The 121,896-nt window shown below is 36.9% G+C and overlaps 1 protein-coding gene across 6 annotated transcripts; it reads left to right on the forward strand.

The window, feature by feature from the left end:
• Positions 1-9,252: 9,252 nt before the first annotated feature.
• On the forward strand, positions 9,253-121,645 carry DOCK9 (dedicator of cytokinesis 9). 6 transcript variants are annotated; one of them, XM_084223403.1, is made up of 53 exons: positions 9,253-9,363; positions 46,456-46,572; positions 54,126-54,215; positions 55,922-56,004; positions 57,066-57,135; positions 61,118-61,213; positions 61,815-61,949; positions 65,514-65,688; positions 66,957-67,024; positions 70,907-70,981; positions 71,075-71,215; positions 71,588-71,788; positions 71,913-72,035; positions 74,474-74,556; positions 75,003-75,125; positions 76,661-76,740; positions 76,825-77,012; positions 77,135-77,200; positions 77,655-77,747; positions 77,997-78,120; positions 78,499-78,620; positions 80,003-80,089; positions 80,678-80,767; positions 82,053-82,168; positions 82,303-82,372; positions 82,511-82,636; positions 82,765-82,836; positions 85,055-85,201; positions 85,905-85,988; positions 86,589-86,700; positions 89,191-89,369; positions 90,124-90,240; positions 90,942-91,062; positions 91,560-91,693; positions 94,799-94,913; positions 95,754-95,820; positions 97,214-97,261; positions 98,986-99,122; positions 101,944-102,059; positions 103,786-103,923; positions 104,235-104,417; positions 104,905-105,018; positions 105,153-105,368; positions 106,958-107,015; positions 108,819-108,925; positions 112,224-112,346; positions 112,716-112,829; positions 114,320-114,466; positions 115,256-115,466; positions 116,200-116,390; positions 117,577-117,677; positions 117,880-118,018; positions 120,414-121,645. In XM_084223403.1, exons 2-53 carry the CDS (start codon positions 46,543-46,545, stop codon positions 120,534-120,536), a joined length of 6,069 nt encoding a protein of 2,022 aa, XP_084079529.1. In that variant the 5' UTR covers positions 9,253-9,363; positions 46,456-46,542; the 3' UTR covers positions 120,537-121,645. The 6 variants fall into 6 exon arrangements, with proteins under 6 accessions (XP_084079529.1, XP_084079525.1, XP_084079527.1 ...); XM_084223399.1 differs by lacking the exon at positions 98,986-99,122 and adding an exon at positions 99,641-99,684; XM_084223402.1 differs by lacking the exon at positions 9,253-9,363 and adding an exon at positions 38,865-39,164.
• Positions 121,646-121,896: the final 251 nt, after the last annotated feature.

Genomic DNA, 121,896 nt, shown 5'->3' on the forward strand with positions numbered 1-121,896 from the left:
ACATGGCCCCAAAATAAATCTGGGTTTGGCGGCTCCATCTTCTGACACGTGAGACTTCTCTACAGAGAAAAAAACTTCCGATGGAGGAGACAGAGCCTTCCAGGCATCTCCAGCAATTACTTCCCCACTCTGCACCACAGGCTCTGAAGGCTTTTTTCTGTGAATTTCTCTTGTCTAACAAAAGTAAACAACATAGTATATTGGTGGATGAATGGATGGAATACGTATTATTAAAAAGCAGCCAAAACATTCCAGCAGACGCACATTTTTCCGTGAGTGAAAAAAAAACCAACCAAGCCCAAACCCAAACAAAAATGTATTACTCACATTGCTTAATAGGCTTCTGGAAGGCTCGTAGGTTTTATGGTTGCTACAGATACTACTACACATAACAAGACAGCTGTAGCTTTCAAACAGACAGCTTGAACCCAATCATTTTGTTGACAACTAATTTTGAGCACACATGCAATTAAAATTAAATGCAAGGCCTGTTTGGTAGTTTTTGGGGGACAGAGAAGTTACATCTAAGTGATGTAAATCCTATATAGCAAGCAAGATCAGTTTTAAATGTAAATTTCTCTTCTGTTTGTTTGCTTGCTTGCTTGCTTGCTCTTTTTGAAACAACATAAATACATATGAAACAGTACATCAGGAAAATCTAAGAAATCAAACCTAAAATGACCTTTTTCCTTTGTCCTTGCAAAGGAAGGCTGACAAATGTTCATGAGCTTCCATTCATCATGTTTCATAGGAAAATAGGAGACAGTGGAATCTGATTCATTCACTCACAGGGATCCTCCTCCAAGACCAATGTGCTTAACAACTAAACAAATTTCAACTGTCCTTCTAAGAAATCTGATTTTTATCCTAAGTAACATTGATCACTGGTCACATTTGAAAGGTTTCAAATAAGGATTTGAATTATTATTTTGATTAGGAGATGTTGTTCTTAGGTAGTATTGCACCAGGTTATAAATTCAGTCTGTCATATAGTCCAGGATTGATTATGAAGTATTTAACTTCCTTAGTATTTATATTTCTTAGAAATATGTCTGATTTTTCCCCTTCTATTCCGTACTAGCCATGAAAATTCCAGCATTCCATTTTACAATTTTCTTATTTACACCACATCCACAAATTCATTCTTGCAGCTGTTCCTCATGTGATTATTTCTAGTAGTGTCATTGTGGTTCCCCATGTGAATAAGGCTTATTGTTGTGGTATACCATCATAGACTACAAACATGCAAAAATTATAAAGGAACAGGAAACTTTCAAACCCTTTAAATATTTTCTTTTGGTTTTGGATATGTACTGTTTTTCAGGTTTGCTTGGATTTTTTGTTTTGTTTTGTTTAATTTTGTTTTAAGATTGCCCTGCAGCTATTTAAAAGTTGCTTTAAAAAGTTTAAAAACTGATTCCACAGGGTTACTTTACGTAAGCTAACCACAGCAAGCAGTTAGCAAGCAGTTGTAAAATTTGCCAAACCAAACCCTTAGCCAATAGAAATTAGCAATTGTGCAGTTGTTTTTAATTGCTGTACATTGTATTAAAATACAAATCTTTACAATAAAATATTCTATAATAATTTTATTTTATGAGAGTGTACTGCATTTGTGACACTTGCGACAGTGTTTCTTATTGTGACTATGTTTATTATAGGTGACAGCCAGAACTGGCAAGGAAGAAAGCACAGGAACCAAATCCTAGCATTTTAGAGTATATATTTATACCAGAGAAACAAGCTCCTAAATACACAACTTGAGCAGATACTGCACAACCTGCAATATACAGGAAAAAAAGAGTGTTTTCTTTTTCTTGTGAACAACACAGGGTGAAAGCTGTTCCCTGGTGCCAGCAAGGATCTCTGCTGCATCAGTTCCTCTGCCATGGAGGTAGGAACTGTGAGCTTTAGGACTCACCTATAGTGAAAACAATCACTGCTCACTCGCTTTGCTGAATAGAGATCATGTCCTATTTATTTCTCAGATCATGTCTTGGAACTGCATCTAAACTGACCTTGAAACAAGGAACACTTATCCAAATTCTTTGAGTAGGAAGAAGTTACCTACTCAGAATGGAAGAAATGTGAGCTATGTCAAACTAGGGGAATGAGCAGGCAAGTCAATAATGGAGGATTTGTGTTCACACAGACTACTTTGAATTACAGTGTCTGCAGGAGGCCTTGCCAGTACTTTTATGTGTTAAGAGGTTATCAGCCATCTCCTCTATGCTGCTCTGAGTTTAAAGTGAGTAAGAATCACAAACATTACACTGCAAGAAATGTATTACTGATTTGTGTAGTAAGGGATGTAGTCTCATAATTATAAATACTGCACGTGAACACTGATGAAGTGCCAGGATTATTCTGCAGTTTTAGTGGAAACATCTTTGACAACATCAAAGAAAGTCTGATTACAGATAAGAAATCCGGGAATCAGCATATGGTCTGGCTTAGCTGGAAATCTCCATCCCTACTGAGAAGAGAAATCCTCTTCTAAAGGTTTCAGCAATCCTTATGCTGATGATAAAAGAAAGATGTATCCCATGGTAGGCTCTTAAGCAGCTTCTGGTGGTCATGGCATGACATGAAGCATCTCTTAAGAGTATACAGCAACCCTAAACAGCAGCTCACAGAAAACTGTGAAGGCAAATAAACATTATAAATTGTAAAAGTTAAACTCTAAATAATTTAAAAAGATGAATTTATTGGTACAAAACATGATGCATCTATTTTTACTTTTGTCAAGTGTAGGCTTTTTTTAGTTGGTCCAACAAAAACTATCTAAACTGAGTTTAGACAAACCAAAATAAACTAAAACAAAATCAGAGCAGCCACTCAGAATTCCTGCATCAATTGTCAGGTTTAAAATCACACAGTTGTTGTCCTCCATTGGATACAGAAGAAAATTATGTGGAACTCAGTTCATATTGCATGACTAACTCTCCAAAAGATGTCAGCAATACTCATGGGTAGAGTCTTACAACTAATGCTGAAGAAGGAATACTATGCCAGAAGCCTGAATGAAACTGATTGACTGATAAACTGGAAGAAGTGTCATAATTGTCTTAGGAGTCAGTAGGAAAGACAGAAAGTGAATTATTTTGTATCCTCGTGAACTTGCATAGGAATATATTTACATAGAACTACAGTTATCCTGGTTGGAGTTCAGCCAGGTCATGGCAGGTAACACCACCTCTGCTTTTAAGAAAAAAAGAAGGTACATTTATTATGCTGTGCATCAGTGCAGAGAAAGATTTTGTTTGCTTATATTAATTCTGTAATACTTCTTCTGAACGTGAGAAATAAAATTGGAAAAATGAGCTCTTAAAATTGTACATGAATGAGTAGAAAGATCATGTAATATTTACTTGGTCCTTCCTCAAGTTTCTATTGGCAGGGTTACAAGAACTAAGCCTAAAACACAGTTACACTGAAATTAATTACATCATTCTGCAAAGCAGGCAATGGATGTAGCCTTCTGAACAGTAACGTGCTGGAAATTACAGAGAAACTTCCACTAAATGCTCCTTCCTTCACCTCATGATACAGCCAGATTTCCAGATAGGGAATAAGCTAAACTAATTTTTGCTTTTCCATTTATGAGCAGCAGAAGCATGTATGTGGTCTTTTTAACTAATATAATTGAAGGAAACAACCTCAAAGTAATTTATGGTATATCTCCTCAGTGGAAATACATATTTATTCTACCTTACACTAACCAGCTGTTTTCAGGTATTTGCATTTAGGATGAAATTTGCACCCCTGGAGACCATCTGATATTAAAAAAAAGAAAAAAAAAAAAAAAGGTGTTATCTTAAAAAGGTAAAGTATGGATTTCATGGGGGAGAAGAGACCAGTGTGGAATAATCAAAGTAATTTTTAAATGCTTGTACCTTTCTGTTCATAAACTTTGGCATGCTTTTATGTTCCAGTGGGGGTGGTGGGGAAGAACTAAATGCTGCCATTCAGAAATATCTGTGTGGAGTGCTTGTATAATATTTGGAAGGGTAGATTAGCTGTATCTGGGACAAAGTCAGTCTTAGCCAGATGCAGCAAAAACACTCCATTATTCTTTTCAGGCTTTGGGAGAATTTTAAAAAGGAGCTCAAATGAACCTACTCCAGCACATCATTGAATGGGTTAGTATGTTTGAAGATGCTAAAAAATCTACCTATCAGCAGTATTGTTTTAATTTAACTTCTACAGGTATAGAAAACTAGTAAATATTTTAAAATTACTGATAAAATACTATCAAAATGTAGCTTTTTATGCTGCTGCCTTTCAGACCAACAAAAAAAAAAAAAATCAAACCAAAAAACCAAAAACCCAGAAAACCCCCTACATCTTCTATGTATTTTAACATCCATTATTAGGTTGATTATTATTAGTAAAACCTCCAGACTGTCTGCTTAGCTAATATTTAGTGAGTTCATCCTTGCTTCCTCTGATCTTTTAGCACCTACTCTGGCCATATCATAAGCTGAGTTGGAAGGGACCCACAAGGATCACTAATTCCAATTCCTGGCCCTGCACAGGACACCCCAAGAGTCACACCATGTGCCTGAGACCATTGTCCAAATGCTTCTTGAGCTCTGTCAGGCTGGTGCTGAGACCACTGCCCTGGGGAGCTGTTCCAGTGCCCAAACACCCTCTGGGGGCAGAACCTTTTCCCTGATATCCAACCTAAACCTCCCCTGACTCAGCTTCCTGCTGTTTCCTCAAGTCCTGTCACTGGTCACAAGAGTGAAGAGATTGGTACTTTCAGTGACCTTGAGCTCAACAGCCCTTTCCCAGCTGAAAGGATTTTCAGGTCAGAAAGGTTACGATCGTCTTGACCTCCACAGCAACAAATGCCAAGAAATTTTATAACGTGAGCTTTGCTCTGAGTCCATAACTTGAGGGATGACTTAGATCACAGGATTTAGAAAAGCCATTGAATCTTAATTTAGAAATTGGGAAATAGAGCTTAGGGATAATACCAAATAACTCCTCTTGTGGCTAAAAGCATGTTACTCTACCTGAGTATAATTTCACCTGCCATTTATTGGTTCTCACTGTCATCCTAGCTGACAGATTAAAGGGACTTTTAATATTTGAAATTCTCTTATAAATCCTAGTACATTATGATCAAGGTTTTGTATAAGCTAGACAGATGCTTCTTCATTCTCTCACTGCAAGGCAGATTTTCCTGGCTTTTCCAGTTTGTCAATCATTTGTGTTAAAGTGCAATACCACTGTTTCAGTAAAAGTTTGATGGATGCCATATATAACATCATCATTACTACTTCTTAATATTCCTTCACTTTTAAATCCAAAGTTTGTACCATAAGCATGAATCTTCTTGAGTTGTTCATAACTACACTATAACACTTCAATAATTTGACTTTTAAATATTCTTTGAATTTAGATGCCTTTCTTTCCTGTAAATATTCATATCTGCATCTATTTTTTTTTCTCAGATAAAGCTATGTTGCAAGTTTTGTATAACAATATTTTGGAATAGAATATTAGCATTCAATAGAATATACATTAATGTCTTCATAGAAACTCATAAGTATACAGTGACCCTTGCCAGGCAAAATATTAATCCCATTAAGCAACAGGCCTAAATTTCAGCAAATCATGTTGACATTAGAAACTCAATAATTCCTTAATTTCTATAATAATTCCTTAATGTGGTTCTGACTTTTGACCTCCAAGATTTTGCCAAAGAGTCTCATTATGTTATTTTAGCTTCAAAACCTCTTTGCTTTACACTTCTAATACACACCAAAGCAGTTTCTCTTTTTCATTTCTGGAAAAAACACAGGTTGATTTTACCATGACTTATTTAGAATGATTTAAATGATTCAGAATTATTTAAATGATTCAGAATGATTTAAATGATTCAGAATTATTTAAATGATTTAAAATCCCATAAAGGCCATAAAATTCTGTGCCATGACTTAGTTGGTCTTGAAAGTTTAAATGTTCTAACCTTTACCGCTTGCTCTTTAGCATCCTTACTAAGTACTGATTGACTAAAACATTTGCAATTACATCCATGAAGTATTACTGCATTACCCAGGTTTCTATTAAAAAACAAATGCTTTTATGCATTGGCATTGTTACTCAAAGTTGTGTATTTCAAAGTAGCAGGGAAACCATGCCATTGTCCAGATTTTTTTTCTTTCTTTATCCTGATGTTTTAAAAAAAATATTCCCCTTGCCCTTTAGGCAATGATCCAAGACTTTTCATTCCTATATTTAGCTACTATTAGTCATTCTCATTGTTTCACAACTGTAATTTACCATTTCTGTTTATCAGCTTTCATATTTCTTTTTGTTTTATACACAGAATTGTCACTTTCTTTTTCTTTCTTTAACCAAAAGTATTTAGGTGTAAAGAAACTCTGATGATTGTCATAACCTAATTTTTTGGGTATCCTGTATGGTTTTCTTAAGTAAACTATCATTTACCAATTTTCCTACATATCTCTACCTATACAGGTATCATTCAGAGTTTTTCCAGACTTGGAATACTGTCTTTTTTCCAGGAAAATATATAACATACGTGAGAATTATTTATAGATAACAAGCACAGGTAAATTATGCAAACATGGTTAAATTATGCCATTTTGCATTCAAGAAATGGTTAAAATCTCTAGATTAAACTATTTTTATATTGGTCAGAATTGTCAGAATTTAACCTGAGAACCTGAGAGCTCTGAAAATAACAAATTATTTAATTTTAGAAAATAATAATCTACTATTTATATAAAATCTAGGGCATGTTTACTTGTGGTGGTTGGAGATCTAGACATATCCTACGGATTCAGATACAAAAATTAAAAAGATAATCATAAGACAACTCATTCTATCTAAATGTTTACATAACTGCTCATCCAGTTCTGTATTCAGATAATCTCTCTCATCAGGATGCAATTTTCTGATTTATCAGCCTAAACATTGACTCATAAACACACCAGGTCTTGGACTTGTGAAAACAGAAACCCAGTGATCTTTAGTGAGCCTGGCAAGTCACAGTCTCTGCACATTGTGTCTTTCTTAAGGTATAAACTAGTTTGAATGCTCAAGTTGTGACAGACATCCTACTAAAAAAATCCCAGCTTGTGCATTTCAGTAAATGAGCCTTTGATGCAGGTCTGCAGAGTATCTGTAGGAAAGATCCTTCAAGGACAAGAACTCTGTGTAAGATACACATTTGTGTGTTTGAACATTTTTTATCCTCTGCCTTTCTGAAGGAATTACCTCAATTACTTGGAATCTTATTAGTTACAGATGTATCTGTGAAGCCGCCAAAAAAGTAGGTCCTTTATCCAGCAGTGTTTGCATCCTCATACACAAACACTTTTTTTTCTATTTTTCTATTTTTTTTCCAGCTGAAAGCCCCCTTACCCCTTGTCCATAGCACCCAGTCCCTCTCTCCCTCCATCAGGGGTAAGCTGTATATTCGGTGGTGTTGAGAAGTGTTGTTAGTTTACATAAAAAGGTGCTTAAGAAGATAAAGGTGCACAAGCTCTAATGCTCTCAAATGCTCCAGGCATTTAAACGTGTCTGATGCCTGCATACCTTCCAGCAGTGCTGCCAGCCAGGCTCTCAGCAGGAATTCGTGGTAATTAAACATGCTACAGACATCCACACTTTTACAGAACCACTGATTCAAATTCTTAGGGGTGGAAAGGACTTCTGGAGAGCATCTGATCCAACCCCCCTGCCAAGGCAGGGTCACCTGGAGCAGGTGACCTCCCTCAGCAGCCTGTTCCAGTGGTCTGCCACCCTCAGTGGAAAGAAGCTCTCCCTTGTCTTGAGGTGGAAATTCTTGTGCTCCTCATTGCTCCTCATCCTGTCCCTGGGCACCATGAAGTGTCTAGCACTATCCTTTTGACACCTGCATTTGAGACATTTATATGCATTAATGCAATTTATATGCAGTCTTCTCTTCTCTAGACCAGACAGGCCAAGCTCCCTCATTCTCTCCCCCTGAGAAATGCTCCAGAGCCCTCATCACCTTTGCGGGCCTTACTCAAATAAGGACAAGTGCAACTTTACCTACAAACAGCTACTATTTGTGAGGGCAAAAAAAAAGTAAAAAAGGAAAGCCTCAGAGAAAAAGCTGGATGCATGAGCAACACACATGCTCATACCACACTGTGGGTGCTGCAGCTCCAGCACCCATTTCCCAAGGTTTTGGACTCTTACACTTATACAGCTCCATGTGCATGTGTGTCTACAGGCACAGAATCACGTAATGGACCAGCTTGGAAGGGACCACAGTGGGATGTCTGGTCCAACCTCCCTGCTCAAGCAGGGCTGTGTCCAGGACATTCTTGAATCTCCCGTGAACGAGAATCTTTAGTCTCTCTGGGCAACCTTTTCCAGTGCTCAGTCACTCGCACAGTAAAGAAGTTCTTATATTCAAGCGGAACTCCCAGCGCATCGGTCTCTGCCCGTTGCCTCTTGTCCTGCTGCTCGGCACCGCCAAGCACAGCCTGGCTCCATCCTTTGGCACCCTCCCTTCCACACTGATAGACGTTGATGAGGTCCTGTCTCAGTCTTCTCTTCTCGAGGCCGAGCAGGCCCAGCTCCCTCAGCCTGTTCTCACACGAGAGATGCTCCAGTCCCTCAGCATCTTTGTTCCCCGCCGCTGGACCCGCTCCAGGACTCCCTTGCACTGCACTGGACACAGCACTCCCGATGCGGCTCCGCCAGGGCTGAGCAGAGGGGCAGGATGCCTCCCTCCCCTGCGCAGGTACAACCAGGAGCAGCAGCGGCTGCCGGGGCACAGGGCGGGCAGGCAGAGCCCGGCCGAGGCACCGCGACGGAGCCGCCGCTCTCGCCGGGGCGGGGCCGCTCGCCAGGCGGCAACTTCCGGCTCGGGCCGGCCCCGCCCCGCCGCAGCCCCGGGTCCGCGCCGGGCCAATGGGGGCGCGGAGCCGCAGCCGGGCAGGTAACCCGGCGGCCAATCAGAAGGGCGCTGCGGGAACAGGTGGGCACGGCGAGGCCCCGCCCCCCGCCCCGCTGGCGGCCGCGCCAATCGGGGCAGGGAGGGAAGCGGCGAGGGAGGGGCTGCCCGCGGCTCCCGGCGGCGGCGGCGGGGCTGCGCTCCCTGCCCGCCCTGCGCGCCCCCCGACGGCCAGCCCCGGATAGCCCCGGCTGTCCGTCCGTCCGTCCGTCCGGCGGCCGCGCCGGGAGGGCTGCGGCGGCTCCGCGCCGAGGGAGGGAGGGAGCGCGGAGGCAGCAGCCATGGCACTCGTGGCTCCGGAGACTCGGAAGTTCACGCGGGCGCTGAGCAAGCCCGGCACGGCGGCCGAGCTGCGGCAGAGCGTCTCCGAGGTGGTGCGCGGCTCCGTCCTCCTGGTGAGTGCGGCGGCGGCCCAGGCGGGGCTCCGGCCCGCGGCCTGGCGGGGCTGCGGCGGTGGCCCCCGAGGAGCAGACGGGCCCTTTGATCCCCGCCGGGCTGTCACGGCGGCGGGCTTTGATTCCTGGCGGGCGTGCGGCTGCTCGGGCGCTGCTGCGGCGGGCCGAGGTGCGGTGCAGCCGCAGGCGGGGCGGGCGCTCCCGGCCGCGGGGGGAGCGCGCCCGCCGCGGGATGCGGCTCCCGGCGGGCACGGCCGGGCGCTCCGCCCGCTCCCCGCGAACTTCACCTGTGGAGCGGGCAGCTGGCGCCCGGCCTGACGGGACACGGTCGCTTTCGCGTGTGTCGAAATAGCGGCGCGAAAGTGATTTTTCATCTCGCTGCTCCCTGCTCTCTTTACAACTAAGATGCAGTTTTTCGTTGTGTCGTGCGGAATGGAAGATGTGCGCTGGCAAGTGCAGCGGGAATGTTTTAGTGTGTTGTTTATCCCGCTGTCCTGTACCCTGCTCGCACATGGTTGCTGCTCTCTCCAGTGCACAGTTCATTGAATTTCAGGGCGCGTTCATTTAATTTCAACTGCTGAAAGTGACTTTGTGTAAATAGTTGTCTAAACCAGGTGTTTTAGTTTAGGGAAGGCTGAGAGGGCATCTCATCTGTGCGTATAAATATCTCAAAGGCAGGTGTAAAGAGGATGGTGCCAAACTGTTTTCAGTGGTGCCCAGTAAAAGGACAAGGAGCAATGGCCATAAACACAAGAATTTCCACCTCAAGATGAGGGAGAACTTCTTTCCATTGAGGGTGGCAGACCACTGGAACAGGCTTCCCAGGGAGGGCATGGAGTTTCCCCTCTCTGGAGACATTTGAAACCCACTTGGATGCGTTGCTGTGTCACCTGCTGCAGGTGACCTGCCTTGGCTGGGGGGTTGGACTAGATGATCTCCAGGAGCCCTTTCCAACCCTAAGAATTTAATTCTGTTAGATGCTGTACTGAGGCAGCAGGTGATGACATCTTAAACAGCCTCAGTAAGACTTTCCAGGGTTTCTCTCCCGGGACTCTTATTCATGGTATGCATTTGTTTTCTTTGTGGTTTTGTTATCTCCAAGGGGAATGTTTCAGTAAGCATTTAACTCTGTGTAAGTGAAGAAGTTTTTGTGCTGGGATTCCTGGCACTGGAAGCTGATCTGTCCTTTCTTCTTTGCTCTTGCTAAGTATGATCTTGTCTTTTTTTAAACCTCCTGTTGGGACAGTGTCTTGTCACAGGTGTGTGTTTTGAGAGTAACAAATGCTGTAGCTGTGATTGAAAGACAAATACCTTTTTAAAAAAGATGATGGCTCTAAAATTAAATTGCTCTTTACTTACCTATACATTGGAGAATTTATAAAATATGTAGAGTTCAGAGTCTTCCTGGATACTGACAGCTTTCCACAAGGTGCTAGCACATTTACATGGAGTGAGCATCCAAATATGTTAACACTTCTCCAGGGATCAAGTACTTTTTGGGAACTGTGCAAAAAGAGTATATGTATTTAAAAAAAATTTTTCATTTTGGGAGGGGCACAAAAAAAGATTTAGGTATTTTCAAGACATAAATTTTTTTTTTCAGTTGTCTGCAACCCTGCCATTCCCTCCTCTGCCTTTAGAAGGTTTTTCCTTCGTTCACTCATGACTAGTGTCAGTGAGTTGGAAAATATTTATGTGCATCTTTAATTAATTCAGGCTGACCATAATAATGGCAAACCTGGATTAATTAAATTATTAAGTACGTAATAGGGTGATAGGCACTAATATCCCAGGTGTTTTTATACTGTCACAACAGCATATTCTGCAGAATTTTATGGAGATTAAAGAATTGATGGTGCGGAGTGATGTACTGTCTTGATCTTATCCTGGATAAGGTCTTCATCAGCATTTCAGAGAGCAGAAGGGGTGACTTACCATTCATGGTGACTTAACATTCATGTCAGGTTTTTGATCCTTTTATGTTAGCTTGATGCATTAAGCTGAATCCCCACCTCCCTCACGTACAGTCTTGTGCTGAAGTTCACCTTCCTATTTCTGCTGTATTTTACCCAGGCTGCTATGTCTCTCTTACTTCTTCTTTTTATCACTGAACTCCAATGTGCTTGTGCTCACACTGTTTAAATAATGAAATAAAAGGCTAGTAATTGCAAGTTGGCATTTACATTTTCTTCCTCCTGTTAAAATACTGTAACTCTTTTTGTTGAACATTGATGTTTGGAATGAAATAGTACTTTTTTAAAGGAGAAATTTTGGTGGGATAGTGCTGTTTTTTGCTATAGAAGACTTAAAAAAAAAATTGCATCTCTAAGTTTGACAGGTTTATCTGTTTCTTATCTGTTGGAGTTTCTGGGCTTTGTTATCTGAACAATCTCTTAGGCTGACCTGGTGAAAATACGAGTCTTACCAGTGTTAGAGTAGTTGTGGAATGCTCTGTTCAGATGTGGGACTTTAAAGTAAAGGAGACCCACTTTCCTTCCAAAGCTGCCTCTCAAAGCCCTTTGATATAGCGCTTTCCCAGGATTTTTTCAACTGAGTTGTCAACAAATTGTCTTGCTAAAAACATAGTTCAGCACTGGTAACTAAAGGGATCTTACTGTCATCACTTGCTCTTGAGCAAGTGCTGAGGTTTTCCAGTACTGAAAAACTGCTGTTCGCCATTGACTAGTCGTGTTGTGTTGAATCTGGAGGTAGGAAGGAATTAATTCAAACTAGTAGTTCATGGTGGATGATCTGTCCAGATCTTTACAACCAGCTATTGCTTTGAACTGTACATCTCTGCAGCAAATGTACTGAGCAGTGATGCAAAACATCCAGCCATTACTTGCAGTAATAGATAAATGGGAACTATGAATATCTCTGAGCTTGAGTAGATTCTGTAAGTTGCTATTGTGGCTACTGTTTAACAGTTCCATCCATTTTTACAATCAATAATGTGTGGCTAGATCGAAAAGGGAAAAGAAAAGCTTTACCCATATTTAAATGAGGTTTATTAGATCACATTACTAAAATATGCTTATTTTATTAATGTCATTGAGATTATATTGATGAAAGAGAACTGAAAACAGCATGTCAGCAGGATAGTGTATTGTATCTTAAATTTTCAGATTGCTCTTCATTGGATCTAAAAATCAAAGACTTTCAACCAGCTGACAGACTAAATAACTTGACTGTAGTAAAAAAACATGAAGCAGATGTGGTTTGCCAAGCTAGTTTTCATCACAGAATGAAGCAAGCTGTCTTGTCAGCATTTGACATCTCATACATTCTCTCTGTTGGATATAGTTTGCTGAACCAACAAGTACAGTTTGGTTGGCTGAAAGGAAATCTTGTTATTTGGCAATCAGCTTTTCACTGTGTTGTAAGGCACATAATGTATTTCTTGATTATTTGGATTCAGTTTTTATATTTTCTGCTTGACAGTAGCATCCTTGCTGAATATCCTCTTGTGCATTGTTGATGTTGTTTTGACTTCAGACTTGTCACGTGACTTAATTTGATGCCTCTGGCCACCCAAATACATTTATGTCTGAGAGGGAAGATTGTGGGGATGACAAGTGTGTCTCCTAAACCAGCAATCTTGCCAAGAGCAGTCTTCAATGCAGTTTTAGTATTATGCATAATTGAAAGTGATGTCCTTAAGTGAGGATGAGTTACTCAAAGCATGTTGCATACAGATCAGTGTCTCGTTCAGTAGTATGTTAATTATAACTCATCTCAGTGACAAAATTACTCTACATTAGGGTTATTTATAATAATATACCTATATTAGAACTGACATTTAAGGATAATAAGCAATTAAGATAATGTTTGGCCTATGAAATTTGATCTGCTTTAGCCTAGATGTGAATAAAATGTCTTTTTTGAATACGCAGATAATGAAAATGATTAAATATGCCAAATAATGCAGCAAAAGTTGTTTCCCCATGTCAAAATTAATATTATACAGAAGAATTTTGCGATATGGGAAAATAGGATGAAATCTTAAGAGATTCCCAAATTGCTCTATACATTTCTTCTTTTTGGTTTGGATATGTAAAATAGGTTTTAATTATTTAAAGGCTAGAACTGTATCTTAAGACAGTCTTGGGCTTCATACGTTAAATACCTGATGGAGCTCTTGAGTTCAAAAACTTCTGGAAATTCAGCTTTTCAGACATGGTAGAAAATCAGTATATCACAAAGGCAATACTGAGTCTTTGATCTCAAATTCATTGGTATTCTTTCTTTTCTTCATAAGAAAACTTATCTCAACTTGGTCCTTCCAGTCCTGATCTCTGCTTCCTGTGAATCTCAACTCCACAAGAAAAGATGGTGAGGTGCCTTCTATGCTGTATTATTGCCAAGTTTTTAATAGTGTTTCCCCAGAAATACTGGGAGGATTATGTGGTATTTATTTTGGGTTGGCATTTTCCTTTCTGATTCCTGTATCATTTCATATGCTCTGTGCACAGAGGGCTTGTGTGCTTCTCTCCACTGCAGCTTCTCTGCATGTGATGAACAGAGTATTTGGATGCTCATTAAGTGCCAGATTTCAGTTGTAGTGTGTTTGGAAAAGAGGGTTGATGGCTTCCTTTAGCCAAGTAGGAATTCAAAAGGGGTATGTAATGCTGAAGGGATGAGGAAGGACTGGGATCTTTTAGAGCTGATGGGTACAGAAGAGCTGGAAACATGGATGAAGCTTGAGCTTTCTGTACATGGAATGTGAAATTGTATACATAAGGAATTTGGAAGCAGCAAATTGTTATGAATGGGTGAGTGAAAGCAGGGAGATGTTAACTGACACTCAAGATTTTACAGGAAATATTGTTGCTGGCAATGAACATCACCATAACATATTTCATCTTGTAGGAATGTGCTAAAAATGGTGATGCTAATTCAGTCACTCTGAACTGCTGAACTTTCTTTACCTGGGGAAGAAGCCTAGTACTTGACCCTAAGAAGTTATTTTAGTTTATGGTATGTACTGCTTACCTTTTGTAAAGGAAATAAAAATTCTCAGAGAATAACCTATTTTTAATAAAGATGCTAATTTTATTTTTGGAAAGTGCAATATATAAACTTTTTTGATTGGATACAAGGTAGTAGTTAGAACACTTCTGGAAAGTCTGATACTGCAAAGAGGACTCACTGGGTGTGAGACATTTCTGTAGTTGTAAAGATTCAGAGTCTGGGTTACAGTACTAAAGTTTCTATTAAGAAATACCATTACTCTTATTTGAATATTAAAGTTCTTGCTCAGGAAGGCAATTTGAGAAACAAAATACAGGACAGTTGAGTTTCTGTGTGAACAGGTAGATGTTTAAACTTTCAACAACATTAGATCATTCTTGTGAGGTGCAATTTCATTCTTTATTATTTTCTGGAATTTTTTCTTTCCTGCTAGACAAGGATAATTATGTTTAAGATAGAGGAATAAGTGCTTTATATAAGTAGTTGTTTCTAAAGCAGCAAATGTCAGATGTACCTGATGCTGGCTTGGGTTTTCCATCTTACTCAATATGGGATACCACAGCATGCCTTATCTTTCCTCTCTTCCTCCCACTCACGCCCTTTAATCCTCAATCAGGATGTTTCTATCTCAATGGAAGTAGAACTCATTACACCTACATTTAAACTTGGGACTTTCACAACACTGTGATTATTATTTTTTTTAAGATCTTGTGCAATAAACTTAAAAGCATGTATCTCACTTAAAGTCATTGGTTATGCTACATTATGCTTCAATGCAAATGCTTCAAAGAGGTCTGTAACCACTCATCTTGAAGACTAGACCCTTAGTGTAAACTGTCTTTTCTGTTGCATGGGTGTGAGTGCTCAAGTCATTTTTAAGCCTGTGTGGTCATTGGGCTCTCTTCTGAGTAGAGTGTACTTGAGATTAGATGACCATCAGAGATATGCATGTGTATGCAAGATCAGCAATTTGTGAACTTGTCCATTTTGCCAGGTATTTGTATTTTGAGGTAACTTGGAGATTCTGACAAATTCATGTTGGTCTGCTCTAAAAATAGTTAGAGGTTATTCATAAGTTATTGAAGCAAATAGGGGAGGTCAGTTTTCAAGACAGCAAGCAACTTGATTGTGGCCTCCTGAGAAATGCATAGCCTATATTGCTTTTATTTATGAATTTTTGTTATTGTTAGAGGTGGTTTGATGCCAATGTTTCTTTATGGAGATAAAAGGTGCAACAACATCTTTTGTGCTGGTGTTCAGGGAGCTCTCATTTAGACCTGAAGTTTCTGATGGTGGCTGAAGAACTTACTAATGCAATGACTATAAAAAATAATATGTATTAAAATAATATATCTGTAAAGCTTCTTTCCTTAGCTAGTGTTTATTTTTTATTTTGAAATGGAACACTCTCAAGTACTTCATTGGGCTTGGGTAATCCATCATTTTATGTGAGTAAAGACAAATCCATTTTTCTTGCCCCTCCTTAGATTGTCTGTGTCCATGGAGAGCATTAATTATGCAAGGCAGAAAAGTTGCAGAAGTAGTCCATGAATGACACAATGCTTTTCTCATTGAAGTATTTTTGAAATAACTTATTTCTAAAGACAAGAAGATACTCCAATAATTTGGGTGAGGTAGCTTATTCAAGACCTAGATTTAGAGGATGGATGGATGGATGGATGGATGGATGGATGGATGGATGGATGGATGGATGGATGGATGGATGGATTTGTGAAAGGTGGCTAACATTTTGTCTTAGTCCAGAGGCACTGATGTCTTTGGTCTCTTAAATTTAATAATCTATGAGATAGTGGTAGCTATTGCATCTTGAGAAAGCTATGTTTTTTGAGTTTTTTTAAATTTTATTTTACTGTAAGTAAAGTTTTTTTGTGAGAATGAAAGTGAGCATGTATTATCTCAAAATAGAGATTTTGTCTGGCACTGAAGATGCAATAAATTAACACACATTGAAACCTAATCCTTTTAACATTATGGACTGGATTTCTTGTATTAAGCAAGGGCTAGAATTCCATTGGTGGAATGGACTCTGCTTTAGAAAAAAAGTGTGCTAGCTTATCTGAAGGTCTTCAGAAAGTTGATCAGAAACTCTGAATGGGATTTTATGAAGAAAACTCTTGTGGACCAAAAGCGTTTGGTCAGAGAAATTTAACATCTGTTGCTGGTGTTGTCTTCTACTTACACATTGTGACCATTTGGGAGAAATAGCAGCTTAGCTGCAGATACATGAAGAAAATGAAAAGTCTTAATCTGACTGCAACAAGTGAGGGATGGAATTCTTGGTTAGTGATCCAAGGATGGATGGCTGCATCTGTTACAGCAGTTTGTCATCTCCTCATCTGTGCCCAATGAATCAGGTATAAGAGGAGGAATGGGAAATCCAGGTACTGTCTTCTGCATTCTCCTGCTGGGTCCAGAGATTCCTGGCAGTTCAAGGGAGGGGAAAAATGAGGAAGAAGAAACCAAAAGTCTTTGTTAAAAAGTCTGGATCTGGCACCTCATGCTGGTGAAACTAACCATTCCTTTCTGTGACTAGGCAGTGTTACCTTGGGCTTGGTGGTGAATATCCAGAATTTTTTTTAAAAAAGGGGCAGCAGGTAAGATGTCTCCAAGGGATGGGATGCAAAGGAGTGCCATGGTTCTGTCACACAGTCCCAGGCTGCCTGAGCCTGTAAGGGACCTTTGGAGTTTGGTCCAACTCTCTGCCTCAAGCAGCATAGCTTAGAGCCAGTTGCCAAGGCTGTGTCCAGGGAGCTTTTGAGTATCTCCAAGGATGGAGACTCCACAACCTCTCTGGGCAACCTGTGCCAGAGCTTGGTCACCCTCACAGTGAAAAAGTGCTCCCAGCTGCTGAGAGGCAGCTCTTGTGTTTCAGGTTGTGCCTGTTGCCTCCAGCCCTGTCACTGGGCAGCACTGAGCAGAGCCTGGCTCTGTCCTCTCTGCACCTCCCTGCAGGTATTTATACACATTGATGGGATCCCCTGAGCCTTCTCCAGGCTGAACAGTGCCAACTTTCTGACTGTCCTCATGGGAGGGGTGCTCCAGTTCCTTAATCATCTTTCTGGCCGTTTGCTGTGCTCTCTCCAGCACATCCATGGCTCAGGCAGATTGCAGGCTCTCTCAGACTGGAGTGCTTGTTGGTGTCAATGTTAATGGAGGCTTTTTCTGCAATTCTAGTTTTAAACCTCTGGGTCCATGCCAAGTTTTGGGTTGGGGCCCTCTCTGAATAGAAGGGCCCATTCCACTAGAGAACCAGCTAGAATTTTTCTTCAGCTCAGTAGCAGATGAAAAGGATGCCAGGTAGCTTTAGAACAACATTTGTAATTCAACCCCTGCAACTGTGTCAAAAAAACCCAAACAAACAGAACATGAAAGTTCTGGATCATTTTTCAATCTGGAGACTGGGAGGAGGAAGAAATAAGTCAGCTGAGGCTGCACATTGCCTAAAAAAATCAGGTAGTGTTTCTGTGGAAAGGTTAAATGCAAAGCAGACCTTGTTTTGTGCAACATTCTCAGTAATGATAGTTCAGAAAGAAAGTGCCAACTTTATAATTCTGAGCAAATCAAGGAAACATGATTTAGACTATTTTTTTTCCTCCTGACTGTATTTATAGTAGTCATGGAAAATTTCTTCTAGTAACAATTCTAGGAAAGAATACGGGAAAATAAAAAATGTAGGACACCGACTCTACAAAAGTAGTCACTTTTCAAAATGATACCTTACTCTTCTAAACTTGTTTAAAGTTTTCAGGGAAGAATGAACAGTGTTAGTCCTTACAAGTTAAAATTAAATAGTCCCTTCTGTAGTTTCTTCTACTGAGAAACATATTTTTTTTCATGCAGTGGAAATATCAAGTGACCTCACATAAAATTAGCTAAGCTAGCTAGATGTGCTTTAAAACACAACTTTTCCCCAAACCCAAATAAAGCAAGAGAAACAATGCCAAACCACCCAAAATGAAAAAAAAAACAAGGGAGATGAACACATAAATGTAGTCACAACAAACCTGAGAGGGAGTAATGCTGATCCATAGCTGCTAGGGTTCAGAGAAGCCTGTAATATAGACCCATCAGTGTAAATAAATAATCCTTAGCTGCTGCTTTGTGTACTTCTGTGTGTTTTTTGATACTCAGGTGGAGCTATTGACTTAAGAAGAAATGGCATGTTGACAGATACTGATCTGGGTTTGGAAATTTGAGGCACAGATGAAACTGTTTTTAGTACTTCCAGGTACTCTGTGGGTGGGGAGGAGTTGCTTGTTGAATTCAGAGATAAGACAGGAGCTTATATTTTGACTACTATCAAATTATTCTCCCAACACAGAGTGGGAGAATTTAAATCAGAATAGATAAAGTTTGCATAATTTGAAGTAGGGAAAGCATTTAAAGATCGGGTTACATCAGTGCAGGATGTAATACATTTCACTTGTTATAGTACCCAGATTGTAAAGCAGTTAATTTCAGGAGCCTGGAATTCAATGTGACTGAGCTTATAGACATAAAATTTGGTTTCATCCGGCAAATCCAGAGCCTCCAGTGCCTTTGGACGCTTTAGTTTTGATATGGAGATATATGATCTTGCTACCTTACTGGTTACCTCATGCACAGCTGCCCTTCACAGGCTGGAAGGAGTGCTGAAACATACATGAATGAGAAGGTATAGATGCTCCACAGAAAGAGCTGGGTGTTTTCCTTGGAGAGGTGAATGTCAGTAAGATAATTCTTGTTCTCATTTTAACAGGCTTGTCAAGAAATCAGAAGTCAATTAGAAATGCTGTGAGTATCAACGTACAGAAAAGAGGATTGAGTTTTGAGGTGATGGAAGGCTTGTCATCCATTTTCCAGTTTGATCACATTGGCAATACTATTTCACACTCTGTTCTTTAATGTTGCATAATGGTCTTTATATCCCTTGGTTTCAGAAGAAGTCCTGTCCTTCACCAGGGTGCTGATTCTGACAGAGAATCTGGTTGCCCTTCACTTCATGCCTTTCTGGGCTTGTTTGTAGCAGTGTTGGTAAGGCACTACCAGGCAGCAGAATGATGCAGAACTGAAGCTTTGTGAAAATGAGATAGAACATGGTCTCACCTAGCCCATGTCTCATTTTTCCCAGTACAGTGATGTTGTCAAATGGTATTTCAGATGTCTTTCTGCTAGGCATATTTGCACCCACTTGCACTGGCACTTACATGTGCAATGTCATGTCATCTGATCTGGTAGGTGGTTTATGTAAAAATTGTAGTAGGATGTTTGTCTTTAAGGGATGTTCAAGGAGGCCACACTCTCACTGTTTGCTAGTCCAAAAGGATTTTAAATCTGTGTTGGTCCTCAAACGTCAGTGAGTTTAAAAAGAGCATTCAGGTTAATGAATAGATGACACACATCATAATTATTTGAAGGATGCTATTCTAGTTTCCTTCAGAAATTGTCCTGGGATTCTTGCTTGCCAGGCTTGTTATCACTTTGGAGTTATTTGCCTGGTATTGTATATGGCTTAATATGGTTGTTATATTAATTTCTTCCCAGCTAGAGCATACAACATGATCCAATAAGTTTTTCCTCACATTAAATATGGGGTACCTATTAGGAAAGAAAAATCAAATAATCCTGCTCTATGCAGTCTTGCTGATAAAGTTCAAGGGACAATACATCCAGCATAATATTTTGGCAGCAATTCATCTCCTGTAGGGGAAGTTGGAACTTGCTCCTGGCAGAGCTTGGAACAAAGGAAAGGAGAAAGACCTGAACCTGAATGACCTTCTTAGACAAATTAAAAGTAAAAAAAGGAAGTCTGAGCCTGAAGTTTCTGCTGCTCTTACCTGAATACAGTAAGCTTGATAAAAAAATGGATTTTAATTTTTTTTGTCATCTGCTGTATTGTTGACCATTATTTATTCCATCATAGTTTCATCAGAGTTTCTAAAATAATATCCTGTAATTACTCTATTGTAGCCCTCTAATAGAAATAATATTCTGTTATGGTTATTGTATCAGCTACTTAAAATCCCAGAATGACCACTTTACCTTCAGAAACCTGAAAGTTATGTGACCACTAGATGGAGTCCACTGAGCATATTTCAGTATCAGAAACCCTGTGTTATGGCTTGCAGTGTTGAAAGGGGTAGGTGTTTTGTGTCCCATGCTTAGCAATAAATGCTCATTTATTCGGTTTAGATTGGCTTGGCCAACTTCCCAAAGTTCTTTGCTTTGTTCTTGGTATGTCTGTCCTCAAGGTACCTTTGAGTTAAGTTTGAAGTGAAGGCACAGAACTGACAGATCCCATTGCTCATCTCTGAATCAAAGTGTATTATTCATGTAAGAATGGACCTGTGAGAAGACTGAACTTTCTACAGCTCTCAAATATGAAACTTAATACTATTAGCTAAGATATTTAGCATTTTACAGCTAGCAGGGCTATAAATCTGTGTGTGTCTCTCCATCAGTGCCTATGTAATTCTGGTCATATGTGTATGTAAGATTTGAAATAGCATTTCTTGATGTATGCCTCCTCGCTTCTCTGAATATATAAAAGGCATAATAGATGCAAAAAATACCTTGTACAGGTAGGACAGACTAAATCTTGCTCCAATTTTCAAAAGCATTTCCTTTTACTTTTATGCGATCTTTGGCATTTGTAGCATCTTATATGAATGATAAAGTGCCTCTGGTCTTCAGCCTGGTGCTATACTCATTATTTCTAATGCCATGGTAGCTTTTTGTTTCTGTTGGATGAAAATCTCTTCTTAGGGTCTTGCTCAGTGCACAGATGCTCAGTCAAAATTACTGTGAATTTAACCATGCTGTTCTCAAGACTGCTCCTGGAGTAACTACACTGGCTTTTTTCTGAAGGATGAAATTCTCTTGGAACTTTTGTCGTTCTGTTTCAGTGGTTAGTGTGTGGCTATCCAGTGTACCACCACCACCACCACAGAATCATGGAAATGCACTGCCTGAAATGCAGATCTCTAGAAGTCATCTAGTGCAATCCCCTGCTCAGAACAGATCTGGTTAGAGCAGGTTGCTCAGAGACTGTGGCAGCCTGGTTTTAATACCCACAAAGATGGAAATACTTCAACCACAGTAGCTGTCAGTCTTCATGGTTAAAAAGAAAGTAAATAAATCCTTTTATGCAAATGGGATATTCTGTGTCTGTTTCCTCTTGTTCTGTGACTGTATCTTCTTAGGAATTGCAACAGCAAGATTTCCTTTTAGCCTTCACTTAAGGCTGAACCATGCAAGATCTCTTAGATCTTTTCATATGTGAAACACTACGATGGCCCTGCATTAGACTCAGTCCAATATATCAATATATATCTTGTCCTGAGGAGCCTGTTCAGCATGTTCACCTTGCTGTTCAGCAGGATGTCATCCCCTCATCCATCCTTGTCCACTCATCCAGACCACATCTAGCTATTTGGGGTACAAGGATGCTATGGGAGACTGTCAGAAGCATTCTTTCACTAACAGTATTCCGTGTCCAATGCTATCTCCTAGTCCATAGAGCCAACCATCACATCACAGAAGACAAACAGGCTGGTCAGGCATAATTTGTCCTGAGTAAATCCATGTGGTCTGCTTGGAACTGATATGCATCTCTTACTCTCTATATGTCAAGAAATTGCTTCCAGAAGGGTTTGCATCATAATTTTCCTGGAGATTGCAGTGAATCTGACCAGCTTGTAGTTTTCCATATCCTCCTTACTATTCTGGAGAGCAAATATGAGGGTAACTAATGATAATCCGTATTTAAACACGTCCTCTGCTCTAGTTTTGACAAATCAAGTGCTTAAGAATTTCAAGACAAAATAAAACTCCCTGTTGTGGCCACAAAGAAATTTTCAGCATAGTTTCTTCTTTCTGAAAAAACCTTACTTCTTGAAGAGAATTACCTGGTAAAACTGTTCTATGAAATCTACATGCAGCAGTCATTGCAAAAACAATATTTGCAAAAGGAACCAACATCTGAACTTTCTGGTCCTCTATGAACATTCCTATTAAGTATGAAGTGTTTTATGTACACTTTTTACTCTTGCAGGGCTATTGGATCTTCAGGTCTTTTCTGCAGCACAGCTTCTTCTGGCAGAAGTGAGTGTGTTGCCTTTGAAATACTGTCATTGGTTTGTTAAGGCACTTCAAAAATGCCAAGTTGGTTTTCACCTATGGACTGAGGAGGCTTTAGGGCCCCATCTCTGGTGTTCTGAGCCAGATGAGAGGTGGTGCTCCACCTACAAATGCTGTCATGTTTTGTGAAAAGCAAGGAATTCAGTCAGGGTGTGTAAGATTTCTATGGAACCAGACGTTCAGTCATGTCAAGATGGCATTACTTTGGGCATTTTAAATGTCATGGACCACTTTGTAGGTAAAAATACAAGTACCTGCTTCTAATGTTTCAAGAGGTTAAGGATGTTTTTGTGGCCCTTATGCTAGGGCTTAGGTGCTTGAATCCTCCCTGAAGTATGTTCTCCTGCAGATAGGGGGCTGTGTCTTTATGAAGTGTTTTCCTTTAGTAGTGGCTTTTCTGAAGACAGAAGCATGTTTTGTAGTAACCCATTCAGTTGGAAGGTCTCCCTAGTTTGATCTCTACCCTCTTAACTGTTCAGTTTCTGTCTAGGAGTCTCTAAGTTCTCATTTTGATACTGGGAATTTTATAGGATGAGCTGAAGATTTTATATCAACCCAGGGTGATTCCCTAACCTTCGCATACATTAAGCATCGTCAAGTGGAAACTTGTAAACATTGTTTTGAACTGTCTGATTGCTAACACACATTTGATTTGTACCTGTGTCATTATACTTTCTTGGAACTCATTTGGTTGGCAAAAGGTTGCTTAACATGTTGATTTGAAATCCTCCAGTTCCCAAGTGCAAAGTGATTATTAGTAATTGACTGTAATCAGAGGAGTGGTTAGCCCCTTGAAGCAGTTTTTTGGAAGGAAACTAGAACTTCTTTATTACTTTTCCAAAAGAACATGTCTCAAAAATACATGATTCTGAACAATCTGGAGCTAACACAGCTGAATAATTCTAAATAATTTTTTTCTCCTCCTGCTGTAGTCAGTGCAGATTGAATATAGTCTGTAGCAGGGAGGAACTTGTTCCCCATATAAATGAGTGCTTTGGCTTAGGGGTGTTATGTTTGCAATGTATACTAACACAAATAAGTCTGCATGCTTTGTGGTGTAGGCCCTTTTGCATAAACCAAGAGAAGGCAGGCATTAGTGTTGTCTCCTCCTATACATTCAGTGCATTGGACACTGAGCCCTACATTCCTCTCCCTCCACTCTCTTATTTCCTTATGGAAAAAAGACCTTTCCATAACTCAGGCTCAGCTAAAGGCAGTTTGCAATGGGTAGTTTGCTGCTCATATATACAGTCTGGGCTTGTTCATATATTGATTTGTTATGCTTTGGTATTTTTACCATTGGATTAAGACTTTTACCTACCTTCATCTGTCTTTTAGCTCTCTTCAGTGGGCAAAGTGCTGTTAGACCTTTGTAAGCATTTTTCCAGCCTCCTGTTTGTCCTGGTTCTGGCCAGGACAGGGTTAATATTTGCAGTAACAGGGAGGGGGCATGGCTAGTTCCCAGAGGTTATTCTCTACCACCTTGTGTCATTTTCTGGGGACAGGGGAAGGGATCTCTTGCAGTGGGGATAGTGTGATGGTGGTTCTGGGGTTACCAGGGATGTGTGGTGAGCAGTTATGTCAATCATTCACCTCTTTCTTGTACACTGTTATAACTATTGCTGCTGCTGCTGTGTTTTCTTATTTAATTGCTGTTTCCAGTATATTGTTCCAATCTCAGCCTGTCATCTTTGCCCCTCTAGTTCTCACTGTGGAAGAGCAGGGGGCAATGAATGAGGAGTGTTTCAATGGCAATGGTTTGGAGTGTTTCAGTGGGGACACTAATTGGGCAATGCCTTTACGAAGCCATGACACCATTTCACTTTGAGATGTGAAACTGAAGTGAATAATATTGCGTTGTGTCACATTGCTGCCTGGATGGTCACTGCTTGTGCAGCATGGTTGCTGATTACAATTCAAGGAATCTCCTTAATGAAGCTGGAAACTTCCACTTTGCACCAAATTAATAAAAAGTCTGCTTGTTGGCAGACTTCGTTGCATTGTATGCTATTCAGATTTCTCCTGCTCCCTGTGGTTTCTTCCTATCCCACATGTCCCCATAATTATTTCCCTTTCAAGCTCTATTTGGAATCACAGAATCTAAGCTTAGTTGAGCAGGACCCACAAGGATCATAAAGTCCAACTCCTGGCCCACACTTGGCCATCCCCAAGAGTCACACCATGTGCACAAGAACATTTTCCAAAGGCCTCTTGAGCTCTGTCAGGCTGGTGCTGAGACCACTGCCCTGGGGAGCCTGTTCCAGTGCCCAACCACCCTCTGGGGGCAGAATCTTTCTCTAATATCCAACCTAAACCTCCCCTGACAGAACTCCAGGCCATTTTCTCAGTCCTGCCACTGATCACCATCAAGAAGAGATCAGTGCCCGCCCCTTCTGTTCCCCTCATGAGGAAGTTCTAGACTGATGAGGATTCCAGGATGCTTTTCATGATGGTGTTACCATTGTTTTGATCTATGTCAGTTTCAGTTGCTGTTTCTAAAATACTGTAGAAAACTGATGCTAAATTTATTCAAGATATAGTTGAAATTAAATTTTGTCTTAATTGGATCTGAATTAGAACACCTCCCAGGGTCATTTCCAACCTGAGTTAGATTATGGTGTTTGTCTTTTCAAATTAAATTTTTTTGTCTTCCTGTTTCTCCATAACCTAGCTAGTATTTTACAAGTAAGGTAATTTTCTAGACATTTGGAAGAACTGTCTAGTACATGATAACTTGTTAACTGACCTGTTTTTCTTACACTCTCTTAAGGTGTAAGCTACTTTTTTTTTTTTTTTTTGCTAGAGACATTTGCTATTATAAAGTCTTTGAAATTGCATGGAAAACCCTCTAACCAGTGCTTCCTTTTAATGATCTCTTAACTTCTGATACCATTTTTGTAACCTGAACTTGGTCAGGTCTCTGTAAACCTACATTTCAGATTGGAGCGAAGTGGTCTTCTGCACCAGAAACAGTTAACTTGAATGTATTTTTGGGGAATGCCTTCTGTGGTAATTCCCATGACTGTTTTCCCTTGCATGTTTGTAAGGATGTCGTTATCCAGCCTTAGTGAATGGAGCACTGCATTTCCCTCACTGACCTACTTCTTCTTTTCAAAGAGGGTAGGATAGGTAGGGAGACGTTGCTGTGCAAGCTTCATGGTTATGTATGAAGTATCTCTGTCCTTCATAGTAGAATTTATGCCAAATTCTTCACCACGTCTTTCTTTGTTCTCCCTTATGATAAAGCTGCTCATTATTAGCAGAACGGCCTTAAAACAATTGGTATTTCTCCCAGTACGAGAAATGGTAACTTCTGCCTTTCTGAATATGGGACTGACAGGAACTACTTGGATCACTGTCAAGTATTGTTGGGTTTTTGGGGTTTTTTTATTGATGTGTCTGCATGTTATTATGTTTTATCTAGGTTAGAAATGTAATGAGAAGCATATTGACATGTATTAGCTAGGCAGATGTTCGGGGAAAATGCTATTAAGTCTGGAATATTTCTTGTGAAGTATCATTATGGCTTGCAAATATTTCCTTGAGAAGGAAATTTTCATGGGGACAAATCTCTAGCTGACATCTTGAATCTGTTTATTCTCTCCCTCCCTGCTTTTAATTTAGCTTGCTTTAACTCCACTGCAACAATTGGGATTCTGTAAGTTCACTTTTCCATCCAGTTTTACAATTTGGTAGGTAAATAAGTGCTTTCAGTTTAGCAGAAGTACAAAACTCACCAGCACTGTCTGACAGGGTGATGCAGCACTCTTGTGATGTGGATTTGGACAGCTATGTTTTGCAAATTGTTTGCCTTTAAAAGTAGTTTTCAAAATTTAACATTTCTTCTCAGTGTCAGTTGTACAACAGATACTGTTGCAGTATGTGATAAATTCAGTCAGTACAGGTGTGAGTCACTATAAAACCAAGAAATGTATGTATTTTAAATTTCATTCTATATTTTTGTTTTAGGGGTGGATGTTGATCTGAACTAGATAGTTTTTTTCTTTTTTTTTTTTTTTTTTCCTTATGTGACTATTGATTATTTGCAGTCAAGGACTAGTAAATTCAGCCTTTGGCAGGTGGGAACTGACAGATCACTTTGCATGTAAGAAAGGAAGGTAAAAGTGAAGACAGTCTTCAGCTCCCTTGTGGTTTGCCTGAACTGATAATAGCATGCTCTGACAAACAGATTTGATTGAAAGGAGTGTATACAGCATGCTGGTTTTTTTGCATAGCAGCAGTGATTTAAGAATTTGCCTCTCATATTTTCAGTGTTTTGTATTGAAGCTTTTTGTTTCAGACATTAAAAAGCACATGTAGGTCAAGTAAAGAAGTGTTTGCCAGTACGAACTCTGTGCTAAGCATTCTGGGAGACTGCTTTCTTGCAGCAGATGAGGATTCTTTGTGGCTGGCAGCAGAAACTGCAGCAGTATCTTTGCAGTTTCCTTTCATCTTTGATTATGTTCTGAGGATCTCTGAATACAGGAGCTCTTTCCATAACCCCTTGGAATATCTTTTCATCTCTGTGGTGGAGTGCAGCACATGCTGAAAGCCTCCTATCTTCTGCAGCTGAGGTATCCTTTGCTTTTCATCGCCCTCTGATTTTTTGTCTTCAGCCGCTGGATTTTTGGCAGTATTTGGCTTAAGCAAATAGGATTACATTTCAGTAGCTGATGGTTTCTAGTCGAGGAACATACTAAATGTGGGACATAATGAGGATCGTACAAAGAAACATTTCTGCAAAGCACAGGAAAATTACTCGAGTCGAGCAACGGAAGAAGACATTCTGCAAATGCAATCAGGGCTGCTAGAAATGCAAAATTCAACAGATTGGGAATGGGTTGCACGACAAGTGTGATTCTGTTTAAAGGCATTCGTACAGTTTTTGAGAGAAACTGTGGTTATATATGCAAACAGCAAGGGGAAAACAATGCCCTTGAATACACAGCATTCAGCTTGCCAGATGAAGATTCAGAAATATTGATTCATTCATTCCTGGTAAATAAAAACTTGTTTCATTAATAATTTTATCTGCTAATTGAAAGCTAAACTAAAACCGGAATAGCATGTTTATTTGGCATCTGCTATGTACAGACATGGATATGTATCTTGTCCTGATGTTGTAGGATGTTAGTGCATGTATGTGGCATGTTGTGCATGTGTGCATGCAGTTGTAATGTTAAAGCTTAAAATTCATATTCCTTATATCATTTAGATTTGTACTGAGAGCTCTGAAGTTTCCACTCTGTAATTGTTGTAGAAGATTGTCTGCTCTTAGATCTTTCTAAACATACTCTTGGAATGTATTTGGCACTTGGACTGAGGAACAACTGATGGTTATGTTATTTGAAAAAACTAAGGGAGGCATTGTTGAGGAAACAGTAACCCAGCATTTAAGGTTTATTTTTTTCTTATGGATTCAAGTGTATTTTTTTCCCTCTGAAATGGTTTAACTGTTCTATTTCTGTTTAACTTCCTGAAAGGGATACAGGAGCATTCTAGAAGGAAAAAAAAATGGTTAAAGGTAGCAATAACTGTTTCCTGAACCTGCTTTGCTCTGAAAGGCTTTCTAGGTGTTTCCTGATGTAAAGAAACCAGGCTTTAAAGTGAGACTGTGGTCTCTGTACCCCCCAGGTTTGTGACGTGTTCGTGCGTCGGGTATATTACATTTAGGCTTGAGGGGGTGGAATCTCAAGAACTAACTAATGTGCATAACTTGCTTCACAATTGGGCTAGTTAAGGATTTTAATATTAATTCAAACCAATTTGAGTTCACTTGCTAATTGCTTTGTCACTGGCTCAGTAGTTGGGATGAGAGGGGCGTGGTACGCTGAAATAGCTGGACAGATTTTGAGCTTGTTATCTTGCTGGCATGCCCATGCTGTGCAACTGCAGCTATGGAAAGTCTTTAGAAATTTCATAAAGCTTTTGTTGCCTTTGTGCTGTTCAGGTCCTTTTTTTTTTTTGCTGAACTGAAATTTAAGGGAAAAAACAGGTGTGTGGTTGCACATATGTGTGAATCTATCTCTATACACGTGTGTATATGTATGCACACATATAGGTGTATTTCTATTCATGGATACACACACAAGCTTCTAGGAGAGAACACAGAATAATCTGAACTGTCTTCAGCTGCTTTAAATAACTTACAGTATGTATATTACCCTTCATGATAGCATTGCATTTGCTTAATATAGTTTGATATTACAAATAAAATGGCTTCCTCTGGGTATTAGAAGCCTTTTTTCACTGTTAGCCATTTTTAAGTTAGCCTCATACAGAATAGTGTTAGAAATTTGTTAAATTCTGTGTAATGAGGACTTTCAATGACTTTGGTAACCCATTGAATTTAAGACCTAACACCCTTACTGGCTTAGAACTCTACATATAGTTAGGTGAGTTAATGAAGAAATACTTCTTTTTTTAAATGTAATATGACTTACTGTAACTTGGAGTATGCAGTGAAATGTTTTTGTATATGTTTTTTCTTTGTTTCACATGGTACTGTTCAGCAATTATTTTTCTTTAATTTTGTCCTACAGAATTGGTACAAACTGGCAAGATGTGCTTAATCTGCCATTTGCAACTGAAGTTCTGCATCTGTCTCTTAGGGTGTTGAATTTTTTCCGACTTCAAAATGTCTAGATGCTTTTAAATAATGACATTATTTTTTTGAATTTTCCTGTATGGCTTTGGTAGGTTGGCTTAACTGGAAGTAGTGGATTTAGATAAGATATTTTCCGGGGAAAATACCTGAATATTAGTATGAAGGAGTGTGCGGAATCAAGGAGTCAGAATGACTTCCTGTTCTTTGTAATGGACCAGAGTAGTCCAGACAAATAAAAGTCAGGGTTTTACAAGAAAAAAGCAGGACTCTGTTTAAAGGTCATGCTCTTGATAGTCAGAGCTGGCACTGGCTATTGCTTTCTTAGGTGTTGTCTGAGGCTGGGGAGCAGGTACTACAGATTTAGCCCTGAAGATTGGGAAGGAGGGGGAAAATACTGCAACCCTGGCAACAGTGACAAGTGATTTTATGGAACTTGTCGAAGTATATAAGAGTTGTATCTCTTAAATTACATAATGTCTGTATGCTTTGCTATGAGAGCTGGCTTGTCTGGTTCTTTCCCTTCCAAAGTGGTGTCTTTCAGGGGGACAAATTGTCTTGCTGCTCATCGAGAAGCTGTGCACGGAGGTGGAGGCTCCAGGAATCTCATCTCTGAAGAGAACCTGTATGGCCAAGACCAAGAGTGACACCAAAGGCAGTGTCACTTGCTTGTGTTGTTTTTTATTTTGGTGATTGTTGCAACAGATGCAAGTGGGTGTGTGGTTTCATCTCTTTGTCTGTGCTGTAACAGATCTGAGCTGCGATGTCTTAGCTTAGCCTCTTTGGCTGTGCCTCCTATCACGTCTGCTTAGCCACTTTGGATCAAATATCTCCTGATACAGAGCTATTGTCAAAACACCAGTGAATTTCAGGGAGTCCTTTCATCAAACACATTGATCCTCTTGTAAAATCAATGTTGAAAACCAGAAAATTTCCAGTGAAAAGGAAACTCTCAGGAAGTAGCTCCACTTGAAGAAAAAATCACCTCCTCTAAGAAGAAAGTAAGGAGGCAGGGGCAGTTGATTTAGCATATTATTTACCCTTTAACCCAGATGTCAGGAGGTTAAATCTAAAATCTAATTAAAGTTTTATCTTAAGAGGACCTGTTCTTTTGATTGCTTGAAGGAAAGATAAAATGAAGCCCATGTGAGAATAAAATGAAGCCCATGTGAGAATAAAATGAAGCCCATGTGAGTACAGTTTATTTCTGTCCATCTCATGTCATTCAAACTTGCAATGAAAATGGTGTAGCTTAGCTTTAGGCATATTTCTAACCTATCACTTTGTGTTGCTAGAACATGGGGTCTCGTAGGGTCTTTAGGTCCACATGGATAAGGATCTTTATTTTAATAAAATATTATAAATTTAGTTTGAGATGCTGTTAAAAGTTGCACCAAAATTAATGAAATTGTATTATCCCCAAATGCCCATCTTAGGAAAAATTATTTTTGGCAAGTATTGAGAAAACATTTTAATGTGCTTAATTTTGTAGTAAGTTGAAGGATATAGTTTCAGAATGCTAGCTTGAATTTTTATTTACTTTACTTAATTTTTCTCAATTTTCCTGTGATTTGAAAAAAAATTAATCTTCAGAACAATAGTGCACATTATTTCTTTTTCTATTCATATGCTTGTTTTGTTTGGTTAGTTTTTTGTTTTGGGTTTTTTTTTTTGGTTTTTTGTTATCACTGTATAAGCAAACATTATCTTAGAGTCAAATGTTAGCATACAAGTTAGGTCCTAAACAGCTGTTTTGGGTGGCTGATAAAGGTGGAAAATGAGCAAGGGTAAATGATGTGGTGATAACAGAACTAGCAAAATTTAAAAAGTTTGAGGCTTGCTAACAAGCCCCTTGAAGTATTTGGTGATGGAAGAAGCTGGGGTAAGTGGGCTACCATCACCTGTGGAAGAGCTAGAAAATTCTGAAGTGAGACAGACTACATGGAAGGACATTCACATTTTTTTACATATTTGTCTGAAAATTGCAGAAAACAACTCCTCTTTTCCCATGCTTGAAATGCTTTCTGCTCAGTTTGCTTCTAATGGCCCATCCAGCACTGGCATTTCTCTCATTAAGCTTTAGAACCTTGTACTTTGGTAAACCTACTTAAGCTAGTATGATGGCTGTAGCTTGTGCAAGATGGGGCCTGATAATTTTAAGTAGTCTTTAAATTTGTTATGTCTGGTGTTGAAAATATCTGTTATTTAAATTGCTCTTACACAATTTCTGAAAAGAAATGTGGGGAATTTTGAAATAGTATGTGCACAACTTTTAATAGGGTAGATTTAGGTGTTGGCTGGAAACAGAACCTGCTGCATTTTAGTAGCTGCAGTGTCTTAGTCTGTGTCGCCAGTTGACTTGACAGCAGCATCATCATTAGGTGTTCCTGAGTTTTTTGGTGACTGCTTTTCCTGTGCTGCTCATGAGTCATCAGGTTTATTAATAAACTCTGACATCTTTTAAGATACACCAGAGTCTGGGCATGTGGGAAGATTGACTAATGACAGCAGTGAGCTACATCATTCTGGAAATAACTCCACAGGAGACACTCAAGTTGCAGATATTTTGATTTCAAAATAAACTATATATGTATAATTTTTTTTTTTAAAGATTCTTCTTAATTTAATGTGTTGTGTTTTAAATAAGCCTTGAGGCCTTCATTTACTGAACAGCTTATATTGAGGTGTGTTCTTGCTGTCTGAATTTGCATGTTAATATCAACTTGTTTATATGAGGTAGAAAGGTTCAGTAGAAATATATAAAAGGAGAGAGTTCTGAGGAAGTAATTGTGCTGAGTAAGTGGAAGTTGTTTTATTTTAATATGCTCAAACAGCTTATGCAGCAATTCTGTAATGGTGTGCAGACAATTTGTTTGAGTTAGTCTGTTGTTACACTCTCATAACTTGCTTTAACTTGTAACTGTATTACCAGTGGCTTTTATTCATCAGCAAGGGGAGCATTAGGCTTCATTAGGCCTCTTAATGAGGAAGAAACAGATATGTATGAGTACAGCATCTAACTGTGGCATGGGGTTTTTCATGGGTCACTTGAGTTAGAGCACTCCTTTTATCTCCTTTCATCTTACTGCTCTGGCTGAATAAAAACCTGGCGTCTGATGTGCTGACTTGTAGTCTTGGCTAAATCTCCTGATGGTTTCTGTAGACTTCTTTTGTTTTGACCTTTCATAGATTCCTTTGGGAAGAATGCTCAAATGTCCATCTGCTCATACCTCTCTGCCCTCTCAGCAGGGGAAATTGCAGCACATATTCACCAAGTGCGTAGTACCTACATCAAGTACACATCTTTGAAAGATGCATGAGAGGACTATCAGAAACAAGTACTCAGTGCCCTGGCATGCAGAAGATAAGGTTAAGCATTTTATCTTCAGGAAAAAAGTCTTCAGGCCTGGGGAAAAAATAAGGATAGTTGGTCAAGTCTACATGTGTAATCCATTGTTCATCCATGACAAAATGTGTTGGACTAGCACAGAAAGATAGCCAACCCAAAAAAATGGCACCAGTTTACATCCAGGTGGAAAACATGTTCCCTTTGAATATAGCAGGAGGGTATTTTGTGCTGAAAGAAGTCAAAATGTGTGGAGCTAAAAAAACTCCAAAGAGCAACACAACCCATCAAACAAACAAAAAAACCCAAATAAAAAACAACCAACCAAAAAAAACCCTAAACCACCCTAAAAAACCCATACAAAAAACTCCTGAAGTCCCCCTGTAAAGTTTTGGATGGATTTAAGGAATGAGAAGAAGACTCGTGTGGTGGAGAAGCTGCACAGGTGGGGCTTTTAAGACTGGAGTCTAGACTTCATGAGCAAATGGAAAGGAGTTCACATCTCTGCTCCTCTTTCTTGATGAATACTTCTTTCCACTTGCTTTAGGAACAGCCCGAATGCTCCTTTGACTCATCTGTAGATGTAGGTACCCTGTTCTGTCATGAAATTAAATGCAGCTAAAGAAAATCATAGAATCATGGAGTCCTTTGGTTTGGAAGGGACACCTTCCCCTAGCAGGTTGTTCAGAGCCCCATCCAACCTGGCCTTGAACACTTCCAGGCATCTTCCCACACTTCCCCTTCCTCCCCCATCCTCAAGCTTGCTTGGCACAGAACTACTTCCATTTGAGAGATTGTTAGACGTGGGAGTTTGATCCACTTTTTGTGTGTATGTTCTGCCCTGTTAGTGTCTGATAGTCATAAGGTCCTGTCCAGTTAGGAAAAAAGCCATCTTTAGTCCAGTGCTGTTCCCACAGTCAGTCTGCTTGTGTATGTCCTGTCTGTAGGGACATATGTCAGAACCACAGTTAATTCAGAAGTGCAGTTTTAATCTTGACATCTCCTATTTGTTTTGTTTATTTTCTTTTATTTTTTCCTCTGGGATCTTAAAGAAGTCTGGTTTTGACCAAAAACATGAATGGTATGAAATTATTGCATCACAAGTTGATACTTCCTAGATAATGGTATGTAGATGTGTGACATGGACAAAAGTTAATCTGTATTTTGTTTGGCCCTGCTGTGATTTTACACTTGTTTTGATTTTTATTTGTCACATTGCAAGAGTGCCCAAACCAAGCTACTGTACAATGAGATATGCCATGTCTGTGTTGACAGCTTTAGCCAAATTCTTATTCTGTGAAATAAAGCTTTTAAAAAATGCATTGTGCAGAATCACTATGGATCCAATAGAGATGCTCACTGCAAGAATCCTTTAACTTTATACTGCTGCTAAAAGAAAGGTGTTTTTAGTCCAGCTCCTTGAGTGGTAGTACAGACCTCTACATTGGTGTTACTTTTTTTCATTGATGCAACCTACTCATGATTGAGATCTCTTCTGTGTAGTATCTCAGCATTTCTGTCCTATCCAGGCTACTTAACTCTCTCCATAAAAATAGTGTTTTGAGAGTAATTTTCCCTGCAATGCAAAATTTAAGATTGTATCATTCGTACTGATTTAGAGATACCTCTACAAAGAGTGGTTGCTGTTCTCCCTGTTATGAAATAGGCTTATTTCTTGCTTTGCCAAAGAAAGTGAACATGAGAAGTTGCGTAATGTGGAGCACACTCCTACCTATTCTTATTTACCTATTCTAAATGTCTTACACATTTTCTTTTCTAATCCCTGTTTCCAATTGAGAATGTTCTCCTTACTGGTGGGACTGCAAATCACACATTTGCAGTGTTTGTCATCGAAGGAGTCTTCCTGAGTTTTGTGTGACTTTTTCTGTTGCATCTGAGTGTAGCATGGATGGCAGGGAATTGCTAGGTGAATTGCATGTTGCATTCCATCTGCTATCAGCCTTTTTCTTGAACTTGTGAATATGTTCTTCCAGGGAAGCACTTATCTGTTGGTCACTTATGAAACTTGGCAGCATTGAGATATGTATAGCTGCAACACTGAATCTTCCACTGCCTTGTGAAATGTTAGCCTTGAATACAGCTGCAAGGCAGGCTGCCAAGTGTGGGAGGGCAGTGCTGGAATATCTCGTACTAATACAGAGGAGAGCAAGAAGTATTGGCTTTTAATGGTCCTTGTCACACTGCTAAGGTGGGTCCATATTTTCAGATGAGATATTGCCTTAAAAATCCAGCCCAAACCAAAACCCAACCGACCAAAGAAACACAACCCCCAAAGCCTTAGCAAAACAAAGCATCAGCCCTCCTCCAGTTACCTATCCTTCTCATTTTTGAATGATTTTTTAAAAGATGCTGTGAGTTGCCAGGGAATTTAGAGATACAAAGTAGAGAGTGTAGCCACAGAGCAGAGAACAGGTGTAGGGTTTTAGCAAATAATATAAAATCCTTCTGTTTTTCCAGATACAGGACATGTAGACCTATAGCAATATTATTCCTTCTTCTCTTGTTCCAGCACCCTGCCCCTCCAACTGCTATAGGTTAGGAGCGGTTCTTTCCCTAGAACAGCTTACAGAGACAAGTTTGGTGCCTGTAATTATAGCTAGTAGGTTTAGTGACCTTGATGCAGATTTTAAGTTGGACTTGAAGCAAGAGAAGTGCCATAAACCAAACTATTCAGATTTTAGGCTGTTCCTACACAGAGGCTGGGCAGTCATCTTTTCTTCCATTAAAGTTCAGAGGAAGTTCTCATATGCTGCCTGTTCCCTTACCATCACTCACTTTTTATTATGTGATGCTGTGCATTAGCTAAGCAAGTTCTTGAAGTGAAAAGTGATTTGAAGGAATCAAATCTTTTGTCTTTTGGGCAGCAGATTGGCTGGATGAATCACTGGGGTATGCTAGAACTACTGAGAACTTTGTTACCTATGCAATTTTGTGATTACTTAGGCTGTTCCTTAGGACTGTATGGTACAAGAAGAGAGCCAAATATTTGGCAGTTGGTAGTGGTGTGAAAACTATGGTTCCTAAAAGTACCATGGGAAGTCCTTCAAGCCACAATGTTTGTAAAAAGATGAATTGCATTGTTTCCATAGTAATGTGAGTTATTTTGCAGATAGGTCTCCAGCTAGTAATTTCCTGCAGTTTTGAGAGATGTGTTGGAAATGCAGTTAGCTTTTGCACAGTGACATTTTCTGTGTGTGCACTATATTCCTGGATTTTCTGTTGATCATTATTGAGGTAACTAACTGACTGATGCAACAGAGTAATTTTTTTGTTACTTTTTTTTTTTTTTTTTAAATGCAGTTAAGGGAGGTTAAAACTGTAGGTCATGTAACGAGATGACAAAAGTTTCATCATGTTTTAAAGTTCTAGTTTTCATCTTTCAGTTTTTGAATGTTACTGTACTATTGGTAAATAGTTTCAATTCACTACTTTATTAAAGTAGCTTAAATATTTTGACTGTGTGATGCCTAGATAAACAATATCTCTTGGGATTTTGTTTGTTTGGTTTGCTTTGATATTTTTCCTGTGTTTTTTTGTTTGTTTGTTTTTCCCCCTAAGTATTTTTAAATTAATTAAATTCTTGAGGTAATCACTAAGTCCTCAACAGAAAATAAATGTTGGAAGTACACATCAATTTGGCAGTTAAGGTCTGTTTCATACAGGATACAGATCCAGAGGTACTGCCTCACACTTCTGTTTTTGTTAAATGAAAGAACCTCTTCTACTGTTCTATCTGTGAGTGAAATGAAAACCAGAAATTACATGAGTCATTCATAAGGAAAAATAGGTTTTATATCTTTAAACTGATGTTGTAAAAATGTTAGCCTGTTGGCTTTCTTCTTGTCATCATTTCTCATCACATTTGGAGAAGCATAGGAAGAATGGCAGGGAAGGAAAATCACATTTATACTGAATTAAAGTAATCCAGATGCATTCAGGAGAAGTACCTGACCAGGGTAAAATAATGTTGCCATTTAGAAGAAGAATCCTTTGTTAAATTAAGCAGAAGGAATACTACTTACAATGTATATAATTTTTAAGTCTTTATTAGTGTGAGTGTTCACAAATGCCTTTTGCATAATAGGGTTGTCCATTTCTGGTTGCAGTTAAGTATAATTGCAGACCATCTCAATGAAACAAATTCCTGTTTGGCAGCTGCATCCTCAAGTAATGGTGTAATTTAGCCTAAGCTGTTCTGTGCTTCCGTTCTCTGAAAACAAAGGGGGCTGGTGCAAAATAAAAAGTGTAACTAAATGTTCTTGAGCTATTGTGTACCTTGCTTTACACAGGAAGATCTGTTTTGTATATTTGACTAAACTGCTGGTTTCCTTCTTAACTCTTAATGAAGCTTCATAAAGTTCTGTTTTCTGGAGTTTGGTTTCTCAGTATGAGAGAGGCAGCTTAAAAAGTACATGGATTGAACTTGTATTTCCTAGAGAAACAGTCAGAAACATAACCAATCATTATTGTCTGGACTATAAATAAATGTTATTATTTCTTTCTGCCCATTCTTTAGCAATGTAGTTGCATTGTGGACACAATTTCAGACTTGTTCAGACTCAGTTTCATGAGTGCAGGCTGAAATAGGAGTATGTTACACAAGAGTGAGAGTGGAGAGAAGAGGAGGAGAAAGGGAAATCAAAGTCTTGGGTCTGAAGAATAAGAATCCTGTGCCTCAAGTTGTGCCTTCTTAAGAATACTAGCAAAAAAGTAGGATAGTTGTGCTTCTCCACAGCTTCATCTGCTTTCTGCAGTTTAAGGTGACTTTCTCTTCTACTAGAGAATAGATAAAGGTTCATGCCAAATTAAATTTAGGATGTGGGTTATATTGAACTGAGATAACTAACTGTCCCAAGAGAACTGAGAAGTGAATGAAGGTGGTGGCTTAGTTTCCACAGCTGTCTGGTTCCTTAGTAGACAGAGAGTCTAAAATAAGGATATGTTTCTCTGGGGAGTTGAATTTTCTCTCAGATGTATTTTTGCTTGGTAAATACAGCTACTGAGGTTTGAGAACTTGGAGGTTGCAACTCATTAGTGTTGAAAAGAAACAAAGGGAAAACCAAAATATTCCTCTCAAAACCTGGAGAAAACTGCTCACCACCATTCTTTTTTTTTTCCAGGAGGAATTTAGCTAAAACTAATGTGTGGAGAAGTTGGAGCAGTCAAACCTTAAAAATTTCCAAAAATGTCAGCTAGGTTGCGTACAAAATTCCTTTGCAATTGCACAGAAATTATTCCAATGAAATTGCTGCTTCTTATTTTGCCACTGTATGTGTGTGCTGAACGGTGTCTGTAAGTAGTGCTATGGTAAGAGAGTAGGTTGGGTTAAAAAAACAAAGCTGAAGCGTGACTTGTTGCTTGCCTGGGGAGGTGGTGGAGTCACCATCCCTGGGTGTGTTTAAAAAAAGCCTGGATGTGGCACTCAGTGCCATGGTTCAGGTGAGGTGTTGGGGTATGGGTTGGACGTGATGAGCTTGAAGGTCTCTTCCAACTCAGTGATTCTGTGAATTCTGTGATTGAGTTTATGTTGTAATTAAGGACTGGAATGAAGAGAGCAACCGCTGAGCACTGTTGTAGCCTGGATATCCTGAGGCCAAGAGACACTTCTGCAAGCTGCTCACAAGACAAGGCTGACACCCTGCAGGGTTTTGCACTGGCCAGAGGAGTGAGTGATGGCTGGCTGGTCTTCATGGCTGCAGAACTCTCTTCTTCCTAAGCGTCTTCTCTCAAAACGTTTGAAGATTTTGTTGCACTGTCATCTCTGTGGTTTTGGATGCTGATCAGTCACGGACACCTACAGTGTTGAAGGGCTGTGAGGAGTGAGGAATGAGCACAAATAATGTGCAATACAGGAGTGAGCTAACTGCCTGCAGAGAGGAAACAGGCAGAGGGATATTGGTAGTTGAAGAGTTAAGCTTTTTGGATTCTATTTTGAGTTAGTATCTTTGTAGAATATGTAAGATTTTTACTGTAAAGGCAATTTGGTGTTAAGTGAAACTTTTAATACAGATTTAGCACTAAGATAAAAAAGGTCATGCCCACTCTACCCCCAAAAAAGAGCAGTGTATCTGTTCAGGGAGAATGTCCTTGGTTAGTGGCGGATTGTTAATAGCACCTGAGTAAGTGACATTAATGCAAAAAAATTTAAAAAGCACAATACTTAGGGTTTCATGCTTCTAAAAAGACACTGTTGTCAATAAGTGCCTAATTCTTACCCTAAAAATCTTTTTGAATTATTGAAATCTCGATTTTATACATGCTGTAAAAGATGCAGCCTGTTTTACATAGTAATTTTAGATGTGCACATTCTCTTTTGTGTTTGGCTCATAACCTTAAGGCGTTAAAATGGATCCACTTTTTTTTTTTTTTTTTTTTTTTCCCTTCCCCACCCAGAGGAGTACAGCATGTTTAGGGGCTGGCCTTTGTCTGTCATGCATTCCCACCATAACAGATTTAGCAAACTGCAGCTGAGAAGTTAGACTAGTTTGTGCTTTGTGCTGCTGTGCCAGGGAAAAAGCTTTTGTTTTCACTGAATCACTGGCATGTGGATTACTTTGATGCCAAAAGCCATATAGTTTTGCTGCTGTCTGTATTTTCAATGAAAGAATGCAGGCAAGAACAAACAGAAATCCTAAGAAAGAGCTTACTGTAGAATCTTCACAGAAAGGCAAGGATGCAGGTCCTTGTGAAGTGCAAGCAGAGAGTCCTGTGCTTGTGCTGGTAAGAATTCTTTAAACAAGCTGCCTCTTCCCTTTAATAATTCCAGTTCTCTCTGTCAATGAAAAACTTCTTAATCTGATGCAGATGAGAAGTTCCAGCATTCTTACTTGTGAATATTTTGCATTTAAGATTTAGGTTTGGTTCTCTGTGTGTTGTATGCCTTTTTAATTGATTTTTACTGTTCTAGTTTACCAGATCTTTGGTTCTCTTTGAGTGTGACTTTGGAATTTGGCTTTCAGACTAGCTGCTTTTCAGTCTCTTCTGTCTAGCATATTCCTACAGCTCTTTGAACCTAGCATGAAAACTGCATTTGCTTTAAAACTCTTTCTAGCACCTCTGTTTTTTGATTGCCCAGCATATCTTCCAATTAATGTATCTTTGAACTTCCTGCAGTGTGTGTGTAACAGTTAAATTTTACTTAAATGATCAAAGAACTATCTAAATAATTAATGACTACTTCTGTTAAAGCATCTATCTATCTATTAAAGGACTTACTTTTCAATTGTTTCAATGCAAATTATTTAGGAATTTAAAGTTTTAAAATAGCTTCCAGTGAAGGAAAAGGGAAGCTTTCTGTCTGTGGGGGAAATAATCAAATAAGAACTATTTTGTCTGAAACACTGCTAGCACTTAGTTCTGTTGGAACTTTAATAGTACAGCAAGAGAACATAGTAAGTGAGCTGCAATGAATCCTCCAACTCTGTTCAAAGGAAAATTGGTAAATTAGTACTTGTATATCAGTAGAAAGAAGTACTTTGATAGTTCTTACTAAAATTTCAACTTGATTTAGTATTATTTCATGTTTAATTGCTGCTGCTGATTGTCCTCTCTTTGTCTCTCTGTAGTTGAAGTTAGTGGGGTGATCCTCAAATTATAGTGTCCCCCCCTCCCTCTTATTTGAGCTTCACACTATGTATTTAAGAATTTAACTAAAACATTTTGGCCATCTGCATTTAGTAATACTCATCTGTAACTTTTTGGGAATTGTTACTGCATATAACTGAAAGCTTACATGTGTGTTAGTAAGACAAACTTTCTTTTCCTTGTCACTGGTTTGGTTTTTTTTTTTTTTTGGTTTTGTTCTATTCAGAGAGCTGTTAGTAGAATGTGGGATTTTTTTGGATGGGTGTGTTCTGATTTCTGGTCCAGATTTTCATCAGTACAATATGAGCTAATCTTCTGTGTGCTTTCCTGCCTTTGGAATGTTTAACTTTATTTAGAATTGTTTTTATTCCCCCATGAATACTCAGAGAGGATATTAGTGTTTCTGCAGATACTTGGAGTACTGCAGCTAATCAGCAAGGCACATGTACTTATTTAAGAAGGAAAAAAAGTATAACACAATACTGTGTTTACTTATCATCATTTATTAAGCACCTCTTTATAATTTTTCAAATACAACTTAATTTAATGTTCATGGACTAATACACCTCCAGTGTTTGCTCTCATTTTTTCATTTTTGGGTGAAGTGCATGCGTTCAACACAAAGGTCAATATTTAAAGGGAAGAGCATTTAGGTTTTGCATAGGTCACATTAAAAATGTCTTCACTGTCATTTCAGTTACTATTTTGTTCTTAATCTGTTTACACACATATATATATATGTATATATATACACACAAGTTTATATATAGCATAACTATAGATCCCTTTTGTCTAGTTATTGGGCAAAGCTAGATTAAGTAACCTGCAGCAAGTGTGCTGCCAGGCACAAAGCAAAAAGTAAGGTCTGTTTGATTTGACATTGACATTTGGGTCATTTTTATTTCATTGGGCTGTGATGTTGCAGTCAATTTTTATTGGCACAGTGAAGGTAGGTACCCTGTGGTTGCTGCAGGGTGCAGTGAGGAAATAACTAAGACTGACAAAGTTGCTAGTTGCTGTAACAAATTCTAAACGGCATAATTTCTTGTTTTCTGGGTTAAACCCCTGGGAATTACATTAGATAGCAATCCTCAAAAGCATATGAAACAGTAGACTTCTGGTTTACTCCAGAAATACTTCTCATTGACTATTGTCTGAAATAGTTTTTCAAGTGTGGATGTATTCCTTTTGTGCAAATATGATGTGATTTGCCTAGCACTCAATTTAAGTATTCTTTATAAAGATGAGATAGAATCAACTGTCAGGAAGCAACAGGTTTTTTTGGATATTAATTTATGTCATATTAATTTAACTTTTTTAACTGTAGTTCACTGAGAGTCTGTTGGAGTGTTGAGGGAGCTGGGTATCTATAACTGGAAGCATCCCATGTGTTATTGAACCAATGTTATTTGATTGAGTGCTGTGCCAGAATTAACTTTTCCTGATTAGGTGGGTGGGTGGGTTCACAAGAGTCATCTGCTGCTTTCAGTGCCAGTATGTCAGTATGTGTGCTCCTTTGTGGCCCTGTGATTTGAATTACATCGTGTCATAACTTTGCCCTTGAGGTTAACAAGCAAGAAGAGCCCATGGAAAAAGCATTTAGATTTTCCAGGTGGTGCCTCAAAACCCTGCTTGGGATGAGCTGCTGTTGTTGTGCTAGCTGTTGCAGAAGTTACTGCATGAATATTCCTGCTGTCCAGCTGCATTTTGATAGTCACAAGTAGTAACTGCTTATCAAAACAGATGGTGTTTCTGGGAAGTTGGATCTTTTGGAGGTCATCTTTCTGCTTGGAAACTTGCTGGCTGTATGAAATGTAATAGTTAAAAGTAAGCTCTAGAATACAAATAATTTCTTGAATTCATTTTTAAAACCTCAAGCAATTTATTTTCTGTTTATTATGGGATAGTAAGATACATGGGGCTGTTACCCATGTTTATTATTAAATAATCTCATTGTATGTCCACAGTGGCTTTCCTCAGGCCACTATTAAGAAATACATAACACCTATTCATCTATTTATGTGCTGCTTTCTGCTAGTGCCTGTAGCTCCATTTTACTCCTTATGGGAACTTGTTTATTTGCAGGTGTATAAGCCAAACATATTTTTATAAGGTAAATCATGTTCTGTAGCAGGAGGCTAACAATCTTCAGTGTGCTTAGACTTACCATCTTTTGTTTTCTGAGAAGAGAATTGGACAATAACAATTGTCTCAATTTAAGCATGCAAGAAACACATGTCCTGTGGGGGTTTTTTTCTGTAACATGTAGTGTAGGTAATCACTGAACTCTTAGCTTTAAATTTATTTTATCTGATGAATTTTGACACTGCTTGTCCAAATATATATACTGTATTCTGACAGATTAAAATGCTTGCTGTGTGGGTGTCATGACTGCTGTTTTGAAATATTTCCTATTTCTGATAAGTTTCCATGCTTATAATACTCAGACAAAACCCAAAGTGGTATGGCAGAAAATTTGCTCTTTTATCTTTCAAAAATATAGCATTGGCTGGCTCGGGAGCAGCCATGAACGCCTATGCTCTTGGCATTTTCCTAGACTACAGGAATAAAAATGCTGTTGGCTGCAGATTAATAGGAAAAGTTAAGCTTTATTGTAAAGACTGACTTTTAGTGCCTATAAACTTGATATTGCAGTTTTAACTGGGCTGAGTTTTATCTGTGTCTGCTGGTCCATAAATGATATTTAACAATCGTGTAACTACCCATCATATTTTCTTTTATATCACATGAAGTAATAGACCAGATTTTTTTTTTAAGTGTAGAAGAGCCTGAGAGAGAATCTGCTTCCTTGTGCTGTTTTATGTCTGGCTAAATGCCAGTATCAGTGTGTTGTTTATTGTTTTCTTTTTCATATCTGGTCCAAACTGATAAAACATCCTCTTCCTTTTGAATCTGACAAATGACTAAGAAAGAAATGAGTAACATTTAGGAGAAACCCAAGGAAGCAAATTCTTCATTAATTTTTACATAAATGATATTTCTGCAAATCAAGTACCTGATTAAATAGGAGAAGTCTGTATTTAAGACCTCAGCTCCAGTGAGCTTTAGATTCTTTAAAAGCTTCTCATGAAGGAGAATTTTTCTTTTTAATCTTGTGTTTACAGCATGCAAACAAAATGTAAGCAAAGCTTATATTCTTTTAAGATTCCTTTTAATGAATTTTATAGTTGTGGTAAGCCAGTTTTGTGACTACAGGGCAAAGAGAGGCATTTGCAATTAACTGGATGATTTTTAAAGCTGCATTTTTGGGTTTTGAATTAGCTGTGCCAGACAAGTGTGTGTTTGCATGCCCATCAAATAATTTGAGTTGCATTTTCTTTAAAGGCAATCCTTTTCTTCTGGTTTTGCTGGTGAAATGAGAGAAGCCAGAACTAGCTTTCTCCAGCCTTCATCTGTCACCTTCCCAAGAGAATTAACAGGAAGATTGCCATAGCTCTTCAGCACCAGGGAGAAGTGGATGAGAGTGCTGTTCATGTGCAGCACCATTTCAAAATCCATTACCCATTCGAGATGCCAGCTTTCCCTTGCTACCAGGCTCTGGAATTGGGTCTGTGATCTATCCACTTGCTAGTTGAGATAGTAGCTGTCCTGCTTTGGGAGCTTTCTGACAATATTGACCAAGCACGTGTTTATTCTTTCCTTTGAAAGCTCCCCAGATTGGCACCAGTGGCCACACAGCATCTGATCAGCATTTCAGACTCAATCTGACTGGAAGGCCCCTGGTTGGAAGGAATTCTCTCAAGCCAGATCACCTCCTCATATCTGTCACAAGAGCTCTGGCTCAGTTGCTGGTGTTTGTGTGAGAAGGCCACTTCTCAGAAACATGCCCCAAGAGAGGGGAAGGGTCTTTCTGGTGTCAGCTCTGCCTTTAATTGCTTTAAGGCAATTGTGAAGCCAGACCTTTTCAGCTAACTGCAGAGACTGTCTATACAAATCAAATGGTCTTTCTCTGCACAGTTTAATTTGCAGTATTTATTTTTGTTTCTCCCAAAGGTTGGTCATCCTGCACCACTCTCAAACCAACCTGTCACCACAGCAAGTGGTGTATAATTTCTCATGACAAACTCTTGAGAAGGAGTGGTCACATGGGAAAGGCAAACTTGTCCAAAAGGAGTGACTGGACCACATTGCTGTATAGTCTCTAAACCTTTCTTTAATGTAAGAAAGAGTGTAATCCATAAGAGCTCAGGCTCAGTGGTTGGCAGGTGGGCATCGTGCTTGCCTGGATAGGTAGAGAGAGACCTGTCACTGAAAGTGAGAGAAAGGTGAGCAAAGGGTGTTTTGTTTTCTGACTGATGTGTTGCCTGTACTTCACTTATAGACCAGTAAAGTTTGAAATGCTCTTTGTAACCTGTTATCTCTCTGTGCTTAAGGAAGAAAATCTGTAATGGACAGTTATTGCCTTAGTGAATGAGTTGGGAGAGGTGAAGTTACTGTAATTTATTTGGAATCAGAACTGGTTATGACAATCCTTTGGAGTGGGGCTGCTCAACCTGAAATTTTGTGAAGGGGTAGTTTTGCAGTGTCAGTACATAGGAAATGTTTCAAATAGTTGGGTAGACAAGGTGCTAAGGAAGTGTGGAGCACATAATTTCATCAGCTTGGGATTCACTGCAGCAGTCTGAGCACTCAAATGCAAACTTGCAACCAAAATATTTTGTGTAATTAGTACATTAGAGAAAATGTAACCTTCTCTTAGGTTGTGTTGGCCTTATGCTTTTCTGAGCTAAATTGTCCAACCATTTCAGCTACAGAAGGGTGCATCAACATCAGCCTTTTCTGATGGACACTGGCATTAGTTCTTGGCTTTGTGATAACTCACGTTCATGAATGACAGGAGAAGATGAGGCAGTAGCTGGGGTTCAGGTGAGAAGCTCTCCAAACGTGTGAGAGTACAATATGGAGTGAACTGAACAGCCCTTCTCTATCTCATCTGAGCAGAAAGATGTCAAACACAGCATAATAATCTTGGCTTTTAGAAGTATTGGTCTGTGCTGAGTATGTTGTTATATAGCTAATCAACTTCTAGTAAATCCTTCCTGTGTGATTGTAAATGCTAGCTATTTTTCTTAACAAAGCCACAGTTTGTTCATAATTTTTGGTAGATTTTTCCAGACTTTGCTTTTTTTGCCTCTTCAGCTGTTATGCTTTGTTATGTTCCCACATTTTTCTTGCCAATAAAACTACTGTGTGGTAGGTATGGGGGAATCTCAGATAGCTTTTAAATAGCCTGTGAACGAAGCCTGAAAGCTTTGGTGACATTCTCTGACCAAAGCTTTCCTAATTCCTTGACAAACAAATTTATTCTATTCACTTTTGGATGAAGAAAACACCTGTAGGGTTTCTCAGGCATATTATTAATATACTTGTGATCAACAGCAGTTACTGATAGAGATATTTGTTCTTTGTCAGACAACTAGAATTTGGAAGGTTATTGTCATGAGTTATACAAAACAATATATAAAGCTTGTCTTGTCATTTTACCTATAGTAGTGACAGAAGCTGGTCTTGCTATAACTATCTTTAATATACCTTTCCTGTAAATTAACACCACTGATCTTGAGAAAGTATAATCTGTAAAGTCTCTTGAAATTGTTGCTTGTAAAAAATATGTAATTTTATGTCTGTTACTGTGAAGCTGAATTTTAGTTGCAGAAACTTCAAGCTGGATTGTGACCCCATCTTTGCATTAGTTTGCACACTCCAAGGCAGAGCTGCCTTGTTCGGAGCTCTGTCTAAACCTGCTTTGCCATCTGACCACTTAACAGAATGCTTGGCAGGGTGAAGGTTTTTCTCTGTCTGATTGTGCAGGGGCAGCTGCAATGCCTCATTTGGGGAAAGGAGTTTTAATGTGGAATCAATGCACAGTTACTGAGGAAAGCTACATGTGCAATTAAGGGGGAAGTAGATGGCCTATGGGAATTTTGAAAAAAAAAAAAATAGAAAGAAGGAGAATGTCAATTAGCCTGCCCCTGCTGCAGGTTACTGCTGAATTAAAACACAGCTCAATCTTTGAGCTAAGGTTGTTTTCATTCCTCTTAAACCCAGGTCAGAGAGAGCTTTTTGGGCTGTATCAAGCAGAGGCAACCATCAACATAAGAGACTAGTAATTTTCTTATAATTGTTTTGCAGTGAGAGTACATATGTGATTATGTTAATAAGCTCTGGCTTACTGGATTTTGTGAAATCGTTCTGAGGCAATCAGCATGCTTGTCTCTAATTGTCACTTGCACTTCCCCATATGGTGTAACATGACAAAGTCTGCATGTTGAATACTGTGTGTTTTTGATGTGGGTGCAATATAATCCTGCCAATCTTTTAAAGAGTAACTTCTAGAATTAGTCAACAATTGTAATTTTCCCTCAATATGTCTAAATTTATTTTGATTTTTTCTTTTTTCCTCTAGGCAAAACCAAAACTTATAGAACCAATAGACTATGAAAATGTCATTGTTCAGAGGAAAACACAGATTTTGAATGATCCTCTACGTGAGATGCTACTGTTCCCTTATGATGACTTCCAGGTAATTTAATCCACCCCGTTTTTGTTGTGGGGTTTTTTTGTTTGTTTGGGGTTGGTTTCTTTTTTTACCACAGGTTTTTAGTAGTAGGAGCCATGAGGTGATAGCTTCCTATTTCTTTGTTTCTTAACTCTCTTTAGCTCCAAAAATCTGCACAGAATCTTTGCTGTGAGTCCCATTACCCTGCTTGATTAACTTTTTTGGGTACAGAAAAAATAGCACAATTTCCTCATCTGACCATATTATAAGGTCTACTGCAACTCAACAATTTGGCTGCCTTTTGAAGTAGATGATCAGTCACTTGTAGATATTCCCCCTCCCTTTCCAATGTAGGAAATTATGTGATGACTGTTTAAAAAAAGGATCTGCTTTCTTTAATTGTTAAACTGATTTTTTCCCCCCATTCTTAATAGTGAAGGACATGAACCTGTTCCAATGCAGTCTTCTACTCTTAGCTGCATCATCCCAGCCAAAATTGTGTTCTAGTAAAATACCCCTTCCATAACAGAGTCTCTGACTTGATTAAGCCAGTCTGAAGCAAGCTTTGTGATAATCTTGTTAGTTTTTGTAAAATGACGATGTTTATTGAAATAAATAGTTTATTTCAGTACACTTTTTAAAAAATCTTCTTGTAGATCATGTTAGGATAACTGCCAAGCATCTTAGACTCTGGAGTTGGAGTAAATAGTGAGGAAAGGCTCTTGTCCACATGCCCTACCTGCACTCAAAATGTCTGTTTGAAAAGTATGCAGACACCTGAACAGTTTGTAAATTAATTTTATTCAACCAAGTAGTTGAAGCTAAGTTTGTTTACTGTGGGGAAGGTTGATGATGAGTTGGTATATTTCTACAGAAAGACATTTAAAATCCTATAAATTACATCTTGAATTTGTAATGAATTTTCTCTGGCCTATTGGAGTGTTTACCTGAATGCAGCTGGACTCTCTTTTTAATACAGTCTGGGGACTTCTTTTTCTTTGATTCTGACAGGAATAACTCTACTTGTAGTCTTCCCACTCTCAGCTAAAAATTGTGAGCTTTGGGAAGCTGCAGTTATTTAGAGAGGAGTTTGGGCTTCATGTGTTCCCAGTCACACGTGGAAGTGTACAGGATGGAAGTAAGATTTCTTGAAAAGGATGTTGTACTGAGACAGGTTTTGAATACAGAATCTCTCAGGATGATACCCTACACCTGGTGTTGCTTCGGGACTGAAAAACATGAGTGGGCTACACCACCAAAATCCCCTTCTGCAGTGTGCCTCCTCAGTATCACAGATCAAGAGGAATCCAGGTTACTTCTGCTGAGTGTGCTCTTATCTGATTGACTGGTTCACTTACCAGGGTCATTCTGGTGAACAGCTCTGAATTATCAATGGAGAGGAAACAAACCCATTAAGGATATCCTCGGGCATTTTGTCTGAGCAGTCTGGGGGAATGGCTGAAGTGTTTAACTGCTACTTCTAGTCACCTCCTGCAATTCTTATTCTCAGGCCTGTTGGAATGAAGCTAGTCCATAGCTCAGTCTCATCCTTCAAAAGGAAAGACTGAATTTTGTCATAAATGGTATTGGCTTTTGTCATCCTTTGTTTGGGTTCTGTGGTCAGATTTTCATCAAGGCAGGCATTAAAGTGTGTGTTACATTGGAAGATTTCCTTCAAGTAGTCACTGTTTTGGAATATAGTCAGTTTTCCTGTTTCTTTATCCCTCATCAGTATAATACCTGAAGAAGTTTTCTGGATTTCCCCAGTTTTGGCAGAATCTCATTTTATATGTGATTTACATGAAGACAGGTTTGTGCTATCAAACTGTATTATCAAACTTTTATTTCCTTCGAAGACTTGCCGGCACAAACTAACTCCAAATATTTTTGTTAACACGTGACTCTTCTTCACTACTTCAATCTGTCTAGCTTGTTTTCAACAACACAAAGCATTAAAATCTGTCATTTAATGTATTAAGGAAATAGTCACAAGTCAGAGAACAGAATACTCTTAACTGCTTATTATTTTTATTTGAAAGTTAAACCTTTTAACCCTTTTCCATAGCCATGTTTACAGGTTGGAAATCACTAGTCATTATATATCTTTTGAATAATTAAAAAAATATTAAGGCATATAATCTGTGTTTACCATTCAGCTTCACAGGTGTTTTTTTAATTGCTCTATTTTGTGGCTGTCTCTCAGTGTATGAGCAGCTCTTGGGTAAGCCATGGCTCAAATGTTTGATACTGGCCTCATCCCCCTCAAGAAAAATTTAAAATACTGAGCTAGAGCATTTAGAACTACCTGTAAACACACTTAGGATTGTTTATAGGTGGAAATGCCTACCATTGTCTGGAAACCTGTCCAAGCTATTTCCTTTCAGAGCATTCAGTTTTTATCTTTGCAAAGTTCTTCCTCACACTTAGGTTAAATTGATTACAATGTAAAAACCCTTGCCTGGAAAGGAAGCCCAGCAGTGTTAATTTATAATGACATTAAGAGTAAGGCTATTTTGTTCAGCATGGCCCTAAAACTAGCACTTAAAATGGCATGGAAAATACTTAGCTTGAAGTACTAGATATCACTTTTAGAATTTTTGGAAGATTACAGAAGAAGCTGCATGTTTTCAAAAAAGCACCATTGATGATACCATCATTGAATTTATGTTAAAGTTTAAATTATTTAGAGAGAAATTGGAGAGAAATATTTGTGCTTGATTTGGATTTTTTCAGGTAATGCAGTTAGATAACTGACAGTTAATTCATTAGGTATGAGGAGCTAGTATTAAAGGAGCACCAATATTAATTTTTAGTCCATATCAGAAATTAAAAAGCACAGCAAGTCACCTTTTTTGGATCACATATAGCTTTCCTCTCATACTCACTTTTTCTCTTCCTCCAGATTAAAATTTTCTAGTGAGGGAAGGGGGGAAAAACCACACAAAGGGGGAAAATAACTCCTTTTATGTTCATGTATGTCTGTTTTCTAAACATGCTGTCAGAAGCAGCTCCAAACTCAAATCACTACCAAAGAAACATTTGGGCAAGAAAATGCTCCAGTCTTGGACAACTCATAAAATTGGAAGGATTGTTCTTCAGCCATCTATCTAGTTAGAGGAACCTGTCCAGATTTCCACTTAACTGCATTTGCCACTGTCCCAAATGTGGTTTAGGATATGAAACCTGTTTTCTCTCTTTTTTTATATGTTTGATGGCAGTTCATTTACTTTTCATAAGAACATGATTTCTGCTTTGTGCAGAGCTCCAAATCCAAAAAAGAAGTAGGCTTGTAATTTTTTCTTTCAAATTTTTATTTTCTTTCATACTATTATATCTAAATAAGAGCAAGATTTGCTTTTCTGTAGTTACTGGAAGAGCTCCTAATCAGCAACTTTGTCTCCATATATTGAGTCTTTTTAAATTTACTGCTTGAAGATTGTTTCATCTGCTTTTCACAAGCTCAAGCTCTGAGTTTTCTGCACTGCATTCACTTATCAGGTTACTCCCTACCTTGTTCTCAACAAATTTATAGGGCCAGACTTGTTGTATTTGGACATGTTTTGCTGTTGGCATCACTGAATTTGCTTTCATTCTTAGTAAGTGGGGTGTCTAAACTTTGTTTATGCTTTGTAGTCTGTTCACTTCTAGCTGCATTTTTGCCCTCTATTTCATTTTGGTGCCTATACAATGTGTTTGTTAATTATGGTGATAGAACCACTTTTCTGCCACCCATTGGAACATCTCTATTAAAGTTCTTGCTTCTCTCAGTCACAGCAATGCTGCCAGATTTTCAAGGCTGTCCCTCTTCTATCCTCTTGGTGGGAAGAGCCATCTCCTTTGTAACAGTAAATTGCTATATGCATTGGATACTCTTGTATCCAAGTTTGTGCCCCCTCATGGCTTGTTGTAAATTTCTCACCTGAATTTCAGTAATTTGCTTAATAATGAAATGGCTTCATAACAAAATAGCAGTAGTTTAAAAAAAGGCCACCTTCATGGTGGTGGTGGTCACGTTAAAGTCATATGCTCAATGACTGCAAAACTGGTGATGTTTATCTTAATTGTTCAATATGTAAATTATTTAAAGGAACCTTAACCGAAAGCAGTAGTACTGTGTACTTGGCAGTAAGTCACCCTTTATCTAAATACCTTTATTTTTCCTTTGAAAATACATAAGTTTGAGTACTACCTCAATTTTTAAAGGAAATCACCAAACCATAGAAGGGTTTGGGTGGGAAGCAACCTTAAAGGTCATCTTGTTCTAACCTCCTGGCACAGGCAGGAACACCTTCCACTAGAACAGCTTGCTCAGGTTTGCTTTCCAGCCTGGCCTTGAACATCTCCAGGGATGGAGCATCCACATGTTGTCTGGGCAACCTGTTCCAGTACCTCACCACCCTCACAGTAAAGAACTTTTTCCTAATATCTCATCTGAACTGCTTTCTTTCAGTTTGAATCCATTCCCCTTTGTCCTGTGAAATAATGCAAATGCAGGCTAAATTTGCTTGTAGCCATATTGAATTTGTCTTTGCAAAGTTATCCCAGTGTTATTTTGAAGGCAGTTTGGTGCTTTAGCTTAGACATCATTTCACCTTTGTTATTTCTGGGTTTGAGCCATTTGGATTTAACACACTTTCACTTAAAGCTCTCAGCTTTTATTTAATGCGAGTTAAGTACTTCTGAAAATAGATCTTGTGCCAACTTTGCAGACGTAAAACTAAATCCAGGTCATTCTCTGAGAAGGCACATCTTCAGTAGAGGAAAAGCAAAAAAATATCCAAGTAGTGTCCTTATTTTAGAGAGCACAAATTAAACTCCTCAAATAACTAATTTTTTAATGTTCGAAGTAATTTCTCCATTACTTTTTCCCTTTAAAATCTATTTTGTGTTTTTCCTTAAGCCTTTAGCAAACTGTTCTAAATTGATTTAGTTTGGAAATTGTTTTATAATACAGGTTCTGACACTTCCCATACAAAGGATCTGACACTTCCCATGCAAAGGTCAAGTCACTTCTGACACATGGTTATTTTAAGGGCAGGATCTCACAGCTTGCCATCTTTTCCACTGAGTCTTTTAGAACAATTTCTGTCTCTGCATCTGGAACATGAGCCTCTGTGGTAACAGTCTCACTGGCAAACACAACCTTGGGACAGAAAGAGCATCCATTGCAGTCTGCACTCCTTGTGGACAGGTTCACTATCCATATTCCATCAGGTTTTGGGTACTGGGGACTCCTTGGTTGACTCGGTGAAATGTCCTTGCTGCTGTTCTCTTTCCTGAGACCTCAACACATCCTAAATCCCTGGGACTCAGTCAGGAAGAATCTGTTAACTGTGTGCCTCAGTAAGTGTGTGTGAGTCCTGGCTCTTGTTAAAGTGGCCTTCCTTAGTTTTGACAGCAGACTAATTGAAAGGGAGTTTTAATTTTCTTTGAGAGCATGAGACAAACACTTTATGTTTCCTGAGGCTGCCATAAATCAAATGAACGCTCAAACCCAGAGAGTTGCAAAGTTTCATTTCTACAAAACAGTTCAGCCAATGTAGTTATGAAAAGAGTTTGTTGAGAAGACAAGCCTTCCTTTCCTAATTTTTTGTTTGGAATTAAGTTTGTATTTCTGTGCATGCTTGCTTTTAAAATATCATGGTGCTGCTTAAGTAATTATTTTTAGGAAATTGCTCTAAATCACAGTACCTCACTCTTTGCATTTCCTGGCTCTTTGATGCCCTACTGCAGCTGATGGATGTGCTGAGAAGGAGACAGATGCGTTAAGACAATTACTAATGTGAACAAAATTGACAAGTCAGATTCTTCTGGTTTGTCATCGATAGTGATACAGTACTAAGATAAAAATCTTATTATGTGTGAACAACTAGAGAAAAGCCCTTAGTATTGTATTGATAGTTGTGTAGTAGGGTAACTGCAGCAGACATTTTAAAAGTATGTTCAGCAAATTCAATTTTACCAAATTATGCTACAGTGTTAAAATTTGATTGATGAGTTCATGGGTTTCCCATGAAAAGTGCCTGGTAAGATGCCACTTTAGTGTCTGCTTTTTCTTAAAATAATGTTTTTTTAGGAAAGTACAGTATAACTGTATGTTTGTAGAATATATATGAATACTGCATGTAATATTATACATTATATAAAGTATAAATAATTTCTCATCAAATATCAGACTATTTCATTGGAATAGTATCTAGAAATTATGGTCTTAAGGAAGTTTACTATTAATAGAAGTTTTTATTTCCATAGCTTGTGAAAACAAATACTTAATATGATTTGAAGATATTTCTAGAGTTAAGAAAATTTCATTTTTAAAAGCTGTTAGCATATGAATGTATATTGTCTTGTGGTTTGGTTTTTTTTTTTTTTAACTGTAGTTTGCAAGATTTATTGCTCCCATGAAATATTTTGGGGTTTGTGGTATTTGTTTTTCATACCTCCCCACCTCTCCCACCCAAGACGTTAGCATTGTCACTTTTAGTGCTCTAGACTAGATGAATGAGTTGATCATGGCTATGGGATTATTTTTTTTCCCTTTCAATCTTTACTGTAATTGAATGTTCTTGCTTAAATACCCTCCCCAGTTAATGGAGTGAGGCTTTGATAATGACCAAGATAATCAATCACCTTATAGATCAGACTCTCAACAGAGATAAGTTAAGCTAATGTACTTATGCACCCTTTGTTTCAACATAACATGTGGAGCTTTTTCTTGTCACATTTTTATCTGATCCTTCCTGGATGTGTGGAGTCCTGTAGCTAACAGGTGAGGGACCACAACCTCATTCCAGGCCCTGGCTGTGTAAACTCTCTTGTTCACCTTTGATGGCCTAAGCTATGAGATTCCTTTCCACAGAGTGCAAAACCAAGTTCTATTGCTGTGTGGTTATTTTCATTTGTGGTCCAGAAGATTTTGTTAAGTTTTCATCTTTTTCACTTTACAAATGTATCCTAAGGCTTACTTCAGCACAGGTCTGAGAAGAAGAATTTCATGGTCACAGAGATATTTCCTGCTCTCTGGCAACCTTGCTGTGCTTGAGTTCTGGCATAGGATAGGAATAAGTTCTGACTTGGTAGGCTGAAGTGTATATATACTTCAGTGACCCCCCCTTCTCTCTAAACCTGCAGTTAAACAGTCTCATTTTTTGTCACTTGAGATCTGCAGTTGAATGACTCTTTTATTTTGGTGGGGTTTTCTTACCTTCCTTGAATAATAGTTTTTATGTGTAGTAATAACACTGCCTTAATGTCTGTCTTCAGAATGTTTGAGTTGTGTTGTCATGGTGGAATTATTTTTTTCTAGTATTTTCTTCCTCATGTTGAGCAATGTAGTGGAAGAAACTGTCCTATGGCATCTATTTCTAACTGATTCCAATCTTACTCTTATTGTGAAAGAAGGAACATGTTGCTTGAATGAAAGCAAATTCTCACTAATTGGCTATTCTGAAACATCATATTCATAGGATGTTTTCTGCTGAGCTTTCCTCCATTGTAGTGGTGTAACTGAGTGTGGCCATAGTGTGTCATCTCCCTTTTAATTGCAAGCCTCATTAATTGCTTTTGTTGTTTATCAGACAGCGTTATTGCAGCGGCAGAGTCGATACATTCGTTCAACAGTTCCTGAAAATGCAGAGAAAGAAGCTCAGAGCCTGTTTGTAACTGAGGTAATACTGAAGTTGCATGTTACTCTGTGTAATAACAATATTATACCTGATTTGTTTTTCTTCTCCTTCATTTACCATTTAAAACAGACAGAAAAATAAGCCCTGGAAAAAGAATTAAATATTTATTGCCACTTAATGGTCAATTATTTCGAGGCAAAATTTCCAGGAAAACCCAGTATTGAAACCCAGTATTTTTTCCATTGGTGGCTGGAAAAGAAGTTTTACAGGACAGATTTTAATTATTTTGTTTGCGTCATTGGCTTTTGCAGATGGTTCTCCTCCACTTCATTATGCTTTTGGCTTCTCCAGATGAATGTGGGTGATTCCAATGCATAATATTGGATCTACAATAAATCTGGAATGAATCATTGTGACTTGTTTTTTCTGATAAAGTCTCTCACACCAGCCATTCTTACTTTGTTTCTAATAATCTTGTACAGATTGCTGGAACAGAGGTATCCAGGACTGTAACACTTGTGGAGGCCAAAATTCATTGTGACGGTTCAACTTGTATGCTATATGTAGAAAAAACATCCTCAACCCTAAAGTCTCTCAGAACTGTTTGCTTAGGTTGGCATTCCTTTGGTTTTGTGAGATTGTTCTCCATTTTATTGTCGAAGCCTTTAAGGAATTAAAGGTTCAATTTTTTTTCCTTTTTTTTGGGTATTATCTACTGGTTTTTTACTGATATGCTTTAAGCTGATATTTTAACATCTAAAACAAGTAAATGTCTGTTGTAACTCCAATAAAACTGAAGGAGCTCCACATAGCTGAATCTACATCAAAGTGTTTTATCCACACTGATAAATACCCTTAATACCTAACCTAAACATTTCTGAGATAAATTTGAAGAGGATAGACAAGAGAAGAGAGGAATGTTAGAGGTAATTCATGGAGTTTAATGAGATTCTGCTGAAACAATTGCTTGGCAAGTATTAAACTTGTGTTTTGAAATACAAAGAAAATATTTACGATTTATTGGATGCTGTGTTTGGGTATATGTAGGTTTATTGTGTAACATAAAAGTTTTGATGGAATGGTTTCTGTCAACAGATTTTGTCAGTTTTATGTTACTTTGTTCAAAGCCAAGATAAATCAGTACTTTTATGTTGTTACAATATGGGTGGAGTAAAATGGTATTTCCTGTGATCTAGATCAGAACTTAATGACATAATTGCTTTTCAACCTCTGCAAGCATACAGTTTAAATTTAAGTTTAATTTAATTGCACTGGAAGTAGAAATTCAGGAAAATATGTTTTTTGCTTTCTATATTGCTATGTGCACAATTGAACATTCTATTTTAATAAGGTGGCTGGTTTTGTGCTGAGCTGTCTAAGGGCTCAGTCACATTTTCAGCTTCAGCTGAGTTTTCTAAAGACTTGGCCATGTTTACAGCTGCAGCAAAGTGCTGGTTTAACTTTCTGGACGGCTGAAGATGGTTAATCCAGATGCTGAATGCATTCATCATTTTCTGGTTTTATTAAATACATGTCTAGCATGGATGATAACATTCCATTGAAACATATAACTTGTTCCAAAAACCTATATTGCAAAAGAAAGGAAGTGTACAGAATTTTCAGAGATTGATATGTAACCATAATAGTTCATAAACAGACATATCTTAAGAGATTTTCTTGTGCTGATTCTATTGAATGCCTTTAATCCTCTTCCAGTTAATATTGATACTTGGTTTTCATTTAAACAGTGCATCAAAACCTACAATTCAGACTGGCATATTGTTAACTATAGATATGAAGATTACTCAGGAGAGTTTCGACAGCTTCCAAAGTAAGTATGTTATTTAGTTTGTTTTAGTAGTATGATAAATTGAAATTGTGAAGGAATTTTGCTTTTAATATAGACTTATTAGAGAAGTATATTAATATGTATAATATCTAAACTGAAATATGCTATATCCATGTTTAATGGTCAGTAGAGATGATAAAGACTTGATGGATGGAATTGATGAACTTGAATGTGTAATATCACGTTAAACCATTTGCTGGGAAGGTACTGTCATAACATTGCTTTATTAACAGGCAAGTCAAAACAGGTCATTGTATCACTGACAATGTGACTTTAAGTATAACTAAAACAGGCTAATGTTTAGATGAACCTAAAATGGTAATATCCTGTTTTCATTGCTTCAAAGGCAGCTTTTGGAACTCCCTTTAGGAGCCTGGGGAATAGAACCTAACTGAGTTGGTTGGAGCAGGTTTTCACAAGGATGAGTCAAAGCACAAACCTAGCCGACATCTGTTGCAAACTTTCTAGACCATCTGCTAGAGAAATGTTTTCCCACTTTTCAAGATTTTGTAGGAAGAGTATAGAGATTAGAACCTTAATTCAGAATGTCTGAGAGTAGCTAAATACTCTGAATACCCCAACTCTGGAAGATCTATGTCTTCCCTAACTGTTCTCCTGCATCTATCAGCTAAGAAATAGTTACCTTGCCCTTTGGAGAGTTCTGATCTACTCACAGGTTTTGTTCACTTGCCCTGAAGAGAAACCACAATTTAAAAAAAATGCATTGTCCTGCAAGGAGCCACTGGTTTCAGGTATGAGTTCTTACTGACAAGATATCAGGAGTGCATTGAATGAGAAGGCATCTGTTCTCTTCAGTCACTTGAGCACAGTAACAAGCAGAACAAAAAGGACATGGCTGCCAGATGTGCAAATGAGGAAAATTGCTTTCTAAGAAGTAGAATTAATGAAAAATACATGCTTTTACTTAGTTATTCTTGTGCTTTTCCCTCTTCAGTCGGAAAAGAACATCTTAATTCTTGCATCAATAAAATATGTAACTAATCACAAAGTTCCCAGTACTTCAGAAGCTTTTTCTTTTGTAGTAAAGGGACAAAGCCAGACAAGCTTCCTGTTCATTTATATGAAGTGGATGAAGAAGCAGATAAAGATGAGGTGAGATAACAGCAATTCCTTACTTTTTTCTTGTTTTCATTAAAGAATGTTGGGTGTGTAGAGGTTTTGAGTTTGGTTAAGTGTTGATGTCAGTACATGAAAACAGAGATTAGCTTGAACCACCTTATTGGGAAACAAATCAGTTATTTTTCTTGTCTCCTTTCAAATGACCTTGTTCTCTAGAGATCTGTCAGGTGAACGAGAAAAAGTTTTGCCAGACAATAAAATTGAAGTTTTAGTACTTGGTGACATATAATCCTTCAGCTCTCATAAAAGCTGTTTTATACTGTGTCTATGTAGGCAGGTTTCCAGAGAGAAGTGTTTCCTGCAGTTTAGTCATGGAATTGAGTAAAATCATAGGTGAATCTGTTCCAGCACAACAACAGCACACACACTTCAGCATGCATGACAGTATAGCATAGAGTGTGAGCTAAAATCAATTCATCACAAATTTGAGTATAGTATAAGACTTGAGGAGCTGTCATGGAAACAAAAGTTTTAAAAATTGAGTAAAACTCCTAGATGTTCTCTTGTGTCATTGACTTAGGGAAAGGAGAGATGTATAGCGTCAAGCAAGTTTCAAGTATATTTCAAATGCCAAAGACTTTTTTCAGCAACTGCCTCTGTTATTTTTGTGATTTATTTCTTTTTTACCACACCCTGTTCCAAAACATGTTTTTAAATGCCTCTGTTACCTTTTCTTACAGTTACTTGAACTCTTATATCTCAAACAAGAATTAAAGTAAAATAATTTTTCTTTTTTGTGGTTTTTACCTCTTGGCAATTACTTTGCTTCTAAATTCCTGGTACTCAGAACTGCTGCATATGAAATGAAAAGATTAAATGTGAGGAGTTGTTTGGGGAATTCATCTGAGTAGATAGATTCCCAAGCAGAGAGTCCCAGGCTGACGTTTATCCAGCACTGCTATTAATCTGCACTGTGATATTTGGACAAATAACTTTATGCATCTATATCCAAAACCTCCTATTTGTGGGGTGGGAATAATTATGATTACTATTATACTGACATCTAAGAGACTTGGCATTATTTACTCTGATAATATTTCTGACAACAGAAGTGTATTAGAAAACAGTGAGTTAAACACTAAAAAATTAAATGGATGTATAATTGACTATAATTCTACCAGGAAATACATTATAGGTAGAGTTAGCTAAACACTGAAAAAAATATAATTTGGTTATTAGCAGATAGTATGTGTTTTATTAAGTAAGTAGGTAGAGAGGACTGACTGTGTCCTGTAAGAACAGGCAGGAGCAGGGTGTCTCTTTCAGAAGTACAATCACTGGTGGAGAGGTCTGCTGCTCTTTGAGGAACTTAGCAAATAAACACAAGCAAAGGACATGCTAGGAGGAAAAGGGAAGTTAGTGGGACAATGGAGTGGGGGGACCATAAATTCTTTAATCAAGGGGAGACTTAATGCCAGAGGTGTTTCTTTCAGATATGAATATCTTTCTATGCCAAAAAGCACAGATGCAAACCTTAGATTGAAAGTTGTTTGGTGTTTTTGTTTCGCTTTTGTTCATGTTTGAAGAAAGCTGATTTATTAAGAGAATCATAGAAAACAAAAAGCTAAAAGTGATTTTAAAAGGGAGAAGAATCAGATACATATTAGTTTAATCACACATCATTAAAAAGGAGAAAATTACCTATCCAAAATTAATTCAGACTATCAGGCCATCAGGTTGATGTTTGCAAATGGAATTTTTCAATCCAGTATGGGATCAAGATACGGGATTGTTTTTGTTGAAACAGTTGCTGTTGAAGTAAACTTTGGAGCCAAGTTTGTGGGAAAGATCACTTTAAAAAGTGCAGCACAGTGTGCAGCACTAATGATAAAAGTGAGGAAATTACCTTACCAGCTGGAAACAGGAAGTATGTTTTCAGTGTGAGAGTGGTGTGTTAACAACTGGATCCTGGGTTCCTTTGTATTAACAGATGGTCAGCTGGAAAGATTCAGTAGCTTTTTGGCTCTCTAGGCAGGAATTCTGCCTGACAGAAGAAATGGTGTAACTAGAGAGGCCCAAATGACTCAGTTCTATTGCTAGAAAACAGCATGCAGCTCAACAGAGTTGGGAAATGTGCACCTCAGAGACTGGGAACTGGAGTCTTAATAGAGCTAAATCTTAATTTTTGTTAACTCAGGTAATGAGTGAATTTTATTCATGTGAGGTGATCCTATGCATGATTTATGCAATTACAAAAAAGCATTGGCTGTTTTGTGCCAAGTTTTGGCAATAACTCATCATCTACTCATGGCCTTACTCTTGTAAAGGTGAATTAAACCCACCTTTTCCTTGGGGATAACTCATGCCAGGGGAGGTGAAGAGTCATATAGAGTCATATTTGGAAACCCAGTGTTTTAAGTTGTGTCTGTATCTTTATTCTTGTACCAGAAAAATAATTATCTAGGTAATAGAACAGCAGTGGAGGCTAATGACTTGAAAATAAGGAAAAAAGATAAGTGTCCTGCATGGACAGTGAGACTCTTTGAGGCGCATGAAAAGTTACTGAGTATTTCTGGTCTATGTCTTTGGGCCCTTATATCAGATGCTCTGATAGTTGATGACTGTGTCATCCTTACTGGGCCTAACTTCAACAATACCAGGCTGACTGTAAATTTTAAAAGGTCAGATTGGTGCATCTTTTGCCTTCTGTTCACAGTTTTTTGAAGTTCACATGTGCCTATGCTTACGAGCATGCAAGCTAGACAGACTAAATAATCTGTAAATAAATTACCTAGTAACATTTTACACAATGTTCCTTGATTCAGTTCCAGAAACAAATTCATGTTATTCCAAGATTTGGTTTAATGTTCAGCTGTTGAATTAGTGACTCTCTCCCCCTTATATAATCAGGTTTTGTTGCAGGTTTTCTTTAACAGCTGAGAAAAGGAATTAGAAAAAGTACTTGAGGTACTCAAGGATGTTTTGTGATTTTGTTTTCAGCTGGATGCTCAGCTAATTCTGAATGTTTCAGTAAAAAAAATTACCAGGAGTATTTCTCCTTTATATGGATGAAAATCCTCCTACATGTCTAATTCATTAGTAGTTTTGTTTCAAAATGGGCTGTATCAACTGGAAACCATGGTAACGTCAGCTTCGTAGTACTCTAAAAGATGACTTGGAGCTGGTGATTTAATATTTATTCTGTGGCAGTTATAAATCTGTCTTTTTGAGCTGTTTGGATTGCAGAGGGCTGCTTTTTGGTCGCTGTTAGCATCCTAAGGTTTTTGATGCAGTCGCTCAGTTCCCTCCCCTGGCAGATGGATGTGGGGTACAGGCAGTGGGTGTGATGTGTGATGCTTCATTGGATCTGCTGTTTGTGAGCTCGCCATCACTGCCAAGTTCAGTCTTGTTCTCTCTGCAAAGCTTTGATTCTGATCTCTGAAAGGGCAGACCCAATTCAAGAATTAATTCTCAGAATTCTTAAGAAAGTAATGTCTTTGATGAACTGTATGTAAAGCAAAATGGTTTGAGAAATCTTGATTGAAGTTTTGGATAAGCATGTGTTTGCATTGTTCTTTTTGGCAATAGAAATTGGTGAAAATTCTTACACTCTGTTGAAAAGGTTACAAGGTAAATGTAAGCAAATGTTTAAGTTTTGACTGTTTGCTCATTTCCCTGTTTCATTGGGATTTGTCTTGACTAACGTGTAGCTATCTATGGGCTGGATCATCCTGTTGGCTGTAGATAAAGCCTGTAGAAGTGGCCAGATTACATAGTGAAAGTTAGATCAGGTCAATCTCATGTCAGGTCTTTAAATAAAATAATGGAAAAGCTATAGAATTTCAGCAGGGACTCATGGTACATTATTATCATTATGTTATGACTGTAGTTATTCCAACTTCTAAAATTACTTCTGAAATTATTGCTAAGTACTACATGGACTGTGATGCAAACACTTACCTTTTCTTTTTTCTTCTTTTTTTCCTTCTTCCTGTATTCCTTTCTTCATCTCCAGGATGCAGCATCTCTTGGGTCTCAGAAGGGTGGAATAACAAAACAAGGATGGCTGTACAAAGGCAACATGAACAGTGCAATCAGTGTGACAATGAGAGTAAGTTTAAGAATATCTTACATATAACAAAAACCTGAGCACTGATGTTCAATATCCGTGTGCCTTGGAGAGGTCAAGCTGTGGTATGTGGTTTAGTTCTAAAAAAAATCGTATGAAAAGAAAGAGGGAAGCTTGTATGTACTTCATATATCTGAAACCTTACTTTTATTTTATGTAAATCAGAAAAAAAAGCCATGAAAAATCTAGTATGTGGGAGGAGTTAAATTTTCCTAACTGTACCCTTGTGTGATTTCAGTGGAAAAGGGACTGTGCAATACTGATGGGGATTTATTTGTTTGTATTTTATATAAAACTATAATTTTTAATGTGCCTTCTATGTATATTATAGTCAGTTTTAAATACCTTTCAATAGGTCAAAAATACTGTCAAATGATATAGTACAGTCCTGCTGCAGATATCATAAGTTAATTTTTTTTAATTAATGGTTTCTGTTTTCTTTTCTACAGATACTGATTGTTATCTATAAGTAAAAGCTTTTTTTCTATTACCTACTATGTAAATAACACTTATGAATATATTATGTGAAGCTAATTAATCCTAGTGTTGTCACTGCTCTTCTCCCCTTCTTTCTTTTCACTAGTCATTTAAAAGAAGATTTTTCCACTTAATCCAGCTCGGTGATGGATCCTATAATCTCAATTTCTACAAAGATGAAAAAATATCAAAAGAACCTAAAGGATCAATATTTCTAGATTCATGCATGGGTGTGGTTCAGGTAATTATGATTATTCTGCCTGTTTGCCAATTAATTCTGTATTTATTAGCAAGGGAAATTTTATTTAAAATATAGATTAGTGTTGTTGAATGTAGATAAGTACCTATTATGCAGAGAAACAAGTAGACAGGCTGCATCTTGCCAAAGCAGTGAGCAAGATTTCAAAGGGCAGGAGACTGAAGTTTTGAAATCTTTCTGAAAAGAACATAAATTACTGGTTGATGTCAAGTATTTAGCAAACCAAATTCTAAGGCAAATGCACAAAGTACCCCAAACTTGGCAAAGTAATGAGAGCATAAAATTGAAGTTAATTTCAGTTAGATTTTGTGCTTGCATGAGCTGTAAAATGTTTTTCATAGCTTCTTGTGTGGGATTTTTGTTGCGGGAGTTGTATTGAATTCAAACACCCTTCCAGATGCTTTCGTTTGACCTTTCTAATGTTACTTTTTTGTGCTTTTCTTTATTTTGAAAAGTTAAGGGCTTTGGTAAAATGTTTGTCAGTAGCAAGTGCCAAAGAAAAGATTGGTTTTTTGGGTTTTTTTTTGTGATTCTGCTGTGTATTTATAGTACAGCATGTGACTGTTCTGTTAGGCACAGCATACCTGGAAAAACCCCATGGGTCTTAGGGTTTTTTTTTTAACTTGTACAAGAAATAAAGAAATAGGCAAATTTTAATAAAAATATGTTGCTTAAAAAATATTTTTGTAACAAAGTTGTTTGGAGACTTACAGAAAGAGATAAAACAGCTTTACAGAGGATTTTTTCCACCCAAATATTGTAATATTGTTTTCTGGATACACATTTAATAGGTTGCTTCTATGAAAATCTTATAACTGTAATAAATTTTATCATATTGCAAGTTATACATATAATTTTACAGGAATTATTTTGCCTTGGAGATACAATTCTGGCCAGCTCCACTGAAATGAATTTAATTTGTGTTTTTAAAACACAAACCAACACAAGCCGACAAACACAAAAGTGGTTCCTAAACATGGCTGTACTCTCATCAATAAATGCAAATGCTGATGGAGGGTGCAGAGAGGACGGAGCCAGGCTCTGGTCAGTGATGCCCAGTGACAGGGCTGGAGGCCACAGGCACATCCTGAACCACTGGAGGATCCCTCTGAATACCAGGGAGCACTTTTTCCCTGTGAGGGTGGCCGAACACTGGCACGGGTTGCCCAGGGAGGTTGTGGAGTCTCCATCCTTGGAGAGCTTCAGAAGCTCCCTGGCCACGATCCTGTGCTGGATGGCTCTAATTGGCTGTGCTTGAGGAGGGAGTGTTGGATGAAATGACGACCAGAGGCCCCTTCTAACCTCTAACTGTTCTCTCATTCTGGGATTCAAAACCTGAAAATCTCTTTTCCTCACACATGCTTTCGTACTGTTCCATACTTTCTGTTCCTGCAGTTCAATCCAATTAACCTCAAGTTTCCTCAGCCTCTGCCAGAAGCTTGCTTTTTAAAACAAACAGTGTATTACTGTTTCTTTTGTTCTTCTGCAAGTAGGGCTGATACAGTCATCTCTAAGTAAAACTGTACTTTGGATGCTTTAAAATTTATAGTTGGCTAAGTCTCTAGTGCTGTACTGCATTGTACAGTGTTCATCTTGGTACCATGCATGTAAAACTGCATGTAAAAATTTAAGACTAGTTATGAATTAGCATCATGTGCAAAATCAAAGTTAATGCTCACTTCCAAGAAGCCAAGTAGTTATTCAGTGGCTAGAATAAAGGGGAAATAACTCTTTTCTTCCTTTGAATTTCTGGTGAGGAGCAACTAAATGCTGATTTAAACTATCAAATATTATTTATACCATCCCTCTTCCAGACGTGTAGTTTTATTGTCTTACATCCTGTATCCTTTCTGGCTGACCTTATTGTTTTACTGTTCCTTACTGTTGGTGTTGAATTAGCATTTAAAAACTCATATGAGAAAAAAGTGGTATCTACACAGTAGAAATTGCACTTCCATTTAACAGAAGAGGAAAAAAAGGAAAAAATGTATAAGGACTGCAGCCATCTTACTTTGAAGTAGTCTGACATGGAATTCATAGAAATGTTTTCTCTTAGGTAGTTATGCTTACAAGAGTTTGTTCTTGGGATGAGACCACTTGTTTCAGAGTCAGTCTTTTCAGTGAGGGGAGATTAGTTCCTACTGCATTGCTATAACACTCCCCTGGTCTGAGTTCATTCAATGCATTTGCTTACTTATTTTTTTAAAGACAGTAAATGTCTGAGAGAAAAATACTGACTTCACTTACAGACATGAAGTTAGACCAGAATATGCTGCTTCATCAGAACTTGTATCAAGAGGAATGCTAAATTTATGCAATAAGGGGGGGGTTTATTTGGTTGGGGTATTTGGTTTGGGTGGATTTCTTTTTTCCCCCAAACTTAAATAAAGAGAGTGGAATTCCTGGAATTCTGTTTTGTGATTTCAGATTTGGTTTTGTTTTGTTGGGGTTTTTGTTTTAATGCTAAATTATATGGAGACTTTTCTGCTCAGAGATGAGGAACACATAATATATGCAGTGTATCTATTCACACATTCAGCCACATGTGTAGGTATAGTTGCTCTAATTCAGTGTTTTGTGAAATCTGAGATCTGTGACATCTACTGCCTGTGTTAAGGTATTATACTGTGAAACACAGAGGTTACTTTTCTCAGGATTTTCCATTTATTTCAGCAGTGACTCCAGCTGGTAAGATTGCCTTAGGTCTGTCTGAAGTCCACACTTTTGTTTGTATGCTTGACAGAAACTCAACTTTGGTAGAAAGCTGACTGTTTTGTCAACAAGTGGTTAGTCTGTTAATTGAAGAATCTGAGTTACAGTGAAACTAATATGTAATTTGGCATTGAATTTAACTTAAACAAGAAATCCCCCAACCCTCAAGTCTGCTTTACTGTTAATTTTAATGTTTATCTAATGCATTATCAATTTGTAAAACTAAATTGATGATAATATAGAATTTTCATTTAAGACTTCTGAATTCATTCCCAGAAAGATGAGTCAGGCTAAGTAGCATTTGAAACCCTGGTTTAAATTGTGCAGAGAAGGATGACAGAAATGGTTGAGGAAAAAAGGAGGAACTGATTCACAACTTTATGTATATTTATATGACTAACAATATCAGGGCATTTGGGGTTATGTTGGTTATAAAATCCCAGTGTGCAAACAGTTGTCACTCAAATATAATGGCCTTTCATGCTTTTTGTTTTCTTTTTTTTTTCAGTAGACCCTACTTTGCTTCATTTCTATGTGGTCTGAGTACATAGAGATTTGGAAATGGGATATTTTGGGTTTTTATAAAATGATTGCAAGCAGAATGATGATTGGAAACTGGAATACAGGCTGTTCTCTTTCCTACTTGCACTCATTGCAGTGCTACGAATAACTTCAAAAGATCAAATGTCAGAGAGCAAAAAGTTGGCATTGTGACACATTTTTTCAAAATATCAAACTGTATTTTCATATAGAATATCTGAAATATGTGTAACTTCCTTTGATAGTGGTTAGACAGTATGTGAAGTGCTCCACAGGTCTTTTATTTTCTTATAGAACAATAAAGTCAGACGTTTCGCATTTGAGCTCAAGATGCAAGACAAGAGTAGTTTCCTTTTAGCTGCAGACAGTGAACTTGAAATGGAGGAGTGGATAAACACTCTGAACAAAATCCTTCAGCTTAACTTTGAGGCTGCAATGCAAGAAAAAAGGAATGGCGAGTCCCACGAAGGTAAGCAGGGTTTCCAGCAAGGCTCGTGTTTTGTCTTCTTACTTGCATTTTGGAAAGAAAGGCTTTCATGTGGCTAAATTTATTTATTTTTTGTTTTCTTTGGGCATAAAAATTACAGGCCTTTTTACTGTCCGCTTCAACTGATGAGCATTTTTACCTTTTGGGCGTTTAAACAAAACTGTTCTGTATTGATTCCAGTTGAGTCAAGTCCAGAAGATAATTATGAGACTGATTAAGTCTAGAAAAGTAGAACTCACAATGTAGAATCAGGACTGAGGAAGAGAAGAAACTTAGGATGGATTTGTTTTGAAATGTGTAAAATGCTGCTGAAAATGAAATAATCTGTTCTGTGGTCACTGTAGGTAGAAATGGTGGTTACAGTGTGGGGCTTAAATTTAAATTTCATTCCCTTGACCACAAATATTTCCTGCAAGTATTGAAATGGACTCCTTGGGTGTAGAATCCTTTCTGTTGGAGCCCTCTAAGAATAGTCAGGCAGGTATCTGTAAGGAATGCAGTGTATGTCACCAGAATCTCAGTGACAAAAAGATAATCTAGATGTCCTCTCATTCACTTTTCCTCTTAAGGGTGAATGGGGAGGGAAACTGGTGTGAACCCAACTGCACACATGTCCAAAAGAACTTGGAGGATATTATAGAAGGTGTATTTTATAGATAGTACAAAATACCAAAAGGCATCATTCAGAGTTTAAAATGTGATATCACAGTCTTCAAAGACTGTCAGAATTTAGTGTGATGTTTGCAACAGAAGCAAATCTGAAAAGGAGAAGCATCTAGCTCTGGGAAAGACATTTTAGTCTGTGGTCCTTAGTTGACCTTAGCACTGCAAGATGTTTATAGCTAACTGAATGGCTGCTTTGTAAATCCAGTAACTGTTGGAGAGTAGAGCTGGGAACCTAATGAACAGAGGGAGCTTGTTTTGAAATCAAGTTACAGTGCATTGTGGAAAGAGAAATGTAAGTTTGTGCACTGAGTATCTGCTTGCCTCATGCCGATATTAAAATTAAAATTAAAGATGTGTTCTGTTAAGATTAGAAGTAACTGCTATTTTAATGACTTTTGTAACTAGTTACATCTTTCAAGAAATCACTGCATCAAAATGATGCCGTTGTCCACAACCTATTTATGTTAATGGTTGTCATTTTTGAGGGGGCAGGAGATTAAAAAAGATGAAATTCTTTTGCTATGGAGTTTTGTGAGCACGTTGGAATTTTTATATTTATTTTAAAATGAGTTTTATAATTTCAGATGATGAACAAAGCAAACTGGAAAGCTCATCAAGTAGTTTTGATAACTACTATCCTGAAATTGCCAAGGTAATATATATTGTAAATGTCAACTCGGGATATAAAGTATTAAACATAAGTTAGCCACATGAACTTTCAGTAAAGGTAAGGCATTGGCTTGTAGCTTGTGGTGCTTGGAAAGCTTAGAAGCTCTTTTATGAGGTGTGGTTATTGAGCTTCATTATTTTCTGCTTTTGGAAGGAAACAAGATATTGTCTTGAAGTTTCATATATAAATCTTAATAAGTTTCATATATAAATCTTAATACGCTGTTTAAATTCAGCATGGCTTATTTTAATAATTCATTATATTTTGTGTTGGTTTATTGCATTCAGGTAAGTGTTAAAGTGTTTCTATAGAAATCTAGTTATACTAAAGTCAAGTTTTATTTTTATTTTTAGTAATCCAGAGCAGCTTAATAGCAGTGATGAAGTGAATGTATTTTAAGATGTTTGTGTTTATAATGTACTGGCAGTTCCATGGATGTTTCCTGTGTTGCTATGGTTCTTGCTTTTCAATTTTTTTCTTAGTGAAGTGTGATATAAACAAGCATGAAATAAAATGGAACCAAATAGAAAATAACAATAACTCTTACTCGGCCCATCTGCAGACTTTGAGTTAAATCAGTGAATTCTGTGTTGGAGTTGGTTTTGTGAATTTTGTAAAGGAGAAATTTTTGTTAGATCGCCCAAGAACTTAAACTGGTGACCTTTTTTATTGAAGCTGCAGAATCCAAACTCCTTCCTGTGACTTCCTTACTCTTGCTTCTGTGTGGTACAGCCTGGAGTATTGAAACTTTTCTGCTTGACCATTCTCTGGAATGCTCTCCCTTTTTTTCCTGAGGATCTGTCTGACTGCTCTGAAAGTAGTGCAGCTTATGAACTGAGAATAAACCAACCAAATTCTATTTCCTACAGTAGCTAACAGATCAAAGGATCCAGTCAGACTACATTAACAAGCTTTTAGCACCCAAATTGGTTGGCTGACTTAATTCTTTCTGTTACTGCTTTGTAATCAATTTAGCACATGTACACAAAAAGCTGTTATGTGATAATCTAGCTCCAGCTATGGCTGTGCTTGGGAGTTAATTTGGATTGTGGTGCATATAATCAAAGCTTCCTAGGAAGGGCTGGAAGCATCAAATAGGATATTTGCATGAGGCCATGAAAATTTGTTTCAGAAATAAGTACAAAATTAGATGCTCTTATTCTGTGGAAGATTTTTCTTTCTTCCTAGTCAGTTATTATAATGCTTATGGTCCATATTCCTTACAGAGGGGCTTGACTTCAGGGCTGCTTATAGCTTTAGTACTCCAGTTGCCACTTCCTATTTCCATAACTTTTGCTTCAGAAGCATTCAGCTCTTAAAGCTCATTATTTGCTAGAGTATTATTTTTGCTCAGCTCTTTAAGTACTGCCATGTTTTATTATTATTATTATTTATTCCATTGTTATAACCCATTTACATTTCTGTTTCCTTCAAAATATTTTTTTAAATTTCCACTTCCAATTCACCTTTCCTAAGCACTGCCTTTCAAAATCATTTCCCCTAATGTATTTTTGTAGCCCTTTTTTTCCTGAGGGAAATTACCAGGAAAACTCTGCCCATTTTCATTACTCTTTGTGTCTTAACTTGATTGCTATATATAAATGGTGTTTGTTTGGAGGATTTTTTTGTCCTTTATTCTATCTTGCCTTGTCTTTTCAGCTGTTGTTTGGATTTGGTTCTTTTTTCCCCAGTGGAAGCCTTGCAGGGCATTGGGCTTTCTTTTAGAAGAGTTTAAAGCTGCTCTATTATTTTTGTTGGTTCTAGAAGGAAAATTTCACAATAGCTGACCTCATATCCTTATGAGGAGAGAGAAATTCCTTCAGGGGCGATTGTAGAGCACCTGACAGTAGGGGAAAAAACAGATTTCCTAGGAAGGGTTTAACCCTTGCGAGTACATACATCTCCAAGCCTTCATTTTTCTATCAATAGCTGTGAGTTTATAACATAAACTAAGTAAGATGGTAGTTTGCACTTCAGTGCATAGATGCACACACATCTGTCTCAGTCTGTCTTTTAACCTATTTCATGGTCCATTTATCTGTAATTTAACTACCAATAGTGAATGAAGGGGTTTTGTAGTAGATTTTTTTTTTGTGGTTGGTTGGGGTTGTTTGTTTTTGTTGCATTTATTAATCTTAAAATAAATCAGACCTCTGAAGTAGCTGTGACTGTCATGATCAATGTGCCCAAGCTCCTCCTTAACCATTATTGCTCCCAGAATACCTTGAGGTGGGAAAATACTGTCTCAGTTTTACAGATGAGGAAATAAAATCACAGAGCCACTGATGTGCTATGGACAGGGCTCATGGTAACAGGTAACAGGTTCATGCATTTTCAGTTCTTGAGTTCTGACAGCTGCCCCTGTTCTGTCAGTCAGAAATGCATATAATCATCTGCTCTTTGTGCACAAAACACTAAAGAGTCTAAAACTATTCAAGATGCTTTAGCTGAAGCAGTTTCTGTCTGGCTCCTATGCCGAGGCAATCTTCCTCCTCAGTGCTTGCCACTAAATTTTACCTTTGCAAAACATGCACACAACTTTTGTGCCATCCTTAAACTTTTTCACATTTCCTGTATTTCCCAATTATACCAGTTGTTCAACAAGCTAATTCTGCCAGTACTCTGCTGGTATTGAGTATCTGGGTCGTCTCTTTCACAGCAGCTCTCCTCTTTTCTTCTTTTTGTGTTAAAATTAACAAAGTAAAGTAAATGAAAACCACTGGAGCATTTATATTCAAAATAGCACCTCAGAATTTTCTCTTCTGTAATCCATCCTCTAAGCCAAATTCTATTTTTTAATTCCTGTTATCTACATAAAAATATGGTTATGAGCTCTTAGAGATTGTTCTTTTGTTTTGTTTTTTCTTTCTCTTGAGACATAGTAGAAATTGCTTCAGTCTCCAGCAAAGCAGATGTAGAGAGTAGATCACTTCCTGCTGATGGTCAGTGATGAATATTTTGGGTTTATAACTTCTTTTAACCCATACAGGCTGATCCAAAAAGAAACACCTGCCTGTAATGTAATATTTTGTATCCTTGTTTAGCCAGCTGCTACTTTAAGAATGGCATTTCTCCTGCATGGGTCATTTTGGTACATGCATCTGTTCATTTGTCATGTCCTGTGACTTTAAAAATCATAGAATGCTCTTTAAATAATACCTTTTTCAAACAAAGGTAAACTATGCATGCCATCAGTCTTCACATTCTATTTTGTTCCACTTCACCTTTGTTTTACTGTTAAAAGATAGGTATCTACAAATCCCAGTGAACTCTGCAAAGTAACTTTTAAATGTGAGGGGTTTATCTTTTGGAAGTTTTTGGGTTTTCTCCAGCTGCCCACAGGAAAACCACTTCTTTGGCTGTAGAGCTCAAGAAAAGTTAAAAAAAAAGCAACCAACAAAAAGAAAAAAGAAAGCAAGCTATGATGGTATTCCTTAATTTAGGGGATGTGTTCTTTCCTCAGTGATCTTAAGGTCTCAGGATAGCACTGAGCTTTAACCTGCAGTCATACTATGTGTCTATGTGTTTTTATTTAAATAAAATAGGATTATGAAAGTTATTGTTTGAGGAGGCAGATATATAAATGACACTGAAGTGTACTTCTCATGAACATGGAAGGTTATCTGTTGCTGATGTCAGTTTTGTATTTTTAGGGCTGGAAAAAAGCATTAGGAGAAGAGGCTCTCACTTTTGTCCTTAGTCATGTTTGATCAATGTAAACTAAGGAGCTACAAATCTCAGCAAGGGAGAAATGAATGCATGAATCAAAAATGTGTGGGGCTTTGAACATCACAGAAAAAGGCATGAAATTAAAGCCCACTTTAAGAGTGTGATATCAAGACCTCTTTTCTTATTTTTGAACAGAGTACCAGAGAAGCAGAAATCAAGCTGAAAACTGAAAGCAGAGTTAAACTTTTTGCCTTGGATCCAGATGCACAGGTTAGACCTCTTACAAGGAAGCAGGGGTATTTTATGTTGATCCTTTTGAGATGAAAGCAAACTTACCTTAATTTTTCTTTTCTCTTTTTAAAGAAACTTGACTTTTCTAATATTGAACCAGAAGTGAAACCATTTGAAGAGAAATTTGGAAAAAAAATTCTTGTAAGGTGTAATGATTTATCTTTTAATTTGCAAAGCTGCGTTGCAGAAAATGAAGAAGGACCAACAACAAATGTAAATAATTGATCTAATTACTTTCTGTTAATTTGGAAATAAATGTCCTAATGTTTGGTTGGCACTTTCCTTAATGGCAGGGATTTGTTGTTGTGACCGAGAAATTTATATTATGGGGATTTTTGCTCTTTTAAATCAAAATGAAGGCCTAAATCCTATATAAAGTAACTTTGCTGTGATATTTTTGTTGGGTGGGGGAGAGAGAAATTTTTCTTTCATTGTCTTTTACATGTTGTCAGTAACACCTAGGGTGATGGCCATATGTGTTCATGAAAATATTATTTATCTTTTTTTATACACATTTTTACAGTGATCTAGATGCCAGCACTGACACTTGATTCTTTTTCTTTTTCTTTTTTTTTTAATGTCTAGGTAGAACCTTTCTTTGTCACACTGTCACTATTTGATATTAAAAACAACAGGAAGATTTCAGCAGATTTCCACGTTGATTTGAACCATGCCTCAGTAAGGCACATGCTGTCCAGTGCATCTCAACAAATGATGAATGGCAGTGGTGATAGCTTACACAGAATTCAGGACATTCATGAAACTGTCTTGCAATATCCAAAGCAGGTAAGAGCTAGGAACCTGAACTAGTAGGATTTTGGATGCAAAATTGCATGATTTCATTTCCTTTCTATTATGTGATGTAAAATGTGCATTTTCCTTCTTTATTTATCTCTTGTTTTATCTCTAGGGAATATTCTCAGTCACATGTCCTCATACTGACATTTTCCTTGTGGCCAGAATAGAAAAGGTGTTACAGGGAAGTATTGCACATTGTGCTGAGCCATATATGAAAAGTTCAGATTCGTCAAAGGTATGTTATTTTCTTCTGTGGCGTGAAAAAAAATGCTGAGGCAAACCAGATTGATTTCAAATTAATAACTATAAATCAAAATCTTAGTTGTTTTATAGTAAATTCATGTAATGGATAATTTGATTTAGTAAGTTGTAATTAATTCAAGTAGCTATTATTACATTCTAGATAAAGGAGTGCTGGAACATTTTTGGAAACATTTTGGTTTATTTCACTTTTTATGATTGTGACAACGTAATTTTTAGAATGACTTTAAGTAAACTGTTTTGACAAAAGAATATTGGACCTCAGTGTGAAAGTTGAGTTGAAAATTTTTGAGCAGTGAAATGTTAAATATAGATCATAGTTATAGAGAGACTATAGATATAGTCTCTCTCAGTTAATGCATCTTACTTAGTGTAACATGGTTGATGTTTTGTTGTCCTGCTTTTTGGTGACAGTAGTTCAGTGTATCTTTATTTGCACTCCTGCTGGTTTTTTCCTCCAGAACCACTGAGATCATTAAGCTTCTGGTTTCATGTATAAAATTCTTTGCAGATTTGATAGAACCCCATATCACTTCTGGGATTGCATTCTAGGATGGTGTAACATTTTGGTGTTCTCTGAAGCAAAGCTACAGAAAATTTTGTTAGTTGCCACTTCTTGTTTGTCAGTGCAGAAGCAGAGGTTCAATGTTTTTGATTTACAGCTGTGCTTAAATAGCCAGACCAGCAAACAAGAGAAAAGTGTTTTTGTAAGCAGTGTCAGCTGCTGTTGACATTCTGCCTGTTTTCAGCTAAGAAGAAACAGTTAACTTTCAGTCTCTGCAGGGCAAGAGTGTTCTTTCCTACAAATTTGATGCTGGCTAAGCTGCATGTAAAAAACCATGTATTTTTCACTTGGTCTTAATATAGATCAACCTACTGATTTGTTTTTCCAGGAATGTGTGAGTTACTTTTTTCCCCCCAGCTATTGTTGGAAAAATGCAGCTTTGTATTTTAGGAGTCTGGTTTTGATGTTGACTGTTACTGAGTTAAAATAAAACCTGAACTGAGTGTAGGTGATTTTGGTGTCCTTGGGCCTGAGCCATGTGGGGAGGTCAAGCAAGCCCAGGTGTTCCCACATTTGATGCTGAGTTCTGGACTTGTAGTTGCCCTGTATGATGGGAGTGGACAATGAGAATGCTCATGGTTATATTAACTTATGCTTTCTAGCATTCAATCACTTATAATTTTACACAAATTAATGCTTAGCTTGAATTTTTCTTCTGTTCTTGTTCTCAGGGACTAGACTGTATTAATCTGAAACAAATTAGAGCAGTACAAGCTACATAGGCCTCCATGTGGGTCAGTGTAGGGAGAGGCTTCCAGTTCCCTGCAAAATTACTAGTCAGGACAAGAAAAAGGGAAAATGGAAGCAGCAAATTCTGCAGCCAAAAAAAAAAACCCAACAAACCCACCACTTTTTCTCCCCTTTGGTGTTGAGTACAGTGATTTAATGATCATTGCTTACTGGGGTTTTATGCTTCCAAGTGCTATTTCCCCTTTTTTTTACAGCAAAGGGTAATGGAGAGTTCTCTCAAACACACTAATAGAATCAACTCTTTATAATATCAACAGCACAGAGCAGGGATAATATTCAGGAAGTTTTAGTCTGTACTTGGTTTTGCCTCTGGCAAAGAGTTTTGCTCCGTGTGAACACATGGGAAAAGCTGATTTCTGGAAAAGAGAAGCCCAAGTGGCTCAGCTGAGTGTTGAACATCTCAAACCAGTGGGTTTCTAGTTTCTGATTGTTGTATTTGTTGGTTCTGTGTAATGGAGGTTTTTTTTTTTTCATTTCAAAGTTAACAAAATCAAGAGTTTAAACTTTAAATGAGAGCAGTGTTGCAGTGTCCATGCACAGGGCTGTCCATCTGATCTCCATACAACTCTTCCCCATAGTCTGTGTGGAAGAGACTTTGTAGTGGAAGATTTTGTAGGACAAGTCTTGCAGAGTATTGGACTGCTTGTTCTGCAGGAATGTGTTCTGGTACAGAGGGTGAGGGGTGGATATAGGAGCAAGTGAGAGGGGAAATTTTGTTTGGGGTTTTTTTTTTTTTTTTTTTTTTTGAGTTGGAGCTTTATTTTTAAAAGCAGTTGAATTTTGCTCTAGCTTTCAGTCTGTATTCTGTGTAAAATAATGTTTCTCATGCTTAATTAAGCATTCCTTATCAGGAATGTTGATGGGTCTGTTTTCACCATGAAGTGCTGTAAAATCAGCAGGCTGTGCTTAACCTGAAATGAATAGTTAAGAGGCATTATCAATTGTCTTTCCCTTCACATACTTAGGATTATTCTATAGTCTTCTAAAGAAAATTTTCTAATTCATATCAGTGTCAATATGTGGGGTTTTTTCTTGAGTACTAATGGTTCAGAAAAATGTAGCTTTTCAAATATGGCTGTTTCTTATGTCCCTTGTAGGTTGCACAGAAAGTTTTGAAGAATGCTAAGCAGGCATGCCAGAGATTAGGTCAATATAGAATGCCTTTTGCCTGGGCAGCTAGGTGAGGACAAATCTTGTCAATCTGTATTTTTTTCTTAACTTTTCTATAACATGGTTTTTTGCATCTCCCTTCTTGTAAAACTTTATGTGCTATTTAAATGATTTCTTCTTTTGCTTTCAGTTAACCCAGGATTTCTGACAACCTTGCACTTCAGCTCTGTAGTAGGAAAAAAGTTATAAGCATTCATTGTTTTTCAAACTGTAGATATCACCAGCTGTTTTTTGCTGTCAATATTTTTTATGTTATTAAGGATGAAATGGCTCACACTTATTTGTTAGACTGAGCTATTTATATGTTAAACTCACCTACAATGAGTAAAATATTAAATGCTTAATGAATATTAATGAAGGATGGTACAGGATATTCTCATTTGTAATCAAAAAAATTCCTGAAATGAATTTCAACACTTTCATAAACTCAGCTAAAAGCAGGATTTTTACTTTCAGGACGTTGTTTAAAGATGCCTCAGGAACCCTAGACAAAAATGCAAGATTTTCTGCTCTCTTCAGACAAGACAGTAATAAACTCTCAAATGAAGACATGTTGAAATTGTTAGCAGATTTCAGGAAGTAAGTCTGATTTTCCCACTTGAAAAAACAGAAACAAACCAACCTAAAACCCCTCACTCCTAACCCTAAGCCACAACATGTTTTGTTATGGTCTTGAACTGGAGCATCTAATATTTTGATGTATGTATTTATACATGTCTTTCACATCAAATATGGAATCTGTATAAATATAATTAAGGCCTTCAAACAAGCTGCAGGTCTGTCTTTTACAGAAGTGTAATCCCACCTGTAACATGCAGTCAGCACCAAATCCTGAAGTATCTCTGTGCTAGGAGTTATTTTTGCACAATATGCTCATCTGTTTCTCCAAGGAAAACAAGTATGAGCAGAAATCATGACTGTTCCCTGACCTTGGACAGGGGATGCTGGCTCTCAGGGAAAGGGATTCAAGCAAATATCCAGTCCACCTTCCTTGGCAATGTGTGTGTCTCAGGATACCTAAATAACAGAACATTTTAACCAAGTGTTCTTAAACATTTTATTGGTTTGTGTGCAAGGCTTATAAGTATTAACTTCAACAATCACTAAGCACAAAATGGGCTATAGTTCTTTATTCTTGCTTAGCAAATCTGATAAGGAGATGGGATTTGTAATAGATATTTCAGCTCACTTTTAGCAAGTGCCTGAAGGTTCTGTTGAACTTCACACAGCAGTGGAATTGCACTGTGTACTGATACTCCTTGTCATAAATGCTATCACTGGAATTGAAACAAACAGTAAATTAGCCTGCCACCCTACTTTGTGAGTTAAGGGAGTGCTTTTGGTTATTTCAGCATCCTGTTTGTGGAACCATGTACAGTATTTCACAGGAAATACAGGAAGAAAGGAGGTCTAATGCCTAAGGCATATCTATTGGAATTAGAATGCCAACCCCAACCAGAAGTTTGCTTCACAGCATGGGATTGCTTTTTCGGAAAACTTTGCATCCACTTGCTGTGCAATAATTTTAAAAAATCATGCTGCTGACTGTCTTTACTAATAAAGGGTTCTGCATGGTTTTGGCATGGAAAATACTTAAACTTCGTGTTTCTGAAGCAGCCACACCATAACATCTGTACTTGGGTTTTGCAAGGTGAATTGTTAGTCTGGAAAAAGGAGGAGATAGAAACCTGCTAATTTCTCTTCCCCCAGGTTTATCTTACTGCCATGAATCCTTATCACTGACTACTGAGATTTAAAGCTTACCTACAGATTCCCTCTTGGCTGCAACTGATAGTTGCCATCAGTTACTACATGGCAAAACTTGATTTTGAAGAAGTGTTTCATTTAAATTTAAAGAAAGAAAAAGTCATGCTTTTCTGTGACCTTTGACACACTTGTATGTCAGGTCTTCTTTTTTTTTTCTTTTCCTGAGAATTTAAAGGAAAAGAAAACTGTGTGTCTAGGCAAAAAGCAAGACCAGATCAGTCATGCACCCTCATATTCCTATTTCAGGATATTACTTTTGCCTCTGTTTCCTATTATCTTTTTTTACTGGCATCTGATGTGCATTTAGCCTGACTTTGAGAGGTTGTTTTTTTTTCCCCTTCCTACAGACCTGAAAAGATGGCCAAACTTCCTGTTATTTTAGGAAATCTGGATGTTACAATTGACAATGTGTCACCAGATTTTCCGAGTAAGTATTAACAAACACCGTTAAATGGACATTCAGGCTTTTTCCCCTTCAGTTCTTTATCTGTTTTTTCCAATGTATTTTCAGATTATGTTAACTCATCATACATTCCCATGAAACAGTTTGAAAACAGTACCAAGACACTCCCAGCATTTGAAATAGAGGAGTTTGTTCCCTGCATACCAAAATGCACTCAGCCTTTTACCATCTACAACAATCATCTTTATGTTTATCCAAAGCACTTAAAATATGACAGTCAAAAGTCTTTTGCAAAGGTGAGTAGAGGAAACCTGTACCACCTTCTTTCTCAGGTTTAGTTAAGATTGTTTGCATATTTATTTCTGTAATGATCCCTGTGATTAATTGCTTGGGTTTATGTTTTTAACTACTGCTTTAGGCTAGAAATATTGCAGTGTGTGTTGAGTTCAAGGATTCTGATGAAGAGGATTCTTTGCCTTTGAAGGTCAGTCTTTTCATTTTCATGGCTGATAGAAGTAAATAATGAGCAGTCAGCTAAGGAACAGTAGTACTGGGTTAATTGATCTAGTTTGGGATGATGGCTTGAGAGTAACTTCTGGAGGGCTTGCTTGTTTCTGATAAAAGAGATTCTAAAGAGTCCTCGGAGCATTTCATGTCTTTAATATTTTTTTACTAAAATTCCAGGAATAAACTTGTTGCAAACAAGGGTAGCTTACCCCTGCTGCCCCGTAAGTTAAAACATTAAAGATATATTTCAACTGCAGAGCCAAACTCCATTTTATGAGCTATCACAGTGTATAAAAGACTAAGCATCTTGTAAAGAAACCAAGTTAAACACAAGTTAAAATATTTCAGATTCTGGGTGAGACATCCTAAGCTGAGAGTAACAAAGGATCACGGGGTCTTTTTGTTCTTTTTTTCCTTTTCTGTATTCTTAGTGTATCTATGGCAGGCCTGGTGGACCAGTATTTACTAGAAGTGCATTTGCTGCTGTTCTGCATCACCATCAAAATCCAGAGTTTTATGATGAGGTAAGCTGCCTTTCTGAGGGAACAACCAGGTCAGCCACTATTTAAGTTTCAAAATGCAAGAAAATATTAGAGGATTGCAAAGTTCCAGTTAAATCAGGTCTCCTTTCTAAGGAGTTTTTTAAACTTTTGTGTGTTTTGTGGTCTAGCTTCAAATAACATACAACCTGGAATTGCTTTTTAAATATAGATCCAGTAACACATGTCAGTGCTCTAGCTGAAAATTTCTACAGAGATTTCTTTGCCTTTCAGATTAAAATAGAGCTCCCCACTCAGTTACATGAAAAGCACCATTTGTTGTTCACATTCTACCATGTCAGCTGTGATAATTCAAGCAAAGGGAGTACAAAGAAGAAAGATGTTGTTGAAACACAAGGTTTGTGCACTAACGCCTTACTTTCAGTATTTGCTGGGAACTTTTTTGAAGTGTGCTTATCTGATAACCCATCACTTTTGTGATCTCTATAATGCTTTCTAATTACATATGACTGACTGAAAGTTTTAATAAAATATTTCTTCTCATTTAAATGTTTCAAATTTTGATTTAGAGTGTCCATTGAATGTACAGTGTTTTTCAAAATCAGTGACAGTTACTTTCTGCTTTCAATGTTTTGTCCTTGTTTGAGTTCAAATCATTTGGCCTTTACAGTAACATTTTCAGTTTTTATGAATTACATGTTGGTAAGACTTTTGTTGTAAGGGTGTATGTGAAGTTTCATAATATTTAAAATTACTTGCCTTTCATATTCTGTAGTTGGGTATTCTTGGCTTCCTTTGATAAAAGATGGAAGAGTGGTCACCAATGAGCAGCAAATCCCAGTGTCAGCAAATCTTCCCTCGGGCTACCTTAGTTATCAAGAAGTGGGTATTGGAAAGGTATGTTGTAGAAAATGGCTCTAATCTTAAAAAAGAACCCAAACATAGTGGAGAGAAGGTTTGGTTGTAATTCCCCAGTCTGCTGATAAGATTTAAGTAATTTTCCAATAGAATTTATTTTCTTTTATAGCTTAAATTGGATGCTTAGCAAAAGTCAGATGTCCAACTTACAGGAAACAAACAAACCCAAAGAGACATGGGAGACAAAAAAAATTGTATTAGGACAGGTTGAGTCAAATTCTTGTAAAAGTCAGAAAGTTGTTACATACTTACTTCTGCTGTTATTTAGCTGATACAATTAAGATATGCTTATGTTTTATTTTCTATAGTAATAATTAACTGAAAGTTACAGTATTTTTTAAGCATTTAAAATTATTTTGAGTTTATGAAGCTATAATAATCTGAAAATAACAAATAATCTGAAGTCCTTTACTAAATTTTTTTTAGCATTTCATGCTGTCTCCTTTCAGTAAGTCCTTTATTCCTGAACAAGTTTTATTCTCACATCTTGATTTTTGTGATCTCTATACTTCACAAGTAAAATTTATGGTTGTATTTTTCAAAGCAGAAAGCTTGCATAATTGTAGTCATAAAAATCATACCAAGGAGCATACAAAATGAAAACATGATAGGGAATTTGATGAAATTGGAATGCAGAGACAAAATTGACTAATCTTGGAGGAAGAGACCTAAAATCAACAGCAAGAGGTGCTGCTCTCCTCCTGTTCTACCACCTGCTCTTTTTTAGACTCTGCTGTAAGCTTTCCAACCATTGTCTCCTTCACATCTTTCATCTTCTCTCGTTGTAGGTGTATTCTTTATGCCTCTGCTCTTTGTCTCTGCTCATGCCCATAGGTAGAATGTTAGACCAGTAAGACTAGTGGTAGATTGAGCAATAAAATCTCTCCCTAACTGGATATCAGGGTCAGCATTCTCATTCTCAGTTCTTTGCAAATGGGATGAGAAGAAAGGACTGGTTGCTACCTGTCAGTGACATATATTAAGATTTAAGCCTTGTGAGTATCTGTGGAAATCCTTGTGCTACTTTTCTGAGAAAACTAGTAAATATTTCTTTCTGGTCAGAAGTTTATTTGCAGAGCTGTAGGGGAAACACAAAATCTGTGACTTGCAGAGAATCCATTTTGTTAGTCACCAAGGAAAATACTGTGGGACTTGTAAAGTACATTTTAAGCTTCATAAATGCTTTTGGAAATATTGCCTGCATACTTTTGCTTTATTTATGACTTTATTCATTGCACACTGCATTTCTTCAACCTGTTTTTTTTTCTTTTTGAAACAAATGTTGTTAATGGTACTGTTAATTGGTTTATTTTAATATACTACTACATTACTTTACTTTTCCCCCTGGTGTGTGTGTGCAGCATTCTGGTCCTGAAATTAAGTGGGTAGATGGAGGCAAACAACTGCTAAAAATATCCACTCATCTGGTGTCAACTGTGTATACACAGGTGAGTTATCAAGCAAATTTAATTGTAGAATTTTTAGGAATGACATATGTTTATAGTATGTATATACAATATATGGGAAGAGTCTTAAACTCAGTATGCTCACCTCTTTTTTTTTCTTTGGCTTTTCTCTTTCTTTTACATCAGATGTGAAAAACAGATCTTAAATGGAAGCTATTCAAAACATGAGCCTTTTGTCTCCTGTCATTCATTCCAGTCTGAATTTTCCAGTTAGATGAGAGGTCATAGTTGTCTAAAAGCTGTTTCCTGGCATGTCTGCAGAGCAATGAGTCCTGTTAGACCTTTTCATAGAAAACATTATGATTGGTTGGGATAATTAAGTATGCTATTTTCTGCCAGTAGGAAGCAAAAATAGGTGGCATTTTGTATAATGGGTATTCAAAAAACTCTTGAAATTTCATTTAAAAAAAATAAAATTTATTAAGTCTTCAGAATAGTGGACTTCAGCTATTATTTTTGAAAATCAAATCTATGGACAAAGATATGTATTTATACATATAAATATTTTAGTGGATTATAGATTGTAATGTTAGATATTGTTTAATTTGTTGTTCTTTTTGTCTTTGACAGGACCAGCACTTGCATAATTTTTTTCAGTACTGTCAGAAAACAGAGTCTGGAGCTCGTGCACTAGGAACTGATCTTGTGAAATATCTTAAGGTATAAAATGGCAGTGAATAACAGATTATCTAATTCATTTATGCTTTGGAGCTTCAGACATTTTATGGGTCTCATTTTTCAGCGTGAGGATTAGTACTGTGACTGTGACTCGTATTAATGGAATATGCTGTGGAAAAAACCCACAAAGATACTTTCTGCCTTAAATAAATTTACAATTGCAATATAAGAGGAAACCACAAAGGAATAATGAGACAGTATTGGTTGGCTTTATGAATGGTAATTTCAAAACACTAATGGCTTAGTTAAAAACACTAATGTTTGTCAAAATAATCAAATTGAACTGTGTATGGAAATTGTAAGGAATCACAACTCTTGATTTTTCTAAAATTTTCCTTAGAAGGTCATAATTGTTGTGTCTTCAGTTCTCTTTTGGGATTAGATCAATAATGGTTTCCACCTCAGTTTTTTCTGACACAGATCACATAGGATGAAAGACTGTTTTATCTCTTGAATAGTGTGGATGTGCAGGCAAACAGTCAGGGACAAGACAGCTGCCTAACACCCAGCACTAAATGGGAATGTTTGACATTTGTTATCTGCATGCACATTCAGCAAATACATTCTTTTTGTCAAACTCCTTTTAATTCCAGGGAATTTTGTGGCATAATAAATAAATTGTAGGATGAGCTTCATACACTGCCTTTTCTGTTAGGATGGCTATGTCTGTAGGATATTTTGCATGTGATGGAATGCAAAGGCATATCAGGAAGAAATTGTCATTAATAATTCACTGTTTCCAATTTCCATTAAGTAGTTAGGGATTTTAGTTCATCTGCAGTTTTAACATAGTTGCTAGTTTATTGTTTAGCAGTAACTAGTGTAGTTAGTATTGCACTTAGCTCAGGCAAGAATTCTGCATATTTTTGTGGAGCTTCTGTTTGCTAAACGTCTGCTTTGGTGGATGAAATACCAAAATGTACCAATATCAGTCTCAGCATGCTGTTGGGCACATGGACAGACTTTTCACTGGATCATTACCTAGAGTACATTTCAATGGAAAAGCACAAATAAGTACTTCCAAAATGCTGTTAATAACACCTAATTTGTATCCCTGATTTACTTTCCTTTGGAAAACATTTACTAAATATTTATATTGGAAAATATCCTCAATTGCTTTCTACGCCATATTTTTGGTAACAAGCCCCAAGTGGTGCAATCAGCTGGTATTTTTGGAAAAAGACTTGCAATACATTTTTTGGTTTCAGAATCTGTGATTTAAATGCCATTGATTCAGAGGAGTGACAGTATTACTGCTCTCTTTTAGAGCCTTCATGCTATGGAAGGCCATGTGATGATAGCTTTCCTGCCAACTGTTCTAAACCAGTTGTTCAGAGTCCTCACCAGAGCAACTCAAGAGGAAGTTGCAGTCAACGTGACAAGGTAAAGAATTTTGAGTTGTTCATAGAGTCTACATGATGCCTGGGTTATCACATGAATCTGTAACTGAGTAGCATTTTTGCTGTTGCAATCACAGCTTTCTTCATAGGTTTACTTGTTTTCTGACTTCTGTTTAGGGTTATTATCCATATTGTTGCCCAGTGTCATGAAGAGGGTTTGGATAGCTACCTGAGGTCTTATGTGAAGGTAGGTAAAAGTAAATTGAATATTTCCTTTCTCATTTCCCTTATAAAGAATATATTTAAATTCAGTTGCATCTATTTAATTTCAATTCTTTTGTATTATGCCATAATTTTGTATTCAATTCTGTTTTTCCTCCCCAAGTATGCATATAAAGCAGAACCCTATGTTGCTTCTGAATATAAGACAGTACATGAAGAGTTGACAAAGTCAATGACAACAATTTTAAAGCCATCTGCTGACTTTCTTACAAGCAACAAGCTGCTTAAGGTATGTGTTGAACTGTACTTTTTACTGTATGTTCTTACCTAGTCATAACTGAAGAACAGGAACTAAGTGTACTGAAATAGTTGTTGAACACATGTGGCAATCTTACTGAATTTTTCTTTCCTCTGCAGTATTCATGGTTTTTCTTTGAAGTTCTGATAAAGTCAATGGCTCAACATCTGATAGAAAACTCTAAAGTGAAGGTATGTCAACTTCTGCAAAAAAATATTCTAAGGAAGATCTGTATGGTCTCTTCTTTCTCCAATCACATGTTTCTTATTGCATATTAGAAAGAAAGGGAGAGAAAGAGGCAGCAGGAGAAATCAATTTAAATATTAGATAGAAAAAACTACAGGGCTGGATTCAACATTAATATAAAAGAATAGAAACCCTTAAAATCCATAGAGTAGTGCAGTCTGTGTAAATCATCAGACTTTCTATTAGGAATTTGTAATTCTTGTGGTACAAAGAAGTTGGGAGAGTAGATAACACGTTGATGTTAGCAGTTATCAAAAAAATGTGGGCTTTTTCCTGAGCAGTGCTGTAGCTGTGATATTAAATGACCCTGAGAACAGTAAGTCATGAAATTTACAGTCTTCTGTATATAGTAAGAAGTGTCAATATTTAATTTTGTGTTATTTCCTACTCTGGAAGGAGAATGCTAAAACTTCAGAAATTCATTTTTCTACAAGCTTAGCCTGTGAGCAATGTTTTTTGCATTGGTGACAACTTTCTAGTGTATTTACTTCTGGATTGAAACAAGACAGAGTCTCATTTGAGTAACATTGTTGTGATAGTGTTATCACTATTTTCACTGTATTTAGAATATAGCGAAGTCTGAAGTACATGAGGGGAAAAATAATTGTACAATGATCAGGAAAAAAGCTTTATAGTTCCACACTTAATACTCTGTGGTATCATCAGTAGAGTTTGAGTCCCAGTTCAATGAACCTCATTGTCACCTCCCCTGTAATGTGAAAGAGAGGAGAAGAACTTTCTGCAGTTTGCAAGTATTCTCACCCTGAACATTGCTTCTCGATTTAAAAGCCCCTTAAATATAAATAATTTAGCTAGATGTTTTCTGCCTGACTAGATAATGTAATAATTGCAACATACCCTCAGATGTTTCCTGCTTATGATATCTGATAAAAAGATGCATTTCTATGTGCAGCAAAATTATTTCTATAGCAAGGATTATGTTTCATTGCTGTCCAACAGAGACTGAGCTACAAGGGTGTTTGAGGACACTGGCATAGTCACCAACACAGTCTTTAGTTCTGATTTGTTACTTCTTGCATGAGTACTGTTTATATTTACAGAGGGACCTTTTTCAGCCTTAATGTGTATTTTTTTTTTTAACTAACGCTGGAGGTTTTGGACCACAATTCAAACACAAAGGAGGCAAATTATGTAATCATTGATTTATGTGGGGCCTTGGCAATGACTTGTTCTGTTTAGGAATGTTAGGAATTAGCTACATTTAATGTAGCTCAAAAAACTATTTAAATAAAAGTACTTGGACATGGATGTTTTGATTTGAGTTTTCAAAAAGAAAAGAGATAATGACCCTACAGAATGAAACAGTGTCATCAGCCTCACACCACATGTCATTTAGTCTCTTCACACAAAAGAGAGAATCTTTAGTAAAAGGGAGTAAGATGTAGAGAAGTAAAAGAGACTCTGCAGTGCCAAAAGCTGAAGAGCACTTACTGACCAATATTTGTCAGAGTGTACAAATTCATTGATGAAGATAATATAGATGGTGAGTGGAAAGAGAGAAATTATGAATGAAGAGGAAATCCTTTAAGCTAATTGGCAAACTACCAAGAAGTAAGAGAAAGGAGTTCTGATTGTGGAAGCTTAAAAACACAGAGAGTAGGGTTCTGATGGCTGAAGAGCTGAGGTTTTGAAGTTGCTGAGGAATAAGAGAAAGAAAGAAGCATGGATGACAATTTCCTCAATGATGAAAGCAGTTATTACCAAGATAATTGCAGAACAGAAAAAGGGGTATTTTTCCAAGACAGAAAAGACTGTCTGATAATGTAATTAGTTTATGTGAACCAGCTGGTGCTGGTGTCTGCTTTGGAGAGGAAGATGGGTGAAATAAAAAGATTCCCTCTTATTTCTAAGCTTGTGTTGTTTATTGCAGTATATAAAAGTATTAATGCATTACACTTAGAAGCTTTTATACACGTGGTTTATGTCATCAAAGACTGCCTTGCTTGAATTTCAGTAAGAGATGCTAATGCATGTTATAATATTTTCTTTTAAACAAATGAACCTTCTCTCTAGAAAATGAGAAAGTTCGAAAAATGTTTCCTCTCTCCCTGTCAGCTTATCTATATCTTATCTAAAGTAAATTTTCTGATATATTCTAGTGTTATAAACCATATTTAATATTGTATCTGAATTAATTTCTAGCTGTTGAGAAACCAGAGATTTTCTGCCTCCTTTCATCATGCAGTGGAAACAGTTGTTAATATGCTAATGCCACACATCACTCAGAAGTACAGAGACAATCCAGAGGCCTCAAAAAATGCAAACCATAGCCTGGCTGCCTTTATAAAAGTAGGTACACATAGAGATTTGGACTCTGTGGTTATTCTTTCAATAATATTACTTCTATATGGGAGTTATGGAATCTTAAAGCTGAATAAAAGCTGAACATGCATAAAGCCTTTTAAATATAGCTTTATGTCCATGTTAAAATGCTTTGAAGTATGATTTGCATCTTCTGTAAACAAGGTGGCATCCATTCAGAAATTTGGTAATTTAAGAAATGAATTTGTATTTTATTTAAAATATATTTTGATCTTACTTTTTTTTTTTAATTTTAAAAATGTTGTCTGGGTTGCCTTCAAATCCTGCAATAGTTTTCAGCAGTGCTTTGTTTGAATGCATTTTATTTCACTGTCTTTCATTTTTCAGCCAATAATATTTACAGGGGATTAAAAAAGGATGGGAACTGAAATGGTAGATACAACTTCTAGTGGCATGACATTTTCATTTCTGTCAAGATTCTTTTCAAACTGCTTTTTATATGTGATTTATGATCTGTACTCTTAAGGGAAAATTTGGTATTCATATACAATATATATATTGTATATATGTATACATATATTTAATTTGCTTGTTTTATTGTTTTTTATATTCAAACTGAAATGTCAATAATGTGTTTCAAAAATAAACTTCCTAAATGCAGAAATATAATTACTGAATGCAGAGACAGTAGTAAATCAATTCTATTTTGGTTTTTACTTGTTCTCCCCAGAGGTGTTTCACTTTTATGGATAGAGGCTTTGTTTTCAAGCAGATCAATAACTACATCAGCTGCTTTGCCCCAGGAGATCCAAAGGTACTCAGTATTTTTAAACAAGCTATTTTTAAGTGTTGTCTCTTCTTGATGCAGGGGACAAAGCCCTGCATTAAGTCTTTTCCCAGTTACACTAGAAATCCCTGCTCTGTGCCTAGAGCATTTTTTTTCCATCAAACCCCTTTTTCCTATTTTGATTCCTGTCTTCAGGTGCAATTTTGCCACACTAGAGTGTGTGAATCACAGAAGTAGTGGGGGCTGGGGGTGCCACACTAAGCAGAAATTTTAAGCATGAGAGGAAGAAGTCTGAAGTTGGAAGAGTTGATACTGAATATTGTAAGCTTACTGGAGTAGGGAAAGCATGTATCAGATGCCCAAAGAGATTCTGCTGTGTGTCCAAACTTTTCTTACATCAATACATAATAGGGTTGTAAACTTTGGACAATGGGAATAGTAAATAGGACCAGTTGTTAAGTATGAGTTATTCTGGATTTATTTTGTGCTGACGTGTGGAACTTTGACAGATCTGTATCCAACATAGTGCAAGACTGAATTGAATCACTCTTTTGTGTTAGAAATCTGTTTTTAATATGTTGTTCAAATCACTGCATCAGTTGTTTAACTTATGCTTTCTTTTTGCAGGCTCTTTTTGAATTCAAATTTGAATTTCTTCGTGTAGTCTGTAATCATGAGCACTATATACCATTGAATCTACCAATGCCATTTGGAAAAGGCAGAGTTCAGAGATACCAAGGTAAATTCTTCCAAAGTAGTGTATGGCATGTTTCTTGTATGTCAGCTTTTTATTATTAGATGTGTACACTGTGTAACTTCAGGTCTGAGAGATGATGGAAAGCTTGAAATTGTTAAATACAAGTCTACAGTTTCAATCCTTTCATTGGAAGTTAAAGAAAATGCTTAGGTAGCAGAGTAATCTTTCCAAAGAGAGACATGGTAAACTTATTTTCATACATTCATTTAGGTTTGAAGGGACTTGAGTAGGTCTGTAGCCCAGTTTTCTGCTTTGATCATGTCAGGCCTTCCTTTCTGTAGAAGTGCTAGTCCTTTCACAGCTGGTGTCATTGCAGGAAGTTTGTCCATCCTAGGTGCAGAATTTTGCATTATTACTTATGAAATTTGATTGCCATTTCTGTAGAATCTAGATTCTTCTGAATTGCAGCTCTGCCCTTTGAGCAAATGGACTGTACCTATCCACAAGCTGCATGAGGGTGTGTTCCATCTCCCCTTTCAGGTTGTTGATGAAATAGTATTAAGTAGGATAGCCACTCTTACAGCTGTCTCCAAGTAGGGTACAAACCATTAACCTTCACCTTTTGAGTGATCCACATGGTTATTTTTCACATTTAGGTGTCTCTTCACCTAGACTGAAATGTCCCACCTTGGATACAATGACCATCTGCTATTCTCCCCTTATAGCAGACCAGGCTTGAAACATGATTTACCCTGGGTAAATTTATTTTGGTCATTCCCAGTCCCACTCTTCTCCTTCACTTGCTGAAAAATGACTTCACCATGGCTTAACAAAGGTGATAATGAGCAATTTTCCAATAATATCAGTTCACTCTCTCAGCATCTCATCTGGTGGCATGGATTTGCATGACTGGAGGTCTCTCAGGAGATCCCTGACCTGATCCTTATCCACTGATGCTAATTGCCTTTCTTGAAGATAGTCTCTGGACTGTTAAGGCCTGGGACTCATGTCAGAGAAGGATAAAGTAACAGAGCTATGAAGTACTTCAGCCTTACCCAAGCCCACTGTCTCTAAATCACAATCCCCATTTAGCAAATATCTGATGTTTTCCTTATTCAGGGGTTTAATGCTAATGTAGTGGTAAAAGCTCTTCTTGTTATTATGTCCATTGCCAGTTTCAGCTGTAGCTGGGCTTTGGCTTTCCTGGCACTCCCCCTGAATACTTCTGTATTCCTCTTTTGTAGCTCATTCTTGCTTCCACTTTGTGGGGTTTTTTTTTTTTGGTTTTTTGGGGGGTTTTTTTGGTGGGGTTTTTTGGGTGTATTTTGGTTTTGGTTTTTTGGTTGGGTTTTTGTTTGTTTGTTTGTTTGTTTTGGGTTCTTTGTTTTGGTTTTTGGGGGGTTTTTTGTTTGTTTGGTTTTTTTTGTTTTTGTTTTTTTCTTGGTTTTGGTTTTGGTTTTGGTTTGGTTTTTTTTGGGTATGTAGGAGCTCAGTCATGAAAGTTCTGTGTAGCCCAGCTGGGTTCCTGCTACATCCAGTCTTGTGTCAAAACAAGTCATATGTTTGCTATTGCTTCTGTGGCTGTGAAGACACATTAATTTCTTCCAGGGACTGAACTACAGCAGAAATCACTAAAAGAAGCAAGGAAGGTGCTTTTACAAGGATCGAGTAAACCCACCTAACACATTTTTGTAGAATATTTTTTCTGAAATATTTATTCAGCAGACTCTGCTAGTTAGTAAAGCTGAATATCACTAATTAACACTTTCCTCAAGGTTGAGCAAGATAAAGCAAGATTTGAGACAAGCTGAAGAGCTGATTAGAATTTCTTTCTGTCTTTGGCTTTTTCAGCCTTCGGAAGTGTTTTGGATAATAACACTGCATAAATATTTTCATAGAAAAGAGAGACAATGAGCTGCTGGCTTAGGGAACCTTAGAAAATAGCAAAACCAAAGACAATGTTTCTGATTGCACAATAAAGAAGAGTATAAAATGCTCCCTGGGAGCTGGGAGTTCAGCCAGGAAAGATGACCTTTATAAGAAATGTTTCTGTCTCTGTTTTGCTGTGTTGAGCCAAAAATATCTCAGGTGATGTGGCTGGGTCTTCTGTGTTACAAGAACAGCTGTAGAATGCCTGTACAATGGCTGTGCTGTGTCAGATATGCTTCTTTCTGACTTAAGGGATTGCTTTACTGAGAGAGTCCTTTGGAAAATGAAAGTGCTTTGAGATTAGCATCTCATTTTTGATCGCTGTATTAAGCAATGACAGTGAACATGAGAAACTCTTCTACACCTCCTCAGCTGACATTGCAAACATATGTATGTTCTAATAAATGAGCCCTTCAAACTGAAGTTTCTCTAAAGGTGTCATATACTCAGTACATAAATAGACTGGATTCTTTTATTACACAAAGAGGGAGCAGTTTGACTTTGTTGTGTCTAATGTGCTGGGTTTTACTTCAGCCTTAAGTTGATTGATAAATTGATTTAAATAAAGCCATTCCTTATGTGAAATTTGTATTTTACTTCCAGACCTTCAGCTGGACTATTCATTAACTGATGAATTCTGTAAAAATCATTTCTTGGTTGGACTGCTTCTAAGGGAGGTGGGCAATGCCTTACAGGAGTTCAGAGATGTGAGGCAGATTGCCATCAGTGTGCTCAAGAATTTGATGATAAAGCATTCTTTTGATGATAGATATGCTACCAGGGTAAGTCTATTGCTATGCTAGTAGTACAAAATAATAAAGGTTAGGTGTGCACACCTACAGAAAGTTTTTTCTTTCAGAGAAGAAACCCTTGTTAATTTTCAGCAAAATTATTTTTGCCCAAACTGTAATGAAAACTGCATTGAGACCAATCTGCAAATTCCATCTTTTTACCAAATTAAATGACAAAGCACCTTTTAATATAATTATGTGTGGATTTGCATTTTAGCACAGTGTACTCTAACTGCTGTGCTTAAAGTAATCAGATTTTTACAAGTGTGTTTCAAGATGTTCATAAAACATTAGCTCTTAATATTTTGAAGCTGTCCTTCCATCATCTATTATTTAGTAAATGGGTATAAGAAAACTACAAATCATGGTGGTAAAATTTGAGTGATTTTTAGTTTTCTGACTCTTTTTAACATCATCATTTGGCTATGGAGAAGCCAAAAAAAATTGTAATGAAAGGTATCATTAACTCATCGAGCTAACATAATATTAATTTACTTGGTTAGTCTTAGCTGAAATGACTAATTTTGGAATTTTTCTGCATTTTATTCAGCCAGTAAATAAAATTTGCTGATCTTTTGTAAATTAGAATGAAATACAGTGATGATCACTGTTTTTGCCATTTATTAATGTGAGCTCTGGCCTGGCCTTTTTTTTTTTTTTCAGTTTAGGAGTGAATAGATTAAAACTAGTTGATGATTAAAAATGTAAACTGTAGTTTTTTAATGAACTGTTAAACTCTCTTTAGGGCCATCAAGCAAGAATAGCCACTATGTATTTGCCACTCTTTGGTCTGCTCATAGAAAATGTTCAGAGGATCAATGTGAAAGATGTGTCTCCGTTTCCTGTTAACCCTTCCAGCAATGTGAGTGACAATTTCTGTTTGGTATTCTGAATTGTTTTTATCATAATTTATTGGTAACCTCTGTATGAAACACTGCATACTCCTGGCAAAAAAAGGAGCTTCTTAAGCTTCAGAATTCTGCAATTTTTCAGTGCAGTCCAGCACTGAAACAGATGGACCACAGAAAGATTGTCAATTTTCTAGAAAGTAGAGAAGAACTTAACCCTAAAGGAGTGTGATTTCAAAAGACCTATCGTGCAAGAGGGCTACAGGAGAATTAATGAAAATGTCATTTGTGAAGGGTATATATTGATATGGTTGAACACACAATCTAAGATTTAATTATTCATGTATTTTACTTCTGTCCTTATCTTGTTGTGTTCCATTTAGTATTAAGGAAAAAAAAATCTCACAAACTCTTGAACAAGATATATATTTGGGTGTTTGAATTAAAATAGTGTGAGTAATTTTGAAATATCTGTTTAATAGTGTTTAAAATTCAGTTGAATACTTGTTTCTTCAATGTTTCCTGAGGTATCTAAAGTTTTAAGGTATTCCAAGCCTATGCAAATATGTGAACATCTCCATTCTTTTGAGCATATTTAACAGAAGTTAAATTTTAAGGAAGAAATACTTAACAAATATTTCTCTAGAAGACATGTCATGTTCACTAAGTCCTTAATACAGGAAAATCATCACATTTTCCTCTCTTTTCCAAATAGAGCACAAAGGATGATGTGCAGATTTTGCCGACTGCTAGTCAGTTAGTAACACCACAAAAATCAGGAAACACATTGGATAACAACCTTCCTAAAGATCTGTTTGGTGTTATCTCTGGCATTGGTAAGCACTTAAAAAAAGTAAAATAAAATAATTAAAGAGGAATTGTTTTATTTTTTCACTCTGTACATGAAATCTGTCTTTTGGGATCTTTTGGGGTTTGCTCTTTTATATGAAACTAAAGCTATTTTCTGGAGCAGGGCAGGGCAGCTTTTTTTCCCTGTCAAAGGTGATAGTTAAGATATAAAAAATGGGAAAAGTTTGGGGTTTTTTTTATTAAATAGACATGCTTCTTCATGGAAGTGTGTATGTGTTGCTGCATATGTTTTTTATGCATGTCTCTTAGTTGTACATAAGTCTGTGTTTATGTTTACGTATATACTTTGCTGAAATTCTAGAATGAGTTTGTCTTCATTAAAAATAAGTAAATGGAATTAATTATTTGCCTTCTTAAAAAATATATGGTGATTTTAAAAGTCTGACTGAGCTATGGAGTGACTTGTTGTATGTATTGTTTGAGATTTTTATGTTGTTTGAGGTTGTGGTTTTATTTTTTTTAGCTTCCCCATACACCACATCAACGCCAAATATTAATAGTGTGAGAAATGCTGACTCAAGAGGATCTCTTATAAGCACAGACTCAGGAAACAGTCTTCCAGAAAGACACAGTGACAAGAGCAATTCTCTTGACAAGGTAACAAAAAACAAACCAAGATAAATCCTAAAAGTGTATTTCTAAAATTTCATCCTAAGTCTCATATAAGTTAGCTTCTCTGATTCTCTGATGTTGAATGGGCTTTCTAGAATAACTTCAAAGAAGTATTTTATATAAATTTTTTGCAAAATAATTATCTTGTGAACTCCTTTTGCATTGCATTTACTGAGTTGTTTCACAAAAAATGCAAACAGATTTTCAATTTAGAGACAAAAGCAAGCATTTGTTGTTTCCTTTGCGAGTGAAAGGCACAAGTGTGTTGATTGTTGCTTGAGAGGATTGAATTCCAGTTGGAACAGCTTCTTTGATTTTGTGGAGACCACGACTCCATCCCTTTCTATGCTCAATATACTTGGGATTTTTAAAAAGTTAAAAAACCCAGTTTTTGTGCTTTCCCTGGGTGATTTCTTTCATCTTAGTTTGACTTTTCTAAACCATTTCTTGAAAGCTGTTACAAATTAGGAGCTCTGGCTGCGGTAGCTATGAGGTATTCAGTCCTGTCTTTCTTGAGTTTGTGTCAATACTGATCACATTTCATTTTCTTAGCTCTGGTTGTGCAAGTCACAACATGTTGACTTTTTCCCCTTGACTCTGACATGCCTTCGTGGGGCAGAGAGAGAAGCTTTTCAGAAGGCATTCTGCTCATGCTTTGCGCCCAGGCGGAGAAGAAGAGGAAAATTGTCACCCTCCAAAGAAAAACCGTGTTACTATGGATTTTTCACTTCTGACAATCCCAGCTTTGCCAGAGAAAATTTTGCATACTGCTTTCTCTCTTCAGTTACAAGAAGTATCTGGTTTTTGTGCTTGGTATAGTTAAGCTTCTGAGTGAAGTGTGTGGTCAGTAGTTTTGCCGCTTCTTTGCAACAGTTGAATCTCAAACCCAATATATGCAATTTGACCATGTAAAATATGTTCAAATGTCAAACCTGGGGTTACATGCATGTGATCTAGTTTAAGTATAAAAAATCCAATCAGTTTAAATAACTGCAGAATTTGAGTCTTGGAGTCTTTGATACAACTGAAGTTCTTCTTTGGTTATGACCATAAAGAAATATCTTGGTATACACTGTTGCTAAATGGCAATGCTGTCATCTCTTACTTAGCTGTCATGTTGTTAATTACTAATGTGTAGTGTTTTCACCAAGTAAAAGGGTTTTCAAAGGAGTCAACATCCTTTGAAAATTCTGTTCTGCTCTGCCAACGTAGGTAACAGAGGATTTATGTTTTGCATGCTGTTGATATTTCCCCCAAATAATACTTAAACCTGGCTTCTTATTTGTTGCTTTCTGAAATTTCTTTCAAGTAGATCAGTTGTTCAGTGCATGTTATCTCCAAGTTTTTGCTCATTGCTTGATATCATTATAGTGAAGAGCCGTGGTTTTGTTCTAATTTTCTTTTAGAATAATCTGTAGCATTTTGCTTGTGGAATCAGAATAGACTGGAAGTATATCAGTTTCTATTTCAATATGTGTGTACTTTATTTATTTATTGACATGATTCTAAATGAAGTAGCTATAGTCCTTTATTATCTGTATGTATCTTCAACAGTCTTAGTGGGAATATTATCTAGTGCTCTGGGCAGTTTCTTAAAGTGTTGGAAACACAGTTCTGTTTCTGCTCTGTCACCCATTGGATGCCTGCTATGGCATCCAAAAAGCTGAAGAGTAGCACCTCCTTGTTCACCAGAGAGATTTCAAAGATAAACAGTTTTTGAGTCTTTAGAATGTGCAATAATTTGGCTTACAGAGGTGTCCACCTGCTCCTAAATTACAGTAACTTCTGGCTAGTATTCATCATAGTTTCACATGCAGTTTCACTGTGCATCCATTTAATGACTAGTATGTGATTAATACATTTACTGGTATCAGATTCACGGATTGGTTTAGGACAGGAATTCTTTAATGCAACTCAGAGTCAATGGTTGCTGTGAAATGTTCCTTCATGGTTAGTGTGTCTCCTGCTTTCAGTTAGGAGTATGCCAGGAGAGGTTGTTCTAATGTCACTTCTTGCTTTGTTTGGGAAGCCAACTGCTTTTCTCCCTTGAGTCTACCTTTGTATTTGTAAATTTCTTATAGTAAGAGTTGAACAGATCAATTATACCAGACTGCTGACTTTACAGAAAACTTATTAAATGTGTGGTTCATTTTCCATTTGCATAAGTGGCATATTGGATGTGAGAATTAGGCACTATAAAGGGCATAATTTATACTTTAAACAAAAGTTTATGCAGTATATCTATAAAAGCTTCAGACTGAGGATTTTGTAACACTACACTGTGTGGAAATTATTCTTTTACAAGTCTCTGCCCAAAGACCAATTTATATATTTTTACAATTTTTATTTTTCCATTTTGTTTGGTGGTATACATTCTGCAAGACCAATTATAGAGCTTTTTTCTTTTTGCACTGACGATGGTATTGTGGGTTGCTGATAAACTTCACCCATGTGTAGGAATTGCATTAAAAAATGAAACCAGGAGAGGGTTTGTTTGTTTGTTTGTTTGTTTGTTTGTATGTTGGGGGAGGAGGGGAGGGCAAGAGCAAGTTACTTAGTAGTAGTCAGTCTTCCAGAATGCATATTATTGCCCTTCATGTATGTTTTTCTTGAGGGTATTTGAATTTTGCTTGAGATCTTTAAATGGAATAAATTTTGTAGAGGCAGTCCTGTCTACAGTTCAGCAGAAAGTCTCTTGAGAAGCAAAGGAGCATGTATGTGTCACCTAACAGTAGCATTTGGTTTTCAAGTATTCAATCTAAGCAGAAGGGCCAGGGTTGATTTTTACAATGTGAGTACCTAGGTATAATTAACTTGTTCTATAATCACTCCTAGGTGACTTTTCCTTTTGCTCCTAGGGGAAAAAAATTATACCTAGAAGGAATTGAAAACAAGCAAAACAAAGAGGCTCAATTTGGTATACTTGGTGTGTGTAATGTGTGTTTTAGTGACCTGTCTCTACATGAAACATTTTTGTCTCCATTCTGAGATCCTTTTTCTGCTGCAGGAATGATTAAAGCAATTGAAAACAATTTAGTGTGTTATCAGTTTAAGAACTCTTCATCCAAAATACATCTGTTTGCTTTTCAGAACCAGCAGAGCAGCACTTTAGGAAGTTCCGTTGTTCGATATGACAAACTTGACCAAGCAGAGATCAAAAGTCTGCTCATGTGTTTCCTTCATATTTTAAGAAGCATGTCAGATGGTAAGTAATTCTCCTGCTTTTTATAAATTCAAAATAATTTCCTGGATTTGTGCCTGTTATTTCAATAACTTCTCAAAATGACAAAATATAGGTGCAGATACCATGGTGTACTGCATTTTACAAATATGTGTGATCACTCAAATTAAACTCTGACTGAAACCTTGTAAGCATTAAGTACTCATTATTTATTCAAAGTGTGAGGTCAGCTAAAGGACTTTTTAAGGAAGTGAACATTTATGTGTGATGGTACAGTTTGGTTTGGAAAACAGAGGTCTTGGGCTCTGTTCTGCAGAACTTGCTGTATTACAAGGAACCAAATGATTTGATTGTTGTATATATTTCCATTTCTGGAATATGGGGATGTTAGTGCTACTTCATTCTCCTGGGATATTTGTGACATGATCTATTGAATTTTTGAAAGAGTCATGTTATCCTGGAGAAGCTTACAGAGGTATAGAAATAGGTCATGAATGGCACATCTTACTTGTTTGTTAGGATCATTACTTGTTGTCTTAGAATCATCCCGTCTGTGACCAAAGAAAAAAAGAAATAATTTTAATAAAAATAAATATTGGGACCCTTCTGTAAAGAAGCAGGTTATAGAACTAACAGTCTGAAACATTCTGAAGTCTTGCATTGTTACAGGGCTGTTGGCACTAGAGGCTGCACAAATATTACTGTGTAAAATATGAAATTGGATGGGAATATTGTGGGTTATTAATTAATATCATATTGCAGAAACTAATTTGGAGAATTGATATGTGCATTTGTGTATAATCAATTTTAAGGGAAACTTCAAATAGTAATTGTTATCTTTTAAATGGTTATTCATTTTCCTAGATGCGTTGTTTACATATTGGAACAAGGCTACAAAATCTGAACTCATGGACTTTTTCACCATTACAGAGTAAGTTTTTGTGGTGCTTGTCATGCAGCTGTATGTTTTGCTGTTCTGTGAACAACATGAGTGTGGATATAAGCATGTGTAAATGCTTTTTTGGTTGTTTTTTTTTGTTGGTTTTTTTTTTAATAATATTGTCCTGATCTGTTTGGAAGTCCTTAACTTGATGTCCACAATTGCATGTCTCTCCAAGTCCATGGTGGTCTCTGGAATCAGCTATACAGGAGGGATCTCAGGAGGTTCTTGAACAACAAGAAGTGCTCAGAGTATTGCAGTGCTCATGGAGTAGGAGCCAACTGTCTTGTTGATACCCTTCTGCATTAAACTGTGTCTTGTAATACCAGCTGTTATATTGCATAACTTCAGAACCATGCTCCTAGCATTCCTCATGTGTCCTCTGCTATTCCCAAAGGGAATAGGTGCAGGATGAGTCCACTATTCCACTATGAGTCCACTAGTCTAAAAGACAGAAGATCTCAGAAGAGGGAGTTGAGGTTATTTTGTGCTCAGAATGACAAGTTTGGGAAGGCAAATGCCATTCTGCCTTGGCAGGTTGGAGACAGCTGAGCTACTCAAGGTCTCAGTAAAAACTCAAGCTGAGTTGAAGAGGCAGTAAGCAGTCTGTTCTCTCATTCTCAGCTGGCACATGGATGACAGAGCCTGAAAACTGGCTTTCCTTTTGGCTTTACACTTCAAAGAAGAACTTTTAGAACATCTTATTGGAGCAACAAGGATGTTGTGTTGTTTTCTGTATTATTGGAATAAATGTGTACAGTGTGAAAAGAGTAAAATAAGATCAGTATTACAGCTCCACTCACACCACTTCTCTTAATTTGAAAATATGACTTCTAGTTAATTAGTCATTAGTGTTGTGCACTTACCAGTAATATAGATTACTTTTTTAATGAAAATTTTTTATTGTTAATTTGGCTTTGTCATCATCTTGTCATAAAAGCATATTCCCTTTTGTAAATAGTTCTTTCAGAAACTATTATCCTGGAATCTGGAGACCTTAAATAAAACCCAACCAAACAAAAAAAGCCAATTTGTAACCAAGTGAGTTTAGGCTAGGGTGGGGGGAAGCAAAATGTTCTGCCCTTATTTTGAACACTTGCACACAATTTACAAAATTTCTGTAAATAGGCAATGTCTGGTTATCTCTTTGCTTCCTTCTTACATGTTAGTTGCCCTGTCTTCTTGTCCATTTGTAAATAACTGACACATTTACCTTTTCTTGGCTTGGGGTCTGGAAGGGCATTTTAAGGCTGGGAGAAATAAACAACTTTATGATGCAAGAGTTTAAAGTTAACAATAACAATAATTGTTGAATAATTCCAGTGTACATAAATGTAGAAAAGGTTTTTTTAAGTGTGGCTTCTCTGACTTGTGTTCTCTGCAGAGTGTGCTTACATCAGTTCCAGTACATGGGGAAGCGATACATAGCCAGGTACTGTGTGGAATTTAAATTTCACTGTCCTGTTTGTTAATAATTGCACTGTGTAAGATATGCCTTGAACCTCTGTAACAAACTGCACAAGTAGAAGAGTTATTGTGAAATGATGCATAAGATTTTGAAGTAAGTAACAAATCTGTATCCTGTCTGGAAGTCTGGTATTTGTTTAAGAATGATCTGTGAGCTGCTTTTTAATGATGACTTCAGAAGCCACTCCTTAAATGCTATCTTTTACAGCATTTTTTCCTTGAAATAATGTCTTTGGGAAAGAAATTTGATGATGTTTTGTTTATTCAGTTGGCCATAAAACCAAGTAAATTGAAATGCTTTAGATATTTCATACATATAGTGTTTTTACTTGAAGGTGAGTAGTGAACATTCCAACTGCTGTTTTTAAATTTGGAGTCTGAAGAAAATCTGTGGGAGTCAGAAACTTGTATTAATTTATTTTAATATCTTTGCATTATTTTTTTTAATACAAAGTGGTTTTTAATGGAGTAAAAGATAGCAACTTCTTTAGGCCTGACACTGTTGTTGACATGGTAATAGTGGTATAATTAAACTGATGTGGTTAAAATACTGGTCCTCTGGAACTCAATTGGAATTTGTTGCTGACTTTGGATGGTGATACATTCTAACTAAAATGTTACCTTTTATAGTTTTAATTTAGATAATCTTAATCTTTTTCTGCAGATTTGACTATCTCCTTGGAGATTTTTCTGGGGGGGGAAGGGTTCACATAATATAAAAAACTCAGAAATAAATCTGGCTTTCTTAAGGTTTTGATTGTAATCTTTGTATTCAAATGTACATCAAACTCTGGATGTACAGGGGGCTAGAATTTTCAGGCTTTTTGTAAAAAATTTTCCAACTGCTTTGTTTGATGAGTTTGTAGAGGACACTACTACACTTCTGTATTGTTTACTGATCACCTGGTCTGTGTGCTGCATGTTAATGTTGAAAATGTGGAGCTATGGAAAGCATCTGGTGTTGTGAATTTTCCCAGTAAATGTAACTGTCACGTCTTTCACATTGTCACTACACTGAAGTATATCACAGTCAATGCACGTACTGTTAAAATGCACAAATGACAGAGAACGAGAGGGAACAGGGAATTCTGCAGTTCAAGCACTGGTTTTCATTTCTCATCAGCTCTGGTGGTGGTACACAGTAGGAAGTTAGCCTGTACTGATTGCTAACACAGATCACTTTTCTGTTTTCTTCATTTGATTGCTGCAAATTTAACAAAGTCTATGGCTCTTCTCCCTTCCTGCTTGGGTAAGAAGTATACGATACTATCTCAGTTAATTCCTGCTCTTCCGTTGCATGTGTGCTTTCTAATTTTACTGCTGGGTGTCCTAACTTTTTTGCTTAATTTTTTGCAATCAAAATAGAGGATTCAGTTCTGGGTTCTGAATATTTTCAGAATATTTATGTTTGCAAATACTATTTTTTTTTTAAAGCTCTGAAGTAAATTTAGCACTTCAAGAGTGACTGCTTTTGTGCTTTTGCTTTCATGCTTTGAGGTTTTAAGAAAGAGTTTGCTGTGATGCTTTTTTTTTTGAGCTACCTATTTTTGTTTTATAAAGAAAACAGTGAATAGGTTGCATTATAATTCTTTCTATAAAACTTCTTGTGCTTAACTAACAGCACTTCCTGTCTTGCTGCAGTTTGACATGTCTAACTTTTGCTTCTATCCCATTTCACCCATCTTGCAGGAACCAGGAGGGGTTAGGATCCATAGTTCATGATCGAAAATCTCAGACATTGCCTGTTTCCCGTAACAGAACAGGAATGATGCATGCCAGATTGCAGCAGCTGAGCAGCCTGGATAACTCTCTCACTTTTAACCACAGTAAGTCTCATGACATGATAACATCTGTCATCCTCAACCAGTACCACAGCACCAGAGACAGGTCCCAGAGCCACACCAGTGCATCCCAATGACTTTTACTGTTCCAGGTCAAACAAGCAGCTGGAAGCAGTCCATGGTCAGTTCTCTGCTTTGTGATAGAACAGTCACTGCTGGGTGGTGCCATAACATGGAGCATGGTTAACTACAGCCTATCTTAAAACTGCATTTTAATATTTTCTTTTAGTTACGTACGCCTCAGACTTGTGCTGCGCATAGTTACAAAATTTACTCTTTTTTTTCTACTTTGTTTTATTAAGCTTCAATTTTTTTCTCCTATGTGGTCTTATAAATTACTAGTCTCAAATTAAATATATGTGTTCTGACCATATCTCCATGTTTTGACACCTCCTGAGGAGAAATAAGTTTCTTAGAATTTCTACAAAGATTGCGAGCCCATGATTTAGTTTGTCTGGAAGTGAAAAAAGCGTCCAATAATGAAGTGATTTTTCTGTTTTCAGTGTGAGAAAGATATCAAGTATTCTTGGAATTTCTGTAGACAATGGTAAGATTTAATCAGGTTGAAGTCAGCTTGTATAGACTGCTGTATTGAAAACTAAATCTGCTTGTGGCCTATCTTTTTAAACATTCTGCTTCTAAATTGCAATATACTGTATGTAAAGTACTCTAAAGCACCATTTCTCAAATTTCAGCTTCAAAAAACAATGAAACTGGTTGACTAATTCAATAAAATACAACACTGGTATTGAAGAGTTGTGTGCAGTAAAACTTGAATTAACTGTATTTTCACTGTGTTCATTCTTTGATTTCTCAAAGCATATCTAACTGTCCCTTAAAATCTTTTAGCTCTTTTTCTGTAATCTAAAGCAAAATTTAGCCTAATTGCACAAGACTTATCACACCGTCTTGTGTAAAAGGGAAAAAAAAATCCCACAAAACCTCTCTATTCATAAATGCATTATCACATCTGTTTAAATGTAAGAAATGCAATTGCCTGCTTTTAAAATGTCAGACAAGTATGTGGAAATTACTTTTTTTTTCCTTGCAATCAGTCTGCTACTGCTGTATCATCATAATTTCTACATGGTTGTTGATGCACAAAAGAAAGCCTTTATGCTATGTAGCTACACATTTGGTACAGTATAATACTTTGCAGATAAAGACTGGTTTAAAAAAAAAAAACTCAGAGAAACAGATAACATGTCCCTGTGCAAAGAGATTTCATCCTTTCAGAGCTTGGCAATGTTTGCTGATATTTTTTTAGGTAACAATGAGCTGAAAGATTTTAAAAAATGCATGCTTATGTAAAAAGAAACTTTCCATTCTTTTCCAACTGAAGGAAATTATGAAGGAAGGTGTCTTATTCAGATAACTTTGTCTAAACTGATAATAGGTGGGTTTTTAAAATGGACAGTTAATAAATATCAGGATATTACACATTGTATTGACCAAGGTTTTACAAATCGAAAATATGTTGCTATAAAAACCACATCAAGTATGAAATTGATTTTTATATCTTTGTTCTTGTTGTTGTTAATGTCCAGTTTTGTTTAGTTGTCAGTCTGCCTCTATCATGTATCCAAAGTGGCATTCAGAGCTTGAATAATCTTGCAGATATTTTGTCTGGGATACATAAAGAAAGGAAGTGTCTGGTGGAAATAGTTGCTTTACTTGTTTCTAAAATCAAGATTCTTTGGCAAGATAGTTGTCTATTAGTGTAAATTATAAACTAATTTTCTTCCTTTTTAACCACCTAAGCTAGAAATAGAACTGAAATACCTTTTCATGTATACCTTTTCAATACCTATCATACCTGAAAGGTGTGATACCTTTCATCTCTAGTTTTGTGCTTAAAGAAAGAACATATAAATCTAAAGAAGCTGGTGGTTATGGGTATCCGTGCATAGTTCAGCCAGGGAAGCAAGGAGGTGCAGAAAGAAGTGGCCAGGTGTCATTGCACAGGAGTCTGGCATTTCTTCTGTTCTTTGCTTAACTCAACAAGTTTGTCATCCTTGTCATTGATTTAGTGATGCTAAGTTGTTTGTAAATCTGACATATAAACATGACCCAGACTAAATGTTTATAAAGCAGCCCAGTCACGTTTGTCAATCTGCTGCTTCATGACCAGTGCTAGGGAACATAAGTGACACATTATTATCAGTGCTGAGGCAGGATACATTTTTAAAATTATTAAAATTCACTGTAGAGCTAGAAGTGATAGAATGTTTTTATTAAATATGGAGATATCGCATTGTATTGCTGCAAGAGCAGAATTCATTACTTGGGTGGTAAACTGCATATAAGTATGGGATTGTATTCCTTCAACTCTTACTATTTTGTATTTTTATCCTGGTTGACTTGTGATTAACTTTGAGACCACTGTAACATCACTAAATTGCCAAAACTACATATTTTCAGCTGTAACTTCATCCTACTGCAGTACTTACTAATATATGTGTGTGTGTATATATATAACTGTGTAGCTTTATTTATATATATATACATGTGTGTCTACATGCACATATATATGAAATATCACATCGTTTTTAACTGCTATTTAATGCTTCTATTGTTGAAATTCTTACTTAATATATTTTATAGTCCTGTGCAAATTATGTTAGAATAATTGTCTGACCATATTTGAAACCATTTAAATGCATATGAATTATTTTCCTGTATTGAATACTAACTCCTGTCAGGCTTTTTACTTGATAATCTTTTCCTAGTTCAGCAAGTCTTTTGGAAATAAGAAACATTTAAATGAGTGTATTCAGCACTTACACTTCATTTGGAATTTCTGTAGGCTATGGCCATTCAGATGCAGATGTCCTTCACCAGTCTTTACTTGAAGCAAATGTTGCCACCGAAGTTTGCATTACAATTCTGGACACTCTATCATTATTCACAATGGCTTTTAAGGTTTGTTCATGACTTGGTGTTAACTTTTCCCCTGAGTATCTTTGAGAAGAAATACTTTTAAAAACTATTTTTTAAATTACATTTTTATAGTCTAGTTAAATAGCATTGCTATTTTTAGCTTCTCTAGCATTGTATTTCTTATTTTCATGTAAAACTGATATCATCTCACAGCAAAATGCTTTAGCTTCAGCTACACATCATACACCAGCAGTAATCTGTGGGAAAAGCTCCTTCCTCAGCCTAACTTAAAAATTGTTCTAGGGGCTTCAGTGTCTACCTAATATTAGTGGTAAAAGTGGCTTTTAAAGGCCACCCGAGGTGAAAGATCTATGGCAAAACTATAATTGGATACTCTCAGACTTTCATATTGAACTTGGCTGCTTGTTATAGTAATGTACTCCTTAACAGTGATTTGTGTGTTCCTCTTCTGTAACTTTTTTCCATTTGTCCACTAATAAGTCTTCTTTTAGTTGTATCAGTTGCTGTAGCTCTCCTGTGGAATCTTTATATAGCACACCCACTTACTTACCTCTCTTGGCTGTCTTTCTGAGGTTTTCCAGACTTTAAAATGGAAGCCATAAACAGGAGAGATGATAACTCTAGCTTGTTTCTCCTTTAATTGGGGCAGTGTATCCAGATTCTTGCTTGAAGATTCAAATTTATTGTCTTTAATCAAGTTATGAAAACATGAGCCTATTTACAGTGAGATTCCTTTTTTTCTGGTAATCTAATTAGTAGAGTTTAGAGCCAGTTCTGTCCACAGACCTGGTTACAGAATGGAAAATTAATAAACTAGCTATAAAGATTTAAAGAAGAATGAACACTATTCCTTCAATTATCAACCCATCATGCTTGGAATGACAATCCTTCAAGGTTATCTCTGTGTTGTATATTGAGAAGGTAGGCAAGAGTATGCCAGAATAGTCACAAAGATACAAATAAAACAGGACAATCAGGAGCTTCTATTCAATTAACTGCACTAAAATATATAAATCAAAGTCATATGATGGTTTGGGTAGTAAGGGACTTCCAGAGATCATCTTGTTCCACCCTTCTGCATGGGCACAGACAACTTCCACTAGGCCAGGTTGCTCAAAGTCCCATCCAGCTTGGCCTTGAAAAAACCTTTCAAAGAATTGAAAGGGCATCCTCTGCCTTCCCAGGGCAACCTGTCCCATTGCCTCAACACCTCACTATAGAAAAAGTTCTCCTTATGTCCAGTCTGAACGCAGCCTCTTCCACTCCTTTGCTTGCCTGTATATATGCAGTAATGACAAGGAAGAGTGGAGTGCACTGAGGTGAATTGCAGAAGAGGCAGGACCTTGTAGAATCATGTTGTAGTAGGAGATGCTGCTGTGAGAAAATTCCCCTGTCTGAGCTGCTAAAGCCAGTGTAAGCAAAGTCTGTTAATACTTTGAGTGTGCCCCTCAAAAAGCTATTAATAGTAATGGATTTAATTAACAACTGATAAAAACAATCATGTTCTGTAAGTCTGTTCAGAAGGCAACGCTTCCTTTTTATGCAAAATTAATGAAGTGTTAGAAATACCCAGTTAGAATTCAGATATGTGTGTGTTACACATCTTGGTAATGCCATAGAGGTCATATTTTTTTAAGTGTTCTGTTTTTTGATGATCTGTGTATGTTCTTAGAGTAGTATAAATGTAAATGTAAATATAAATGTTATTGCTGTAAAAAACTCCTAAATCCTTGCTCTTGTTTTAAAGAATCAGCTACTGACTGATCATGGACATAACCCACTGATGAAGAAAGTATTTGATGTATACCTCTGCTTCCTTCAAAAGAATCAGTCTGAAACAGCATTGAAAAATGTATTCAGTGCTTTAAGGGCACTTATTTACAAGGTAAGAAGTTTTAAAAAATTCATCTTCAAGTACTTGTCCAGTTCTTTAGTTAACAATATACTATATAAGAATTTAAGAACTAACATCCCAAATAAAATTGGTGAATAAGGACTGATCTGATCTCAAGAGTGTGGAATTCTTGTCCTTGGATTTGCTGTAAAAATTGTTTTGTGTCATCACCTACTCTAACTCTTGCTCTTTCCACAGTATGAGGATATGAATATATTTGTGTTTTTCTTGACATGCTTATTTTATCAAGATCTGACCCTAGTTTTAATGAATAAATTCTTTGTTTTCTTCTTTTTCCCCAGTTTCCTTCTACCTTTTATGAAGGTAGAGCTGATATGTGTTCTGCACTGTGCTATGAAATTCTGAAGTACTGTAATTCCAAGCTGAGTTCAATTCGTAATGAAGCTTCACAGTTACTGTACTTTTTGATGAGAAATAATTTTGACTACACAGGGAAGAAGTCTTTTGTTCGAACACATCTGCAAGTTAGTATATTTCTCTTTTTTTTTTTTTTTTAATATTGTAGATACACAGTTGCATACCAGTGTGCAAAGCCCTGTCAGATAGACTTAAAGTAATTTATTTGGGGTTCAAGCAAGGCTGGTACTAAGAGTAAGAAGATGGCCATAAAAATATATTCAGTACAAGGAAATACTTAGAAACAGTTGGATGACCCTGTGTGAAATTTGAAAATTGTGTGTCTTGACAAAGCTGGGAGCAGTAGTTTGCCAGATTAATGACCTCTGGCTAGTTCACCTAGCAGTCAGTCATGTGTCTTGAATTTACACAAGCCTGTTTTATCTTGCCTACGTTATAGGACAAGTAATTGGAAAAGAACCCTCAAATATTATTTTATTTAGGAGAATGATTTTTCAATTAAAAAGAACAAAACTTCCTTTGTAATTGCCTCAGAGGTACATCTCAAGGGTATTTAATGAAATATGCACTAACAAGGTATTTGTTTCTGTCAAGGTTATTATTTCAGTAAGCCAGCTAATTGCTGATGTGGTTGGAATTGGAGGAACTAGATTTCAGCAGTCTCTTTCCATCATCAACAATTGTGCCAATAACGACAGAATTATTAAGGTCTGTTTTTATTCCTACTTCCACACTGTAGAAGGATGCTTGAAGACTTTTTCACAGCATCTTTTTCAATTATGCACTTTTTTGTGCAATGACTAGGAAAACCCAGTAGCTAACCTGACTTTTCCATGTTTTAGCACACTACATTCCCTTCTGATGTTAAGGATTTAACCAAACGGATTCGTACGGTGCTGATGGCTACGGCTCAGATGAAGGAACATGAGAATGATCCAGAAATGCTTGTAGACCTCCAGTACAGCCTGGCAAAGTCTTATGCAAGTACACCTGAACTGAGGAAGACATGGTTAGACAGCATGGCAAGGATCCATGTTAAAAATGGAGATCTTTCAGAGGTAAGAGAAAAAAAAAAACAATCAAGTTAGTTGTAGCTCTGTAATAAGCTTAAGCTTCCCTTTATAGAAAGGGAATGTACTGCATGTAGTTGCTAGCATGTAACATAATAAGTATTTTTAACAGTTTTTGAATTGTTGCTGGATTGGTTTCAATAGCTGACAAGTTTTTGTCGTACCCAAGTACATCTGTAAGTAATTTCTGGTTATTAATGTAAGGAACATGTTTAACTGCTATAGCTGACACACTACTAAGAATGGAATGCACAAAGCAAGCCATGGAAGAGAGGCCTTTTGCTCAAAAATATCTTTGTTATTACTTGTTTAAACACTTAAAGCCACTCCTTGAATTCTCCTCCAGTTGCCTTTACAGAATTAGCTTGACTTTATTCCAAATTGCTTACTAAAAAAATACTAATGTTCTTAAAACTGACAAATAATTTCTTGTGTTATTTGAAAAAAAGGGAAGCTTTCTGTTTTTACTGTGCTCTTAAAATATTCAGTTCAAGCAAAAAGCAGAATTGGGGATTGTTATATGTCTTAATGAGACATTAACGCTTTAACTGGATACAGATTAACTTTGTCTCTTTCTGGAAGGTTTTTCCATCTGAAGGTAAATTGCTTTGTATGAAATCATTGCATTTCATAAACATCTGTTAAAATGAGCATCATGTAAACAAGTAAATGTCTCCAAGACATAGAAGGTGCCATCTTCCAAACTCAGTTCTTAGTACTAGAATTCTCTTCTTCTACATGGTAGCCACACAGAAGGTGTACACATTGCTCTGTTATTAGCTTCTCTCTTGAACTGAACAGCTTCACCTATCTGAGAAGACAAGGTCTTATAGTCCTTTTCAGTTACGTTTTTTATTTTTTTGTTAAAATCTTAGTATCTTTGACTGTGCAACTAGATGAAGATGTCTGCAAATCATCAACTTGATACAAAGCATGAGTTAGAATTCCTGGCAGATTCTTACCTTTTTCCTCCACCTGCATTGTTTTAGAGAAAAGTGGTCAGTGTCAAATCCATTAAAAATCTCAGATGTGTGAAAATTATTCTGTCCCTCTAATTTTTTTTTTTCTGTTTTCCAAACTGCACCAATCAAATTCCATTCACAGATTAGATCTCTCTTGCTGCTCTCAAATAGCCTGTCACCAGTTTCTCCTGCATTTTCCTTGGTCAGGAGCCAAAAGGCAGACAAAACAGGTTAGCAGAAGGGCTACCAAATGTTGAGTAGAATCATTAATAGCTTAACACTTAAAACACCTCCCCAGGAAAGAGAGATGCACTTGTTTTTATTACAGCATGATGTTCCTACCTTGTGATTTGTGACCCAGGGTCACTCTTAGGTTGTGAACTGCTGTCCATGCCACTCAGTGCCCTGGTTAAGGAGGAGTGAGTGCACTTGCAGAGTTACTGCTTTACATAAATGAGGTGGAGAATTCTTGCAGTAGTCATAGAATATATCCTGCAAAGCAGCAAAAAGGGAAACTCAAGAACTTGTCTCATACTGTTGCTCTCCTTATATACCTTGCTTTTAATATTCCCATTTTAATTGTGTTTTAAAAGATTGTGACTGTTTCTGTTTTAGGCAGCAATGTGCTATGTCCATGTAGCAGCACTGGTTGCAGAATATCTCACACGAAAAGGTATGATTTCAAAACCTTATTTTAATGTATTCAAATATATTTTTTATTAGAGTTTGGGGAAATCAGTCATTTCCTTGAAGAAGTTGTAGGTATTTCGGTGTTCATTAGGGAAAGAATTCTGACCTAACCAGGTAGGAAACTCACATACATAAGAGTAAACTTGCATATCTAAGGGACAGCATTTCAGGTGAAGGCAAAGTAAGATTTTTGGGAAGTAAAAATTTTAATTATATACCAGAGCTGCTAATAGTTCAAATCAGATCCTTTCTAAAGCAGTTATCTGTGAATATTCTTTTTTCTACAAGCAGTCAATCTCTCACTGCCTCTAGGGAAACCTGGCATTGCCAGAGGAGTCAAAATAAATTTGTACAAATTTTCAGATGTTCAATCAATGACAAAAGTGCTCAGGCTGTTTCACCTTTTTGTGGTCTATTCTGTGCCAGCAGCTGTTTGTAAAAGTGGATTCTGATGACCCTTGAGGTAGGGTAGAAAATTACCTTTCATCTTCAGGATCAGAAGAGTTCTCAGTCAGGGATTTGAGATATGACTTAAATTAACAAAAAGAGCTCTCTTGAAGAAAATTTCAGGAATCTGTTAAAACTGATTATGATGTTGCGACAGTGTTTTGGATTTGTGGGCAAATTTATGTTTGCATCTTTTTAGCTTTGCCTTTGCATGACAGTTCAAAATGAAGTAAAATCATGAGTCTAAAAGATGACTTATCTCTGTTCTTGTTGTGCTTCTCACCGAATGCTTGTGCAGTGTATAGGCTATTTTCTTTGCCCCTGTGATTTCAAAACCTTCTTTGAGACCAAAACTAAAATAAGCTGCTTATTTAAATTATTGTGTCCAGCTGGAAGCCTGATGATACCTGAGAACAAGTGATAGTCTCTATTTATTTGTGAGTCCTTTGGGTGTTCTGCTATTTTTCTATACTGTCATATGAAATTCATTTCCTCTCAGTAATACAGAGGAGCAAACTCCTACCTGTAGTTCTTCTAAGAACAGAAATGCCCCTTGCATTTGAGGCAATCATTCAATAAAACCCCTGATGGTCAGAACTCCTCACTGAACAGCAAGAATCTTTGGAGGAATGAGTTCTAAAATAAATCTGTGCAAATCCTTAAGTTTCCATAATATTTACAGATTGCCCTTGAGGTTTTAATTGATACAGAAAATCCTGTTTTCTTAATTCAGCAGTCTAATGTAATCAAAAATATCTAAACAGCATGAGTAAAAGACACGGGTTTCATGTTGGAACATTCTATACTCCATTTTTGTTAAGTATTTTTTTCAGTAAAGGAAATTAGATTGGTTTTTTTCCTGTTTTTCTGTGTTTGAATAATCTGGTTTGCCATCCCTTGATCATTTTTTTAGGGTTAATGTCATTCATATTGTTCAGACTGGAAAAAATTATGTGCCAGGTCCTGCCCCTGTACTCAGTTCCAGCATGACTTCTTGGCAGTTTAATTAAATACTGTAAAAGTTACTTTGAGTACCTTAAACTTAGGGTGGGGTAGATTAGACAGAAATTTAAGGTGAAGTAGGAAGATTCAGACACTACCTAGTTTGGTAGGTAAGGGTCCAGATATTAACATTTTTTGGATTTTTTAAAACCCATTTGCACATTCACAGTAATGTAAGGTCCTGTATTTTAACCATGCAGTGGGGGGCTGATCTATTGCTTTATTTGGTGACAGATATATTTAAACATGGCTTCTGCTTTATCCAGAATCACAAAATGGCCCAATGTTATCCTGCTGGAGAAAATGAAATTTGTCTGTATTTCTTTTTCAATGACAGGGATGTTTAGGCAAGGCTGTACTGCTTTCAGAGTGATCACACCAAATATAGATGAAGAGGCTTCAATGATGGAGGATGTTGGAATGCAAGATGTTCACTTCAATGAAGTAAGTAAACATAAAAATGTTAAAATTTACATACATGGAAGGGCTGGGGGTTTTTGCAAATTTTATGTTTCAGTCTGGAGAATTACTGATACAAGGGATACAATAATTGTTTTATGATCTGCTATTTGTACCCTAAAGCTGAAATAAAAAAATTCGATGAGGTGTCCTAGATTTAGAGAATTTACTGTAGACATGTATTTTAAATATAGTGCCAGCACATCAATTCAACTTTTATTCCACTTCTGGAGTAAAAGCGAATTGGGGGTTTATTCTAGTTGACAGGATGAACACTAATGTGGGTTACTTATTAGAGTTAGCAAAATCTGTTGTTTTTTAAAACTGACTTGGATTTAGAGTATTACTCCACCAGAAATCATGAAAATGTGTTCACTGGTTTTTTGCTGTTTACAGTTTCCCAAAGCAAATATGCCATAACAATGAAAGCAGCTTTACTGACACCAGACTTGTGTCCATGTGTTTTTTCTGGCTTAAGTTTCACTCCTTGTGTCTTTGCTGATCCATCTGTGCAGGCTCTACAGTAAAATTTACTAGTAAGCAGCCTGTATGAAAATGTTAATAACCTTGCTTCTGAAAAGCTGTGTCTGCACTGTGTATTTGCTGGTATAGTTGTGGAAGAAAGGGGCAGACCACAATTGGCAGCAGTCATGTTGGAAAACCCTCTAGTTTGTAAGTGTAATGGTACAACAAAAATTCTTTTTGTGTGTTTTAATTAGTGTATGGTAAAGCTGTCTGACAATATTACTTGACTGTGCAAATTGTTTTGTGGTTTGTAATTTTTTTTTTCAATTTTTGTGCTGTCTTTTTAAAATCATTGATTCTTCTGATCCAGTATGAAATGTAGCATGTTACTCAAAGCAAAATGCAAGCTGCTCTAAGTTATTGAAGATCAGGAATTCTAGTGACTACAGCTAATGGAAAATTTTGTTGGAAATTTCTGTCACTGTTATCCTGCCAGACCATTTGTCAGAGTTAAATTATTATGCATTTTTTTTAAAAATTGGAATGTCTTTTTTCTATCTCTCATTAGTCACTCCCTGAAAAAAGAATATACTGATTTTTCTGGGTCATTGAACCCTACACAAATTTATTTCCATCTCTCAGTATTTCCGTGGAACGGAAGTAAGCCAAGAGTGGAAATATACGCCTGTACAGCTTGCAGAAGGATCAAACCAAGCCAAATTTCATTTTTTTGCCTGCATGCAACCCTTTCTAAAATTAACCATGTAGTACTCTAACTGATGAAATATTGAGAAAAGTTACTATTTTTCAGATAACTTCTGAAAGTTATCTGAAACATGGTAAAAGTAATAATGGGAAGAAATAATAATAGTAATGATAACAAGAGTAACAATAGGGAAGAACTGTTTGGCTTTAGCAGAATAAAAATAATTCTAGAAGTGCTTCAGAGCAGGTAGCCCTGTTCCTTCAGGAACAGGAACATATTCATAAATGGAGTGTTTCCTCAGTGTGCTCATCAGTAAGCAGAACTGTATTGTCTGAGAAAAAAATGAGATCAATTGGGTGCAGAAGTCAAAAAGAAGAAACAACTTTCAAGTTGTATTTTACTACTACTTAGCAAAATGATGCTCTGATGAGAATTCTTCTTATACATGGTAACAAGCCATGTGGAATTTCTTCCCTTAAAACTTGTGGTTTCCCTTTTTGCTAGTTATTTTAGAGTTAAATTTCGAAAGGAGCACTTAGTCTCTGATCCTCCAGTACTTGTATCCCTTCATGTTTTTAAAGGGTCAAATATCTTTCATTTTCTCCAGTTTATAAAACCTCTTCCTAATTGAGATTTTTCTTAATACTTACATAGATTCTTATTTTAAAAAAACTAAAATTTTGGGATTCTCAATTTAGTTCTCATTTTAAAAGAATTCTGTCTGAGGCCAGGGTTATCTAAGCTAGCCAGATGAAAAGAAACAAAATTTAGTTTGGGATTTTGCTTTTTAATGAGGCTACTGTGTGCATTTCATCAAAACAGTTGTTTGCCTGTGACATTCCACGAGAGGCAGTGTCCTGGGTTGCAAATGGGTAAATGAAGGAGCCTCCAGGAACACAGTGTCCTCTCAAGGCTGTACAAAGACAAGAGCAAAGCCTTGCACCTTTAAAAAAAGAAAAAATCAGAAAAAAAAGTCTCAGTACAGGCTAAGCAGCAGCTCTGCAGAAAGACCTGGAAGTTCTAGTGGAGTGCCTGTTGAATGGGAATCATCAGTGTGGCTTTGTGGAAACAAAAGCCAGTGCAGGTTGCGTTGTGTTTGGGAGGATTGACTCAAGAAGCAGAGGGAAGGGAGTTTTTTTCCCTTTATGCTGGCATTTTTGGAATCCCCCCCATCTCTAACCTTGTGTCTAGCACTGACCCCCAAAAGTCAAGGTAGGTGTCAGCAAACTGGAAAAAGTCCAGATCAGAATCAGACTTTTCCAAGAGAAGCACCACTAGGAGCAAGAGGCTGTTCTCACAGGTGTCAAAGGAAACATTGCATATATGGAAAAGAACTTTTCCCATGAGAATAGATAAATACTGAGACATGTGGCTCAAAAAAAGTTGTGTTCTTTGGCTCCTTCCTATCAGCTCTTGAAGCTTGTGCTCTTCATGTTCTTTTCCTTTTGTAAACAAAGTTTTACTTTGCTACATCTGGATGCCCTCTGGTGTCTGAATTAAGACTTGTATCATAAACCAGTGTTTGTGGACAGCCCTTGGGGTCCAGCAGTGGCACTGGTCTGTCACTTGTCACCACTTGGCTGCTGAGAATGGAGGTACTGAGGAGTCTGTGCAGCCCCATAATGAGTGGGGGAAAGCAGGAAATGTTTTAAGGTCTGTTGCAGCACATGGATAAGGGTACCATTTTTCAGTCTGTGCTCGCAGTGTTAAAAATTTGTTTTCTTAGTGATGTCTTTAAGCTGACTTAGTCCTCTACCAAAGGGAAGAAGGAGGTGGAATAGAGTAGCTTCTAAGCATGAAAGTTTTTTTTCAGCTTCTGGCTTCACCACTGTGATGCAAGAGTGGTAGAAGAAGGTGCAAAGAAGTTTCAAGAATATCTAAAAGATACATGTTGTTTGTAAACACAAGGAGTATGTGTGTAAACTCAGACCATTCTGTCTTGTTTTATTTCCTTTTAGCAATTTTTGATTGCCACGATAACTTAAATTACAAAGTGTGCATAATTCTGTTTTGAGGCAAGATTTCAGTGGGAAAAATTTTGGTATAATTATTTGCTGTGCTTTTGATGAGTACTGAATTGTTTTACACTTTCGAATGTGTGTCCAAATCTAGGATGTGCTGATGGAATTGTTGGAGCAGTGTGCTGATGGACTCTGGAAGGCAGAACGCTACGAACTCATTGCTGATATATATAAACTTATAATTCCCATTTATGAAAAACGGAGAGATTTTGAGGTATTTAATTCATCAAAAGTAAATTTGAGCAAGAAAAAACCCCTGAATTTTCAAGTCTAACTGCATGACACATTGGACATCACATAATAAGAGTATTAAAATTGTAACTGAAATGTGAATGTGTTGAAATGTTTGTTTTGATTTTAAATAATTTTTTTTCCTTTAAGTATAAATAATTAAAAATTAGTCTTACATATTGTCATCCTGATACAAATGCTAAACCTAATACTACCATTCCATAAAAGAATGTTTTCAGTTGTTACTGGCTACAAGGACATAATTTGTTATTTTAAGATAGGGAAGTTGTGCTTTGTTCTTCTCCCTCATTATTGTTTTCTTTTTTCTTTCTATTGTTTTCTTTTCTTTTAGAGGCTTGCTCACTTATATGACACCCTTCACAGAGCATACAGCAAAGTTACTGAAGTTATGCATACAGGCAAGAGGCTGCTGGGAACTTATTTCAGGGTAGCATTCTTTGGACAAGTGAGTGTTACTTCCATTGGCCTGCTCTATGCACTGAGAAATACCTGAATTTATTTTACAAGGTTTACTCTTTCATCATCTGTATCGATACCATGACATAAAAAGCACAAGGAGTGTGTTCTGTATGAAATAAAGAAACACCATCAGTAATTGATTTTTAAAACATTTATCAATTCCAGTAAAACTCCTATAATTTTCCTCAGTAAATTTTTTTGCCTTTTTTCCTTTTTTCTTCTTTTGTTTACTACCTTAAGGCAGCGGTAAGTTTTCTGTACTGTCAGTTTCTAGCAATGCATTGACTTAATGTCTGTAGTGCTACGGTGTGGTTTGCAAGGCTGCTTCTTAGATTGGTATGCATTAATAGCCATTGCAAGTCAAAAAGTAACATCAAGCTCCATTTAGAGAACAGATCACTCTTTTCTATGCATCAGTATTGCATGCTTCAAACCAAAGTTCTGGCTGTGTATTGGGCAGCTTCACATCCTCTGGTACGTGTCTAGAATGCCTCTGTATCCCTATGGTATCACGCAGTATCCAGTAATACACTCTCTACATGCATAGCCCAGTTGCTTAATTGTCCAGCTGAGCATGGAGAATTGTAAAATACTCTGAGCAGTATAATTTTACATGTATTCTGTTGTCTTTTATGACTTTATAGCAATACCAGTTTACAGACAGTGAGACAGATGTTGAGGTAATTACAGTAACTGCTTACAAAGCAAGCAATGCAGTACAAGCTACTGCATTTCACCTTAGTTTGGTGTGGGTATTTTTGTCAATCTAGCCTGTGTTTATACATGATATGTTGTGCTTTTCTATTTTGTCTGTTTCGTTTATGACAAAAATATTTATTTTCTGGTTTCAAACATGAACTCAACATGGCTTGTTGTTTTAAACCAACGAACTGTTTCACTTTCCATGTATTGTGCACTTAGGTTTGGTTTTAAAAACAGTACTGTGTGTAATAAAATAAAGAAGTATATACCAATAGTACATCATAAAATTAAGATCTTTGCATAATTATATTTCATCTTGTGGAATTAATTTTTTATAACTACCTAAGGAAAATTTTCAGATTGTTCTTACGTAAACTTTTGCCAAAATAGTCACTTGTAAATCGGATAGTCCTGTTGGGCAAGGCTACCAATTTTGGCAAGTGAAACAGTGCTGCAAGTTCACTTTTAAGTAAAAGTGAAGGAAACTTATCTCAAAGGCTTGTCACACCATAGAATTGCTACAAACTTTTAAAATTTAAACTCTGTGTTTCCATTATCTTTCGCTCATGTTGTAGTAGAGAAATACATTTTTCTGTTGTTCTTTTATTCTCTTTGAAAATCTTTTTACTTAGATTTTAATTTCTGTCTATTTATGTTTGCTTGAATACTAATGTTAAATGTTTATATTTCCTTTGAGCCACACACATTATGTCCATCTTAGTCATTTCCCTTTTGTTTTATTCCCCAAGATTTTGATTACTTTATTTTTTACAGGGTTTCTTTGAGGATGAAGATGGAAAGGAATATATCTATAAAGAGCCTAAACTCACGCCTCTTTCAGAAATTTCTCAAAGACTCCAGAAACTCTACTCTGACAAATTTGGAGCTGAAAATGTCAAAATGATTCAGGATTCTGGCAAAGTATGATCTTTATTCTCTCTAAAAATTCTAATATAGTGCTTTCACTAGTTTACTTGAAATACTGTGGGATCACTGGCTGTTACTCATTTGGCACACAAGCATCTGCATCGAAAAGCTCTGCTGTTGGAAAGGCGTGAGAGGAATATTACCTCCTACTAAGTGTGCCTTTTAGAGCAACCAAAAAGCTTAATTTCTGTAGTGTTACCTCTCAAAACAGTAATTGCATCTTAGAAAAAATTTGCATTATGATCATATTCTGTGTTAACTTTAGCTATATTTCTTGTCCATTCATGCACAGTCATTCTTTGGAAGTTCTTCTCTTTTCCACACCTCACCCTTAGACTTGATGGTGATTTCCTCTTGGTATAATGTCATGGCTCTTTTTGTTCCTTGATAAGTATCCTTTTGAATCCTTGATTCAAAAATTTCTGTGCATTTTGGCCTTAAAGTGCAGCAGTGGTGGGCATTTCAATATTTGAACTTTAAAAGGGAAGGAAGACTTGATGAAAGGGCTGGGTTTCATGATCGTAAGTGGTTAAAAACCTCCAAAAACCAAACAAACCAAAAATTCCGCAGTGCACTGTAATGCATCTGGCAGTCTTTCTTCCTAATAGTTAAAAACTGAATACAGGAAACCCCTGTGAAAGCATGAACATTTCCCATGTTTTCAATAATTTAGAGGTTAAGAGACCAAATTTAAGTTCTGGAAGTTGTGTGACTACTGTTAGATCCACTTTATTCACAATGTAGCTATTTGATTTTTTTTTTTTTTTTGGTCCTGATTTTAAGGTAAATCCTAAGGATTTAGATTCAAAATATGCATATATTCAAGTTACACATGTAATTCCATACTTTGAAGAAAAGGAGCTGCAGGAAAGAAAAACAGATTTTGAAAGGACTCATAACATTCGCCGCTTCATGTTTGAGATGCCTTTTACTCAAGGTGGTAAAAGACAAGGAGGAGTAGAAGAGCAGTGTAAACGAAGGACAATTTTGACAGGTACTGATGGAATGGAATGCTTTCACTGGAAGCATTAGTTCAAATGGTCTAATTTTGTTCTGTATGGGTTTTTCATTTCACCTAACTAAGTCCTTTATAGCTATCAGCTAAAATCCTTTTCATATTTTTGGCCACAACTAGGTTTTTCAGTTGATTTCTTCAGTGGGGAATCCTCTAAATTATTATCTTCTTTTCCTTAAGCTTTCAGAATTCTGAATCTGAACTCTGGCTTTCCTTTTTCTTGGAAAAAGATTTTGTGTTTTGTCTCTTTAAAGTTGTAATATAGTAATGTAATATAGTTGTAAAAACAAATAAGTGATTTTATAATAATAAAGTGACTTTATAATAAAAAGTGACTTTATAGCTGTCCATAGCCGGTACTTGTGAGGAAATAGAAAATACAGCTTTGCTGGTTTTGATTCTACTCTTCTTTGAGATTTGTGAATGTTAAGCAATTCTTTTCCAAGTTCTCATATCAATTAAGTTCCAGTGGTTTATTTCTTAGTGGTTATTAGTAGCAGTAATGACAGTGATCTTTCTTTGCTGTAGTGCATGTAACACTGTGCATATTTACATTTTAGTGTCTTGCTTCCCCATCCATGTGGTAATATTTCTAATTATATAAGTTATTATATAAATCTTATCAAAATGAGATTTTAGCATAAGATTCTCTCAAAGCACACCTCATTAAAAAATCTTTTCCTTACGAAGTTAAACCTGTTTCTGTCCACAGCCATACATTGTTTCCCATATGTGAAGAAGCGCATTCCAGTGATGTACCAGCACCACACTGATTTAAACCCCATTGAAGTAGCCATTGATGAAATGAGTAAAAAAGTTGCAGAGCTTAGGCAGCTTTGCTCTTCAGCTGAAGTAGATATGATCAAATTGCAGCTGAAGCTACAGGGAAGTGTCAGTGTTCAGGTAAGAGCTTTGCCACGCAGTTTCATTTGCTTCTGTCCTTGAAAAATTATATAAGTAGCATTTTATAGTTGGTTTCTATTCTGCACATTCAAGAGTATCCTAAATTAGAAATATGCTCACCATCTGCAGTTATTTCCTGAGCAGGAAAAGAAATAAAAGTATTTAATATAAATAACTGATCAGAGACAGTTGCACAAAATAACTAAGATTCATGTCTGGAATGTGTTGCATTCCAAGCCCCACCAGATTTTGGTGAAAAGCTGAAACTGCTAGAAGATAATAGATGAACCTGAAGATAAATTAGCATATTTTGCCCAGCTGTAGGTCTGCCCACAGTAGGTCTAGGATACTTTTGTAAGAAGCCTACAGAGATAAAGAGTGAGTGACAACATACAGGAAGAAGATGACCATAGAAAATCTCATTGTGTGTGCCTTTTTGCCTAAGGCAGGCAGGAGGTGGAGTGTATAAAGGAGCCATCAGATTGACCAGAATAGGGTTCCTGAAGCAGGTGTAGCATGTACAAGTCAGTATGGAAAGGATCTTTAAAAAATGCAGTGACAAACGTGCTGCTCTATTATTTTAAATTGATTGGAAACAAAGGAACTGTTAACACAGTCATCTGATATGACCAGCTGTCTCATTCAGCAGAAAAGGGAAAAAAACCAAACCAAGGTTCCAGAATCAGTAAGTTGTAAGCTAGTATTATGGGATGAGAAGGGAGAGGCTTTTGTTGATAATATGAATGAATAATAAGCATGAGTCATAAGTCACTGAAACCACTTCTCCTGTAGCTGCCCTAAGAGCACAATTAAACATCTGCAGGTTTTTGCAGAGTTCTCAGCTTGGAAATCTGTTTTCCATAGATACACAGACCAAAGAGTAGTAGGTTTAGCTCATTTTCCCACCCTAATTGCATAACAGAGATTGACAGATTGGCAATATCTGCAGTTACTTTGCCACATCATTGAAATGGTTTCTTTGTGCCAGGACAGGATTATAGCACTGAAGAGACCTCTCCTGCTTTAATGCTCCATCTTCAGCAATTTTCTTGTTTTCTAAGTCCAGCTTTTTTGAAATCGATGTATTCTCATAAGAAAATCAAATCCAACAGATACCTGTAGCACCTGTTACTGCTAAGACAGTATGTCAGATATCTGACTGTTTTTAAATTCTTGTTCTTTTTAGGTTAATGCTGGTCCATTAGCATATGCAAGAGCTTTCTTAGATGACACTAACACCAAAAGATATCCAGACAATAAAGTAAAGCTCCTAAAAGAAGTTTTTAGGTATGGCATGGAAGGTTTGGGATTTCTTGGGGATGGGGGAGAGGGAAAAAAAATGGACCTTTTTCCTAAGACTCATAAAAATTCTTTTTGAAACTTTCAACTTTTAAAGTGTTCTGATTCATTAATAACATACTTTAAGCTTACATTTTAAATCAATCATTTGGATTTCTGTTTGAGAACTTTCTTATTTTCTCTATATCAGGCAATTTGTTGAAGCCTGTGGGCATGCTCTGGGTGTAAATGAACGACTGATAAAGGAAGATCAGTTGGAATATCAAGAAGAAATGAAGGCCAACTACAGAGAAATGGCAAAAGAGCTTTCTGAAATAATGCATGAGCAAGTATGTGCTGAAATTAAGTTACACACACTATCATTCAGAATGTAACTATAAAGTGAAAAGAATAGGAGAAATGCATGGAATACTTTACACAAAAGGATTGTTCCTTTTAATTCTTTCTATCAGAGTATAAGCCTGTCATGAAATTGTGGACCTTCATTTTTTTTGCTTGTTGATTTCCTTGACACCAGCCTGGTTTTTTTAGGCAAGGTAGACTAGAAGAAAGATAAAACAATTGTAATGAAATTAATATGTATGATCTACAAGTTTAGCCCTTTCTTCTTTGATTTTGGAGGTGTAAATAATTGCTTTTGCAACAAAGAGTTAAATGTCTTTCAAGAGGTATTCCAATAGATGTTCTTGAGAGAAGTCCAATACTGACAAGATAGAAATATGGGGGGAAGGAAAACCAGAACTTTTGTGGAGTGAGATGTACCACTCAACCTTTGCATCTGGGTTCCATGGTAGAAATATCTCATGACTTCAAAAGCAAAGACATTATTTTCAGGAGGACAGGAAGAGCTGAAGTTCAGTGCTCAATCCCTGCATGCTTGACATTATTATTCATCATATTCATCACTTCAGCTCCCTTTTCTTTCGTCCACTCTTACTTTTATAACCTTTTCCCAGAAGCACTGAATGGTTTATAATTCTTGAGAGATTTGGCCTTTATTCAACCTTTGCTTAGATGGTACCCAAAACTTTTATGGGAACTTTTTTTCTATTCAAAAATGTGCCACTTGTCTAAAGCTCACTTGATGTGCTTTCTTGCTTTCCATTATTTCCCAATGTGGTTTCTCAGGTACTGTGTTCTCAGTATATATATAAATTATATCTCTGTGATATAATTATGATGGAGCACATTGGCTTTATTTTCCTTCACCTGTTTTGATACCCTGTCACAGAGAAGAGCTTATGACACAACTCTTTTTAACTACCATCAATAGAGGACATTGTGAACCAAAATTTATAGGAAGCGATGCCATTCCAGAATTGTGTGGTTGAATTTGTTTTTTTAATAAAAAACAGTAGTAGAAGAAAACTACTTGTTTTGAAAGATTTGTGGAACAGCAAAAGAATTTGCCTTGCTAGCAGCAGTGGGACAGTTGGACTGTATTTCAATGGGATTTATTGATAAGCAGAGGAGGATTTGGAATGGAGGAGATAACTGACTGGAAAGCTGATTGAGATGAACATGGTACATGAGAGAATTAGACAATGATACAGAATACCCCTTTAGAAAGGAGAGGCAAGTGTTTTGGTCAAAGAATTTAATGATAAATGCAAGATTAGCATTTCCCTGGCATAGGAAAAAGTAAAAGAATATAATGAAAATTTGTACAGAGGAAAAAGTATTTTGAACTCAGTGGAAGATCTAGATGTTTAAAAAATGCTGATGTGTGTGAGTTTCCAAAGATTGGTGATAAGAGAAAGCATGTCCTGAAATTTCAGGAGTAAATCACATTGCCCCTACTTCTCTTGGTTTGCATTTAGACAAACAGCTGATATCCATAAGGTACTGTGCATAAGAGACTGAATATGAAAGTGCAGCACTGACTGCATATGTACTATAAGCCTACCACTGTGTTCTTATACAAATGTAATTAGTTGTACATAATTAAAACATGCCATGTTGTTAGTGGTTTTGCTTTAGGGTTTTGGTTTTTTTTCAATTAGACTGATAATTCCCCTGAAGGCTTAGAAACATGAAGGTCTTCACTTAAATCTTTTAAAATGTCTCCTTTATGTATCTGCCTATTGCTGTTTTGGGAAAAAGAGCTTTGCATCGCTGAATAAACTATTAGCTGTAATGTAACCATACAAGGTCTTAACAACTGCAAAAAATTTGTGATAAAAATGCATAAAAGAATCTTAACAGATTTTTTTTTCTCCTCTGCTGCTTGCCAATATGATCAGATGGGATGGTAATTACTTTTCTCTACTTCTGTTCTATTAGTTTATCTAATCTTTATATAATTCCTTTTTTTATGGTATGTCTAATTTTAGCATCAATTTGTTTATAGCTGTTAAGAATTAAATCTTTTCGGTGTTTTGGTAGCTTTTTGTAAGAAATGCTCAAATCATATCTCTAAGTCAAAAAAAGGAAAACCAAAAAAAGGCAAAAAGTTAGCTTGTTGTCACTATGAAACTCCTTTGGAAAGTTAACAGGAGGAATGATAGAAACTGTCCAAGCACCCTCTGCAGAAGACAGTGTAATATCTGAGTTAGGAGAACTGATATTGGAGAAGTAACTTCTCCATTTCCAAAAAGTTTTGTGCAGTTGAAAAGTACTGGGAGGTTGAGTCGATAAGCAGCACATCAAGAAATTGTTGAGCTGTTTTAGACATGCCTGTGCCATTTTGAAACATTTTGCTAAATACATGTCTTTCATTTTAAGATTACTCCAGTGGAAGAAAAGGCCAGTGTCATGCCCAACTCACTGCACATTTTCAACGCCATAAGTGGAACTCCGACAAGCACAACAGTTCACGGGATGCCCAGTTCTTCTTCAGTTGCATGATTGTTTTGTAAAGGAAAGTTTGTTTGTTTCTTTTGAAGTTTGTGGATTTGCTTCATTGTGTGCAAACTCAGGATGACCTTGAAGCTAAATGTGGGGCACATGCAAACTGCGTAGTTCATACGAATGTCTGAGCACACTTAGCAAATAGCAGTTACTGGTAATAGTCTTTTAGAGTAAGGGAGGCACACATATATATTTTTTAATCTTGCTGGTAAAATTTAAAAGTGTTCACAATGTCATTGCAGAAGTGCGTGTTGGAAAATTATGAAGTTGAAGTTAGCTTCTGTTTTTCGTTAGAAAGTATTATTAAAATGAATTGCACATTACAAAAAAAGTGTTGTGGGATGTAATTTTGCAGATATGTAACATTCAGGTGTTCTTTTTGTGTATGGCACATAGAGATTCCAAGTACAAGAACTATTTTGGGGCTAGACAGAGACACTAGTTTTTGGGGTTTAATGGAACTGACAATAGTAGTTTTTGTACCATTTGGCAAATTGTTGTGCTTTATTTTATACCTTGTTGCATTTTGGAGGTATGCGAGCTTAGATCTTACTAAACAATTAAATACAACCAAAGGTCTGTATTAATGAACACTGAGTTATACTAAAATATCAATAGTAGTAAATTGTTATGTACATATTGTTTGTTAATACAGTCCATACAGTCTGTACATAAATGTATTACATTTCTAAGCATTTTTTTAATATTCATACCTGCTCTTACCATTCTGCTTTCAGTTTATTTTGAAAATTTGCTCATTCCAAGTATATGCAGACTTTACAGTTCATTTATCCCTGTATATAAATAAGTGCAATATAAAGATGTATACAGTCTTTGCTATGTTAGGTTTATATGCAGTTATTAAAAGAAATACCTTTTTTGCCAAAGCAATGGAGTATGTAATTGGTAATCATGGTTACTGTGGTAAATGGTGGTATAATTTAAAGCTTTTTCCATATTCTTATTCTTTTAAGACATTAATTTAGTAATTTTATATTTGGGGAAAATAAAGGTTTTTAATTTTATTTAACTGGAAGCACTGTCCTGCTGTAATTAAACATTCTGTACTACATCTATATTAAAAGAAAAAAAGGTAGTTACTTTTCTCACTGTGTGCTGCGTTTTTTTGTTTTAGATTCACCCCTGACATTTGGGAAAAATGAAAGCTTGAATTAAAAAAACTGCTTTTTGCATCCTGCATATGAGATGCAGACACTTTGTAGGTCTTATTTCATATTCCTTGTCAGTAAAGGCAATTAAATTATTAGTTGAGACATCAGTTTCGAGTCCCTTGCATTTGACTCTAGTACCATGTTACTGTAACTATACGTTGTTATTCACCAGAACAGTTAATATT

Source organism: Fringilla coelebs, assembly GCF_963513975.1.
Source record: "Fringilla coelebs genome assembly, chromosome: 2".
NCBI lineage: Eukaryota > Metazoa > Chordata > Aves > Passeriformes > Fringillidae > Fringilla > Fringilla coelebs.

Coding starts and splice junctions, on each gene's coding strand:
- DOCK9 (XM_084223402.1), top strand. CDS start 39,051: ATGCAGGCAAGAACAAACAGAAATCCTAAGAAAGAGCTTACTGTAGAA. Junction 90,241..90,941: donor CTGTTAACCCTTCCAGCAAT/GTGAGTGACAAT, acceptor TTTTCCAAATAG/AGCACAAAGGATGATGTGCA. Junction 104,418..104,904: donor TTGTTCGAACACATCTGCAA/GTTAGTATATTT, acceptor GTTTCTGTCAAG/GTTATTATTTCAGTAAGCCA.